This window comes from Capra hircus, chromosome 24, assembly GCF_001704415.2.
Source record: "Capra hircus breed San Clemente chromosome 24, ASM170441v1, whole genome shotgun sequence".
NCBI classification, from domain to species: domain Eukaryota; kingdom Metazoa; phylum Chordata; class Mammalia; order Artiodactyla; family Bovidae; genus Capra; species Capra hircus.
In genome coordinates, this window is record NC_030831.1 from 38,694,613 (window position 1) to 38,838,791 (window position 144,179).

Sequence of the window (144,179 nt, forward strand, 5' to 3'; positions counted from 1 at the left end):
TCAAAGAGCTCTTAAATCAAATGTCTTGATACTCCCTGAAAACCTTAGTAAAGTAAATTTTTGTAATCAGACTTGTATGCAGTAAGTCAAGCTACTGACTTGTCACCTCTTAGGATATAATTCCGCATACTGAATTGCCTTTTAACAAAGAATTGACAACTCAAATTTCTAAGCACAAGAATTAATATTTCAGCTATAAATTTGGCTTACCTCTTCTCAACTGTTGCAAAAGTAAGCTTGGTGAAATGTGAGTGACATGTACAGATTTTGCATTTTGGTTGATATAGGCTCAAATACAAACTTTGGGTTTGGGGCTAAGTCTCCTACATCTCTGAACCTCAGTTTTTTCATCTGTAAAATGGGAGTATTAACCCCCTCTCAAAGGTAACTGTAAAACACAGAAACAATCTCAGGAAAGAGTTTAACACAATGAGTTCAATAAAGCAGGCTATTCATATCATGGGCATTTGCATTATGAATGATATCGGTGTGTGCCTGAGAACTTGTCAGCTCTCTTTCCCTCTTTCCTTCTCTTTTCATCACTTTGAGGTTTTACAGTAAAATACAAACCTGCAACCCTATTCATTATGTTTATGCTGTTCAATAAACACATTTCAGCATTCCAATTCTGGCACCAGTATCTTGGCAAGCATTCTGGCTAGAATATATTTTATGCTTCAGGACCTAAATGTGTAGTGACATATTAATACATCATGAAATTCAACAAAGATGCAATAGACTTGAAGAAAGAACAAAGCATATGTTTACACACACTCCATCATATCACAGACTCCATAGTGTCTGCCCTCTCACTATTTACTATCAGGGGTCCTGACACCTGCAAGCTTCATGGATAATTTACAATAACTCCGAATTCCAACATGAGCTATTCCGAGGTTAGACTGCTAATCTGAGTTATGCTACATTAGAAGAGAATATCAAAACAGGTGTATTTTATTAATAACAAATTCTATACTTCAACTTCCTTTCACTCATAAAAAATGAGTCATATGTTGAAAACGATCATTTTCTAGTTCAAGTACAAATCTTACCATAGCCTATTTGTAGAACAACATACAATGTTAACTTTTGAAAAGAGTTAAACATGCTTGGTTAATATCTGAAACAGTAAGAAATCTATAAATTGCCTGTATACACATGTTGTTATTGTTCAGCCACTAAGTTATGTCCAACTTTTTGCAACACCATAGACTGTAGCCCCAACAGGCTCCCCTGTCCATAGAATTCTCCAGGCAACAATACTGGAGTGCATTGCCATTTCCTTCTCCAGGGGATCTTTCCAACCCAGGGATGGAACCTGGGTCTCCTGCACTGCAGGCAGATTCTTTACCGTCTGAGCCACCGGGGAAGCCCCTGCACGTATAGTCCTATATAATTCTAAATATCATAAGGTAATGCTCATGACTTAGCTTTATACAAGATTCAATAATCTTCAGACATTATTGATAGCTACCCAAGGTGAGAAATGCCACAGGAAAGAGGAGCCAACTGTGGGGTGCACTTAGGTACGTCTGTTTTCCAATCCACCCAAGACAGAAGGGCATTGGAGAAAGAGCCCAGGCTTAGAGAAGGGTCCACCTAGGCTCAAATGTGACTTCAGTCCCTTACTAGACCCATGTCTGCCTTTACATTTTTCTCTTTCCTAAGATCTCAAAGTGAAGTCGCTCAGTCGTATCCGACTCTTTGCGACCCCATGGACTGTAGCCTATCAGGCTCCTCTGTCCATGGGATTCCCTAGGCAAGCGTACTGGAGTGGGTTGGGTTGCCATTTCCTTCTCCAGGGGATCTTCCCAACCCAGGGATCGAACCCAGGTCTCCCGCATTAGAGGCAGACGATTTAACCTCTGAGCCACCAGGGAAGCCCAAGATCTCAAAAGTGTAGCATATTACAAGAAAACTGAACTTTCTAATACACTGGGACTTGATAAATATTCCTTAGAGTGAGGGTTAGAAGATAGGGGTATAGTTTCATTTCCTCCCATTGGAGGAGGTCAATCTCATTTTGTTTAGAGGGTCTGAAACTCAAACCTATTTTCATAATAATACTAAAACACCATTCCTACTTTTCACTCTCATTTCCTCATGAGTTTACAGTGGAATTATCCAGAGGTTATATGATGCCACACAGTAACCCACTGAACACAGCAAATAGAGATAAGACTCCAACTGCACTGTCTCTTAAACCAAACAACAAAGAGATTTGGAACATTATAAAAACAATCAGTAAAATATTTATCACTAAATATATTTTGTTCTATAAATGTGTTTAATTTTCCCAAGAATTATGTTAATATATTATGGGCTTATTATTCTTATTTTTAAACTAATTAATAAGTTATTTAAACATATATCAGTTGAGAAAGATTGCGGGCCAAAGGAGAAGGGGTGAGGATGAGATGATCAGATAGCATCACCAACTCAATGGACATGAAGTGGGGCAAACTCCAGGAGATAAGGGAGGACAGAGGCCATAGTCCATGGGGTCGCAAAGCATCAGACATGGTTTAGCAACTGAATAACAACAACAATATCAGCTTTAATTTCTAATACAGGAAATAGCTATATATATAACCTACAGAAACAAAAGATCTTTGGGATTTTCAATGTGTAATGATTTATTAAGAAAACAAGAGCTCTGGGGACTTTCAATTGCCACTTGGGGATATGGAAATGGATAAAAAGATTGCTCCCACACTTACAATGAAAATCTGGACACAGTGAAAATTCATGACTGTTTTGTACCCAACAGGAGAGCTGAGGTTGTGAGGCAAACAACAGGCCCCACATCTGAGGAAAGAGAGCTGACTGCAGGGAGAGATAATGTGTTCTCATTTTATTTTGTATTTATTTATTTATTTTCCTGGCTGTTCCACATGGCATGTGGGATCTTGGCTCCCCAACCAGGAATCAAACCCATGCTCCCTGCGCTCCGGAAGGGAGGTCCCTGGAGAGATAATGTGAACAGAAAATGTAAACACATAAATAATGTGTTTATTTATGAGAGATACACCTGGATGCCAGGAAGCAGACTTCAGTCGGGGTGGAGGCTAAGGGTGAAGTGGCAAGAGATTGAGAAGCCCCTGGCAGTCACAGAAATTAAAGGAGTCCAACCATCTGCAGGTTGATTTCCCCAAAAATCCCTCCCAAGCACTCATAGAAAAGCTTAGAAAATGTCTAAGCAGAGCATGCCTTGTAATGCATACCTGGGGAAAGGGAAGAGCCAGTTCCACGGGCAGGAGCACAGAACTCTACCTGGAAGGTTTCCCTCTCTCTCTCCTGCAGAGCTAAAGCACTCATCTTCCGGAGGGAGAGAAACTAACCCCAGCAGCCTTGAGTGTTGGAGAAAACCCACTGCAGCCACAGGTAGAAAGCAGACGAAAACAGAACAACCAGCGACCTACTCCTGAGGGAGGAGCTCAGAATCACAGATGGGGAAGGGGCAAGAGATCTCAGGAGACCACATCCTGAACACCAAGGGTTACAGTCTCTGCTCACAGTGATGCTAAATACCCTCTGTGCGTGTTGAGTCTCTTCAGTCGTGTCTGACTCATTGCGACCCCATGGACTGTAGCCCGCCAGGATCCTCTGTCCATGGGATTTCCCAGGCAAGAATACTGAAGTGGGTTGCCATGCCCTCCTCCAGGGGATCTTGCCAACCCAGGGGTTGAACCTGCCTCTCTTATGTCTTGGGCATTGGCAGGCAGATTCTCTTTAGATTCTCTTTACATCTGAGAAGCCAGAGCTCAAATAACAAGTGATGGAAAACACTGCCCAGTGAGAAACAGAAGTGTGGAAGGAGGCCTGATCTGAGGGGCAGCAAAGAGGAAGCCTCCCACTGAGAATGGAGAAGACAATGAGGAGAAACGAAACACTTCTGACAACCCCGATCCCGAACACAAGATACCACTAGAGGAATCTAAGTCGATGCTTCACTGAGGTTCATGATACGAACGGCAGGCTTGAAGCCTAATCCATGTCCTAACTACATTTACTCAAACTCCGGCACTAAGGGACTAGAAAAAAGGAAAGTCATGTCCACTTCTAAGCATAAAAACTGTTTACTTCAGTCTCTGCTGAACTGTGCAAGGTATCCAGTTTTCAACAACAAAAAAATCACAGGGCAGATGGAAAGGCATGTGGGATCTTCCCTCCTTGACTAGGGATCGAACCTGCGCCCCTTGCATTGGAAGTGTGAAATACTAACCACTGGACTGCCAGGGAAGTCCCACCACAGTCTTTTTAACATTTGATAAAAACTTGGATATAGCCTAAAATGCTCAATAATAGGGGCTTAAATAGGATTTAACTTATCTGTGTGTATATGTATATATATTGGATTCAATGATATGTAAAAAACCATCAAAATTGGTAACATAACTCCACATTTATAACATGTAAAAGGACTCACAATATCCTCAAAAAGTTTATAAGCTGACATGTATAATAATATTTTAGTAAATAAAAAGGTATACCCAAAATAATCTCTATGAGTTGATCATACAAATATTAACTGGACCACTAGGATTTTATTGATTCATTTTGCTTATAATTTTGAATTTTTCTTCAGTGAGTTTACTTATAGTATTTTTAAATAACTGAAAAGTGAATTAATGTATCAGATACATATTAACTTTTCTTCAAAACATATTTATAACCCTCCTAAATTTTCAGGTACTTCACTGTAATTTAGCCATAAATTATCCTTTGATATCTTTTGGTAGATAAAAAGTAAAACTAAAGAAATATATATAAATGAATTTGGGAGAAAAAGATAAATATCTATTTTCTGAATATAATGAAGTCCAAATATGAAAGATATTTGAGCACATAAGTAACAATAATAATAGCATTACCTGTTTATATGATAAATGAAAGTAAAATGTTTATTCATAAGTGTAATAAATATTCACTATTAAAAAAAATAGCATATAGCTGTAAATATACTCTACAAGCCATTTTTAAAAGCCAGTAATGTGTATGCATGCTTGGTATATGAGACTGTGAATGAATTATATCTATAAACTCATACACATAAATTATGAAATTTAATTATTTCTGGAAGAGGTTCTAATCTTATTAAGTATCATGATTAGTGATGCCACTGCCTACAAAATGCATCTTTTGTGATTTATTTTGATTGATCTCTAACTCATAAAAGAATGATCTCTTTTATTACTAGGACAGAATATACTTTTGGCTCAAACCTAAAAAAAAAAAATCACAAAATTGCTCTTTTGCTATCATTAAATGTGACCCATCAATTATTCCAAAACCAATAAATATTCACTTCTATGGGTATTTGCTTCCTCATCTGGAAAAAGAATTAATCAAAAAATGTCTTAGAGCTTTTATGGAGAACTTTCTAAAGCTCTTCATAAAATGAATAATGAAAATTATGCCCTGTTCATTGGCAGAACATCTGCATTAATATTAAGGTGAGAAGTAATTCACAATTCATTTAACTATGACAGTGATTAGGCAGCTAATTTTTTTTTTTTAAGCTCTCTGTGACTATCTGTTTGCCTACTAAGTGCAAGGCCTTGAACATCAAGCTATGGAAATGGTTTTCCTAGATTGTTACTGTAGGTTGGAACACTAAGTCTTGGACAACAAAAGTGTAGTAAAATGACTCAACTTTGCTCACATCACAAATAATCTACGAGAAAATCTTCCAAATTCATATTTTATCAACAGAATTTGCTAGAAAACAGGGCAGACGTGCTCATCCACACCTCTGTCTTTCTGGGCAAGAACTCAGTGCTTTCTACATGAGCCTCTAATACAGAAACATCACGGAAAAGCTGCCTCAATTCTGTTGATTCAGAAGATGCTTAAAAGGCGGTGTTGAAGAAAACTCTTGAGAGTCCGTTGGACTGCAAGATCAAACCAGTCATTCCTAAAGGAAATCAATCCTGAATATTCATTGGAAGGACTGAAGCTGAAGCTCCAATACTTTGGCCACCTGATGCAAAGAGCTGACTCATTAGAAAAGACCCTAATGCTGGGGAAGGCTGAAGGCAAAAGGAGAAGGGGGCGACAGAGAATGAGATGATTAGATGGCATCACCAACTCAACGGACATGAATTGGAGCAAACTCTGGGAAAAAGTGGAGGACAGAGGAACCTGGCATGCTGCAATCCTTGGGGTCGCAGAAAGTCAGACACAATTGAACAACAACAAATTCCAGAGCAACATTTATAGACATCCTGGGAAGGTGCCAGACTGTAAGAGACAATAGGTCATTAGGAGGTGGTCAGAAAAGATCTTATTATTGCCTGGGGGAGCAGAGGGCAGAGAATTTGAAGCCACTTGAATTTACTAGGCTCTCCGTGAAGACTGAAGGAGTCCTTAAAAGACACAGTAGGATTCTTGCAGATGGGGAGCGAACCTAGGCAAACCTGTCCTCCTTTCCATCAGGTTAGCCAATCCATAGTTTTCCATGACTTCAGATAAATAACCTTGAGCTGATAACATGCTGCATTCTGTATCTCAAGACCCCAGGCTCCTCTCTCCAGTTAAGAGAAAGCGTAAACAATTAATACACACTTGCTAGAATTCAGCTCCTCTGTTTCTGGTGGTTATGCTATCTTCCCAGTCTCAGCATTATCAATTTTTAAAATATAAATTTAAATTCACGCACACTTGATATTAGGATAATACAGAGTGATCACAGTCATTAAGATAGAGGGACCTTTGTAATTTCAAGGATAAAATTAGTCATTTATCCTGCATTCCTGTAAAATTAGTTTTTCTTTAAAACCATCTGGGAATGCCTTCAAACTGTGACCAAATATTGAGCATACTGTTCTCTGTGGGGATCTGATTCAATTCATGGCGTATCTGAAAGAGCAGAGTTATTCATCATGAATTAGAAAAAAGAAAAAGAAGCAGTAGTTCAGCGTAAGTATTTATTTCTTAGATAGCTTTTATCTTTTTCTCCTCTTTTTGGAAGGAAAGTGTGAATACAAGAGATGGTGAAGTTAATGACTAAATCTGCACCTCATTCTTCATTTACTTTCCCAAAATCAATGCACTGGTACATTTTCTTGCTGTGCTTCGTCGCTCAGCCGTGTCCTACTCTTTGTGACCCTATGGACTGAAGCCTGCCAGGCTTCTCTGTCCATAGAGATTTTCCAGGCAAGAATACTGGAGTGGATTGCCATCCCTCCTCCAGGGCATCTTCCCAATGTAGGCATTGAACCTTGGTCTCGCGCATTGCAGGCGGATTCTTTACCATCAGGGAGCCTTCGTTAGCACCATGAATCTGACATTTACTGCCATTGCTTATTCTACTGGAAGAAACTTCTGTTAAACCTAAAATACAGTCAGGTCCATCTACTCATTCATCCCAACATGTATGTAATGCCTAGTAAACACCAAACTCTTTGCAAGCATCCATGGAAATCAAACAGAGCTACATATTCTTCAGTGGGCTAAAAATTGATGTGCATTTTCTTTGTCACTGCAACTTTTTTTAGCTCAAAACAACTTCAAAACTAGCAAAAGTATTAATTTTAAAAACATAACTCCACAAATCACAAGAGAGTTAACAAAAGAGTTCATCTGTATTTGAGCAAAATAATATACTGTACATCATTCCTGAAATCCAATTGTAAAACTGACTTTACTATTTGGCCACCAGTACTGAAGGTGGCCACGAGGGACTAACCACGCTCGTGCTCTTATTTTGGCCTGATGTGAGCTCAGGCTCTTATGGTCCCCCTGCTGAGGTTAAGATGAAGGAAGGCATCAGTTCTGATTTCCAGGGACCAGCTCAGTGGTCCAGCCTCTGTGACAGGACATACCTAACACAACCCTGCGAACAGAACTGAACCTGAGCCAAGGATGATAACCTGCCTGCTAAAAGACACAAAGTTAGTTCTGTGGGCGTGTCTCTCAGGCATGTAGAAAACTCGTTGCCTATATTTTTCAGCTCTAAATGTCTTTTCACTCATACATTCAAACATTTAATGAACATCTTTCCAGGTTAGGCCCTATGCCAGGTGCTGATGACACTGCAGGGACCAGGACAGACATGAACACTGCCTTCCTGGAATCTAAATAACAGGGCACACTAAAGGGGCACTCTACTCCTTATGTCTCTCCATCTGCAAATCCCCTAACACCTCCATATTTCAGTGGTTGGAGAGTTACTTCCATAAAACCATTATTTCATAATGGCTTGAAGGTTATTGGGCTTCCCAATAACTATCTGGTGGCTCAGATGGTAAAGAATCCGCCTGCCATACAGGAGACCCGGGTTCGACCCTGGATAGGGAAGATCCCCTGGAGAAGGAACAGGCAACCCACCCCAGTATTCTTGCCTGGGAAATCCCATGGACAGAGGAGCCTGGGAGGCTACAGTCCATGGAGTAGCAAAGAGTCAGATGTGACTGAGCGACTGACAGTTGTTAAGTTTGTTTGGGGGTTTTTCTCTAGTGAATTTGATCTTTTCTCTCTAACATGGTAGTAAACTCCTTGAGCCAGAAATCAGACCTCATAGAAACTTGTATGACTTCCTCTAACACCCAATTGCCCAGTGGTCCATCTTGACCCAGCACTTTTCCTGCAAAATGGATAAGATCATTTTGCTTCCAGGAAAATGCGATAGCAAAAGGAAATAAGAGCACTCAGGATCCGGTGAAGCACAGATAAGATCCAGGTTCTCAGCAGAGCAGGGTGATTGTATAGTGATTGTGTTGGTCAGGTGAAAACACAACTGACACGCTACGTGCACACAAACCACTGGTCCTTTCGGTCCCCCAACTACCCTCAGCCCCACCTCCACATCCCCATCACAGGCAGGACACCAGTATAGCTGGATCTGAGGCCACTGCAGGAGAAGACTACACTCTACTACCCTTTCCTTCAAACTCTCCCCCAGCTTTCTTGGAAAGGCATGGGGATCTCCTGTCCTGCTCATGCCTTTGCATTAGGAGTCCAGAAAGTCCCTTTTAAAGTATAAATACTGGCTGTGATCGCTTATGCTTTTGAATTCTTATACTATTTCTGCCAATTCTCTCAAGACCAAGTAACAGATTTATTTATGTGAAAGACCTATCTTTAGGGGAAAAGTGGGAGAGGGATCTATTAGGGGTATGAGATTAACAGGTACACACTACTATATAAACAACAGAGAGGCAACAAAGACCTACTGTAGGGCATAAGGAACTGCTCAAGGCCTTGTGATAACCTCTAATGGAAAAGGATGTGAAAAAGAATATACATGCACACACACATATGTAAAACTGAAGCACTCTGCTGTACACTGGACACTAACAGAATACTGTAAATCAACTATAGTTCGATTTTTAAAGTTTTTTAAAATTTAAAAGATCTGTCTTGCTCAGAAAAGATTTTTTTTTAATTTTTTTTGTTTTTATTTTATTTTAAATTATTTTATTTAATTTTTTTAATTATTTATTTTACTTTACAATAAAGATGATACAATATATCTTATTGATAAAGAAGTTGAGACCAGAGATAAAGAATGTTGGAACAGGGTCAGACATCTCATATTTGCATCCTCTCTCCACTGGTTCCACAAGCTATTCCCTGTGTGACCAGAGACAATTCCATACCTCAGCTTCCTTATCTATAAAAGGAGGATAATAACATTACTACATCAATGATTAACTGTAAGAATTAAATAAAAATACACGTCAGGCACATAGCAAACTATCATCTCCCTCAGACAAACTAAGATTTCAATGAATTTTCTAGGTGTTTTAAAATTGCTATGTTTTCCCCTTTCACATGCATTACCTCTTCAATCAGAGCTGAAATCACATAAAACCAATAAAATATGATTGGGTACTTTCCAGAACACCAAGTAGCAGTAATCAGAAGGGAAATACATTATAATGAAAAGGGAAAGATACTAGGTTCAATGAGAAGTATATAAAATGTATTTGGTTATGAAGATCATTTGTGATTATGACAGGATTTAACAGTACTGTAGATTATAGAACTATCATTGTAGATCTTGAGTTAGTGGAAATAGAATGCCTTAATGTAGTGGATTTGGAAAACTGTAGTTCATTTGGTGTTACACCTGAAGTGCAGGAAAAGTAGGAAGGGTAAGTTTTAGAGTTTGTATAATCTTGTAAAGGTAAGAACAAGGTGAGTCACAGACACAGTCAGAGACTAATTAACCAAATGGAGCAGAGAGATGGCTTTCCCAGGCTCGCAATACCATATGGAGCAAAGCCACACGCAGAGGAAGCAAAGACAGAGCAACAAGCAGATGGGTTAGGTCTACCTTGGGTGAAGGTTGGCGGTGGAATTAGGAGGGAGTTATGCAACTGACAAAGGACAGAACCCCAAGGGACACCCTTGGCTGACCTCCAATTGTCAACTCCGAAACTTCTGGAAGTTGGTTCCATAGGTAAAACAGGTGTTTGGGAATCCACATCCCGCCCCCCTCACTTTTCTGCGGGACCTCATGATGCCATAAAGGCATCAAGGATCCAGAGAGCTTATTCTTTTGGAGGCTTTCTTCAGCTGGATGGCTTCTTCTGGCAATTTCCACATCTCAAAATTAAGGTTGTATCCTTGGCTGCCATCAACAGGTGAGACCCACCCAGAGAGAGTAGGCGGGGTGGGTGGGAATCTAGAGTGCCTAGACCTGTTAACTTCAGACAGCAAAACCACCTGCTGCTGGAGTCCAACTGCTGTAGAAATTCTGGGATGGTCACAGGTTAAATGCTGAGCTCCCAGTGGGTTCTAACATAAATCTGGTCTCCTAACTCTATCCTTTCTGATTCTTGATGAGTGACCATCCCAAGTTGTTAAGGCAACTGTAGCATCTAAAGTGACCCCACTGTGTCCACGCTCAGTGTCTCATTATTGAATCCTTTTCAGCACAAAGACCATCTTTTCTGTCAAAGCAGATCTGTGATCATAGATGGAGACATGTATTCAATCTCATTTAACTTCAGGGATTTACTGCATCTTCACCAAAAGATGTTCCACTTCTCTGAGTTTGAGCATCTATCTTTGGTCACAAGTTATTAGAGCAATATTGCTCTTACTTGATCAGTGGAGGGTGGCAGTGGGTATCAAGGATTCCAAAGTTTTACCACTCCATTAAAAAAGGAAGTGGGTGTTACCCCATTGGGCTTGCCCGATAGCTCAGCAGTAAAGAATTCACCTGTGATGCAGGAGACTCAGGTTCCATCTTTGCGTTAGGAAAATTCCCTGGAGGAGGAAATGGCAACCCACTCCAGTACTCTCGCCTGAGAAACCCCACGGACAGAGGAATCTGATCGGCTAGAGTCCATGGGGTGGCATAGAGTCAGACAGGACTGAGCATGCGCACTGCCCCATCAGATCCCCCCTGGGGCAGAAAACAACCTGTAACCTGAGCCTGGTCACATCACTGGGGTCATTAGATGTCACGTAAGCATAGGCAGGGGACTTCTCAGCAAAGGATGTAGGAGGCTTAAAAAATGGAAATTGTGAAAATCTGAAAACAGCCGAAACAGTTAGTGTTAACCCTTCTGTAAACCTTCCAATGCAACCTATTTAGGTCAGTATAAGATTTCACCCTGAGTCATTCACATATATGATTCACATATATACAAATGTAATGTATATACATATATGTAAATATAAATCCCATCTTTATTCTCTTCCAGGATGAGCTAAAACAGCTAGGATAAAATGAATAACTATGAATAATTGAACTTCACTTAACTAATTCAAGATTATCATTAAATATTAATGAACATGAAAGTGTGATTGCTGAATATATCAACAGCCATCACTCTGTGTGAAAAACCATCTCTCCTCTAACATTTTAGACTTTCTTCACATGTCTGTACTATATATTTTCCTTAATCATTTTGCCTAAAGTGAATATTTAACTCAGTTCAGTCGCTCAGTCATGTCCGACTCTTTGCTACCCCATGAACTGCAGCGTGCCAGGCCTCCCTGTCCATCACTAACTCCTGGAGTTTACCCAAATTCATATCCATTGAGCTGGTGATGCCATCCAACCATCTCACTCTCTGTCATCCCCTTCTCCTCCTGTCCTCAGTCTTTCCCAACATCAGGGTCTTTTCAAATGAGTCAGTTCTGCCCATCAGGTGTCCAAAATACTTTCTTCACAGTCCAACTCTCACATCCATACATGACCACTGGAAAAACCATAGCCTTGACTAGATGGACCTTTGTTGGCAAAGTAACGTCTCTGCTTTTTAACATGCTATCTAGGTTGGTCATAACGTTCCTTCCGAGGAGTAAGCGTCTTTTAATTTCATGGCTGCAATCTCCATCTGCAGTGATTTTGGAGCCCCCCAAAATAAAGTCAGCCACTATTTTCACTGTTTCCCCATCTATTTGCCATGAAGTGATGGGACCGGATGCCATAATCTTAGTTTTCTGAATTTTGAGCTTTAAGCAAACTTTTTCACTCTCCTCTTTCACTTTCATCAAGAGCCCCTTTAGTTCTTTACTTTCTGCCTTATTTTGGCATCCCCTTGTAATATGGTCCATATATTTCTTACAGAAATATGTTGGATCCCAAATCACAATAAAAATCACCTTTGAATGCTAATATCCACACACTAGATTGGCTGAAATTAAGAAGGTTGGTGACACTAAGTGTTTGCAAGGATTTAGAACAAAGAGGACTCTGAGATGCCACTGGTGGGAGTTCAAATTGGCACAGCCACTTTGCAAAACAGCTGCATATTATCTTGAAAAGTTGGGACACTGCCTAGGCCAGATTCTTCCATACATTTATCACCAGACATGCCTAAGAACATCTGTAGCAGCCTGGCTGGTAAGAGCAAAAACAAACAAAAGTAACCATCAAACAAACCAAAGACACAAAGATGATAGAATGGAAGAATGAACCATGAGTAACTGGAGTTCACACAACACTGAAAACAGATTGACCATGTCCATCAGCATGGATGGATCTTCAAAGCACACCTGTTGAATTTGTTGGAGTGTGTATATAAGGGAGGAAGCAGATTACTTCGGAGAAGGCAATGGCACCCCACTCCAGTACTCTTGCCTGGAAAACTCCATGGGCAGAGGAGCCTGGTGGGCTGCAGTCCATGACGTCACTACGAGTTGGACACAGCTGAGCGACTTCACTTTCACTTTTCACTTTCCTGCATTAGAGAAGGAAATGGCAACCCACTCCAGTGTTCTTGCCTGGAGAATCCCAGGGACAGAGGAGCCTGGTGGGCTGCCGTCTATGGGGTCGCACAGAGTCAGACATGACTGAAGTGACTTAGCAGCAGCAGCAGATTACTTCCATAATTAAATATTAAAGGGACAATGAGAGACAAAATAATAATTATTATACATTTTAGATTATACTCTGAGTTCTGCATATTTAATATACCAGTCATTCTGCCAACAAACCAAAACAAAATATATACACAAGGAATGAACCTAATAAAATCTGAATTAACAACAACAAAAGCACACTGTTCAATGAAACGAGCAAGGTACAGAAGAATACAAACATTTTGCTGTTATTTTCATCAAAAGCAAGCAAAATTTTTAAAAAATAGACTTTTAGGAATAATGCATATAATGGTCAAAGAATAAAGAACAGAGAGAGAATGACAGGAAGGAAAGCTCCAGAGAGTAGCTCACTGTGGAGGACAGATGATGGGGACTGAAGGTAGGAAACCAAGAGCACCCGAAGCATTTTGTGGCTGGTGATGAGGTCCAAAATCACTGCAGATGGTGACTGCAAGCCATGAAATTAAAATACACTTGCTCCTTGGAAGAAAAGTTATGACCAACCTAGACAGCATATTAAAAAGCAGAGATGTTACTTTAACAACAAAGGTCTATCTAGTCCAATCTATGGTTTTTCCAGTGGTCATGTACGGATGTGAGAGCTGGACTATAAGGAGAGCTGAGCACCGAAGAATTGATGCTTTTGAACCGTGGTGTTGGAGAAAACACTTGAGAGTCCCTTGGACTGCAAGGAGATCTAACCAGTCCATACTTGAGGAAATCAGTCCTGAATATTCATTGGAAGGACTGATGCTCAAGCTGAATCTCCAATACTTTGGCCACCTGATTTGAAGAACTGTCTCATTGGAAAAGACCCTGATGCTGGGAAAGATTGAAGGCAGGAGGAGAAGGGGACAACAGAGGATGAGATGGTTGGATGGCATCACCGATTCAATGGACATGAGTTTGCGTAAACTCCAGGAGTTGGCGATGGACAGGGAGGCCTGGTGTGCTACAGTCCATGGGGTCACAAAGAGTTGGACATGACTGAGCAACTGAACTGAACTGAATTGATGAGGTTCTACCTGGAAGTGGATGTCATGCTTATGGGATATGTTGAGCTAAGTTTCATATCATAAATAAACATTTAACAAGTAAAATATGTTCAAAGTGCCTGGTTCATGTCAATGTATGGCAAAAACCACCACAATGTTGTAAAGTAATTAACCTCCAATTAAAATAAATCAATTAATTTTTTAAATGCATCACCTTAAACCCAAGGATTACCTTCAAGGCGATGCATTTTACAACTGAAAACCAATATCACTTCTCTCAAATTAAGAGTTCTGGTTTCTGCTTCTGAAGGAGTCATTCACTGTTTTGTGACCTTGGACATGTCACTTAAACTCTCTAAGGATCTTCTTCTTTCAATCTGAAAATACATGCCCTAAGTAACCATCTCTTGGGGATTTTCTAGAGAACATTCTTATAACTGCATAAATCCTCAAGCCTTCTACCTTAGGCAATGTCCAGTCTACCTGAATTTATTTCTGGAAAGCAAGCCCACAAGCACTTAATCAATGTCCACATGTGTCTTTTCTAAACACTAACTTATTTAACTAGACACAGTGTCAATTTCCTCTGCAGCTCCTGAGTTCTATCACCTGAGGATTTAAATTTCTCTCCGGGAATTTAACAGACCTAGATGGAGATTTTTTTTTTTTTCCTCCTACAGTTACAGCTAAGATCTGATTTGAAAATTAAAGTGACATGCAGCCTTATACAATGAAAGTAACACTGACTGCGTATTAGAAGCCATCTCCTAATTTTGGCTTCAAAATTTACCTGTTGGATGACTGGTTACATGTACAGTGGTTACATCATTTAACTTATCTAGACCTCAATCTATTTGTCTGTAATAAAGCACCAGAAATGGATTAAAGCTCTCTAGAAACAGTTTCCATTCTAGCAGAGTTTGATTATACCTGATTTAGATTTCCTCTTGGGAACAATTTTTTGTCCTAATTCAAATCAACTGGTAACCAAAAAAAGTGTTCAAATAGCTTAAAAAATTCAGGTACCAAACCCAAACTTCTAAAATTAAGTTCCACTAGGAACACTTTGTTTCTGAAGAGGTTAAAAGGAAATGGGTACATAGACTGATGGTGTAATGTACAAAAATCCTCAAGTCCATTTGTTAATCTGAGCTTTGAAAAATATACTAGACGTTGTTGTAGCCACTGTAAATATAACAGCCCTCATGGACCTTTGGGCTTCCCACGTGGTTCCAGTGGTAAAGAACCCACCTGCCAATGCAGGAGACATAAAATATGCAGGTTTGATCCCTGGGTTGAGAAGATCCCCTGGAGGAAGGCATGGCAACCCACTCCAGTATTCTTGCCTGGAGAGTCCCATGGACAGAGGAGCCTGGAGAACTGCATTATAGGGTCACAGAGTCAGACATGACTGAAGTGACTCAGCATGCATGGGAATAAATCATGCTATACAATCTTGATTTTGTTTATTAATTTCTATTCAGGGTGTATGTGAAGTAAATAATGGGACCTTCCTGGTGGACTAGTGGCTAAGACTCCATGCTCCCAATGCAAGGGACCTGGGTTCAATCCCTGCTTAGGGAACTAGATCCCACATGCCACACCTAAGACTTGGTGCAGCCAAACAAATAAAAGTAAATAATCATTTAAAAAAAATAATAATGGTTCAAAGACGTCCAGTTATTATAAAAAAGTTTTAAGTCATTGAGAACGTCATTCGCATTCATTCTTTGGATAAATATGTATTAACAAGCAATCTTTGACAAATATTTATTAAGAACCTCTATGCCAACCAGGCTTCTGAGAAGAGAATATGGTGACAGATTGAACTACTGGGCAAATGGTGAAAAAGAGTGGCATTAATGAGAACAAAACAAAACAGTCATGTGAAAAGGAGGTGGGAGGATGGAGGGAGAAAAATCCCAGGCAGATTGAACAAAATATCTTAGAAAATATCAATTATCCTTCCATTATTATACCTAAACATATGACTGTGTGATGGGGTGACTCAATTTCAGTGATACAATCTCTAATAAAATGGTTTGACTCATGCACACTCCATACGTGCGGATACAAGTTCATTTTAAGAATATGTCTAATATTGAAAAAATGAATTTCAATCTCCCTGTAGGACACTTGTAGATTGAAAAATGGTTAAGCCTTTGGCCATATATTTCCTGTCTTCAAAAACTTAATGCATTACTATTCACAATTACCTTTAGTAATACCTGTCTAGAACTTCCACTAAGTTTATACCCTAGTCAATTCAACACTAAAATTTATTTCATGTAATAAGGACTGTAAAGCAATTCCAAACAAAAGCATTAGAAATAATCTACATAGAAACATGGGAAGAAAGAGCAAAGACACGGCACTTATAAAATGCATTTGTTTTCTTTGGCATTATGCCAGCATCAGCTTTATAAAGGTGCTCACTCTTCTACAGTTTGACATATATCCATCTTCATTTCAACTTCTGATGATTTACATGAGCCAAACATCCCATACCAGTATTTATTTACTTGAGACAGAGGTATTTATATAGTCAGCTTGCCTTTTCCTTCAAAAATTAGAGTAAAAAAGAAACTATAGCAGCCTTGTAGTAGTTTGTATGCCACTTGAATTACCTTGCTCTTGAGTTGAGGATACAACGGTGTTGATTTATCAATGTCTGTTTAAACATATTGAAGTGTTTAATTCTATGAGGCTCAACCACAAAGAATCCCAAGAGGCAATGAGTTTTATCCTGCTGGGACTTCATAGGAAGATAATCTAACATCTTTTTTCCCCCCATTTTCCATTAAAGTCCTCATTTGAACCTTGCCAAAGGTGTGTCAGTTTCATTCACTGTGTTCCCTAAATTCTGTGCTGCCTGCTGGCGTCACCTGTGTGTGTGCTGCTTTCTTTTGGAGGGATGTTCTAAATGTCCTTTCCAAATAGATTACTCAATGGGAAGCAGAAGCTCAAGTCTCTCCTGCTGCTGACAGATCCCTTCCTGGAAAGAAAAGACTGACTTTCTTCCGAGCAAGCACAGATGGCCCCACCCTTGGAAGGCTCCGCAGAGACTCACCTCTGTCACACAAATTTCCCTGACAAGGAAAAGGCAGGTGGTGAGCCAAAGCGGAAGGTGAGCCAAACACAACGTATTGATGCCCTTGGTTTCTCGTGCCGTTGAAATATCTGCATCCTGGAAGAACCCACTGAGCAGGTGCCAGTCACCATCGAAGCAAAACTCAGAAAAAGGATCCGTGGAGATACCTTCACGTAACAGACACTGTAGAACAAAAAGCCTCATCTTCAGACTAGAGGGTTAGGATTTTAGCAGAAGTAATTCTATTCCTATTACTTTCTCTGCAAATGAGATGAGTGGAAACAAGAGGAAGGAATTCAAGAAAAATAAAACGAGGGGCACTTCATGAAGCCTGTTATGTGGAGTGAAGTAAGTCAGAAACGGAAAAACAACTATCATGTATCAACAGACAGATATGAAGTCTAGAAAAATGGTACTGATAAAGCCACCTGCAGGCAAGGAGTGGAGATGCAGACGAAGAGAATGGACAAGTGGGCACAGTCGGGGAAGGAGGGGGTGGGATAAATTGAGAAAGTAGCACTGACATGTATACACTATCATGCATGAAACGGACAGCTGGTGGGCAGCTTCTGCGTAGCACAGGAAGCCCAGCTGGGGGCTCTGTGATGACCTAGGCGGGCTGGATGGGGTGAGGGGTGGCAGGGAAGTCTCCAGAGGGAGGGGATATTATGTATAGTCCTTGGAAGAAAAGTTATGAGCAACCTAGATGGCATATTCAAAAGCAGAGACATTACTTTGCCGACTAAGGTCCGTCTAGTCAAGGCTATGGTTTTTCCTGTGGTCATGTATGGATGTGAGAGTTGAACTGTGAAGAAGGCTGAGCGCCAAAGAATTGATGCGTTTGAACTGTGGTGTTGGAGAAGACTCTTGAGAGTCCCTTGGACTGCAAGGAGATCCAACCAGTCCATTCTGAACGAGATTAGCCCTGGGATTTCTTTGGAAGGAATGATGCTAAAGCTGAAACTCCAGTACTTTGGCCACCTCATGCGAAGAGTTGACTCATTGGAGAAGACTTTGATGCTGGGAGGGATTGGGGACAGGAGGAGAAGGGGACAACCGAGGATGAGATGGCTGGATGGCATCACTGACTCGATGGACATGAGTTTGAGTGAACTCCGGGAGTTGGTGATGGACAGGGAGGCCTGGCGTGCTGCGATTCATGGGGTTGCAAAGAGTCGGACACGACTGAGCCACTGAACTGAACTGAACTGAACTGATGACTGATTTGTGTTGTATGACAGAAACCAATACAACATTGTAAAGCAATTATCCTCCATTTAAAAAATAAAAATATTAAAGGTTAAAAAAAAAAGAATTTCCAAATAACCACCTGCTGCACCAGCTAGGACATCAAGTGAAACAATTTAAAACAAGAGGGTATAGATTTTGCAGGCAGCTAGAGACACATTTCTGAGGCACATTTGTCCGTTTCACAACACTGTCACTTATTTGATCTCACTCTGTATTTCTTCGATGGTAACCAAATGCTAGACACTGCACTAGGAAGGGGTACAGAGCCTGGTGCTAACAGAACATGATTCAGTGTCAGCTCTACTCATGATACTTCTGTGGTCTAAGTATATATTCTCTAAAGCATGATATCACTTTCTGCATAGGGGTGGCATAATATGCTTAGCACATAATAAGCATTCAGTAAGACATACAATAACTATGATTATTACTAGCAGTATTATTACAGGGATATTTTTTAAGGAGCATGCCCTATGTTGTTATAGTTCATGATCTAGCAGGAGATTAAAAACCACAGGCAGCTACAATGCAATATGGTAGATACTATAGCTGAAAAGTACACAGACTGCTGTTCAGACAGAAAGGATAAAAGAAGGACACAGCGGTGAACATCACCACACACCTCTCCAAGAGCCTTGTGAAATCCCAAAGCTGGAAACTTTTGAGAGAAGGTCTGAATTTTTTTTAATGTGTCAAAAAAAAAAAAAAAAAACTTACTTCCTTCTATACTGGAAATCTATTAAAGAACAGTACTTCAACAATCCCGCTCATCTGGTTCTATTTTTTTTTCCATAGCTGTTATTCCTTCTAACATGTGAAAAGAAGTCTGTTTATTGTTTGCTGTTTCTTTGCATTCTACCGTAAACTTCACAGGGCACGCCTTTCGTCTTCTGTTCTGGCTGTTGCTTGAGACTGAATTCAAAGTACCCAGAATTGTGCCTGGCATGTTCGAGTTATTCAATACATTGTTGTTGGTTGAGGGGACTTCACTAGTGGCCCAGTGGTTAAGAATCCACCTTTCAGTGCAGAGGATACAGGTACAAACCCTGGTCAGGGAACTAAGATCCCACATGCCTCAGAGCAACTAAGCCTGCTCGCTACAACCACTGAGCACACGCGTGCTGGAGCCCATGAGTCACAACTAGAGAGAAGCCTGTGCACCAAAGAGTGTCACAACTAAGAGCTGATGAAGGTAAAAATGAATAAATAAGCAAATGTTTTTAAATACTTGGTCAGAGCAGCGAAAAATCTAGCTTTATATAAGAAACTGTTCCTAGTTGAATAAATGAATGAATCAGTAATTCCCATCATTCAACCACGGGAATCTTCAGGATCTGAAATGCATAGGGAAAAAATTGGGGGATGATGACTTAGGTACAAAGGAATATGTTTCCACCTATCAGTCCTAACTTACTGACATCTGACTTACAAATCATCTACACACATCTTGGTTCTCAGCGTAGGGCATGGTATAGGTAATTGAGTCATACTAGACTTTTCTTCTTTCATTCAAGTATTCAAATAAAGAGCAGTGGTTTATATAAATAAAGCTGTTTAATTATTAGTGCCCATCAGTAAGAGTCTTGTTTCCTCATCCCCTCACTAATTCTGATCCTGGATCAAGAGGAAACCACAACACTGGGTTGGCAGCAGTGGCTGTCTGGGTATGGTCCAGTAGCCGACCCTTGGCAGAGCCAAAGTGTTCCTAAACCTGTGGCCAAACGAGCGGATGGGTCATAACTTAGAATCCCTTTTTCTTTTCATAGATATATGGTCCCGAATTTTAGATAGGTTTTCATTATAGTAATACTAGTTTGCTTGTAGAAAAAAGACTCTATAACTTTACCTTTAGCTACTATCAGATACATAATTTCTATAGGAAATTCTTTTGGGTGTCCAAAAGTAATCAGTTTATAAGCATACCTATAGACTATAACCTCTTGGTCATTTATAATAGTATTGCCAATATTTTAATTGCATTTAATGTGAGTTTATCATCTCCCTTTGGAACATATCAAGCCAGCTTATGTGTGTCAACATTTCTACTGAAGAGGAATCTGTGAAAGAATTAAGGACATGAGAAAAACAATTTTGTATTTGGGTCTATGGGGCTTTGGGCTTCCCTGGTGGTTCAGTGGTAAAGAATCTGCCTGCAATGCAGAGTGATCCCTGGGTCAGGAAGATCTCCTGGTGAAGGAAATGGCAATCCACTCCAGTATTCTTGCCTGGGAAATCCCTTGGACAGAGAAGCCTGGCAGATATACAGTCCACAGAGTCACAAAGAGTCAGACATGACTTAGCATCTAAACAACAGCAACAACTATGGGGTTTTCAACCTAAATCACAAAGATAAAAAATATACTGCTGTAACAGATAAAAATTCTACAAAACCCAAATAATCTAGATGTAACTGCCAAGAAACATTTCCCTTAATGAGAAGAAAATAAAATTTCCCCATCTAATCAATCAGTAAACTTCTCATTGTATTTAGTATTGGTTTTCATCTGCTGAGCCCTTTCTCAGGGAGGAGCTGTGAGCTGAGAAGGAAGACACATGACTCGCAAGCAGAAGATAAGCCCCACACAGGAGAAGGGGATGTGATCAGAAGATGAGTGCTCCACCTGCCAAACTATAATGAACCAGGGTTCACTGTGTCCATCAGGAGATGCTCCTCCATAAGAATCAAGCATAACTGCCTCTTAATTTCTTCCATATCCCATCTTGCCTTCACAAATATGCATTCTGGCCAGAGTAAATTAAAATGTACACTTGAAATGTTGCTTTAAATACTCAGTTTCACAATTATATCTTCCTTGGGGAGAAAGACATGCCTTTGATTTCTGTTGTCATCTCTTCACATCCTGTGGTACCATGTCAGACAGGGCTGAGTTGTAGGGACTGTGGGCCTCTTTCCCTGTAAATCCAGCCAATAAGGCTACAGTCCATGGGGTAAAAGAAGAGTTGACCGTGACTTGGTGACTAAACAACAACAATAAGAGCATTTGTTCATTGCTCACCATAAGCCCACCATTGAATTAGATACTTTACAAAGGCTGGCTCACTGAATCCTTTCAAAAACTCTGATATGTTAGTTTAAGTATCCTCCTTATTCAGATGGGGAAGCTGAACTCCGAGAAATTAATTAACTTGCCCAAAGTCATCTACTTAGTTAAATATCAGAATAGTGGAATCAGGATTAGGGAGGTGAGGGGAAGATTCCCACCTGGAACACAGACACAGCTGTCCCTAACCTGAATCTAATGATCTCCTTCCAGCAGAGAACACCCTAATCAATACCTCAAATCTTTACATTTCATAAAACTCAGCTTTAATGTTCTCCAAGTTGCTGACGGGTCATGTCATCAGAAAAATCAACATAATCAAAACAGAGTTCAAATCTGTGTTACTATAATTTAGCCTCCTATCCCAAATCCTTACATATTCCAGTAATATCACTATTTTCAGTGTCTTTAAGCTGCAAATCTCCACTCAGCCCAGGACATCTCCAATTACTAATTACAATCATCAAGAAAGCAGCTGCTACCCTGAAAAAAAAAAAAAATGAAATCAACACCACCACCACTCTGCTGGCTCCTGGGTTTAGGCCCAAGAGAGAGACAAAAGCTCAGAAGCCAATTCACTACTTGAAGGAGCATCAAATCTAGGCATATTCACATAAAGTGTTTAAAATGTAAATCATAAATTAAATGATCCAGAAAAAATGCAACTGGAACTCAGAGGAGAGTTTACTCTGGGCTAGAGTAGTCATAAAACACTTCATGAGAGAGCTAAGATTAGCCTGGGCCTTGAAGGATAGACGAAACTTTGAAATCATGGTTTTGCAACAAAGTCTTGCTTGTGGTAGAACCCTCAAATTATACAGAAGGACACGAAGCAAAGAGACGATCCCAGAGTCCTCTTGTCCCAGCTCTAGAGAACGGGCTGCTGCTGATTCTGTCAACTCAACAGAAATTACATACAGGAAGGAAAAAGCAACAAAGGAAGAGGAGAGAGGGGCCAGAATAGCACAGTCCTGACAAGCAGGGGTGGTCGTGGTAGAGGAGAGGTTTGATGTTAGGGACTAACTTAGAAATGTTAGGGGGAGGGTGGAGGGTGTGTAAATTAGGAGTTTGGGATTAACATATACACACTACTGTATATAAAGCATATAAACAAGGACAGGGAACTATACTTAATATCTTATAATAACCTATAACAGAAAAGAATCTAAAAAATAATATATATACATACATATATAACTGAATCATTTTGCTGTACACCTGAAATTAACACACTATAAATCAATTTGGGGCTTCCCAGGTAGCACAGTGGTAAAGATCCAGGAGATGCAAGAGACGTGTGTTCGATCCCTGGGTCAGGAAGATCCCCTGGCATAAGAAATGGCAACCCACTCCAGTATTCTTGCCTGGAAAATTCCACGGACAGAAGAGCCCGGCAGGCTGCAGTTCCCAGAGTGGCAAACAGTCAGATATGACTGAGCACACATATTGTAATTTTTTAAAAATCAACTACATTTCAATAAAAATATTAAGGAAAAGAAATGGAGCTGAGTCATGAAGGAAGCCAGCTGTGCTTTCATGGATTTGTCCCACTCACATATCTGAGGACCAGCCACCCATGATCCAGGTCTGTGCTCTGATGGGAGATTCAGGTCATGATTGCGGCTCTCAAGTTCTCAAGGTCAGAACTGGAGGAGTCTCACAATGACTTCGATAGGTCTTTAGAAAAGTAAATCTATACGCAAGCTGAATCAGAAGAAGGGGATCCTTTAGGCAAGAAGTTCCATTAGGAGACTTCTGAGCACCCCCAAAAGAACATGAGGAAGTCTCGAAGCAGAGGACCAGGAGCAGAAGTCATACAGTACACCTGCCTCAAAGTCCGACTTCATGAGGGAGAAAGTCAGACCAAGAGAAGTTACATGCTGTGCCCAAATTTGCAAAGTGATTATGGCCTTTATAAAATAATCTTTGATAAGAAAGTCTTGAAAATTAAATGTGAAAATAAAACTTTAATAGTCTCTGAGACACAAAAGGGTGACACCTTTAGCACCTAGAATTGCCAAAAAGATTTCTTAAACAAGGTACCCACAAAATAAAGAGAAGAATCAATCTTCAATCAATGCATATTGTTTAAATTTTTAAAAGAATCTTTTTACCCAAACACATTCTAAAAATGAAAAGACAAGCCACTAGTTGAGAGAAGCCCATTGAAACGAGCTTCCTTCCATTTCTAAAATGAAATTACAGAAAATTAAAAAAAAAAAGACTCTGGTATCCAAAATACATGAATAACTCTTACAAGTCTATGAATTTTTTTTTTTTAACAGTGGGAAAGTGAACAATATGTATGCTTATGCATTGCAAAGAAATCTGAATGTTAAGACACGGAAAAAATGGTCAACATTATTAGCAGTCAGTCATTAAACACAGTCATTAACTGCACATTAAAACTACAAGGAGGTACAATTTCATATCCTAAAGACTGGCAAAAATAACATACATTATCAAGTGTTGACAATGCTATAGTGAAAAAAAAGGAGCTCCTTATAGATGGCTGGGTGGGAGGATAAAACACTTTTGATAGGGTTTTTCAACAGGTAAAACCCTTTTTGGTAATTTGGCATCATCTTCTAAATGGGATGGTACAAATCCACTCTGTGGCAATTCTCCTAAGAAGACACCCTAAGAAAAGGCTCCTTTGTTAGCACAGGAAGATGCGTGTATGAACCTGCATAGCAGCCTTGGTGGAAGATATTCAAAATGTTCATCAACAGAAGACTGATATGTTATTCACTATTTACTACACAATGGAATATCACAAGGTGGTAAAAAAACGAATAAGTAATACCTACTCATATCAGTAGGCTTCCGAGGTGGCCCTAGTAGTAAAGAATCCATCTGCCCATGCAGGAGACACAAGAGACATGGGTTAGATCCCTGGGTGGAGAAGATTCCCTGGAGGAGGACAGGGCAACCCACTCCAGTATTCTTGTCTGGGAAACCCCAGGGACAGAAGAGCCCAGTGGGCTACCACCCAACGGGTTGCAAAGAGTTGGGACTGACTGAAGTGACTTAGCGTGCAAGTATGCACACATACCAACAAAACAGTAATCAATTAAAGTTGAGAAGACCACAAAGCCACAAAGAGCATGGTGTTTCTATGCAGACAGAGTTTTAAAACAGCAAAGAAGACTGTACTTGTAGGTACACACATACCTAGGAAAGCATGAGGAAATGCGTGGCAATGATAAACACAGAATTCAGTGTACAGGGTACCACTGAGGGGAGACAGGCTTGGAGAGACTCTGAGAGTATCAGCAGTGTCCGCAGTGATTCGGTATATCAGTGTTTATTGTAATGTTTAATTTTTTGTTGTTGCTGAAACATTTCACAATAATTCTCAATTAATAATAAAGAAGTGAACAATAGTTTGAGGCACAGGTACATAGCAACAGAGAAAGAAGAGAGTCAAATATCACTTGAAAACTTTCAAATTTTTCATGCCTTCTTTTCTCCCTTTCTGACTTCCCTAGACCTGGGGCTCATCCTTTATGCCTGAATTAGCACAACAGCCCCCTAACACATCCGTCTGCCCCAACCTGGTGGCAAACTGATCTATTTCCATCCATCCCAGAGGCCACTTCTTCATGTCACTGTCTATACAGAGTCCTTCAGTGTTCCTATCAACCCTGAACATTCCTGTATAGTCGGTAACACCCTACAGAGTGCATCTCTATTCTTTTCAATTAAATTCACCTCCAGGTTTCAGTAAAAGACACTAGAGAAGCTGGCGTAGCAGACCATCTCCCTGCCAGGGATCTGCCAAGTTGGCTTGCATCTCCAAGTCTTTGTCACAGTTTTGCCTCATCCTTTCCTCCTACTTAACTCCTACCATCTAGGAACGTCCAGCTTAAGACCTTCCTCTTTAGGAAGCATTCTAAAACAATCCCACTCCTTTGGGTTCGACTTTCAGCTGCCCAAGGATTTGAACTATATTTTGCACTTCAACAGTCTCTATCCTCATGAATACACGGAAGATCATAGAATTTCATTTGCTTGTTTGCCTGTCCTTAGAAAGGCTACATCCTACATCTGCCATCGATCATCTAAATCTCTTGGGATCCTTAGCATCAAAGCAGAATATTTTAAATTATCGATCAAGTAAATGCAAATCTGGAAAAATGATGATGCATATTATAAAACCATGGGTCATGTCCCTGCTGAGTCTTACATGTCTTCACAGATCTTTAAGGCTGAACAGTGGTGTAACATCTAAAGCAGGTTACCAAGAGCAGATTAGCATATCTGCGCTGTTGGTCCACACCCTCCATCATTCCAATACCTTGTAGTGTAGATCAAATATACTACATGCGTGGCCAGAAACTACTATCAATCATGAAAATACCAAGAAGGCTGTGAACCCATACAATTTAAAAGGGTAGATTCCAACATCCCCTGTGATCGAGAACCCTCCTCCCATAGGTACTAAGTAAGTCCCTCTACAGATATCAGCAAGAAAGTCAGTTGTAACCACTTCTGCCCCCTTCCACTTCCTACCTCTCATCCCTGTGATCTGATTCAACTTTTCAATCCTCAATGAACATTTGCATCCCTTCTACTGGCAAGCCCTCTGCTAGCCCTGTTATCATAAGGTCTCACAGAGATTGGCAAGCACATCAATTGAAAAATGGAATATAAATATGCATCTGACTTAGTGGAGATATAAGAAGGAATGTTCGATCCCGTGGGGTAAGGAGAGGGAAAAGAGCTTGTGCTTAGAATCAAAGGGCAGGGATGGAATTCAATAAAGGCACTGGGGAGTGGGGGGGGGGGTTGGGAGGGGTTAAGCTATTCAAATGTTTTGTTTCAAGTAAGAAGGAGGATAAAGAAGGAGGAGAGGAGGGGTTTTGGGGGGGGCGGGGTGGGGAGCAGGCGTTGTTTTGTATTGCTTTGTCTTTCTAACCTTTATCTTACTTCAGAAACTCCCTTTGGTGACCAGGACACCAGGTATAATCACAGTAAACTTAGGACCAAAGAGTGCAGTTTGAGATTGCAAGGAGGGCCATACAAAAGTCATGTAATACTATCCTTGGAGCTATGGTCCTCACACCATTGGAATATAGACTTACATGCACTCTTTATTCATTCATTTATTCACTCAACCAATGTCTATGGACCACTTACTAAGTTCCAAGGTGCTGTGCTAGGCATCAGTGATATTTCACGAATGGGCAATTCTTATCTTGGATTTCATGAAATGCACAGCTCAGTGAGGAAGATAGTCGATCAGATAATCACAAAAGACAAGGCATCATTATTTATATAAAAGGACCATAATAAAAAGTATCAAGCACTGAAACTGCCTGCAACTGGAGGGCTTCATTGATTCAATGACTTCTCAGCTGAAGTCTAGGGAAAGGAAATAAAAATAAGAAACATGTTCCAGGGAGTTCACACAGAAAACTTCTAAATGCATCAGTGCTTCAGGGTTCCCCTACTGCGGTTTCCCGGCTCCAAATGGGAAAGCTCATCCCGGTTTGCAACACTGAAAAGGTGACTTGGCTTCTGCCTCAATGTCTGTGAAAAGAGCTTCGAGCAGAGTGACTGTGCCCTGCCTTCTTGCTAGAGTAGTCTGATGAATCATATCAAAGAAGAGCTGTTTGCAAAGTCTGAGACAAGATCAAAATGCCATCTTCCCCTCCAATGGCAGCATGTGTTTTGCAAGGAAATCTCTGCAATATCTACCAGGGAAATTTCTAGTCCAGAAATAGACATCACACTGAGTTTCCACTGAAATTGAAACCCAAAAAGCAAGGACGCCCAAGGCATGGGTTGTAATCTGCAGGTTAGAGTGAGGGTTAATGACAGTCCTCCTATCAGATATGCATAAACATTCTCCAGTAGTAAAATTAAAAGGGAAGTTACTCTAGCAGATGTTTTCAAATTAGCCAAAACCGTGTCAGGGAGTAAAATGAAGCGGCAGAGCTGGAAATGTGCCCAGAGAGGGAGAGACCTTCCCACAAGCTGCCTGATGGAGCCACTGAAATGCCCCTGAGCCCTCCCGGTGCAGATGGGGGTGCACGAGTGGAGAGACAGTCAGGTCCCAGCACAAATCCTTCTCTCCTAATTGCTCATCCATGGCTCCAAAGAGACCACCGCTCTGCTGAATGCAAGGATATCCATGTGGGATCAGGCAGCTCATACACTGCCAAACCACACTCTTCACACTTGCTTTTTAGACTGCTGCTTACAAATTCGACAGGAAATGTTAGGAGAAGATATAGAAATTGTCCATGATGACAGAGGAGCAAACTATGATACGTGAATGTGTACATGAACAGTTCAGTGTCGGGCAAATCCCAGGAAAAGGGATGGTGTGCATCTTCAAAGGAGATCCAGGGCAGCGACACCTAGTTCACAGCAACCCCTAACAGGACAATGATGACCCCACTACACAGTGCTCAAGAGGGAAAAAAGGCCCAAGAATCTGAGCCAAAAATCTGTGGCTACATAATCCAGAGGGCTTCCAGCTTCCCAGGTGCAAGCTGGGCCCCGACATGGGCTGTCACTCGCTACCCAGTACACTACCTCCCGCAGGAAGGAGAAAACAATAAACACCATCCAGGAAAAACCTTAGGTCAATAGAAGCAGAGAATATCTCCAGCTTTTCATTGGTACACCAGCTGTCTGGCCCGACCACGGTCCAGAGTGAAAGATGTAACATTTCTGGGTCAGCGTATTTCATATGCAGCACCAACCTCCGCACAATCACAGAGGGGAAGAAAAGTCCTCAAAGAAAAGCCATTCACCATGTTTAACCACCTTATAACCAAAATCCATTTCTTTTCTGTCCTCCACCACATGTTTTCCTTTTCAGGGTTACCAAAAGAAAAAAAAAAGTAGCAAATTATATCGGGCAGGAGGAGAAAGGGGCAACAGAGGATGAGATGGTTGGGTGGCATCACCGACCCAATGTGACATGAATTTGAGCAAACTCTGGGAGGTAGTAAAGGACAAGGAAGCCTGGTGTGCCGCAGTCCGTGGGGTCGCAAAGAGCTGGACATATATATATATCAGGGCTTCCCAGGCGGTACAGTGGTAAAGAATCTGCCTGCCAATGCAGGAGACGAAAGAGACACGGGTTTGATCCCTGGATTGGGAAGATCTCCTAGAGAAGGGCGTGGCAACCCCCTCCAGTATTCTTGCCTGGAGCATTCCATGAAGAGAAGAACCTAGCAGGCTATGGTCCATAGGGTCACAAAGAGTTGGACACAACTGAAGCAACTGAGTGTATACACACACAGACACAAACACACACACATATGCTGTATGCATCAATGGTATATTACATATAGCAAATATACATTTTGCATAAGCCAAAGAGGTATGTGTTAGAAAAGGAACTGGTAGCTGGTATTTCAAACAATGAGTTATCAGTGGGTGTTTAATAAAGTGGAAGACTGACAGTTCTAAATCCTCCCCTGTGCTAGAACAGTTTAGACCTTCCTAGAAACCCCATCTTTGACAATTCCTGAGAGACCACTCAGTGAAAGTCACCTTCATTGGGCAGTAACAGGAAGCAGGCTACACATTCCCTGTGATTAAAAAAAAAAAAAAAAAAAGGAAGAAGGTCAAAGAAGAAATTATTCCTTTCTTTGAAAATGAAGAATTACAAACCCCAAGAATCTTCTGGAAATAAGAGACAACACAAAACGTGATGGGGTGCCCTTCAACCTCCAAGTGTATCAGTAACACAAAATTTTTAGAATTCTAGAAAATGGTCTTGTGATTGTGTTTCTATAAAATAAAAATGTACAAAGAAAACAGCATCTCATAGACAATAAGGCATAGACTGTAAGTGTGGGAGTCGAGGATTGGAGACAAGGGTTTTGATTTTTCCAAAGTCCTTTAAAGATGCTCCTTTAACTGGGTAAAGGAGAAAAAGAAACAAAAGAACTTACAACTACATTTCCTTAAATTAACCCAGGAAAGGCAAGCGTGGTTTCTATAGAGATGAAATCTTCATGACAGTTTTCCAATGGAATGCCTCCTAAAAAGAGACAGATTCTTCTGCATGGAGCAGAGTTGCTCTGATTAAAGGTAGAACAATTTGTGGGAATAATCCAGAATGTGAAATAAACCATCATGTGAATTTGACTCCGTCATAGAAAACTCACTATGAAAACACACATTTAGATGGCATTTTATTATTCTTTCTGAATCTGAAATAGTACATGAAATTAAAGTCAGAATGCTGAACCCTGTTTTCAGAAGTTGCTATTCAAAGAATATGTTACTTGTCTCAATTGAGTTGTAGCAGGAACTATTATTACTAGGCTACAAATCTCTAAAGGAGTACTTAGTAAAACTCCATTTCCCTTCTTCACAATTTTGAATTTATACTTAAAAATTAATCAATCTAGATGGCTATATGGAACAAAGGCATACATACCTAACAGAATTACATCAAAGAGCATGCAATTTGTATTTCCAAATCTGATTCAATAAAATACTTAAGCTTAGACAGACTTAGAAAGTAGGACAACTGACAGTTTAGTCTATTCCTCTGTATGAGCCATATGATATTTTGAGAAGGTGGTCTTGATTTCAATAATCACTCATATCAAGGTTTTAGTCCTGGCGAAACCAAGTTTATACTGAAGGAAAAATTACAGATGCTAAACCAAGAAAATTCCCCACAAGGAATACTCAAGTATTATTCCCCTCAAAGCACAATTGCTAGTGTGTGATTTGAAGAGTTGTCAGAAAATTACTCCATAATTTTTTAAAGAATCTGTTTACCAGTTCATTTTGCCAGTATTTATATCATCTATAATTTTTGAGACCAAATATTTTATTTGGCAAACTAGCCTTAGATAGAAATGTACAGGGAAACAGACAGATGTAATTTTTGAAATAGCTTGTATTTGAAGGCACTTCTCTTCTCATAAAGTAGCTAATAGTTTCTCTTAAGTGAGTCATTTTTTTTTAACAGTCATGGAATTTTAGATCTAGAACTAGGAATATTTCAAGGCAGTGACTTTACTGCAGCAACTTTAAACTGAACTAATACATCCAAAGGAAATTATTAACAAGGCCATTGATACTAGACTTGTAGAACTTTCCTGTTTCATGTAAGAATATGAATTTTCTGAACCAAGGGTAGCTTTTGTCAACTAATCGTTTAAACTTCATATGTTTTGCAAGATATTCAATATTTCTTCATGACTTTGGATTTCCTTTTTTTAAATGTAAGCAAAACTTTATCCTTTGACATTAGATAAATCAGGATACTTGTAACATCTCTTGCCTTCCTTTCATTTCCGTTCAAGTTGGGATAAAGACTGCCGCTATACATGCAAAATTCGATAGGCCAATAGAAAGTTGCTCCCTGAAGCGGAAATTCGGCTATAAATAACAGAAAAAAGGCAGTTAGCTCCCTTCTGGTTTGTTTGTTTGTTTTTTAAAGATAACAATTTGCAAAATGTTTGCATTTATTCCTAATATTGCTTTCCTGGCTCTGAACATTCCTCATCCCAGGGTCTGACTAAAAGCCAGACTGATCCATCATCACTTTACAAAGCCATCTGCGAAGACTGTAAAAGCTAAAGCTCCGTCTTCAATTGTTACTTTTATTATACACCTTTCATCACTGTAATTCCATAACTTCACGCGTTAAGCTGGGGGGTGGGGGGTGGGGGAGACAGCGAGCAGTGATCTCTCAAGAACCGAACCAGCTCACGGTGTCAGGAGGGGAGAGTCTCGCCAGAGTCCAGAAAAGAGATAACCTCTCACCCTCGGTGGCGAGGGGCAAGGGGTCGTCGGGGGGCTGTCCCGGCCTTCTCCCCGCCTCAAACCCCCTCCCCTAACCGACAGAAAATTCCGCAGCCTCCTGACCAGGAGGAGAGGCGAGCCCGGGAGCGCGGGGCGGGAACGGCGCCGGCACAGACACTGTCGCGGGCACCTGAGCCGCCCCTTCCCACCACCTCCCGTGGCCACCGCACTAGGCGAGGCGCGCAGCATCTCAGCCCTGCGGGCTGAATTTCCATCTTCGCGCCCCCGAGCCCCGAGGTCTAACCCCCGCAGCTGCGGCGGCCCCTCCAGGAAAGCGCAATTTTTATCCCTCCGGGCCCGGAGGAGGGGTCCCTGCCTGGTCCCGGCTCATCCAGGCTCGTTCAGTTCCCTGAACACCCGCCGCGCCGCGACTGGCCAGGAATTGGCCTCGGCCTCGGCCGCGGGCAGGGGGCGACTTTCCAGCGATCGCTCCCTAGGACCGCGCTTCTCCGTGTGTCTATCTGAATCTCTGTCTCTCCCTGTGTGCCTCTCTCTCTTTGTGTCTCTTCTTCTCTGGCTTTCTCTTTCTTGCTTGAGCAAGCGCGCGCGCGCGCGCACACACACACACACACACACACACACACATTCACACAGAGGAGGGGGCTGCCTCCACTCCCAAAGCCAAAATGTCACCCAGAAAACAAGTGCAACAACTTGCTTCGCCCACGACTCGGGAGCCGGTGGAGAAATGCCCTGCAGCGAGCGGCCCCCTCCTCCCCGGCAAGGTGCAGGGGGCTGGGGGCGGGGGGTGGGAAAGCGGCCGGTGGACGTGCCGGGGACTGCCGTTCAGCTCCCCTCCCCCTCTGGGACCCTGTCGCAATTATAAATCCGTCCGCGCCCCAGCCCGGGGGCGGCGTTGGGGGGCGTTTAGCCGCGAGGACCGCACACCCGGAGAGGGGCGCGCCGGCCCCCGGGTCTCCGGGGGTCGCAGAAGTGCGCCCCAGGCGGCGGAAGGGGTAGGAGAAGCCGGCTAGCGGTCCGGGGAGCCCAGCCCGGAGTTCCTCCACCGGCAAGAGCAGCGGCGACCGCGCGGCTGGGAAAAGCCACTGGGAACTCGGCGGTGGCGGCGGCCCGGGCTCCCGTGGCCCTGGCCGCGAGCGCACGCCCCAGCCCCCGGCGCAGCCCGGCGTTACCTTGCCGCTGCCCGCAGTCCGGCCCTCGGTCGCCGCGGCCGTCCGTCGGTTCCCGCGAGCTTCGGAGGCAGGACGAAAGAGGTGTCCCCGTGGCCGGGACAGGCTCTTAGCGACGCGAGGCGAAGGACTCGAGAGAGAAGCCGAGGCAGCTGCGACCGCTCCCGCTGCGGATGCCGCCTATTCCCCGGGGCCGGAGGTGTCGGAGAGGCCGGGTCCTCGGGAATGCGGCGCCCGGAGCGCAGCGCTCGCCTCTGGCGCGGAGGCTCAGTGGCGGGACGCGGTGGGCTGGGGCGGCGAGGCTGGGCTGGTCACCCGCCCCTGGGTGCATGTTAATACGGTGGGGAGGAGGAGTCCCGCGCTTCCTCCGCCCAACCGCCGGAGCCGGCGGGCGAGTGACGGCCGAGGCCCGGAGCCCGCGCTCCCACCCGCCCCGGCTACTACGGTGCGGCCACCAGCCCTGGCCCCGGCCCGGCACGTGCGCCTGGGCCGCGGGGAGGCGCCCGGCGTCTTGCGGGTGATGCCCGCTCCGCCTCCGGGCGGCAAGTGCGCTCACGCGGGACGCAGAGGCCAGCCCCGCATCCCAGCGAAGGAACCGGGAGGCGGCCGCGCGTTGGTGGGCGTGCCCCGTGCGTTCCCCGGCGCTGCATCCGCGGAGAATGGAACCTGCCCCGCCTCACCTGCCAGCTCTGGTCCCCTAATCTTATCAGGAGCGCTCCACACTTTCTGTCACAGGAGAACACGTAGGCGGGTAAAGGGTTTGCCCTTTTCTCTCCATCCTCGGGGTCCCTAGTAGAATTTTTGAAAACGCAATCGCCAGGGAGGAGCCCGGGTTGTGGACCTAGTCTAGACTCACCAGGACCGCCTGCTCACACCCCATGCCCTTACTTCCAAACAGTTATTCCCCAGAGCCTCAGTTTCCCCATCTGTACAACTGAAGGCCATTGTACAACTGTACAATCTGAAGGCTCTTGGGGGCAGCAGGGGGGGGGATTGTGGATTAGATTACACAATATATATTCTACCGGTTTCTCTAGGTATTTAGAGAAAACCAAAAATAATAGGGAAATGAATTCCTTTTCTTCCTGTCCTCTGACCTCAGTAAACGCTCAGCTCTCCATCTCAACTGCTTTTGGGAGCCACGCCCATTCGCATAGGCTGAGGACCGCAAGTCCACGAGCTCTGAAAGTAAAAAAAAAATCCTTAAGGCTTCTAAGTAAGAATAGAAATAAATATTCTGTGAATAGGTGAAATTTGGGTCAAAGAGAGAATGGAGTCAATCAATTGTTTATCGAGCTCCTGCGCAACCCACTTAAGTACTAGGTTCTGGGTGATAAGAGTTAAAATAGTGGTTAATCACAGTCTTCCGGTCTCCCTCAATAAAGAACGGGCGACTTCACGGAGAAGGTCTGTCCTTTGTTCTACGGCTTCCAGAGAGAACATTATGCCAGAGAGTATATAATCTTCTTTATGTAATTGTACCCATAAACTTATAGCATAAGATTTAGCATCTGCTTTGTGTGATATCTAATTATAAATATTAATAGAATATCCTTTTTAAAGAAAACACTTCTAAAAATGCAGAGAAGTGAAAAACAGTTTCCATAAAAATATGACTCAGATAAATAATCACTTTTTCGCAATTTCACTGAGTGATTTTCCATTAAAGAGGGGGGAAAAAAATCTTTAAACCACTAAACACTCAAAGAAATGGAGGTAAATCCTCAGAATAGTAGTACCGTGATTATAATGCTTTAACAAAGCTCCAAAGGATATTGCCAGCCAATTCCTACTATGTAGGAGCATTGGTTTTTCAAATAAGACTCCACTCAGTTCAGTTCAGTTGCTCAGTCGTGTCTGACTCTCTGTGACCCCATGGATGCTGCATGCCAGGCCTCCCTATCCATCACCAAGACGCCATGAAAAGGCCAAATACTGACATAGGAAAAACAGCCTTCATAATCTAGAGAGCAACTACCTTGCATTCCCAGATTCGTAAGTATGTTTAATCCATAGAATTTTTAATGTGGTCACATAAGTAAGAAGACCATTATAACTGTCAGGCCCTAAATCAAATTATGTGACTTTAGTGAATAAATTTGCTTGAGCAGAAAATCAATTTCCCTACAAAATTCTTATGGTAGATTCAACCAGGTAACAATAATATTTATATAACCCTGCTCTTGTTAGGGCTTACTGATTGTAAGTGACAGAAACCTAACTTGGCAACTGAAGAGTATTTATTGAAAAGTATTTATTGGAAAGATATTGAAAACTTTGCAGTCTTGAAACAGGCAGAGTTTGAGGCAATATTGTAGCTCTAGGAAGTTAGAATGGAGAAGGTAATGGCAACCCACTCCAGTACTCTTGCCTAGAAAATCCCATGGATGGAGGAGCCTGGTGGGCTGCAGTCCATGGGGTCGTGACTTCACTTTCACTTTTCAGTTTCATGCACTGGAGAAGGAAATGGCAACCCACTCCAATGTTCTTGCCTGGAGAATCCCAGGGACAGGGGAGCCTGGTGGGCTCCCATCTATGGGATCGCACAGAGTTTAACACAACTGAAGCGACTTAGCAGCAGCAGCAGCAGCAGGAAGTTAGAAAGAGCAGTTTTGTTTAGTGTTGCAGTCAATGAAATTTACAGTTTACAGTCAGTAAATGCAACTACTATTTTGAACCTCACATTCCTGGAGCAAGATTCAAGTCACAGAGCAGAGCATTTGACTAGTCAAACTTAGATGAGGCACAACTCCTTGACTGGACCTTGTCAAGGATAGCCTTGTCAAGGAAAGATAGAAAGAGGGGTAGGAAACATTTGGTTCTTTGATTTCCAGAATGAAAGGCAGGTACCTGGATTTTTTGTGTTTCCAAAAATACATATGATTGGAGATAGTAATTCCTCAAAACAATTTACGGGAACTTTTAAGAAGGAGAATTTGATGCTGAGGCTGAAAAAAGATCAATGTCTGTTACATTGTCTGGCTGTGAAATTTACCCTGTAATGCTTAGTTATTTGGATATAAGCAATGATGTTGTACAAGTAAAACTGAAAGTTTGTTTCAGTTAAAGAATGCTACTTAATATTTCATGTATGGCCAGTTACCTTATTAATATAAGCATTCGTTATTGTTGTTGTTTTAGTTGCCAGACAAGCCTGACTCTTTGCAACCTCATGGACTATAGCCCGCCAGGCTGTGCATCCATGGGATTTCTCAGGGAAGAATACTGGAGTGGGTTGCCATTTCCTTCTCCAGGGGAGCTTTCCAACCCAGGGATTGAATCCGTTCTCCTGCTTGATAGGCAGATTCTTTACCACTGAGCCACCTGGGAAGCCTAATAGAAGCATGAAAGTGTTAGTCATTCAGTGGTGTCTAACTCTTTGTGACTCCATGGACTATAGCCCTCCAGGCTCCCCTGTCTATGGGATTTTCCAAGCAAGAATACTGGAGTGGGTTGCCATTTCCTCCTTCCAGAAATCTTCTCCACCCAGGGATCGAACCGTTGCAGGCAGAGTCCTTAATGTCTGAAGCATAGGAACTATTATAAGAACTACTACTGGAAACCAGGGTGAGCAGCTATGTTCATTTCTTGTCAAGGATAGTATAGTAGCTGTATTATAGTGGCCCTGGAAAGGTGTCCACGTCCTAATCCCTGGAGCCAATGAATGTTATCTTACATGGAAATTTGCAGATGTGATTAAGTAAAGGGTTTTGAGATGGGAAGTTTTTCCCAGATTACCTCAGTAGGCACAATACAATCAAAAAAGCTCTCACAAGAGGAAAACAAGAAAGTCAAAGGCAGAAGAAACAGATGGGATAATGGAAGCAGAGGTTGGAGAAATGCATTTTGAAGACAGAGTAAGGAGGTCATGTGCAAAGGGATACAGAAGCAAGAAAAGTTAGTCTCTCCTAGAGGCTCCAGAACTCATGCCAGGCTGCTAACATGTTGATTTTATCCTAAATCGATTTCCAATTTCTGATTTCCAGGACTGAAAGATAATAAATTCATGTTGCTTTAAACCACCAAGTTTCTATAACAGCAGCTGGAGGAAACAACTAATCCAACATCCTTCCCAGAGCACATGTTGTTAGCAGGTGACATGAGAGCATTTACTATAGAAGAAACACAGAAAGGTATAGCTACTTCTGAAGAAGATAGCTCAAAGGAGGCTAAGTCAGCAATAAGCTGGCAAGAGCAGGAAATTAGAAACCACAGACAGACAGGGTTCCTATTCAGGAGCTTCCATTTCTATGGTTAAATCAATATGGTGGCATCCCCCTAGACCACCACGTGGTCAAACAGGTAAAATCCCATTAAAAGGCAATAAGAAAAACTCAAAGGACAACATGAACAGTAAAGTGTGAAACACATATGAGTTTTCTTCTACATTAACAAAGCGTTCTCGCTGAGTCTCATGATTTTAAGTAATATTTAAATGGTGATTCCATATCTGTATCTTCAGCCTTGACCTCTCAGCTGGGTTCATACTTGACCATCCAAAGACCTGCTAGACATGTCCACTTGCAACTTTCACTGGCACCCAGATCCAAATTAATCTCATCATTCTCTGCTCTTTCTGTCCAGACTTTTATTCGTTTACCTGTTATCCTCTATGGACTCATGGCATCTTATACCAAGTTATCAACACCAGAAATCTGTGAGTTATTCTAGACTTACACATGCACCAATCACCTAATTCATCACCCAACACTATTAACTTCTCCTACCATCTGAACTTATCTCTTTAAAAAAAAAAAAAGTCTGTCTCTTAAAAAATTTTTTTGTTTGGCTATGTTAGGCTTCCCAGGTGATGCTCATAGTAAAGATCGCATCTGCCAATGCAAAAGACAGAAGAAACTCAGGCTTAATCCCTGAGTGGGAAAGATCCCCTGGAGGAGGAAATGGCTACCTACTCCAATATTCTTGCCTGGAGAATCCCATGGATGAAGGAGCCTGGCGGGCTACAGTCCATAGGGCTGCAGAGTCAGACATGACTGATGCAACTTAGCACGTTTTGGGTCTTAGTTGCAGCGTGCAGAATTGTTGCATCATTCGGGCTCCAGAGTGCTCAGTAAACTGTGGTACGCAGCCCTTACTTGCCCTGTGGCACATGGGACCTTAGTTCCCTGATGAGAAATTAAGTCCGCGTCCCTTGCATTGCAAGGTAGGTTCATAACCCCTGGACCACCAGGGAAGTCCCCCATTTGAACTCATCTTGGAATCCCTCCTAAATTTCCATTTCTATTATATACTCTCTTTGTATATTATATATCTCTATAAGACTTGGTCATCTCACCCTGGGTTTTATCATCTTCTCTCCTATGCAGATGACACCACCCTTATGGCAGAAAGTGAAGAACTAAAGAGCCTCTTGATGAAAGTGAAAGAGGAGAGTGAAAAAGTTGGCTTAAAGTTCAACATTCAGAAAACTAAGATTATGGCATCTGGTCCCATGGCAAATAGATGGGGAAACAGTGGAAACAGTGTCAGACTTTATTTTGGGGGGCTTCAAAATGACTGCAGATGGTAACTGCAGCCATGAAATTAAAAGATGCTTACTCTAGGTTGTCTATGACCAAGCTAGACAGCATGTTAAAAAGCAGAGACGTTACTTTGCCAACAAAGGTCCATCTAGTCAAGGCTATGGTTTTTTCAGTGGTCATGTATGGATGTGAGAGTTGGACTGTGAAGAAAGCTGAGCACTGAAGAAATGATGCTTTTGAACTGTGGTATCAGAGAAGACTCTTGAGAGTTCCTTAGACTGCAAGGAGATCCAACCAATCCATCCTAAAGGAAATCAGTCCTGAGTATTCATTGGAAGGACTGATGTTGAAGCTGAAACTCCAATACTTTGGCCACCTGATAAGAAAAACTGACTCATGTGAAAAGACCCTGATGCTGGGAAAGATTGAGGTGGGAAAGGAAGGGGACGACAGAGGATGAAATGGTTGGATGGCATCACCGACTCAATGGACATGGGTTTGGGTGGACTCCGGGAGTTGGTGATGGACAGGGAGGCCTGGTGTGCTGCAGTCCATGGGGTCACAAAGAGTCCCTCACGACTGAGCGACTGAACTGAACTGAACTCCTTTCTCCAAGTCTTGCCTCCTTTTCATTGCAGCAAAATGATCTTATAAAAATACAACTCAGACAACGTTACACCTATGGTTTAGTGCCTTATAAATTTATAAAGTTCAGTTCCTTGGCATGATATACAGGGCTCTCTATAAACTTGCTTTTATCTCTGTCTTTGGCCTTCACTCTTATGATTTATACATTATGCTTCAGTAAACCAGATTGCAGCTTATAATGCCATTCATGTAACATGCTCTGGAATATTTCCGTAGCTTTCTCATACTAATCTTTCTGTCTTGCATGCCCTCTCTCTGCTTTTGCTGGCTAGTATTTATTTCTCCTTCAAGGCTTGCTTCAGGGGATCTCATGCCTGAATCATCAGGTTGGATTAAGTCTTGCCCATGCTCACTGAACCTACTATTATCTTGGTTTGTATGACTTTATATTAAGTTTTTCAGGTTATTTGGGTTGTATTTTTGAGACTGAGCTATTTCTATATGGATCCCCAATACCTAGCGTAGCAATTGCCTCTCAGTAGAAAATCAATGTATATTTGTGGGATTGAATTAACCTGAACGGCCTTGAGAATATTTTGTGATGTCCATATATATGTATATTAATATAAGGTAGAGGAGCCCATGTGTGATGTAATATAACCTTTAGCCAAACTTTAAAACCCATCACTTGTCAGGTTTAATAAATGGAAAGCTTTCGTTTTCATGCTAAACGAATGCCAAAAACAAAAGTTGAGGAAACACATATGAAGACATTGTGTCTAGTTTTTCATTTTAAAAGCCAATCCAGTGAAGGGAAATGGCCTTTTAATCCTCAAATGGTTTTCTGTGAACATTTTTGCTTTGTTTATTTATTTATATTTGGCTGCGCTGGGTTTTCGCTGCTGTGCGCAGACCTTCTCCAGTTGCGGCGACTGGAGGCTCCTCTCTGCTGCACTGTGCGGGCTTCTCATCGCAGTGGCTTCTCTTGTTGCAGAGCACAGGCTCTAGGGTGCACAAGGTTTAGTAGTTGTGGCACCTGGGCTCAGTAGTTGTAGCACACAGGCTTAGTTGCCCTACACTATGTGGAATCTTCCCAACCCAGGGATCAAACCTATGTCCTTTGTGTTGGCAGGTGGGTTCTCTACCACTGAGTCATCAACTGATTTAACTTCTGTCCCAAGTCTTCTTTTTGTACCTTTTCATTCTTGTTTGCCTGGAGAAGGAAATGGCAACCCTCTCCAGTATTCTTGCCTGGGAAATCCCATGGACGGGGGAGCTCGGCGGGCTACCTACAGTCCATGCAGTAGCAAAGAGCTGGACACGACTGAGCACACATATACACATTCTTATTTACACATTAATATACGCACTGGATCCCTTTCCCGTCGCCTCCCCAACACCCTCTTTTACACCCATTGCAATGTGGTGTGAGCCCTGTGTACTGCAAGCTGACTTTGCTCCGTAAAGGCGATACAACTCTCCCAACAAGAAGACCCATTTTCTTGATGTCGCTCCCATTTTCTTGATCTGCTGTTTAGAATTTTGTGCAGTACCTACCTGATTTTTCAAAATTTCCGCTACAAACGATCATTATTTTACTATCTCCTGATTTTCCTTCTAGTTCTCTGCTTCCAAATCTTCCTACCAGCTCTCCCAAGCTGTAATTATTTGTGCCCCCAAGGTGGTGGCTGAGGCCACAGGTGAGAGTGAGATCACTGAAGAGAAAGGACCTTGGCCAGGACCCCAGGGAGTCTTGGCCATGCCCACTGGTGAAGGAGGAAGAGCCCGACAACAGAGATGGGAAGAAACTCAGGAGAGCAGTGCCATGGGATGGGCAGTGCCACAGAGACCAGAGGAGAGCATTTTAGGAGATAGGTTTTGGTGCTGAATTTCAAACCAGCACTTCTATACATGTAATACCTTCACCTGCAAGATATACACAGACATCACAAATTCGATAGATACAAACCAAACGGTCCACCTGCCATCCAGAATTAACTCTTTCCCACACAGTCTTCCCACTGATGGTCCCCTCTACTATAAACCCGAATACCAAAGCCAGAAATTTAGAAGTCATTCAGATATTCCTTCTCCCAGCTTATTGACTGACTCTATCTAATTAGTTATGAAGTTTTATCAAATTCCTAAAACAGTAAGTCATCTTACTCTATTGCTTGAAATTATTCTGTACATCCTCCTTGTCAGACCTTCACAATCTGATTCTTTCTTCGTTAAATTATCAAATTGATTTATTTGAGTGGGGTGGCTTTTCACATACTGGATTAAAACTGTATTAAATTATTTTTTATCAGTTTGGAAATTAAAGTTTATAGTTAAGAATGAAAATGAATGAATTCAAGAACAATAAATGCAAAAAAGGACATAGTTTCACCCACATATACAAGAGACTGCTAATGTGTGTGTGTACATATATATATATATATATATATAGAGAGAGAGAGAGAGAGAGAGAAGATGCCCCTAGGCCAACTACATATCATCATATAGTAAAAGGAGGAGAAAGAATATCTCGATAACTAAAAAATTACTATATTATGGTATACATTTTGAGAAAAGACACTACAGTTTGTTGTTGTTTAGAAATACTATATTTAAGAGTTCCCTTTAAAACAATCCCAATCTTTAAAATTTAACCAAAGAGATGAAAGACCTTACACTGAAAACTATAAGACATTGATAAAAGAAATTGAAGAAGACACAAATAAATGGAAAGAGTTTCTAAGTTCATAGATTGGAAGAATTAATAAAATGTCCAAAGTGCCCAAACAAGCTACTGATCCAACGTAATCCCTATCAAAATTCCAAAAGCATTTTTTCCAGAAATGAGAATTCCCAGCATTTCTCCCATTTTTGAGCCAGAACTTCGGGAGATGGTGATGGACAGGGAGGCCTGGCGTGCTGCGATTCATGGGGTCGCAAAGAGTCGGACACGACTGAGCGACTGAACTGAACTGAACAAAATTGCTTGTAACTTTATAAATATTTTTTAAAGATATAGTTTTTTAAGTATTTAATATTCTGCTAATTTGATTTTGGATTGTAAGTGTCAAGTATTCTGTTTAAGGGGGGTTTATGTTTTGTTAAACTTTGCTGAAAAGAAAAAAATGTACATTTTTAGAATGTTTTTATGAATAAATTGAATGTACTGAAAATAAAAATTAAATTAAAAAAAAAGAAATAGAAAAACCCATCCTAAAATTTATATGGAACCACAAAAACCCCTGAATAGCCAAAGCAATCTTGAGGAGTGAAGGGTTTGGACCCCACATCTATCAATCTAACATTTAAAAAAAAATTATTTGATTGATGTATAGTTGATTTACAGTATTGTGTTCATGTCTACAAATGTACAGCAAAGTGATCCAATTATACATATATAGGTATACTTTTAATTTTTATTTTATATTAGGGTATAGTTGATTTAGAATATTGTTTTAGTTTCAGGTGTACAATAAAGTGATTCAGTTATACATGTACGTATATATCACTCCAACATTTAAGACAACCACTGGGGAAGAAGGCCTCCAAAACAGCTAGCTTTGAAATGCCAACAGGCTTGAGTCCAGGGACCCACAAGATGATAGTAAAGAAAATTCCTGATAGGTACCTGGACTATCGCCCTGAGGGCTCAGCACTGAGGAAGCAGGAAAATCACCCATTTCCCAGTCTTTCTCTTCAAAAGGTTATCTACAGTCTTTAAAAGCTGCTGCCTTAGGGTCAGGCTTCTAAGTCAGCAGTTACTAAGGGCTGGCTGTGGTCCTCCCCACAGGCCAGGGAAGCCAGCGGACACCTCTCGTACTTCTTCCCTCCAACCTGCTCCAGCAACACCAGCAAGGTGCGGGTGTCTCCATGGAAGGAGTTTGTATACGTATCTGTGACTCCAGCTTTCCTGGCTGTCACCCGAGGGAGTGGCCTGGATTTCCCGGCCCGAATAGTCAATGGGGCTTGCATTCACAAGTCCCCTAGGATTCTAGCAAACAAAGAAGCAGTTCCTGATGAGCCTGGGAGCATCCCCACACCACTGCTCTAGACCTCAGCCCAGCAAAGAGGAAGTAGGCAAAAAGGCCCATCCCAGTCTTTCCCTGGAAAGGACTCATAGTACAGTCTTCTCAGCTGCTGCTGAAGGGTCCAGCTTCCAGTCAACCTGCATCTAGTGAAGACTGCCATCCTCCACTTTAAAACACAGATAGATCCTGGCACAGCCCCAACAACTGGGGACCACCAAGAGCAAAGGAGGAGGCTTGGAAATCACCAAAGTTTGAGAGACAGCTCTGACGTTGTGCCAGACTGATAGCAGCCCTGTTAGCAATATCTGAGGTATAGAAGCAACTTGAATGTCCATCCACAGAATGGATAAAGTGTGGTACAGATATACCATGGAATATTATGCAGCCTTTAAAAAGGAAATCCTGCCATTTGCCACACCATGGATGAAACTGCAGGGCCTTACACTAAGTGAAATAAGCCAGAGAGAGAATGAAAAAATATTTCATGGTATCACTTATATGTGGAATTGCTTACAAAAAAAAAAGTCAAACTCATAGAAACAGAGTAGAAAAGTGATTGTCAGGAGCTGTGGGGTGGAAGAAATCGAGAGAGGCTGATCAAAGGGAACAAACTTTCAGCTATATGATAAATAAGATCTGAGGATTTTATGCAGTGGATTGGCCAAAAAGTTTGTTTGGGTTTTTCCATAAGATATTACAAATAACCCAAATGAACCTTAGGGCCAACCCAATATAATGTGGTGACTGTACCACAGTAGTTGATACCACTATTTTGTAAATAACTGAAATTTGCTGAGAGTAGAACTGAAGTATTCTTACCAAATAAATAAAATGAATAATATGTGAGGTGATGGATGTGTTAATTAATCCAATGTTGGGGATCCTTTCACAATACATTTGTATCAAGTCATCATGATGTGTAGTTTGAATATCTTACCATTTATTTGCCAATTATACCTCAATAAAGCTGAAAAAACAGTTCTCCCTCAAGTATTTTAATTGAGCAAGACATTTTACCCTTTCGAGATATCGGTTATAATTATGTATCTTCTAATTTCTCTAGAGACATAAATGCTCTTGACAGAATACATTAAGTAAAATTGTTTAAAAACAAATAATAGGATCAGAATTTGACCTTTAATTTTACAATGCAAAATATCCAGTCAACTGAAAGAATACATCATTACATTATTAGTCTCAATAATTCTTTTTTGCATTACACTTAATTTGATTGCTTTTTTCAACTCCATTTCTTATTTAAAATTTTCACATAAAGATAGATATGAACTTGATATGTCTGGAGGGAAAATGTCATTTTAAACGTTATCTCTGTTTAAGAGAGTCTAGATTAAAGAATGATTTATAAAGTTGAAATGATCTCAAATTAGCATAAACCAGCAGGTAAACCATCAATGAGCATGTACACTTTTGCAGAACTGTTTTGCTTTTATTGCTATGTTCAAAAGCAAATATCTTCCTTTTTTAGTGAAAGAATGTGCAATTTAAGGAAAGTAAGCAATAAATTCCCAGTGATCATGTGGATAGCTAAGTAAATTACATGCAAAAAATTCTGTAAATAAGCCATATTCTCTTGAGAATCAGTTTCTGTCAGTTTCTGTAGATACAAATTTGTCACAGGATAAAATTTACTGAATCTTCAGAAGCATAGCTCCCAGATGGGCATTATTAATATTGATAAAAATATGTCCATTTTAAAATATTTTAAGACACATTTTAAAATACGGTGAGCATACATTCATCTCTAGGAAGCTACAAAAATTAAGGTAGATTTCCTAGATGTTAAGATTCTGTGTGGAGTGTTAGAGGCTCAGTCGTGTCAAATCCTTTGTGACCCCCATGGACTGTAGCCTGCCAAGCTCCTCTGTCCAAGGGATTCTCCAAACAAGAATACTGAAGTAGGCTGCCATTTCCTTCTCTAAGGGTCTGTGTCTAATATTACTTCTTTCAAAAGATATCAATCTTAGTCATTTTTACTATACTCAACTTCAGAATACTTGAAGAAAAAAGAAAAAAAGACATTCCTCTGTCCTTAAGAATCTGTTGTTTAGTTCCTAAGTCATGTCTACCTCTTTTGTGATCCCATGGCCAGGCTCCACTGTCCATGGGATTTTCCAGGCATGAATACTGGAATGGGTTGCCATTTCCTTCTCCAAGGGATCTTCCCAATCCAGGGATCGAATCCCCGTCTCCTGCATTGGCAGGTGAGTTCCTTACCACTGAGCCACCAGGGAAGCCCATCCTTAAGAATGCTTCACTCTAAAACAGAAATTAATGGAGTAATATTGATAAAATGCAGAGTTTGATGCTTGTTGGAAAGTTGGCATTCAAGAAATGGTAGCTGATGACATCCTTAGGGATGATGACTATTATAATTTTGTAAGCATTAGTATTTAGAGTCATAACGAATCACATAAGAATTCACATATCAGTAACCTTAACTCTGAACTGTAACTCTGAACTAAGCTCTATATAACAAATGGATATTACTAAGACTATATCCTAGAGCTCATTTGAATATTTCTCAGACTTTCATTTCTCCATCTGCACAGGGAATATGGAAGAAACATGCTAGCTGTTCACCAAAATTTGGTTTCTGCTTCTTCCTAGGCTATGGCCATAAGACTGTGTCCTGGTGAAGTGAATGCTGCTAGTGAATGATACATGCTACTTCCAAACCTGGCCTATAGAAACCAGTCAAAATATTCTGCACTTACTCTTTCTGCATGTAAACAATCTGTCTGCAATGCAGGAGACCTTGGTTTATTTTTTGGGTTGGGAAGATCCGCTGGAAAAGGGATAGGTTACCCACTTCAGTATTCTTGGGCTTCCCTGGTGGCTCAGCTGATAAAGAATCCACCTGCAATGCGGGAGACCTGAGTTCAATCCTGGGTTGGGAAGATCCCCTGGAGAAGGGAATAGCTATCCACTCCAGTATACTGGCCTGGATAATTCCATAAACTGTATAGTCCATGGGATCATAAAGAGTCAGATACAACTAAGCAACTTTCACTTTTCACTTTCAGCTGAATATTGATGCTTGTGGTGTGTCTTTTACTGTATGTCAAAGACCCCAAAGAGCTCCCCTGATCCACCTACTCTCTGCTACCAATTGGACACTACATGATAAATAAATAAGTAAATTTCCATTTCACTTAGCTATTAAGATTTGGAGACTTTAACAGCTATAGAATTAGGGATAATTCATCTAATACAATGAATTGTGTGCATGCTAAATCGCTTCAGTCATGTCTGACTCTTTACGACCCTAGGGACTGTAGCCTGCCAGGCTCCTCTGTCCATGAGAGTCTCCAGGCAAGAATACTGAAGTGGGTTGCCATACCCTTCCTCATGGGATCTTTCCGACCCAGAGATCAAGCATACATCTGTCTCCTGCATCGGCAGGGGCGTTCTTTACCACCAGCACCACCTGGGAAGCCCCAGTACAATAAATAAAGGAATGCAAAAATCCAATATGTCTGGCCAGTGGTAAAGAATCCGCCTGCCAATGCAGGAGACTCGGGTTCTATCCCTGGGTTGGGAATATTCCCTGGAGAATGAAATGGCAACCCACTCCAGTATTCTTGCCTGGAAAAATCCCATGGACAGAGGAGTCTGGTGGGCTACAGTCTAAGGGGTTGCAAGAGTCAAACATGACTTAGCGACTAAACCGCCACCGAGTAAAGAACAACGAGGTGGCCAGAAAAAGGACCTCAGAGAATTTAGACTTCAGCACAGTTCTCATCTTGGCTTTCCTGATACTGCACAGGCATTCAGACAGATTTTAGGTAGAAATGTGAATATTTTCTGTTTCAAAACTCAGCTCTTCAAGTTTTATTTCACAGCATAACACCTTTGACTCTGCCTGGCAGGGCAGTACTCAACTTTTCAACACCCTTGAGAAACAAGAGGGTCAAGTTTTGAAGGTGCGAAAGTGCTGGCTGGCTCTGTTATACACTCACACACAGTCAGTACAGCACAAGGAAGGCCACCAGCTCAGCCTCCATGAGCGAGATGCAGTGAGCTGTGATGGAGCTGGCGGCAGGGAGCTGCCGCGGGGTTGTGGTCAACAACCAGGCACTAAAATACTCGGCTATGCTGGAAGGCAGTACGAAGAGAGAAAACAAATTCTTAGAAAGTAGCGTCCCTAGGGTTGTTTCTATTCAAATAAAGTCCCGGAAAACATTCATCCTGCGTGCTCTTGAAATCAGTAACAGGAAACCAGGGAAATAGAAAATGAAGAATTGGAAGAATAAACCGAAGGAAAGGGGGAGTTTTGGTAATCTTTTGGTTCCTAACATGATCTTGGTAGGATCATGAAGCATGACAATCAGAGGGAAGCCCATTTCTGACAGTCATACCTTAGCCTAATGAAAAATGGAACCGATTTGATCATTTTAAAGAGTTTAAGTTATTTCGGTAGAATTTTTTTGCCTTTTTTTTGGGACGGAGATAAAAGTGGGAAAATAAAATTTCTGGTTTCACCTTTACAATGTGCCTAAGAAATGTGCTATTTTTTAAACAAATAATGTTCCACTGAGAACTTCACAAAGATGAGATTTAATTTTTAAAAATTCTTTTCTGTCAAGAGCCAATACATTTTAAAAAAGCGCTTGAAGGTCACAGCAATATTTACATTTCTAGAAGAGTTTTCGAATGTTTCCTCTTATTTTTGGTACTCATCTCCCCACAGACCAACAGCAAGTATTTAGCAGACCAGCTCCAGCCCATCGTCTTATTAGAGAAGCTGAGAAAGAGAATCAAGTGTCAAGGGTTTAGTCCTCTAAATATTATAGGTCAAGTGGTCCACCCCAGTGCACAGAGGAGGCCATGTAACCTGGGATACCATCTAGCATCTCATCTATTTCTGCTTTTGCTGCTAAGTCACTTCAGTCGTGTCTGCCTCTGTGTGACTCCATAGACAGCAGCCCACCAGGCTCCCCCCTCCCTGGGATTCTCCAGGCAAGAACACTGGAGTGGGTTGCCATTTCCTTCTCCAATGCATGAAAGTGAAAAGTGAAAGGGAAGTCGTGTCTGACTCTTCACGATCCTATGGACTGCAGCCTACTAGGCTCCTCCATACATGGGATTTTCCAGGCAAGAGTACTGGAGTGGGGTGCCATCGCCTTCTCCGATTTCTGCTTTTAGTATTCCTCTAATGACAATCAGGCATCACTAAAGTATTTAAAGTCACTTGTCTTTGAGCAATAGGCTTCCCCTTTTCCCTCCTCAGATAATCAGTCTGTCAACCTTAGTGCCTTGGCAGGATGGGAATGGAGCTGACTTCCTCTAGGACCTTGCTCTCCTGTATCATTGCTGGTGTGTTTCAAATGTTGCTGGAGACACGGTTATGAAGAGTTTTCCGTTGGCTGGTCCAACAAATGTCTAGTCAGTATCCTCCGCTCAGAGGCAATGGTTACCTACAGTATACTTTTCCTTTCTCTTTAGAAGGGGTTTCATGACGAGGGATAAGGACACCAAAGGCATGAACAAATGAGGGGGCTGTTCATTTCTGGAGAGTTCTAGATCTTTGTGCTTGAAAATCACTGGCTTTGGGAAAATCCTAAAATCGAGGTTGGGTAAGAACTAGAGTGAAAGTCTTGTGATGAGAACTAAGTAGAAGGTGGCAGTGGATGACTGTGAGATATCGTAAGTTAACATACGTAATGACACGGGGCAAATCTTCCACCTTCCTCCTGCTGTGTACCCACACTGGGCAGATGCATGAGTCCAGAGATGGACGCACAGTCATGCTGCACCACCTCTGAAGATGCTGAAGATCACTAAGCCTGGTTGGTCCCTACTGCTGCACAGACTCGGTCCATTGGAACCATTTCACATCTTATTTGCCTTGTTTATGTTTTTGTCAAAACTCAAAGAATTGCACACCAAATTCAATTATATTGTATGAGAATTAAAATATCACCAAAAACAGTGAAGCAAAAGACAAGAAACACAGAAGCTATTGGGTTTGGTTAAAAAATACAAATAAAATATTAAGGATCCATAGAATTCATAAAAAGATGGGTCATAAGAAATCCACACATACATACATTCCTGTAAAATCTCATAACACTAAGAATAAACAAATTTAAGTCTAAGAGAGAGAGAGAGAGAATATAAAACTTACAAAGCCAGTAAGATCCCACTGATGGAAGATTTATGAAAAATAATATATAATTCTCTACTGATCAATCCGTTACAAGTATAAAATAAAGACAGTATGCCATAATGTGTGTACATGCATGCTCAGTTGCCTCAGTTGTAATTCGACTCTTTGAGACCCTGAGGACTGTAGCCCACCAGACTCCTCTGTCCATAGGATTTTGCAGGCAAGAATACTAGAGTGGGTTGCCATGCCTTTCTCCAGGGGATCTTTCCAAGCCAGGAACTGAACCCATGTCTCCCGTGTCTCCTGCACTGCACATGGATTCTTTACCACTAAGCCACCAGAGAAGCCCATAAGCCATAATGACAGCTTAAAAAAAGTTTATTGAAACATAGTTGATTTACAAAGTTGTGTTACTTTCAGGTATATATTCTCTTTAGATTCTCTTCCATTATGCTATTATAAGATATTGAGTATAGTTCCTTGTGATATACAGTAGGTCCTTATTGTTCATTTTATATATAATAATGTGGTATCTGTTAGGCCTAAACTCCTAATTTATCCCTCCCCCATGCTTGGTAACCATAAGTGTGTTTTCTATGTGTGTGAATCTGCTTCTGTTTTCTAAACAAACTCATTTGTATCCTTTTATAAAATTCCATATACAAGCAATATCATATGGTATATGTCTTTCTCTGTCTGACTTACTCCACTCAGTATGGCAATCTCTAGGTACATCCATGTTGCTCTCAACGGCATTATTTCATTCTCTTTTACGGCTGAATAATATTCTGCTGTGTCTACACACCACATCTTTATGCATTCATCTGCCGAGGGACACAGGTTGTTTCCATGTCCTGGCTATTGTAAACAGTGTTGCTATGAACACTGAGGGGCATGCATCTTTTCAAATTATAGTTTTCTTCAGTGATATGCCCAGGGGTGGAATTCCGGGATCATATGTTGACTCTAGTTTTTTAAGGAATCTTCAACTGTTTATTTTTGATGTCCTTTTTCTGAGGAAATTTCTTGAGGTTCTCCTCCACAAAACAAGGGTAAGAATCAAGGAAGAGAAACAGCGCAACCGAGCTGGGAGTTCAGGGACACAAACACTGCAGTGACTTTCTTGCAATAAAGCCTAGAAAGTAACTGGATCAAACTAAGTCCTTAAGACAATGACCTTCAGGAAGAATATCTTTTAGAAGAAAGGGTTACATTTCAAACAACAAATGAAGTAACAGGAAACTGGAGATCTCTGAGTTATGTTGAAGAACTATTGTTGTTGTTCAGGCACCAGAGTCATGTCTGACTCTTTGTGACCTCATGATTTGCAGCACACCAGGGTTCCCTGTCCTTCACTATCTCCCGGAGGTTGCTCAAACGCATGTCCATTGAGTCAGTGATGCCATCCAACCATCTCATCCTCAGCCATCCTTTTCTCCTCTTGCCCCCAGAAGTATTTATTCTCTCAGCCACAAAAATTTAGGGAAAAATTCTTTTAAAAAAAAGTTATGCTAAAAAGCCCTGGTGAATTCATGAAGCAAAATTAAATAAGGCAGGATTTCAGGCAACTTAAGGAATATATAAAAAGTCCATTTGGTGGGGGATTTGAGAAACATTCTTCTCAAATGTTCCTGAGTATGTGACATTGGACTTGAAGAGATTAAAATGGTATCCTAGATCAGAGTGTTCTTTCTTGGGCAGTAGTCACACACCTGTTGTTATGTAAGTGCTATTTATTGAGTTTCAAATAATCAACTTACACAATAGATAATTATGTATATCATTGGTATTGCCATTGTAAAGATAAAGCTATACCTGACAGAATTTAGAAGGTGGAAGTAAGGAAGATGAGAAGTATAATTTGAAGAGCTGGTATCTTCAACTGAAGGAGAGACTGTCAGAAAGTAATAGATGAAGATTACAAAATCAAGCAATGACCAAACGAAAATACAGGCAAATCTTGGACGTAAGGTAGTTCAATTCCAAATTAACTTAACAATTAAGCAAATATCACAATAAAGAGAGTCATATGAATTTTTTGAGTGCATATAAAAGTTTTGTTTATAATATACTGTCTGTTGTATGTGTATTACCACTATGTCTAAAAATCAAGGCATATAACTTACTTTAAAAATACTTTATTGCTAAAAATGCTAACCATCATCTGAGACTTCAGTGAGTCATAAACTTTGTAATAGTAACATCAAAGGTTATTACAGTTCACTATAACAAATATAACAATGAAAATATTTGAAATATTGTGAAAGCTACCAAAATGTGACAAGACACAAAGTGAGTAAATACAGATGGAAAAATGGTACCAGTAGACTTGCTCAAGGAGTGTTGCCACAACCATCAATTTGTAAAAATCACAGTATATGTGAAGTGCAAGAAAGCAAAGCCCAATAAAACGAGGTATACCTGTAATAATGTCACTAAGAAAATCGAGAGTATTAAGAGTCAGCTAGATGGGGTATTTGAAATTAACTAATTCTTGGTCATTTGTAGGATAATCAAAATTTTGTTTAATAAATCAAGAAATTTTTTTAAGAAATGTTTTTATATTAGTAGTTACAGGTGTAACCACCAGAAGCGACCCTAGAAGAACTTTAAAAAATGTTTGCTTGCCAGTAGCAGAATTGGAAATGGTGGGGAATGAGATGAAATGCTATATAAAATATATAATGCTATTTTTCTTTACCCCGTGTATGAGTTAGTTTTGTAAATATAAAACAAGAAAATTTTTGAATGGATTAGAAGTAAAATGACAGAAGAAGTAGTCATACGATAGGAAATAGGGTTGTAATCAAATATAACTCCATTTCCAAAATACATATGCTTTAATAATGAGAAACTCTTCACAAATTAACACGCAATGGGGGTGAAACATTCTAATATTAATAAAATCACAAATTATTCTGAATGGACAGAGCAAAACTTCGAAAGAAACAAAATCAGTTTCAAACGGGACATTCTGCTGAGCTCAGATTTTGAAAAGTATAACTTTAAATATTGTGAAGACACTCACAGACATAGAAAACAAACTTAAGGTTACCAGAAGGGAAAAGGGAGGAAGGGTAAATTAGGGGTTTGGGATTAAAATACACAGACTACTATATATAAAACAGATAAAAAATGAGTACCTACTGCATACCGCAGGGAACTATATTATCCTTGTATGTGTGTGTGTCCATCTCTTTGCAGCCATATGGACTATAGCCCTCTTGGCTCCTCTGTCCATGGGATTTTGCAGGCAAGAATACTGGAGTGGACTACCACTTCCTTCTCAAGGGGATCATCCTGAACCAGGGATCAAACCCACATCTCTTATGTCTCCTGCACTGGTAAGTGGGTTCTTTACCACTAGGGCTACCTGGGAAGCCCATACTATCCTCAGTGTCTTGTAATAATTTATAATGGAAAGGAATATAAGAAAGAATACATAGACACACACAACTGAATCACTTTGCCATATACCTGAAACCAACATAGCATTGTACATCAATTATATTTAAATAAAAATCTTGTAAAAAGAAAGAGAGAAACACAGAACTGAACATCTATGAAAGCCTGGTCCAGACTCCATCATCATGATTTTAGTATAAAGGAAATAGAAAAATTGGAATAAGACCACAGATGGCCTAAGCATTATACAAGCAGGCAGCTTTTATATGTTTTAGACCAGGAAATAATAAAGCTGTGAGGAATTGACAAGTAAAATGGGTTTCAGCTTGGAGTAGCAACTTAGTGAAGAAGTAACAAGCTGTTTTTATACAACTTCCTTGACCCTAAATTCTCTGGTGAGAAAGATGCCTTCTACCTCCTGGTACCAGGAGGAGATCTTTCACAAGGAAGATTCATTTCCTGCCTCCAGGTCAAATGAAGTCAGAGTGTCCCTGTTGCATTGATTGTTTCTTAAGTAACTTTAATTTAAAATAATCAATGGAACTTTGATATAGTTTCATGTATTTTGGCACCTAATATTATTGCTAAAAGACTAGGAAGCTTATTAGTGATTTTTAAAAAAATATTGAATGAGGCTTGAAACTTCAAATTCAATTCTGAGAATATAAAGAAATACTATGTTTTAAAAAAAATGTCTATATGTTTATAACAGTCACTTTTGTATATAGCAGAGATTGGTACAACATTGTAAATCAACTATACTTCGACAAAAACAATCAATGGAATACTAATCAGCAATAAAATAAAGCTAAATAATACCATTTGCAGCAACATGGATGGACCTAGAGATTATCATACTGAGTGAAGTAAGTCACACAGAGAAAGATAAATCTCATATGATATCACTTATATGTGGAATCTAACTTTTGAAAAAAGATACAAATGAACTTATCCATAAAACAGAAACAGACTTACAGATATGAAAAGCAAACTTATGGTACCAAAGGGGAAACATGGTGGTGGGAGGAATAAATCAGGAGCTTAGGATGAACATATATATACTATTATATATAAGGTAGGTAACTAACAAGGACCTACTGCATAGCACAAGGAACTCAACGTTCTGAAATAACCTATATGAGAAAAGAATCTGAAAAAGAATGAGTATATGTATAACTTAATCACTTTGCTGTACACCTAAAAGTTAATCAACTATAATCCAAGAGTTTTTTAAAATAAAAATTGAAAATAGCTGCAATAGCTGCAACTACTGAGCTTGCATGCCATAACTACCGAAGCCCGTGCACCCTAGAGCCTGCGCTCTGCAACAAGAGAGGCCATTGTGATGAGAAACCCATGCGCTACAACAGAGAGTAGCCCCTGCAACTAGAGAAAGCCTCTGTGCAGCAGTGAAGACCCAGTGCAGCCAAAAATAAATAATAAATCTTAAAAAAAATCAGCATGCCAAAGTGGCTTGCTTTGGGGTGGCAGAGTCTGCTCCCCTTCTATATATCACTCACAGCCTGTGGAACTCTGGATTGTATTATAGTCCATTTAGTTGAAATCATATTTAACTAAACAATATTATCCCAGGAAGTGCTGGTGAATGCAATATGTTAGTCACTGAAGATTCCAGGAAGAATAATCAAGAACTGCATAGAACAGCGTTCTCCCATGCCCTTTTTACAACTGGATTTTGTCACTGAATTGAATAAATAAGCCAAGCTGGTTAACTCTCCAATGCTTCAGCTGCTACAGGCCCCACATCAGAGGACCAATGAACTACTCATAAAATCCTGGCGTGCTCAGACAATGAGTTACAACAGCATGAAACTTAAGAAGCATAAATGTTAGGGCCTCTTGTTAGAATATTTTTTTTCTTAAAATTTTAACAGATCACTTGATTAAGCAGAAGCGGAAATTTTACTGACAATTTATTTTTTAAAATGACAAGCTCAAATGCAGCTCAATGTGAAGCCAAAGTAGGTATGTCAACCTCAAAATTTAATGTACGATATAATTTCGTTAGCAGTTAATAATAGTTCTTTGATCTGGGGAACTGAGCCTGTTGCTGTTTACAATTTATCTCAGTCAATGGCTGAAGGGTTAAAAATTCAATCTGCTGGCTATATTTCAAGTTGACTGATAAGAAAATGGAATACGACCAGAGCAGGACAAGCAGATGATGCAGAGACTAGAATCTATACTACATAAGAAAGATTTGGAAACACAGCGACTGGTTAGCTCAGAAAACAGAGAATTTCTTCATCTTGTATTTTCAGTTCCTAATAAAGTTGTCAGTAATTGCTCATGGAAAGAGTAAACATGTTGTGTTAATACAAAGGTATATATAAAAGTGATTACATTCCTCTAAGATCAAGAGTTCTTTTTCACATGTATAGAACTCACATCAGTTCAGTTCAGTCGCTCAGTCCGACTTTTTGCAACCCTATGAATCGCAGCACGCCAGGCCTCCCTGTCCATCACCAACTCCCAGAGTTCACCCAAACTCATGTGCATCGAGTCGGTGATGCCATCCAGCCATCTCATCCTCTGTCATCCCCTTCTCCTCCTGCCCCGAATCCCTCCCACCATCAGAGTCTTTTCCAATGAGTCAACTCTTCACATGAGGTGGCCAAAGTATTGGAGTTTCAGCCTCAGCCATCAGCATCATTAGAACTCACATACTAATGGTATTTTACTTCTTGTCTTGAATTGAGATGTACTCTTCTGTGATACCTCAAACATTATTTCCTTTGTTTGGAACACTTCAAAGTGAGTCAAAGTTTACAGCGAAAGTGAAAGTGTTATTCGCTCAGTCTCGACCCCATGGACTATAGCCCGCCAGGCTCCTCTGTCCACGGAATTCTCCAAGCAAGAATAACAGAGTGGGTTTCTATTCCCTCTTCCAAGGTATCTTCCAGATGCAGGGATCAAACCCTGCATCTCTTATGCCTCCTGCATTGGCAGGTGGGTTCTTTACCATTAGCACCACCTGACAGCTATTAAATTTCACTTCATTAATAGAAGAAAGGAAACTATTAATAGAATTATTCCCTCCACTTTGTCCTTCCTCCCCTTTAAGTGACCACTCGAACTGTGACCACCAGCAACAGCACAGGGTTTTCTTAGCAACAGTTATTGCCAGGGAGTATACTGTTGCTAATCATTATTTTGGAAACTACAATTACCCCCAAATCTTAAATTCTTAATTTGGATATGCTATTTTCTCTTTGTTTGGTAAGCCCTTGAGTCACACAGTGCCTACATGGAAGTATTTATCAAAGTTTATTTAAGACTGATTAAGAAGAAAACCGCAGGCCTAAGAAGGCATCACTTGTGCTAAAGCCTATGAGACTGAACTTAGGTTTAATGCCTTACCTCTCTGTAGTTTCAACCTTCCGCAGGAATGTCATCTTAATTGGCCAGTGTGGAATTTTCTGCTCAGTACAAATGAGGTGATCTGTCACATGGACAGTCTCAATCAGCCCCAAAGGAAGCAGAGACATCTGTGTGCTCATAGAGGCTCACCACCTTTCCCTTCAAAGAAGGTGCGGTGGCCTAAAACAATCTTTTCTTTTGCCAATAGCTTCCATGCGCCACCATCCTTCTGCCTATGAAAGTCTTCCATTCTATACAATCCCTTGGAGCACCCTTGTATTGACTGGATAGATGCTGCGGGATTCGTGAATCATTCAATAAAGCCAGTTGGATCTTCAAATTCACTCAGCTGAATTTTATTTTCTAACAGCTTGGCTAGCCAAACTGTGTGTTAGGATCACCTCATGTAATTGATGGAACCATTAAAGTAAGTGCTGTTTCCTGCAACTGGTTTGTGATTTATTTTGTATGGCCAACAATTTTGTTAGTTGTTTTTGATTTCATAAGTGTTTTTTATTAATTTAAAAGCACCAACAGCTGTATTTTCTACTTTTTATCTATAAACAGCTTTATGTGCACCATCAGAGCAAGCAATCAAAACAAAACAAAATCCCAAAACTTTTAAGTATAAATCAAGTATGTTTCTCAAGACTTAATTGCAATGTGCTTCACTCTTTGGAGTTTATATTACACATTTCTGCTTAACATCTCTCTCATACCTACTCAGTCCCTGGCCTTTTTATAACACCTGATTTTCCTAATCCAGCCTGGAAGCACTGGTTGACTTCAAGCACTTACCTGCTGCTCCTTGTTCTGTCCAGAGGCACTGATGTTCTCTTTCTTCTTGTCTAGTTTGTTACTTGGATTACTGCCAAGAGTTCTTCATTCGTGCTTTTTCCTGTTGTCTTTCTCCTGGGCAGTCTCCTCTTATACACAAGGAAGGTCATGCATGTCTCCTCTATGGTTCCTGCTCCATCCGCCCTCTTAATATTGCTATAGTTCAGCTTGTCTCTGCACTTTCCAGCTGAGTTTCCATCTACTGAGAAGAGTGAATGACTCAAGTCTGAAAGAGTCAATTCAGTTCAGTTGCTCAGTCATGTCCGACTCTTTGCGACCCCATGGACTGCAGCACATCAGGCCTCCCTGTCCATCACCAACACCCAGACTTTACTCAAGTCCATTGAGTCAGTGATTCCATCCAACCATCCCTTGAAATGCAAGGAGATCCAATCAGTCTATCCTAAAGGAAATCAGTCCTTAATATTCATTGGAATGACTGATGCTGAAGCTGAAACTCCAATACTTTGGCTACCTGATGCAAAGAACCAACTCATTGGAAAAGACCCTGATGTTGGGAAAGATTGAAGGTGGGAGGAGAAGGGAACAACAGAGGATGAGATGGTTGGATGGCATCACCAGCTCAATGGACATGAGTCTGAGTAAATTCTGAAAGTTGGTGATGGACAGGAAAGCCTGGAGTGCTGCAGTCCACGGGGTTGCAAAGAGTCAGACATGACTGAGTGACTGAACTGAACTGAAACTATGGTGGAGGTAATGAAGATAACAGCGACCTCCATCGAGAGGTCCCCTGCATGCACTGGTTCACGCAGTGCCCCCAACCCTGCAGCAGGCCCCAGCTGATCCATACCTCTGCCAGAGACTCCTCGACACTCACAGGCAAGTCTGGGCCAGTCTCTTGCGGAGTCACTGCTCCTTTCTCCTGGGTCCTGGTGCACACAAAGGTTCTGTTTGCGCCCTCCAAGAGTCTTTCGCTAGTCCTGTGCAAGTTCTGGCGGCTCTATGGTGGGGTTCATGGAGCCGCTCCAGTTGTAAACATTTCCTATCTCTTCAAGGCTTACTCAGCAGCTCAGCAGGAAATCCTGATGGAATTTACCAGGCAAGAATACTGGAGTGGGTTGCCATTTCCTCCTTCAGGGGCTCTTCCCAGCCCAGGGATTGAACCCCGGTCTCCTGCATTAGCAGGCAGATTCTTTACCATTGAGCCACCTGGGAAGCCCTGCGCATAAATAATGGGGCAAAAAAATCCTTACCTGTTCAATAAAGAATACAATTTGCTTCTGTTGTAGCAACTTAAATGCCTGAAACAAGTTTTCTTAGCCTAAGACCACATCTATCTTTAGTGTCAGTGCTTAACTCAATATATCACGTTTAGCCTAAGTTCTAGTTGAGATAGCGTTGTCAAATTATTTAGAAATCTCTAATCATTTCAAAACTATTTTCAATGGTTGAATGAAAAAAAGTCCTTATGGAATTTTATTCACTCATATTTGCGAAACAGTTGTTAATGAATTGTACATGGCCACACTTTAAGAAAGTAATCATTTCTTTGGTTTCCTCCATATGTACAATATTAATATAAACTTTATTTTTTGCTGAAAGCACTTTATCAATATTGTATTTGGTTGGATGAAAACCAAACACGATTTTCATCATTTCTTAATGGCAAATTTCCTAAAGAACCTGCCAAAACTTCAGTATCTCCAGCCCTTGTGTTTAAATATAACACTGAATACAAATATTCCAAAGCTTTCGCACTTGTCCCCTGTCACAATAGACATTAATTTTTGAGACCCACTTGAATATCTTTACACTTAATTTTGAATATTTTGATAGATTTCCCCTTGCTATTTTGGGGTACTTCAAAATTCTGCTGAATTTGATTAATTTCCTTTTCTAAATGTATGATTCAGAATGGAATAGAATAAATTTTATAGCCAGTTCACAAAAAAATTTATTTCTATACATTTTATATAAAACATTTTACTGAGATAAAATTGACACATACAGTTATATTAGTTTCAAGTGTACAAAATAATGACTCAATATGTCTATATATGGTGAATTGATCACCACAATTAGACTAGTTAACATCTGTCACCATATGTAGTTAAAAATAAAAAAAAATTATTTTCCTTGTGGTGAGGTCTTTTAAAATCTACTTTCTTAGTAACTTGCAAATATGCAATACAGTATTATTAACTATAGTCACCATGCTGCAAATTACATCTCTATGACTGACTTTCTCACTGAGGGCTGAACATTTTAAATCCCTTCACCCATTTTCCCCACCTTCTACCCCCTGCTTCTAGTAACTACCATTCTTTTATCAGTATTTATGACTTGTTTTTGTTTGCTTTCTAAATTATAAATATAAATGAGATCATATAGTATTCGTCTCTGACTTATTTCACTCAGCATAGTGATTTCAAGTTCCATCCATGTTGTTACAAATGGCAAACTTTAATTTTTTATGGCTAAATAGTATCCCATGGTATATACATGCCACATCTTCTTCTCCATTCATCTATTGATGGACACTTAGGTTGTTCCTAAACCCACTCCAGTACTCTTGCTTGGAAAATCCCATGGATGGAGGAGCCTGATAGGCTGCAGTCCATGGGGTCGCTAGGAGTCAGACACGACTGATCGACTTCACTTTCACTTTTCACTTTCACGCATTGGAGAAGGAAATGGCAACCCACTCCAGTGTTCTTGCCTGGAGAATCCCAGGGACGGGGGAGCCTGGTGGGCTGCTGTCTCTTGAGTCGCAGAGTCGGACACGACTGACGCGACTTAGCAGCAGCAGCAGGGTAGTTTTTAATTTTTTGAAGAATCTCTGAACTGTTTTCCACAGTGTCTGATCACATTTATACTCCCACCAACAATGGGCAAGAGTTCTTTTTCTCTACATTCTCATTAAGACTTGTATTGCTTGTCTTTTTGATAAAAGCCATTCTAACAGGTGTAAGGTAAAACCTCTTTGCTTTTGATTTGCATTTCCCTGATGATTAGTGATGCTGATTATCTTTTCATGTACTTACAAGCCATTGTATGTCTTCTTCAGATCCTCTGTCCATTTTTTTTTCCTCTGTCCATTTTTAATTGGATTTTTTCTTTGCTATTGAGTTGTATAAGTTCTTTGTATATTTTGGATATTAACCCCTCATCAGGTATACAATTTGCAAATATTTTCTACCATTTAATATTATGTTGCCATTTTGTTTTGTTAATAATTTCCCTTGCTGTGTAAAAGTTTTTTAGTTTGGTATAGTCAACATTTTATACAATTTAATGACATTTTAGAGGTTTTTTATAGGTTATGTTTTTGAAACACTAAGTTACTTATTTATTCTTCATAACTCTTTGATGACATATACTGTTTGCTACCAGTAATATTACATTTCTATTACTCGCTTTGTCTTTACGCTTAAAATTTTTTCTTTTAAATTATTTGCCCACAATGGGATAACCAACAATAAAATATGAAACAAAAAACAACAAAAATACCAAGGACAGGCCCTTCCATTCTCTACCTTCTATGTAATAACGAAACCAATGCCACATTTTTTGGTTATGGCAGTACCTACTTCTGATATCAATTTCTATTTTGATTGTCAGCTGCAGTGTAATAAACCACCCCAAAACTTAGTATCCCTTAAAAAAACACACACACGCAATTTTACTACTTCTCATGATTTAAGAGTTGATTAAAATTCACCTGAGTGGTTTCTTTAGTAGTCACAGTCTGGGTCTGCAGTTTCATTGCTGCAGTTAGATGCAGATGGTGCTGAGCTTGGAGCCTTCAGTCATGTGACTGTGTCTTGCCAGAGACAGAAGGAACTCTGGGGTCAGCTGGGACACTGGGGTGGCTGGACTTCTCTCTCTTTCTGCATGTGATTCCAGGTCTTCTCTCCTCCACATGGCTTTTCTACATGGTCTTCTCACATAGTCTCTCTAGCAGAGAAGCCAGACTTCTTAATTGGTGGCTCAGACCTTCCTAAATCACAAGTCAAAAGGACGGGGTCTTCTTAAAGATTGGATCTGAAAATGGCACAACATCATTTCTGCCACATCCTGTGGGTTAGAGCAACTCACCTAGATTCAGTGGGGCAGGTAACAAAAATTTTCTTGAAGACAGAAATGAGCGGTTCATTGGGCATTATTTTTGTGGATGAACTATTATACATGTTACTATAAATGTGTTACAATTAGATAATTTTGGTCTTTGTATTACCTAAAATAATGTTTTGTTTCACCAGTGGCAGACAATTTACTTTTGGGGAAACATTGGTTTATCTGTGTTAACTCTGTGTCATATATTTATCTAGAATCACCAACACCAATGATAAACATTTTAGAGCAATTTAAATAACATAATGTAGCATGAAATTATTTAACTATCTTTTCAAAGATCTCACAGTTATTAACGAACTGCCTTTTTCCCTTTTTTATTAATGTGCTACAGACACTTCATATTCTAGTCAAAATAGAGTAGTTTCCTCAAGCAATGTGATTTTAAAAAACGGTTTAGACAGACTGTCAAAGCCTTCTTTAAGAGAGTTTGGAGACACTTAATAATCTGAAGAGAGAAGCGGGTGAGACCTATTGGTGAAGAACAATGGAAAATATGTATGATAATAATTTACTTATAAAAACACAGTATGCTTCTTTACACAGCTTTACAAAATAGGTATGAAATTGCCTGAAGCTCATTTATTCTGCTGTTTGAAGTAAAATACTATTTTAAAATAAGCTTTATACAAGACAACAAATATGTCAGGTAGCTGAAAGGGAATATTTGTAATATGTCTTCAAAACACATAATTTTCAACAAAAGTGACTCTTCTTTTTGTAAATAGAGGTGCCAAGTAAGCTATTACTGTTGCAAAATATAATGCCTGTGTTGATTTACTATTGACAATATTGGCAACAATATTTCAAGCTACATGATACATATAATTATTAACTTTATCAAGAGTTTTTGTTCCTTAAAATCAAATCATTCATCATATGACTCCCTATGTAACTATTTAAAATTTTGTATAACTTGGATGTTTAAGTATTTTTAATTTAACTATTTTACAAAATCTTTTTCTCTTAAATGGCAAAAATTCCTTCTAGCATGCCTTTTATGCCCAAGGAAGTAAAGCATTTTAGAACCTAATTTGTATCTTATAGCACTAACACGAAAGTTATTGATGGTCATAATCTGTAGTAATCGTAACTTGGTTAAACGTTTTCCTATTTCTTGTCAGAAAATTCTCTTTATATATACTTAATTTATTAAAATAAGACACTTACTAACCAAGTATCAGCAAAAATGACATACTCAACAGATAGTTCCCCAAGTATTCAGCAGCATACAACCCTCACCTACACGCATGCTTAACTAATGCAAATTCTACTTCATCATTCACAAGCATTTGTTGTTGTTCAGCCATAAGTCATGTCCAACTCTTTGCAACCCCATGTACAACAGCATGCTAGCTTCCCTGTCCTTCACTATCTCCTGGAGTTTGCTCAGACTCATGACCATTGAGTCTGTGATGCTATTTAACCATCTCATCCTGTTGTCCCCCTCCTCTTCCTGCCCTCCATCTTTCCCAGCATCAGAGTCTTTTCCAGTGAGTCAGCATCTCCTTAACACACTATCAGCCAGCCACGATTCTAGGTACTGGAGTATTTGGATGCACAGGACAGTTTTTAAGTGAAGGAGCCTCGTCTCTACTGGAAAAGTTTAATTGGCAAAAACTTATATCTGAGTATAAAACATATTTTATTTCTGAAAAAGTATAACCATTTTATATTTGAGTCCTAATACAGTCTTCACTCATGCACAGTCTTCCATACTAGAGAACACGCTCTCATTATTTTGAAAGTTGATGGTTAAAGAAGATGCTACCCAAACTATCAGTAGTCTCTTTGGCTGCTTAGAGAAGTCAACAGATAGGAGCAAAAGTGGGTTTAAAAAAATTAATGCAAATTTGCTAATTATTCCTGGTTTATATCATGGTTTTGAGTATTGAATGTCATTATAAGTAATCTGTTCATATATCACCTTAGGGAACAATAGACTAAACAGTTATCTGTGAAGACTGCAAATCTACATCCACAGGAGAATTACAGAAAGAAAGGACCTGGTACAGTGTTCTGCAAACGGCTCTTTGTGTTCAGTCACATTTTCAGTTTTACTACTGTACATGGGTCCAAACTCTGAATCTCAAACAATAATCATGTTAGAGCATTCAAATCATAGTTTCAGTGGTGATGAAGATACATTTTTTTTTGAAGATACATTTTTAAAAAAGAGTGTACATAGTTAAAGAAAACATTTTCAATCCTGGCTATTATAAACAGTGCTGTTGATACATGGCAAAACCAATATAATATTGTAAAGTAAAAAATAATAATAAATAATAAAAAAGAAAACATTTTCAGGAAATTAATACAGGGAGTTTGATGATGATGATGAAATCAGAACTCTTCAGAAAAACAGATTTTAATATAGAGGCCATTAGAGCAAAGCCTACACATACGAATACCCAGTTGGTACCCAGATTATAATCTCAAGTTATGAAGTTCAACTTAAAATAAAATCTCATAGAATCAAGAGAAAGTTTGATATTATTCTTTTAAGGGACAATGACAGTGGTGAGAAATATACTTTACATTTAATTTTAAATTAAATTTCACAAAATATTAACTTCTACCACACATTACACAGTCCGACTTGTGTATTCTGTCCTTTTCTGTCCTTTTTACTCTTTTCCATTTTACTTTCTTTGATGTCACAAAAGAGGGATGACCACGACCAACCAAACTGATTTCATAAATCAATCTGGAAAGTAACATGTGTGGAAAACACCACTCTAGCCTTCCCTGCCTTGCTCACACTGTTACCACGGGGCCAAAATGAGTCTGTACTTCACTGGAAACAAACATAGCTGCAGTCTTCCAATGGAAAAATATTGAGTTATACTCGTCAACATGGTTTATAAGGCTCAGTGTCTTCCATGAATAATTCAACATATGTTCATCTATTATTTTCATATTTGTCATGTAAGGAGAACAGGGAGGTTTTCAATCTGTCCAAGTGTTTATGAGTAAATGTTATCATTTTGATAAAGCTCCCCAAGGCGGTAAAACAGATAAGTCAGCAGATAGTAATGTGTTGATGCCATGCATTCCTGGTACAGACTCAACTCCTGTTTACCAGGGAGAAATGGAATGGAAAAAACCACTGAAATTAGAGAGAATTTGCATTGGCTTTAAGAAAACAGTTATTGACAGTGATAGGACATTAGTGGAAATCTACTCGTTAACTATGGCTTTTACAATGGACACCACCGCAGTCCAGAAACCCACTAGTGGGAGAGAAAAAATGATGAGAGCCAAGAAGAGTATCTTTACATAAAGTATGTATTTCTTAAAGATAATTATTTACTTGTGGTTTTCTTACTGACTGTTTTTTGTTTCACTCTCTGATCTTTTTAAATGCCAAAGTTAGAAAAAATGATATTGATACAAGCAATATTAGCAGCGATTTCGTTCCACCTTAGTTTGATCTTTTCTTTTTGTCAATTTGTATGTCCTCTTATACTTTTATGATTCTATAGCTATTTTATTATTTTTTCTTTGTAAAAACAGAATAAAATTGAATTTTTAATATGATTTTGTAAATTATGATAAAATGCTTTTTTATGGCAGTAACTTTTAGATAAATAATTATGACTATAAAAGTGTCAAGAAGATTACAGAAACTTAACAGACTTTTTTAATTGCCTAAAAACATTCATTAGTTTTTCAAGTGATAAACTACCATCATAGTCTTGCACCTAAAACTTCACCATCTTCGTGTCTGATAATGACTGGCCCGGGGCTATCAGCATAACCACTGGGAGAAGTGACTCTACTATTGGGCATCAGAGAAGTACTAATGAGAAGGTCATTTCTCTTCGCTCTGAAAACAACAGCACTAGGGAAACAGACGCCTCAGTGATGGCAAGATGATAAAGAAAATTAAAAGGAAATTAGGGGGAGAAAAAAAATTACTGAATGAAGAAAGCAACATCAAAATAATAAGAGTGGTCTCATATGAGAAAAAGGATATTTGGTTCTGAGGGAAGACCTTGCTGACAGCCTCCTGAGCACACTAAGTGCATGATTGAAAGAGATGTCATTAGAAACAATTTTCAAATACAGCATTTACTAGCATTGGCTAGAGAAAACTGCTGAAAACAGGAAACAGTAAAAAATAGTTCTATAGGAAAGCAGAGGATTTTTTTTTATCACTGATTCTTGACTTGCACATTTAAAAAGATTAAATGTGTGATTCCAAATACATCTGAAAAGGCAGGCACTCTGCTAACTTCTGGGCATACACGTGGTTTATCAGTCAAGGTCCCTCACCTGACAGGGTTGACAATTTAATGAGGACACATGCAAGAATGAGGTGACTGCATGTCAGGTGAGAAGGGCAACAGGACAGGACACAGGAGAGGAACCCGGCCAAGAGTTAATACTTCAGAGTAGCCTTTCTGGAGGCTATATGACAGGATGGAAGGGTAGAATTTAAAGAAAAGTGTTTAAGAACAGGAAAGAATATTCAAAGCAAGAAAATACTTTACAAAAATGATAGGCAGCAAGAAAATATGAAACAGCAGTCCTTATCAACTGTAAGGTTACATTTTAGAAATGTATTGTGAATGGCAAAGCATGGTTGACATAGGCAAATTCTCACTAAAAGGCCCAAATCAAGTATAATAAATGTGGGAAGAAGGAGTATAGCTCAGAGATAGTACACGTGCTCAGCATGCATGAGGCCCTGGGTTCAGCTCACAGCACCTCCATATCAATTAATCTTAAAAAAGAAACCGTTAAAAACTCTTTGCTGTAAAACAGAGATGAATGAACCATTGAAAGTCAACTCTACTTCAATCAAAAAAGATGAATCTTTTAATAAATAAATAAATAAACAGACAAAGCATAGAGAAGACAGAAAAGGCAACCATTAAAAGGAATTAAAGAAGAAATAGCAGTGTGGCATAGACGCCAGGAAAATAGAAGACTTTTAAAAGGGAAGTTTTCAGTGTCAAATGCCTATCGTTAACACTGCAGCATGACATATAGGAAAGTTGTCTAGAGAAGAGATCCTAAGAGTTCTCATCACAAGGAGCATTTTTTCTTTTGTTTTCTTTGTAATCATAGGAGATATGGTTGTTAACTAAACCTGTTGTGGCAGTCATTTCAAGACATACGTAAATCCGCATCCCAATGTTCACAGCAGCACTAGTTACAATAGCCAAGGCATGGAAGCAACCTAAATGTCCATCAACAGATGAATGGATAAAGAAGATGTGGTTAATATGTAGAATGGAATATTACTCAGCCATATAAAAGAATGAAATAATGCCATTTGCTGCAACATGAATGGACCTAGAGATTATTATACTTAGTGAAGTAAACCAGATGAAGAAAGGCAAACATCATATGATATCACTTATACATGGAATATCAAAATTGGTACAAATGAACTTATTTACAAAACAGACTCACAGATTAAAAAACAAAACAAAACAAAACATAATTACGGTTAACAAAGGGGAAAGCATGGCCGGAGGTTGGGGAGGATAAATTAGGAGTTTGGGATTAACAGATACACACTACTATATATAAAATAGATCATCAAAAAGGACCTATTGTATAGCTGAGGGAACTATATTCAGTATCTTTTAATAACTTATAATGGAAAATAATCTGAAAAAGAATGTATATACTATTGCTGCACACCAGAATCTCACACAACACTGTAGATCAACTATATTTAAAAAAAAAACTGTATGTACATCAAATCATCATGCTATATAACTTAAGCTTCTAAACTGATGCATGTCACTTCATAATAAAACTGGAAAAATAGACCATGTTAAACAGAAACTTTAATCAACCATGGGATAAAGCAATATAAAGACTATTGATAACAATGAAGATAGCCTTTTAGTAGAGTGTTAAGGATAGAAGCCAGCTTCAATTTTTTTTCTCTGATTAAAGAAAAAATGTAAAAGTGGAGAGTTCAAGAAGTTTGACAGTGAGGGGGAGGAGAAATTGAGGGGGATATTGGTTCTAGGAAGCCTCTCCTTAGCAATTAGAGACACTTACATATGTTTAAATGCTGTCATAAAGGAGTCACACAGCCAGGCTTCCCGTGGAGGGAACAAAAGGTTGAGCTTTGATTCATAGTTTTCTTATTTCACAGTCACAAGGCGGTGTTTTCTGCTCATTGACTAAACCAAGTCATCAGGGAAAGGCAGTGTGTACATGCTGATAACTGACATTTTGGTAAGACGTGAATATTCTGCATCTCCTTTTCTCCTGAGGAACATCACTGCTAAAGTTAAAAGACTCAACTATGAGATATGTTAAATATAGACAATATCAGTGGGGTTCCCTGCTGATAAGAGCTTACCGGCTATGAGGCTCTTGCACTAATTATAAAAGGATACGTTTGGCCATGTCTGATTACTATCCATCACCGTGAGAGTATGGAAAGAAACTAGCATGAGTATGGGATGTGGAAGGGGCTGGGGGCTTTTCTTCCTCTGGGCTGGCAGTTCACAGAATCATGACATGAATGGATATGTAGGAGGTTCATTTCGAGTTAAAATACCTCTATGATGGAAAGAATCATATTTGGGCAGCAAAGCATCAGTGCAGTTCAGTTCAGTAGCTCAGTCATGTCTGACTGCGACCCCATGAATCGCAGCATGCCAGGCCTCCCTGTCCATCACCAACCCCCAGAGTTCAGCCAAACTCATGTCCATCAAGTCGGTGATGCTCATCCTCTGTCATCCCCTTCTGCCCCCAATCCCTCGCAGCATCAGAGTCTTTTCCAATGAGTCAACTCTTCGCATGAGGTGGCCAAAGTACTGGAGTTTCAGCTTCAGCATCAGTCCTACCAATGAACACCCGGGACTGATCTCCTTTAGGATGGACTGGTTGGATCTCCTTGTGGTCCAAGGGACTCTCAAGAGTCTTCTCCAACACCACAGTTCAAAAGCATCAATTCTTTGGCGCTCAACTTTCTTCACAGTCCAACTCTCACATCCATACATGACCACTGGAAAAACCATAGCCTTGACTAGACGGACCTTTGTTGGCAAAGTAATGTCTCTGCTTTTGAATATGCTATCTAGGTTGGTCATAACTTTCCTTCCAAGGAGTAAGCGTCTTTTAATTTCATGGCTGCAGTCACCATCTGCAGTGATTTTGGAGCCCAAAAAATTAAAGTCTGACACTGTTTCCACTGTTTCCCCATCTATTTCCCATGAAGTGATGGGACCAGATGCCATGATCTTCGTTTTCTGAATGTTGAGCTTTAAGCCAACTTTTTCACTCTCCTCTTTCACTTTCATCAAGAGGCTTTTCAGTTTCTCTTCACTTTCTGCCATAAGGGTGGTGTCATCTACATATCTGAGGTTATTGACATTTCTCCCGGCAATCTTGATTCCAGCTTGTGCTTCTTCCAGCCAAGCGTTTCTCATGATGTACTCTGCATATAAATTAAATGAGCAGGGTGGCAATGTACAGCCTTGACGTACTCCTTTTCCTATTTGGAACCAGTCTGTTGTTCCACGTCCAGTTCTAACTGTTGCTTCCTGACCTGCATACAGGTTTCTCAAGAGGCAGGTCAGGTGGTCTGGTGTTCCCATTTCTTTCAGAATTTTGCACACTTTATTGTGATCCACACAATCAAAGGCTTTGGCATAGTCAATAAAGCAGAAATAGATGTTTTCCTGGAACTCTCTTCCTTTTTCGATGATCCAGCAGATGTTGGCAATTTGATCTCTGATTCCTCTGCCTTTTCTAAAACCAGCTTGAACATCTGGAAGTTCACAGTTTATGTATTGATGAAGCCTGGCTTAGAGAATTTTGAGCATTACTTTACTAGCATGTGAGATGAGTGCTATTGTGCGGTAGTTTGAGCATTTTTTGGCATTGCCTTTCTTTGAGATTGGAATGAAAACTGACCTTTCCCAGTCCTGTGGCCACTGCTGAGTTTTCCAAATTTGCTGGCATATTGAGTGTAGCACTTTCACAGCATCATCTTTCAGGATTTGAAACAGCTCAACTGGAATTCCATCACCTCCACTAGCTTTGTTCATAGTGATGCTTTCTAAGGCCCACTTGACTTCACATTCCAGGATGTCTGGCTCTAAGTGAGTGATCACACCATCATGATTATCTGGGTTGTGAAGATCTCTTTTGTATAGCTCTTCTGTGTATTCTTGCCACCTCTTCTTAATATCTTCTGCTTCTGTTAGGTCTATACCATTTCTGTCCTTTATTGAGCCCATCTTTGCATGAAAGATTCCCTTGGTATCTTTAATTTTCTTGACAAGATCTCTAGTCTTTCCCATTCTGTTGTTTTCCTCTATTTCTTTGCACTGATCACCGAGGAAGGCTTTTGTGTCTCTTCTTGCTATTCTTTGGCACTCTGCATTCAGATGCTTATATCTTTCCTTTACTCCTTTGCTTTTCACTTCTCTTCTTTTCACAGCTATTTATATGGCCTCCTCAGACAACCATTTTGCCTTTTTGCATTTCTTTTCCATGGGGATGGTCTTGATTCCTGTCTCCTGTACAATGTCACGAACCTCATTCCATAGTTCATCAGGCACTCTATCTATCAGATCTAGTCCCTTAAATCTATTTCTCACTTCCACTGTATAATCATAGATATGATTTAGGTCATACCTGAATGGTCTAGTGGTTTTCCCTAATTTATTCAATTTCAGTCTGAATTTGGCAATAAGAAGTTCATGATCTGAGCCACAATCAGCTCCTGTTCTTTTTTTTTGCTGGCTATATAGAGCTTCTCCATCTTTGGCTGCAAAGAATATAATCAATCTGATTTTGGTGTTGACCATCTGGTGATGTCCATGTGTAGAGTCTTTTCTTGTGTGGTTGGAAGAGGGTGTTTGCTATGACCAGTGTGTTCTCTTGGCAGAACTCTATTAGCCTTTGCCCTGCTTCATTCCGTATTCCAAGGCCAAATTTGCCTGTTACTCCAGGTGTTTTACTACATCAATTGGTATATTATCTAGGGTAAATACTGATTTTGTAAATTTACAAATACTTAATAATTTTGAACCTATTCACAATCCTTTATTTTTATTTCTCCCATAACCATGAAAGAGAAGTAGGTTGTTAGTTTAAAATCAAACTTATTGTTCTTTTCCTGATTTTAAATGTAACACATGTTCATTATACACGTATACATAGTAAATATCTGTTCAAGTAGAAAATTAAAATGTCACTCATGTATTCTATTCATATATGAAAGCTATTTTCATTTATGATCTATTTCTCTTTAGACTTTATTTGCTATATAATATTTCTTTCTTAGGCAAATCTTTTAAAAATGGATAAAAATAATTCTATTTTAAAATATAATTTTATCTAGTGACTTAGCAACTGAACAATATAATAGCATTATTTTAAAATAGGAATCTGATATTCAATTATGAATGTACAAAAATAAAATAGTCAATAATATAAATATAATTTATTTAACCATTGTACTGTTCTTGGCTAGTCAAGAGTACTATAAATAATTCATTTATTAAGATCTTTGCACCTAATTATTTGTTTTGCTTTCCTCACTTAGGATAGTTCCATAGGATGATGAAATTATGAGAATTATTAAATATTATTCTTTAAGTTATACAATAATGGATTGTTAAATAGTAACACTAAAGAGTTCATTTTTAATCTCTGTCTAACCATTAAATTCCTGCCACTAATATACAAGACTGATCATTTCAATGGTTTCCCTTTTACTTGGTAACTTTGAGATGGGCCTCCACGATTTGTTTTAATCTTTGCTCATTTGAACATGAAATAGCATTGTTTCAACTTATACTTCTTTGTCTAGACTACACTTTTAAAAATTATTATTGTATAGTATAGCTGAGTGGTTAACATCATGAGATTTGGAGTCAGACACATTGGGTTTAAACTTCAGGAGAGCCCCCTACTAGTAGTATTCCTCTCATTAGTAACTTAACCTCTTTAAGCCTGTTTTTTCCAATATAATAATAGTAGCTAACATTTACAAAATGTCAGGCACTATTCTAAGAACACTTTATATATCAGTTCAGGGAATCTCCATAACTCCGTACAAAAACGGCATTCCTGTTACATCACGATTTATGTTGTTAGCCATTGTACCACGCTGCCCCACATGACTGCTGAAAGGCTTAAATGAGACAGTGTCTGTATATAAAACACTTTCGTATTATACCAAAACAAAGAGAATGCATGATAATTAGGAGTCAAAAATGTTTTTCCTGTAAACTCACTACATACTTTATTCATTAGTATTCATTAGGACTTTTTTAAGAGTACTGCTATAAATCATTTCTCACTTGTTGCAAGCTTTCCCACCCAAAATTCTATTAAGCTAAAACAATCATATTTTTGATGCCTCTCAAAAATAGGAATGATTAAACATAGAAAGTTTTAGACAAAACACACTAAGGACACAGAATCAGTTCATTTTTAATTGGCACACAGGCTATGGGGTTGCAAAGAGTCAGACACAACTGAGCGACTAACATTTTCACTTATTTATTTTGGTTTCATTGTAAGAGGCAGTTTCTGTGTAGCATGGAATGGAGAATAGAAAGTAGCTCTGAGCAGTGAGGCAGGCAACTTCCCTGTCTTCTGCAATCAAACCTACACGTAGTCTTTGTTATGAATTTTTAGACTGTCAAGCATACATATTCAAAGATGTTAAGAGGTGATTAAGATTGCAGTTGATCTTGAATAATGATTTCTATTTACATGAAGGGGAGGAAACAGCATTCTAGGAAAGGGAATAATGAGCAAAATCAGAGCGATAGTCATAGATTTGAAAAGGCTGGGACATGAAATGTTTGGGGGCCTATCAACCGGCACAGTAGTAGATGCTGTGGATACAAAGATAAATATGACATGGTCTCTGTCCTCAAGTTTAGCCTATGGAAAATAATCCCACCTAATACAGCATGAAATGTGCAAAAATCAAAGTTGAAAACTAATTAGGTTAAGGAGCAAGATGAATGACTGTATTCCACAAAAGGCAGAATTAGACAAGAATTCACAGGCTTTGTCAAAGTGATGAATTGTGTCCTCAATGACAAATAGTAATGACTTGGCAGAACAAAGACGGGTAGAGTACTGTAAGTGCAAAATATGAAGGTGAGAGGCAACATGAGGAGAGAACTAGTATTCTATCTCTGGACAAAAAGTATCACACACTTAGCTGCGTAAAACCCCATGTGTTCATTAGCTCACGGTTTGGGTTGGGTAGGAGTCTGACGATGGTCGACCTGTGTTAGCTTCAGGGTCTCCACCTTGCAATCCAGCTGTCAGCAAGCACTGCAGCTTCATTCTAGAAGCTTGACTATGGAAAGATCCACTTCCAAATTCATGCCAGTTGTTGGCAGAATTCATTCATCTGTTGCTACTGCACTGAGCACACCAGGTGCTGGAGGTGGGCTTCCCCTTTTGAAGGATCTACCTGGTTCTTAACTATATGAAATCCCCCAACCAGGCCACTTACTTTTTCAAGCCAGCAAGAGAGAGTGTCTCCTCAGAAGATGGGTGTTGAATCTCTATATAATGTAATCACATGCTTGTAATCACACAGATTTAATGAATACCTGTATTATAGCCAAAATGCCTTAATACATATGCTAGGTGGAAAGATTTAGATTTAGATAGACAGGAGGTATAGGACTGAGACATACCATAAAAAGCCCAAGGAACCTGGACTTGTCATTTAAGTGAAAGTTCAGTTCAGTTCAGTTGCTCAGTCGTGTCTGACTCTTTGTGACCCCATGAATTGCAGCACGCCAGGCCTCCCTGTCCATCACCAACTCCCAGAGTTCACTCAGATTCACGTCCATCAAGTCGGTGATGCCATCCAGCCGTCTCATCCTCTGTCGTCCCCTTCTCCTCCTGCCCCCAATCCCTCCCAGCATCAGAGTCTTTTCCAATGAGTCAACTCTTCTCATGAGGTGGCCAAAGTACTGGAGTTTCAGCTTTAGCATCATTCCTTCCAAAGAAATCCCAGGGCTGAGCTCCTTCAGAATGGACTGGTTGGATCTCCTCACAGTCCAAGGGACTCTCAAGAGTCTTCTCCAACAACCACAGTTCAAAAGCATCAATTCTTTGGCGCTCAGCCTTCTTCACAGTCCAACTCTCACATCCATACATGACCGCAGGAAAAACCATAACCTTGACTAGATGGACCTTAGTCGGCAAAGTAATGACTCTGCTTTTGAATATGCTATCTAGGTTGGTCATAAATTTTCTTCCAAGGAGTAAGCGTCTTTTAATTTCATGGCTGCAATCACCATCTTCAGTGATTTTGGAGCCTAAAAAATTAAAGTCTGACACTGTTTCCACTGTTTCCCCATCTATTTCTCATGAAGTGATGGGACCAGATGCCATGATCTTCGTTTTCTGAATGTTGAGCTTTAAGCCAACTTTTTCACTCTCCTCTTTCACTTTCATCAAGAGGCTTTTTAGTTTCTCTTCACTTTCTGCCATAAGGGTGGTGAAAAGGACACACTTAAAAGTTTGAAGAAGAAGAATAACTGATAATATATTAAAATACAATACGACATCAATATAATATATTAATATGCTCATATTATGCTCAGTAGGGAACAAAAGGATGAATGTCAAAAAAGTGAGATTAGCTGGAAAATGATTCAAGTATAGACTATAAGGAAATGAGTTTCCTCAATTACATTAAAGTCCCTGAAAATAAATAGAAATTTCCTACATAGGAACAGCAGGTAGAAATTGTGTTCAGCCTCTGTAATCTGTGATTCATTGTTTCCTTAGGACATTTCCCCTGGTCGTTTACTAACACACTGGTCTTGAGTGGATAAGTGTTGTTCTTGAAAATATCTATGAAATAACAATTCTGATTTCCTTCATTACAATAGACACAAAGCTGCTGCTGCTGCTGCTAAGTCACTTCAGTAGTGTCCAACTCTGTGTGACTCCATAGACGGCAGCCCACCAGGCTTCTCTGTCCCTGGGATTCTCCAGGTAAGAATACTGGAGTGCATTGCCATTTCCTGCTCCAAGACACAAAACTAGAAAATTTAAACTACCTCCTTTGGAAATACAGGGTTATAAAGTGTGTTTCACACCTGACATGATAAAGATGTTGATAATGGAAATAAAGAGAGAGTAAACTTTAAAAACACTGGAAAGAATAATATGATAGGATATAATGAAAAAGTGGAAGTAGATGATTTAATAAGAGAAAATATTAACAATGAAGCCCAAGTTCAACTCAAATATTTTATGTTTCCTTGACTGCATAAATCTACACTGAAGTCTGAGACAATTCATGGAACATGATAGCAAGATAAAGTCAAAACAAAACAAATACAAGATTAAGAGCTCTACCAACTGCTTTTTCCCCCTTTCAGCCCAAATGCCTTCTTCAACAACTTGGACAAAAAATGTAGTGGTTTTGCAATTAACAAAGAGTAAGAGGACCCTCTCCAAATTCCTAATTGCTGAAAAAATGTTTCCTCATATCTTCTTGTATTAAAAAACATGGTCTTTAAAAATATAATTAGAAGTGTTTACATTTCCAATAAAGGCAGACTAGCTTCCTGCTGAAAAATTCTCCCACTGAGATGAACTCTAATTGCTGGAAATGAAAAATATAAGTGTTACCATCAAAAAGCTAACAAAAAGCAGTAAGTGCTTAATGTGTAAAGGTCCCAGAGAGAAGGAATGAACCTACATTTGACATACCTTTTAACCTAGCCATTTGCAAATTCCCAAGGAAAGACAAAAATGCTTAGCCCTGATTTCAAAATCATAATAGTTTGACATTGAAAAGTTCAAGAGAAGGAAGTTTTTCATTACATTACTGGAAAGTCAGCTACACTCCAGAAATAGGAGTGAATCACAGCTAAGCCCAATTTCCACAAAGCCTGAAGCATACATAACGTTAACTCAATCTCTGCCCCTGCACAACTGCCTTCCAGAAGTAAAGGCATACCTCCTTCAGTGGTGTTTCCCTTTATCGTGTTTTGCAGATATTGCTTTTTTTTTTTTTTTCTTAAAAATTGAAGGTTTGTGACAACTCTGCATCAAGTAACTCTATCAACATAATTTTCCCAACAGTATTCACTCATTTTGTGTCTCTATGTCACACTTTGCTAATTTTCACAATATTTTGAATTTTTCATTATTATTATTTCTGTTATGGTGATGTGTGTTATCTTTGATGTTACTACTGAGAAAAGATCATGGCTTGCTGAAGCTTCAGGCTATGGTCAGTATTTTTTAACAAGAATTTTTTTTTAATTAAGGTATGTATATCAGGGTTTTTTTTTACATATAATGCTATTGCACACTTAATAAATTAAAGTACAGTGTAAACAATTTTTATATGTACTGAGAAACAAAAAAAATTCATGTGACTCATTTTATTGTGATATTTGCTTTATTTTAGTGGTCTAGATCTGAACTGATAATATACCCAAGGTATGCCTGTAATAGCAAATCCATTCTGGAAGAAGGTAACACTGTGTGTGTCTGTGTTAGTTGCTCAATTGTGTTCAACCCTTTGTGATCCCATGGACTGTAGCCTGCCAGGCTCCTCTGTCCATGGAATTTTCCAAGCAAGAATGTTGGAGTGGGGTGCCATTCCCACATCCAAAGGTAACAATAAACAAAACCTAAAATTATCTCTACAATTATTTGTATACAATGAGTGGCATTCATTTAGATATTACCAGATATATCAGGAAATAAAACCAAATGACCAGCAGAGGGGGGGAAATAGACCTTATAGTTAGCAGAGTGGGTGTTAGTCACTTAGTTGTATCCAGCTCTTGTGACCCCATGGATCATAGCTTCCAGGCTCCCCTGTCCATGGGATTTTCCAGGCAAGAATACTGGAGTGGGTTGCCATTTCTTTCTACATAGTTAGCAGAGATAGACTGTAAGTATGAAAAGTATGATTAATATGCTTAGAAATTTGAAGACAGGATGGAGATTTTATAAGATGACAAGAGTCTATAAAAAAGAACCAAATGGAAGTTCTGGAACTCAAAATACAAAACTGGACCTAAAAATTCTGCTATAGTTGAAGAAAGAACCAGTAGAATGGAAAATAGGCCAGAAAAACATATCCAGACAGAGTTTATAGAGGAGAAAAAGGAAAATATAAAAAGTATTTATGAGACATATGTAACACAGTGAAGAGTCCTATTACACATACAATTGGATTTCACATAAGAATACAGAAAGAGCGGAATAAAAGCAGTTTTTAAACAAATAACTAATGAGCGTTTTCTAAAACTGATAAAAGGCAACAAATTATATATTAACAATTAAAATGTATCTCAAGAATAATAAAAATATGACAATTACAGCTAGTTACATAGTTACACTGTTGAAAATCTAAGACAAGGAAAAGTCCTAAAAGCAATAAGAGATTTAAAAAATCTTACTTTCAAAGCAGCAAAAATAAGACCAATACCTAAATGAATTATCAACTACAAAACAATGAGAGCAGAAAACGATTGAATTACATCTTCAAATGCTGAGAGGAATGGAAAACCTACCAACCTAAAATTCAACCCACAAAATCACCATTTAAAATTAAAGAAAAATAAAGACATTTTGACAAAGAGGAAAACTGAAATTGTGAGTCACCAGAAGACCCACTGTAAGGGAATAATAGAATTTTTTTTAAGGCAGAAGGAAAATTATCCCAGTTAAAGTATGGAGATGTTAGGAGGAAGAAAGAGCAATGGGAAGAGTAAATATGTGGACAAATAAAAGCAAAAGATAACAAATGTTGGCAAAAACATGGAGAAATTAGAACACTTGTATATTGTTGGTGGAAATGTAAAATGCCACTATTATGGAAAACAGTACAGAAGTTCCTCAAAAAAGTAAAACAGAATTACCATGTAACCAAGCAATCCCACTTCTGGGTATATACCCAAAGAAATTAAAATAGTATCTTGAAGAGATCTCTACACACTCAGGTTCATTGCAGCAGTATTCACAATAGCTAAGATACAAAACAAACCAAATGGCCAGTGACAGAAGAACGGGTAAGAAAAATGTGTCGTATACACAAAATGGATCACACAGCTTTACAAGGGATGGAAATCCTACTATTTGTGACAACATGGGTGAACCTGGAAGACATTATGCTAAGTAAAACAAACCAGTCTTAGAAGGAAAAACACAGTATGACTCCACTTATACGAGGTATTTGAAATAGTTCAATTCATATAAGCAGAGAAAAGAATGCTGACTTCCAGGGATGGGGATAGGAGGAAACGGGGAATCGTTCAATGGGTGTAAAATTTCATTTAACCAAGATGGATAAGTTCTAGAGATCCATTATAAAACATAGTACTGGGGCTTCCCTGGTGACTCATTGTTTTTTTAAAAAAAAAATCTGCCTGCAATGCAGGAGACACAGGTTCAATCCATGAGCTGAGAAGATTCCACATGCCACAAATCAGCTAAGCCTGTGCACCAGCACTAGTGAGCCTGTGCTCTAGAGCCCATGCTTGTAGAGGCAATGGATGAATTTATTCCCCTGATTGTGCTGATAGAATTATGAGTATATTGATATGTTCAAGCTCATTACATTGTTCACTTTAAACATGTGTGGGGTTATTTTTGTATACAGCTATCCCAATAAAGCTCTTGAAAAAAATCAGCTGTTACACCTTCAAACTCCTACTTCAATACCTCTTTCCCAAACCTTCATTCAAACTAGATGTTACTAGAGTATCTGAAAGGCAAAAGAACAAAACTTCTTGAAAATAGGAGAGTATCTTTACAATCATGGAATAGTCAAAGTTTTCTTCAAAAGGACACAAAAATCACTGATTGTAAGAGTAGAGGTGGATAAAGGCACTGATCTAAAATTCAATTCAGTTCAGTCACTTAGTCGTGTCTGACTCCTTGTGAATCCATGGACTGCAGCATGTCAGGCTTCCCTGTCCATCACCAACTCCCAGAGCTTACTCAAACTCATGTCCATTGAGTTGGTGATGTCATCCAACCATCTTATCCTCTGTCATCCCCTTCTCCTCCTGCCTACAATCTTTCCCAACATTAGGGTCTTTTACAATGAGTCAGTTCTTCACATCAGATGGCCAAAGTATTGGAATTTCAGCTTCAGCATCAGTCCTTCCAAAGAATATTCAGGACTGATTTCCTTTAGAATGGACTACGTGGATCACCTTGCAGGCCAAGGGACTCTCAAGAGTCTTCTCCAACACCACAGTTCAGAAGCATCAATTCTAGTGCTCAGCTTTCTTTATAGTCCAACTCACATCCATACATGTCTACTGGAAAAACCATAGCTTTGACTAGATGGACCATTGTTGGCAAAGTAATGTCTCTGCTTTTGAATATGCTATCTAGGTTGGTCATAACTTTTCTTCCAAGGAGCAAGTGTCTTTTAATTTCATGGCTGCAGTCACCATCTGCAGTGATTCTGGAGCCCAAAAAGCAAAGTCTGACACTGTCTCCACTGTTTCCCCATCTATTTCCCATGAAGTGATGGGACCAGATGCCATGATCTTCGTTTTCTGAATGTTGAGCTTTAAGCCAACTTTTTCACTCTCCTCTTCCACTTTCATCAAGAGGCTCTTTAGTTCTTCACTTTCTGCCATAAATGTGCTGTCATCTGCATGTCTGAGATTATTGATATTTCTCCTGGCAATCTTGATTCCAGTTTGTGCTTCATCCAGTCCAGCATTTTTCAAATTTCTAAAATTAGGTGTCATCAAAAGAGAACATCATGAAAATAACAAGGCAAGACACTGAGTGGGAGAAGATAGTCAATATATATAAAATCCAGAAAAGACTTGTATCTTGAAAATATAAAGAATTCTTTATATAACAAAGAGATGATCAAAAATGGGAAAAGACATGGACAATCATTCACAAAAGAAGATATCCAAATAGCCAATGAACATAAAGAATTGAGAAACTTCATGTGTCATCAGGGAATCGATAATTTGAGCCACAATAGCTAAGTGGAAAAGGCTGACAACACCAGCACATCCCTGGGAAAAAGAAGCTAGGCATAAAGCAGTATTTTTATGTTTACATAAATTTCCAGAATTTTGTGATATTGGAAGTCAGCTTAGCTGCTACAGTTGGGAAGGAGGTTGGTGGATGTGGTTGGAAGGGAAAAAAAAGAGACTTCTAGGATTCTGGTATTGCTGTATTTCTTGACCTAGTGATGGGCTCATTGATATTTTCACTTTGTTATAATTCATCAACTTGTATGAGTTGGGCTTTTCTGTAAGGTATATATATATTTCAATAAAAAGTTTGGATAACAAATAATCAGTAGCTATGTAAATACAAATTTATTCAGGCTGAAAAACAGAATACTTGACTGAAAGAATGTTTCTAGAATACAGAATGTGTGACTAAACTATTTCCCACCTGGTAAAATCTAAGACTAGCCACCCCTGGCTAAATTTTGGTCATCTTCATCTTCACCTGTTCTCATAGATATGAATATTGTCCCATTAAGAAAGAAACATGATAACCTATTCCTCATTTTTCTATCCTGTACAGGCTCATTGTAAGTTATATTATAATCATTATTATAGTATACAGATGTATAACATTTATATTCATCTTTAATCATAGTTTCACAGTTGCTAGCTTTTGTTTCATATGAAAATTATTAAATGCTAGTAACTCAACTCTTAATCATAGCTTTGCCAGTCAACTTGTTTGTTGATTGGCATTTATTCTCAACAAGTATTTTTTAAGAAGTAGATTCATAGAGGCTATAAGTCCTTACTTATTTAATGTTTAAGAATTTGTGTCTCTTGGTTTCTTAAATGGCAACTTTCTGTATAAAAATGTCTTTCATTAGAATTTTTTGCATTTAGTTATTATCTCATCATTGAACATGGCAGTGAAGAACTATGAGACCACTATAATATTTTATCCAGAGGCCAATACTATTATTTCTTTATCCTTGAAGTTCAGTAATTTTACTGATTTATCTACTGGTTCTTACTATTCTGTATCTTTGAATCTTTTTTTCTCTCTTTCTCTATATCGAGGAAGTTTTCCTTTATGTGTTTAAAATATGTTTATTTTTCCATTTGTTCTATTGTTTTTATGACAGCAGATATTGATTATATTTTGGCAATCGCGCCACTTTTTTTTCCACTTAACTCTTTAAACATTATGTTCTTTTCTATTCCATTTTGCTTAAATATCTAAAACCTATCCTTCAGATCTCTGTTTCCAATGATGTCAATATCTTTTTTATTGCTTTTGATTCATCATTCGTGTTTGTAATTATTTAATTTTATCTTCATTTATTAGAACTCTTCCAGCTCATAAAACATTATTGAGCAATACATCATATATAAAATGAGTTTAATATATAATCACACAATTTAAATAATGATAAGATAAACACCCAAGTACTAGCCATCCTACTTAAGAAACAGGTCCAAACCAATCTTTCAAGGATTTGGCATATCTCTCCTCTCTTATTCTCTGAAATCAAACAATTGTGAGAGTAAAATCACAGTCATTTGTTTGTCTTTTATTTTTAATGTTTTAAAATGAATCACTATTATTTTTATGTACATTTTAGGGTCTTATTTACGGGCATCTCTATTACTCTGAGGTCAACTGACACAGTGAACAGATGTGATATTCTGCCAAGTACCCAGAAAATTTTATTCCTTTTGGTCTGTATTAGGACAGAAAGCTCAAGTCACTGAGGAAAGACATGGCACTGGGAGGAGACAATAAATATATACTTTTTGTATTTTAAGGAATGCAAGCTGCTTTGATCCTTTCTGGTTATGAGTTAAAAAGAATGCATGTGGTCACATATGAATTTCTTACCTACCTAAGTAGCTGGAAGGAATAAATACTTTTTATTCCTAGTTCCAAATGGCTGTTGTTCCCAGCCAATACGGTAGACCTTGTTGAATGTCCACTGTATTCTGAGCACAATGCTTAGTGTATCTCCATCTTTTTTTTTCTAATTTCCAAAACAGCTCTGCCAGGGGAAGCTTTTGTTGTTGTTCAGTCGCTAAGTCATACCTGACTCTTTGTGACCCCATGGACTGCAGCACACCAGACTTCTCTGTCCTTTACTATCTCCCAGAGTTTGCTCAAATTAATGTCCATTGAGTTGCTGATGCCATCCAACTGTCTCATCCTCTGTTGTCTCCTTCTCCTCCTGCATCAGAGTCTTTTCCAAAGAATTGACTCTTCGTATCAGGTGGCCAAAGTATTGGAGCTTCAGCGTCAGTCCTTCCGATGAATATTCAGGGTTGATTTCCTTTAGGTTTGACTGGTTTGATCTCCTTGCCATTTAAGGAACTCTCAAGTCTTCTCTTCACAATTCTTTCGAATTATGTGCTGGAGAAGACTCTTGAGAGTTCCAAATGGTTTGAATATGCAAACATGGACCTCAAGATAAAATTAACCCCTTTCTTATTTAAAATACATGAAGAACTTTATATCCCAATAAAAATACAGACAACCCAATTAAAAATGGGCAAAATATTTGAGCAGACATTTTTCTAAGGTAGACACATAAATGACAAAAAGCACATCAAAGGTGTTTAACATCATTATTCATCATGCATATGCATGGATAAAATAGAATGATCCCATGTAAAGAATTTCAGGAGAAGACTAGATGAAGGAAAATAATCAATATTCAAATACAGGGTTAAGTAAAATAATTTTATAACTGATATACTGTACTAAAATTTTAGAAAAGCAAAACAAACAGAAAATCTTAAAAGTATTCGGATAGGAAAAAACGGGTTGCTTACAAAGAAAGAGTGATTTGTTACACAGTAAACTTAATAATAACCCTTCATGCTAAAATATGAAGCTGGGGAAATCAGTAGAACGGGGAGCTTTTCTAGGACAGTAAATCAAGACATGAGTTCTGCAAAGAGAAACTCAATACAGATCTCTACCCTTGGGTCAAAAACCTATTTTTTTTCCTGACCAGAACAACCAACCATTCCATGGAAGAATTCTGAAGCATATAATAACTTTTCATTTAAGCTATTTTTGTCATTTTTTATGCTTAGGATAAAGAAATGGAAATCTCTGAGCTCTGGTACTAGTCTGTTGCCTTCATGTTTTACACTGTCATAAATAAGAGAAATAGTTTTCCATCCTAAACAATATTATATTTGATAGAGATTTATAGTTAAATGCTAATTAAGTCAAGCACTATTGACATGAAGAGTGGTGGCACTGCAAATATCCCAATAGGTTATCAATAATAATGCATATATTTACCTTCAAAAATCACATCAACTTTAAAAATCCTTATGAAGAATCTAATATACACTTGCTCATTGTTGTGACTGTAGGTTTGAAACTGAGGATGGTCCATAGCAGGGACCATGCACACTTCTAATATTCTAGACCTAAAAAAAAAAATGGCACACTTGTATTTTACATGTTAATTGCACTCTAACTCATTTAATCACAATTTAAAAAATCTGTGGGTCCATGGTGATTCTAAAATTAGGGACAGGGCTTTTCTTTATGGAAGAATGGCAACTCATCAAAGCAAAAGGAATGGTATACTCAGAAAAGTTACCACTTTGCAACCATTATTGTAATAAATTATTCAGGCTAAAATCACAATTCGGTAGTTAAAAAAAAAACAAAACACCACAATGTGACCAGTTGAGAGATAACAGGACAAACAAATCCTCAGTGTCACTTCATAGATTATTCATTGATTAGGAGGGAGACAGGGGAACCTAGGTGATGAAATCTAATGGATACTCGAAGACATCAAACTGAGCCTCACAAAGAGTGAGACATTGTATACCTCCTGCCTGAGGCACTGAGAAGGAAGCAACATCAGTTAAGTGGTACTCAGAAACATCCAGCCAAGAATTTGAACCTGAATCTGGGGCCCAGGAAGCAATCAGACAGTCAGTTTAAGGGATGATCTGTGATACAACTGATCTATAGACCTCAAATCAACTATCATGAAAGAAGAGGAAAAAAATGCTGAGAATTTTTAGAATAAGAAAGACAAAAGAAACATGACAATAAAATGCAAATAATGATCCCTGATTAGTTCCCCCCCAGAAAACAAAAAGAAAACAGTTATAAAGATCAAAATAAAATAGGAGTTATAAAGAACATTATTAAAACCAAAATAAAAATGAAGGTAAAAATAAAAATGAAACAGCTATAAAGAACTTTATTTTGGCAGTTGTGAAAATTTGAACATTAACCGTTTGTTACATAATAGTAGCAGATCAATGTCAGGCATCTTGAATGTGAGCCTGACACTGAGGGTTCGAGGCAGAATGCCCTTGTTTGTAGGAGATTTATGCAAGTATATTTAAATATGAAGAAGGAGAGATACAGTTAATGTGGAAAACGTGAACAACTGGCAAATTTTTGTGAATATATGGTGGTCACTGTAATATTCTGGAAAGTTTTCTGCATGCGTGAAATTTTTCAAACAGTTGGGGAAAATGGGATTAAGTCTTTTATTTTGTTAACTTATAAATTAATAATTCAAATTATTTGCAAAAATTTTCAGAAAACAGATATTACCACTATTTCACAGCCTATAAGATTTTATCTATGTACTATATTAATAATAAATATTATTCTTATAATGAATCTTATACTATGTCAGACAGTATGCTAAGCACTTTAAATATAATCTCTCAAAGGGAATCCTCCTATGCTGTTGGTGGGAATGTAAGTTGGTGCTGCCACTATAGAAAACAGTATAGAGGTTCCTAAAAATCTAAAGATAGAGTTGCCATATGATCCAAAAATCCCACTCCTGGGCGTACAGACAAGACTATAATTCAAAAAGATACTTGCAACTCAATGTGATTTAGCTGTAAGCTATGAGCTTCCTATATAGGCAGACAGTTTCATTCTGAAGAAATGAAAACGAATGCAAAAGAGGTTTAAGAACAATAATAAATACAATCACTTTACAAAATGATTAACACTGTTTTGAGTGAATTGATGGAATTTTTCAAAGTACATAAATATACACACATTTTTATTTCTCACATTGGCAAGAATCTTTTCTTGGCCTACCACTTACTAGGTCCTGTTATGACATAACTCTCACTCCTCGTGTAGATTTTAAAAAGGGACAAAGTGAAAGTCGCTCAGTCGTGTCCAACTCTTTGCGACCCCATGCACTATACAGTCCATGGAATTCTCCAGGCCAGAATACTGGAGTGGGTAGCCTTTCTCTTTACCAGGGGATCTTCCCAACCCAGGGATCAAACCCAGGTCTCCTGTATTGCAGGCAATTCTTTACCAGCTGAGCCACAAGGGAAGTTCCATAATGTGTGTGCATGTGTGTATATATGTGTGTGTGTGTATGTGGTGTGTGTGTGTGTTAGGTACTCAGTTGTGTCCAACTCTTTGCGACCCCATAGATGGTAGCCTGCCAGGTTCCTCTGTCCATGGGGTTCTCCAGGCAAGAACACTAGAGTGGGTTGCCATTTCCTTCTCCAAAAAAAGGGATGAGAAAGATTCATACCATCTTAATTACATATAAGAAGACAAATTCTCTGAAGATCCTTTATGAATTGAGTTGTACTTTTATCTTTCTTTGAATATCTTTATCTTTCTGTTCTCTAAGATAGCAAAGCAACTTCACATAATGCCTTATAGTAATTTTAATAATTATATTGATAACCTTTAACATTTTTCCTATTAAGACTGTAGGAAATGATGTGTCAATAATATTTCAGCTATTGTATACAAAATAAACAGAAACATAGCAAAATGGTACTTTAGCAATAAGGCTAAATATATTTAATATATAAAGTTGATTAATATATTTGAAAGCATCTATTGTAAAAGAGAAATATACATAAAATAGGAAAGATCTATTGTTTCTAGAAACTTTTATTCTGATTCACCTAAAAAAATAGTCAACATTATTTAAGCCTAGCACATTGCATAGTTTGTAGAAAATTACTCAGTATACTCATCTTCAACTGTATATTTGTCCATTCACTTATTTATACAGCTATAAACTTTTATTTATAGATGTTTGTTTATTTGGCTCTTGTTATGTGCCAGAAATTGTGCTGGTTACTTGAGAAATAAACTATCACTAAGATACAGTGGTGATCCCATTGCATAAATTGTAGACAGCAAATTAAACTATTATTTTCGAATAGATCAGTTCATCAGTGTCATTACCTCATGAGCTGGTCTTTTAATGCAACTTCTACTAAATGTTAGAAGATTCTAGCCATTGGCAAGAACTGTGTAGGTTAGAGCAGAGAGTGTTAAATTCTGCATGTGTAATTTCTCTAAGTTGAGTAAAACACAGAAACCTCTGTTTTTTTAAAGCAAAAGAGTAATCAGGCTGATGACTCAGAAGGAAACACTGCCATTTTCTAAAGGTCAAAAATGTATGACTTTGAGCCAATTAACCAATGGGCTGATGCCATCAAGATGTTTTCCAAACCAAGTAGCTGTTTTCTCATCGTTACGTCAGAGGTTAAATTCTACCCACCTTGCCTCCTCTGAGTATTCCAAGGTAAATGAACCAGCCAGTGACATCTACAAATCCAATACCAATGGAAGAGAAAAAAACTATCCAAAAGGGAAATCAAGTGAAGATCATAAAAATATATCGCCAACTTACGAAATGAACATAAACTTGTAGGTTAACCTCGACGGCTAGTACTACATAAAAGGCAACATAAAAACTCTACCTTAAAAAGTACTCTACAGTTTAAAAATTCTAAAAATAAAGAGAAGAGCAATAAATTTGTCAGTGATCCTAGAATATTCTCGACAGAGAGACTGAAGTTGATTTGATTCTGGCACTGATCAAGGGTTTGACACAAAAACAGTATGAAGCCAAAGGCACTGAGTGGCAGGAAGGTGGTGATGAGGTGGGTGGAAGGCATGGGATGGGTTTTGTGGATTTTCTGCATTTAATCATTTTTCCTTGATATTCCTCCTATACCTTGACCATACTATTATTAACCTCATCCATTATGCCATGTGTGATTAATTCCTCTCTATATAACAGAGAATGGAAGAGCCCCTGGCAAAACCTCTTTGTGTTTCCTATACATACTTTTGAAGATAAAAGAGGAAAAAAAAATCACAAAAATGCCTAAAAGTCAGACTGACGATAGAATATTTTTAGTGTCCTTTCAGTGTCCCTTCTGTTGTGAGTGACACAAGTGGGACACGAACTAGATTAAACAAAAATGGGATATATCAGATCATAAAACAGAGAAGCCTAAGGCTGTCTGGGCTTTATATACAGCAGGATCCAGCACTCAGAGGATGCCATCAAGATTCTCCTGTTACCAGGAACTGTCGGCTCTGCTTGTCATGGGGCAGCTTCTTTCTGCATCCAGCTCCAAGCATAGGATAGGCTGTTCACACATAAATTGCAGAAAGTGATTCTGGGTGGTCCAATGGCAAAGACTCCATGCTCCCAAGGCAGGGAGCTCAAGTTCGATCCCTACTCAAGGAACTAGATCCATGTGCTGCAACTAAGATCCTGTGCAGCCAAATAAACAAATAAAAAGAGAAAATGGTTCTGATTGTCTCAACCTGGATCTCATTCACACCTCTATCTCAAGATTATGGGAAGGAACAGTGACTGAAAGTTTTACCCCATATGCAGGTTTAAATAGGTATAGAAACGAGAGAGAAAAGCTCAGATGGTAATTTGGGAGGGGGAGCTCAAGATCAGAAAAATGAAATTAGGACATCACAGTGTTTCTGTACAGCTCAAAATAATTGAATCTTGCTTTCTATATTTTGCTATTTTCTTACATTGTGTATCTTGCCTTCTTCATATAAAATTCAACAAAAACCAAATTTCCTAGCTTTCCTTGTCACTAAAGTGTAGACATGTGACTTCTATTCCACTCCTGGGATGCACTCATGTAAGTCAGGTCAGAATGGAGCTGTCTGAGGGGGAGGCACTGATTTGGGGGTGCCAGTAGGCCATACCATCTGGGCTCAGACAGCTCTGAGTTGTGGTTTTGAAAAATGAAAGTGTTAGTCTGACTGTTTGGGATCCCAAGAACTATAGCCTACCAGGCTCCTCTGTCCATGGGGATTCTCCAGGTAAGAACACTGGTGGGTTGCCATACCCTCTTCCAAGGGCTTGTCCCAACCCAGGGATCAGGGGTCTCCTGCATTGCAGGCCGATACTTAACCATCTGAGCCATAGGGGATTCTGGGAGTTGCTTAATCTGAATTCTGTCCTTACACAGTTGCCAAAGACTCTAAGAGCTATCTAACATTTTGTAAAACAAACATAAATACAATTTCTCCACTTCACTGGGATTCATTTTTTCCCTTGTGAAGCCTAATCACAGAGGCCTTTGCTGTTTATTCATAAAACTGAGAAAATTATATTTCTGCAGGTCTTTCAGAAGCTGTAAGAATGAAATAGGTAATATATATGAAACAGCTTGAAAGGTATTAAAGAGTGATACATATGTAAGATTTTATCATGGAATAGGCATATCTTCTGCTGCTCCAAAAGGCAAAACTAAGTTACCTTGGAGCCATTGCAAAGACAGAAAATTTGAATAAATTTTCCAAGAGATTAGAGCTAGCCAATGTTAGGACAGGCAGCATGATAAAGGAATGAGCTTCTCATAAATAAGATATTCAAGCATAATTGGGTCATCAACTAACAGACATACAGTAAATGGGACTTCTATTTCTGAAACAGACTTGAACTAGAGGCTACTAAGGTCTCCTTATAATTCTAATATTCCCTGATTGTGCCTTGGCAATTTTATATCAAGAGACTTTCAGGTTCACTTTTTATATTTTTCCACTTGTATATTGCATCATATTTATATAATTGTATGCTCTGATAATATAAAATATTAATATTTTGTACCCCTATAAATATAAATATGCACAGTCACTAAATTTATAGGTATGTGAAATATATATATAGCAAAATATCAAATATATTGATATTTACCAATAAATTAAAATAGATCTGTAAAATATATACTATATTAAAATATAGTATAATTATATTGTGAACATGTAAAAACATATACGTACACTGTATCAGTTCAGTTCAGTCACTCAGTCATGTCCGACTCCTTGCAACTCCATGGACTGCAGCACGCCAGGACTCCCTGTCCATCCCCAATCCCCGAAGCTTACTCAAACTCATATCCATCGAGTCAGTGATGCCATCCAACCTCTGTTGTTCCCTTCTCCTCCTGCCTTCAATCTTTCCCAGCATCAGGGTCTTTTCCAATGAGTCAGTTCTTCGCATCAGATGGCCAAAGTATTGGAGCTTCAGCTTCAGCTTCAGCATCAGTCCTTCCAATGAATATTCAGGATTGATTTCCTTTAGGATGGGCTGGTTGGATTTCCTTGCGGTCCAAGGGACTGTCAAGAGTCTTGTCCAACACCACAGTTCAAAAGCATCAATTCTTCGGTGCTCAGTTTTCTTTATAGTCCAACTCTCACATCCATACATGACTACTGGGAAAACCATAGCTTTGTAGCTTTGACTAGATGGACCTTTGTTGGCAAAGTAATGTCTCTGCTTTTTGTGCTGTCTAGGTTGGTCATAGTTTTGTATGCATTTACATAATAACTCTTCATGGTGTCACTTCATGCTTATGTAGGTTTTTTTATCCTATATTTCAGTTTGAAATATATAATTTTATTTGGGGTAAGTTCAGTATGCAGGTGCTTCTGAGTTCACAAACTCAATCACAAAATGTTGTGAGAGTAAACATATATGTGCATAATATCTCGTGTGTCCTCTTCTCATTTTGCTCCAAGGGGCTCTTTCGATTCTTTTATTGTCACCTAAGTATGTATTCACTTGCCATTCTCTCTGGCTGAATTGGGAACTCTTCAATGATAGGACTTGTTGAAATAACGACTAGTATTGTGCATGGCCCCCACTTAGTGCAATATGGATATATATGCTGACAATGACTGGCAATAAGCCAACGGGACTAGCCTTTCCTGTTGACTGCTTTGAGAAGAATATGTAATCTGCCTTTGTTGGATGTTTCACTTTATAAGCATACATATATATATATACACACACACACATACATATGTGATAGATACATGATCTATCAGGTAAAAGGAACAGCTGTAAATAGGCCTTTAGCAGTGTGGTGGTGATGTGCGGAATTGGGAAAGCATGCTATAGTCCTAAGATTATGTCTCAGTCCTTTAATTAGCCTCTGTCTCTGGACTGTGAACTTCACAAGTATTTCTTAGGTTTTCATTCTTCCCCCTCAGGTGGGACAGGATGGTCAGGGTGGGCCTGAGTCGGATATTTCCCTTCACCAGGTCAGGCAGGCTCTGACAACACCCTATCATGTGAGGCTCTGGTTCAGTACCTTCTCCTGATGGTAGACCTTGTGAACAGAGCACTCTGGCATATTTCAGGATGTTTCCTTTTTCCTCTTCTCTGCTGGAAGCACAAGGGGATTTTCCCCAGTGTTTACTGTGGGAACCTGGTAGAATTCCTGGAGATAAACCTCATAACCTCATGGGGTCCTTCCTATGACTGAATTCCCCTGGAGTTTTTAACTCTGAGCATTGTCTCCATCGAGCCTCTAGCAACAAATCAATACATTTCAGGTTTTCCTACCCTGACACTGGTTCCTGTGAAGGTCTCTGCTTGAGAGTCTGCTCTGATAAGTCTGGATGACCTGTATTCACCGTTTCTCTAATCTTGGGGGCAGTGATTTATTCTCCCCCCTCTTATGGATCTAAGAATTGTTGTTGATTTTTCAGAATATGTAGCCTTTTATTTATTGTTAGGATGGAGTAACAATCTCCAAGCTCCTTGCATGTGGAACTGGAAACTGGAAGTCCCTGCTTACTGTTTTAACAGGTCATTAATTGCACAACTGTGGTAGATTCCTATAGATCTGTAGCAGTAGATTAGAAAAAAGTACTCTAAGCGTTAATTCTGCCATATATTTAATACAGGATACGTGTCTAAGCTCTGTGGCAAAAAGGGCCCAACCAAGGTCAGACAAATACAAACTGTTCAGGTACTTGGTACCTGCTTTTTTTGTTATGTAACTATTTCTTGCCTGTAACACCCTTCTATGTTCTTGTCAACTCCATTCTTGTATGTAGGTGACAAAGTTAAATTTACAAGAATTGCAACTTTGATTTTTTTTTTCAAAACAGGAAAAAAAAAGTCTATTTTGGCATTTTAGTTTTTGTATTCTTCTGTATTACGTAAGTCCAAAAACTAGAAATGTCAAATGAGAAAGCTAGCCATCTTGGAATGGAGAATATATGGTGTCCATTTTTACCATGTGCCAGACATTGTGCTATTTTATATATATGATCTCATTTTCCCTTTATCCCAGTAATGGAGGTAGCTTCCATTATAATGTTTGTTTTAAGAAAGGAAAACCAAAGCAAAGTTAGGTTGAATGCCTTAACCAAAGTCAGAAGTAGAAAATTCTGGAAGCAGTATTGGAATGCAGATATGATCCATTCCAGAGCCCATGGCTCAATAAATGCAAAAGGCATCATCATTGAAACATTCCCATTTTGTGAGTAAGGACAATAAGACCTCAGGATATTTAATGATTAAGTCTAATTATACAGGGCTAAAGAGCACAGTTGTTCAAACTGTGTCTACGCAAACCTAAGGGTATCAGTTACATCATGCTCCTGGTTTAATGCATTTTTTTTTTCATGATAGTGTTTCGAATATTTGCAGATTCCTATTATGTGAACCTAAAAACTCCACATATCTGCTCTTTATCTTCACTCCTTGTCAATTTCTCTTAATTTCTAACATAGTAAGATTCATTTGTCATAGCCTGCATTATGTCCTGGGATCCATGACATATTAATTGAGCTTAAAACTTTTTTTCGTAGAGTAAAATTCACCTTTTGCAATGTCCAATTCTGTGGGTTGTGACAGGGGCAGAGTCATGTATCTATCAAGTGAGTATCATCTCGGGTACGTCATCTAGGATCACCGACAACCTTGGTTTGCCTGGAAACTGGCATGCAGGCTGTGTAGTTGTAAATTCAGAACATTCATAAACTGAGAAATTCAGAACAAGCGCAAACTAAGTCGAGTAGTTGCTCACCCTTCTTCTATCATCCTAAAACTTCTCTCCTGCAGTCCCTTCATAGTCAACCCCATCTCCAAACCTCCCTGGCAACCACTGATCTGTCTTCCATCTCTGTGGCTTTGCTTTTTCCAGTATGTCATGTAAACGGCATTGTATAATATATATTATTTGGGCTTCGGCTCTGTTAACCCCAGTTCTCTGGTGGATTTAAGAAAAGTCATTGATTTACACTTTATCCAGCTTTTTTCTTACTGTAGGGGTAGTTGTGTTGATCTTTTTCCAGTTCTTTATGTTTCTAAGCTAAAACTACTCATCTACTTTTTAAATGAAGGGAGAAATAGTGTCTTAACATCAAACCCAAAAGGTGATCAACACGTATGATTTGCTGACATATAGTTAGCAAAATTAAATATATGACAGTTTGATAGTTGTTTTTTCAAAGGTGATGTAGGAAAAGGAGTAAGCAGAACACAAAGAGGAAACAAAAATGTTTAAAATCATAGAGAATGCAAAATGAATGCTACTTCAACTATAGGAAGACAGCAGTCCCTTTATGACCATCCAGGGGGGAAAAAATGTAGCTTTAAGCAGTCCTCCTCTAGCTGTTAGTATTCTCTGCTATTGCCAATTAAAGACCAACATTTGAAGGAAAACTGTCATTGGTATCATAATTCTCTTTGCATGGTGCTATAAGGGATAAACAGTTGGCAATCGCTGTTTCCTAATTGACTCATCCACTTACAACAATAATAAAATTATTACTCAGCAACCTTGTAAATGATTACAAATTACTGCAATAAGCAAAAGGTATTCAACCTCATCATTGTGCTGTCAACGCATTTCAAGATTAATCAAAGACATCAGTAATGAACAAATGAGGTGTTTCCTTTCACAAACAGAAATGGATATTGTTCTCTACCTCCACCTTCTTTGCAGGTTTGAAAATGTAAAAGGAAATTACGGTCTTCTTCAAAACACTGTTGCTCACCACACAGCCCAGTTCTTAGATTTGCATGTGTAAGCCTTCTTTATTGAACACAAGAGTAATAATTTTATGTCAATATTTAAAGTGGGACATTTTACCCTGAGTAGCTAAAGAGAAGGGAAGAAAGCAAATATTGTATAATTCAGGCTTCTAAATAATTTTAAAAATCAAAGCTGGCAAAAAAATTTTTTGATTAATTGCAGAATCATCAGAAGCAACATTAAACCCTATGGTCAAAACAAGGCAAGACCACTCCTCTCCACCATCTTCTATTACACAGACTCTAAGCTGTATTGAGAGAGAAACATAAAGACACACACACACAGATGAATTCACTGACTAAATCTGGATATAGAATGAGAACAGCACTTGGAGACAAGACAGAAAAACCCAGTTGCTAGAAATGATTTGATTTGATGCTGATCCCAAGAGCTTGGTCCTAGATCATGAAACCCTTTCCACTGTAAGGATTTCAAAGCTAAGTCTGTAGTTTTAGGTAGAATAGCTTGAGATGATTATAAAAGAAAGGTGACAAAAGCGGTTAAGTTGGCAAAGTCTAAGTGCAGGACAGCGATGGAGACCCAGACATGAGAACAGAATTGCGGACACAGCGAGGGAAGGAAAGGGTGGGACACACTGAGAGAGGAGCACGGAAACATACACATCACCACATGCAAAACAAATAGCCTGTGGGAATTTGTTGTGTGGTGCAGGGAGCTCAAACTGGTACTCTGTGACAACCTAGCGGGGTGGGATGGGATGGGAGGTGGGAGGGAGGGGACATATGTGTACCTATGGGATGTATGACCAAAACAACATGGTAAAGCAATTATCCTCCAATGAAAACTAAATACATTTATTAAAAAAAAAAAAAAGGAGCTAGTGAAAAAGCACCAGTATGCTTGGTAAGTACATCTATAATGCCTACTCAACTCACCCTTCCAAATCAATCTCAAAGAGGGTACAGGAGTACAATGATAAGAGGACACATGTTCTTGTGGATTTCAAGATCACCTTGTAAGGCAAAGGGTATAGTTGCTTCCTCCAGCATCCACTTCCCCTTCGCTTCTTGTAACATAACCACAAATGGTAACTGGGTGCACTGCCTCCCAGAGACAGAGGCCACCTGCCCTACCCTACCTGACAGGGTCCAGGACTCTCTAGAAATTATTTGAGAAAAGTAACTTAAGACCTTCTCTTTTCTACTTGTTGTGATTTTCTGGTTTTGTTTTGTTTATTGAGCCTGTTCTTATCATTTATTTCAAAAACACAGACAGGCGTCAGTCATCCCAGAAAAGGGAATAATGTTGACAGAAGGGAATGGATTTTTCAGTTATTTTCTCTAACACTTCCAACAATGTACTCTCACCCTCCCGCAGGTTGAGAAACTGTGATGTCAGCACCCAGGACAAGACAGGTGCATTCTGCTCATGGCTTGATGTTGTTAGAGCTTTGTTGGGGTGGGTTCACGTCTTCCTTTTCTACCCATTCATCTGAGATGTCTGCCTGACCTAAGACGACTTAGGAACCACCACAGTCACTCTGTGCTTTCTCTCTTGCATGGTGTGCCTGCGCATGCTCAGTCATGTCCAACTCTTTGCGACCCCATGGACTGTATCCCGTCAGGCCCCTCTGTCCATGGGATTTCTCAGGCGGGTTTCCAATTCCTGCTCCAGTGGCTCTTCCCCATTCAGGGATCAAACACAAGTCCCCTGCATTAACAGGCAGGTTCTTTACCACGGGGTCACCAGGGAATGATACTAATGAACTGTTGTTTCCCATACATATTGATGTAATTTATTTGGCACATAAAAGTTTCATGAAAAATATCTATATTGCAAAGAAGAATTCTTATTACAATGCCAAATGCACACAAATCACAACAGAATGAATGCTCAACCATGATTAAATTAATTTTGTAAAGTTTGGGAATAAATTACTTTTTGTCTGGGCCTACAATATACAAAATAAAGTTTGAAAGTCATCATGCAAAACTCACTGGAATTAGAAGCATGTGAAAGGAAAACACTAAAATTTTGTAATCACTTTAGAAGCTTACCTAGCTCTCCAACTCATTGTCATTCTCCCTTAGCTGGTACCCTAGGGATCAATAAAAGCTATTCTGGTTGGAAAACTCTAACTACTAGTGCAGAAAAGAATTGTGTTTGGTTTATTTAGTCATGTCATGAAGCCTTAAGGAAGGCAATAAAAATCTCTGACACTCTCCAGAAAAGCAGAAGCTTACCACACAGAAACCAATGTTATAAAAAGTCTTTTAGCCATTGGGAAAAAGAAATAGCTCAACACATTTAGTGAAGAGAACGAGATGATATCTATTCACGGAATATGTAATCAGATGGAATTTAAGAATTCTTATGGGAATAAAAAGAAACATAACCCAATTTAAAAAATGACAAAGGAGCTGAACAGAAATTTCTCAAAAGAATAGATCTGAATAGCTAGTACGCACAGGAAGAGATTTTAAACACTGTTAGCCACCAAGGAAATACAAATCAAAACAAGGATGAGGTGCTGCTTCATACCACATTAGAATGGCTAAGATTAAATGATGGATAACAGCAAGTGTTGGCAAGAACACAGAAAAATTGGAACCCTCATGCACTGCTGGAGGGGAGGTAAAATGGTGTAACTTCTCCGATAGTTGCTCAATAAACTCTGGTAGTAGCTCAAAGGATGAAACATAATACCTTATGAACCAGAAATTACACTCCTAGGTATACACACAAGATAAATGAAAAGATGTCAACACAAAAACCTGAACATCAGTGTTCACAGCAGCATTATTCATGACAGCCAAAAACTGGAAACAACTCAAAGATATATCAACTGATCAATGGATAAACAAAATGTGGTATATCCATGTAATCAAATAGTATTCCACCACAAAAATGAGAGGTTCTGACATATGCTATAATCATGGAAGAATCATGAAAACTTTAGGTTAATGGAAAAAAAAAACAGTCACAAAAGCTGCATATTATATGATTCCATTTATACAAATATCCTGACTAGGGAAATCTATACAAACAGGATGAAGATTAGTGCCTGCTCAGTGCTAGAGAGGATGGGGATTTAGGTGGGTGCTAGCTTAGCTAAAGTTACAACATTTTGCCGACAAAGGTCTATGTAGTAAAAGCTATGGTTTTTTCCAGTAGTCATGTACAGATGTGAGAGTTGGACCATAAAAAAATCTAAGCGTCCAAGAATTAAAGCTTTCAAACTGTGGTGCTGGAGAAGACTTTCAACAGTCCCTTGGACAGCAAGGAGATCAAACCAGTCAATCCTAAAGGAAATCAGTCCTGAATACTCACTGAAAAGACTGATGCTGAAGCTGAAGCTCCAATACTTTGGCTCCCTGATGGGAAGAGGCAACTCATTGGAAAAGACCCAGATGCTGGGAAAGATTGAAGGCAAAAGGAGAAGGGGGCGGCAGAAGATGAGATGGTTAGATAGCATCACCAACTCAATGGGCATGAGTTTGAGCAAAGTCCAAGAGTTGGTGATGGACAGGGAAGCCTGGTGTGCTGCAGTCCCTGGGGTCACAAACAGTCAAACATGACTGAACAAAAACAGCTAAAGGTACAGAGTTTATTTTAGAGGTGATAAAATGGTCTAAAAATGGCTGTACTGATGATTGTACATATCCATGAATATACTAAAGTCCACTGAATTGTATGCTTTAAACGGATAAGTTGTATGGGGTAGGTGAATTATTTCTAAATACTGTTAAAAAAAAAAACCTTAAGAAGGTACATTATTACCCATTTAACTGGTTGTCACCTCTGATTATGTTTAGCACAGATTTTATTATGAATTCAAAAACCATAAGGGTCTGGTACAGAATGCTACTCACATCATATTACTGTAACACCTTAAAGAGGCAAATACTTTGAGGTACTGCAGAATTTGCTTTTCTGAAGTATACAGTGCCTCTGTCACAACAATAAATATCTTTCTCAGAAGCTGGAGGTCAAACAGTATGTGGGTTGCTGCTGCTGCTGCTAAGTCGCTTCAGTCGTGTCTGACTTTGTGCGACCCCATAGACGGCAGCCCGCAAGGCTCCCCCATCCCTGGGATTCTCCAGGCAAGAACACTGGAGGTTACACTAGTATTTAAAAGACTGTCTCATTTCTTGTACACTGTTTAGCAGAAAAGATAGACCTTGCTAAAGCACTTAACTACTTATGTTCCCTGGTAGCTCAGATGGTACAGAGTCTGACTGCAGTGTGGGAGACCCAAGTTTGATCCCTGGATCAGGAAGATCCCCTGGAGAAGGAAATGGCAACCCACTCCAGTATTCTTGTCTGGGAAATCCCACAGATGGAGGAGCCTGGTGGGCTACAGTCCACGGGGTTGCAAAGAGTCAGATACAACTGAGCAACTAACACTTTATTTCACTTAAAATATGATTTTTCAAAATACCCTTGGGGTTGAACTCCAGATTTAAAAATAAGATGATAAACAACAATCTATTCATTCTAATTTCAGAGTGACTTATTTTTACTCATGTTTTGGGCAGATAGCAGTCCCTCCCAGGTGACTCAGTGGGTAAAGAATCTGCCTGCAGTGCAGGAGATGCGGAAGATTCAGGTTTGATTCCTGGGTCGGGAAGATCCCCCGGAGAAGGAAATGGCAACCCACTCCAGTATTCTTGCCTGGAGAATCCTGTGGACAGAGAAGCCTGGTGGGCTGCAGTCCACGGGTTGCAAAGAGTTGGACACGACTGAAGCCACTGAGCACGAGCAGCTTGATACTAGCACAGGCTGAACACTCTGTGCGCTTAGCCTTCACTCTAAACATGCAGATTTCGGGGGGCTTTTCTCAATTTCAAATTACTTATTTCACTACCTCCATATACTGGTACCCATCAGGCAGCATGTCCAAATTTTTCACTTGTAAAATATGATTGCTTTATTTGTGTAGAGGAAATGCTGAAACTAGAAATGCAAATGGTCACTAATAGACACAAAATCATTGAATCAAATTAATAAAGTAACACAAATCAGTTATTTTAGAGGTTTCTTTGAGAAGTTCAAACAAGTATACTAGAGGTCTCTGCTGTAAGGACAAAAACACACCATATGCTGGGCTGTTACTTCTATGGTACTGAATTACCATCACTATGCAGAACAAAACAAGGCTTCCTCCAAAGTGGAATCGCACTAGTTGGTCTCTGGAGTTCTCCCCCTAAGTATTCCCTTTGGTTCAAGATGTGATCCGAGAGTATGATTCTAGACGCCTGTTTGAATGCTGTGAAAAGTGAAAGTGTTAGTCCCTTAGTCATGTCTGACTCTTTGTGACCCCATGGACCATAGCCCACCAGGCTCCTCCGTCCATGGGATTCTCCAGGCAAGAATACTGGATTAGGTTGCCATGTCCTCCTCCAGGGGATCTTCCTGACCTGGGGATGGAAACCAGGTCTCTTGCATTGTAGACGGATTCTTTCCTGTCTGAGCCACCAGTGGACTTGAGTACCATAATTCTCTGTATTCCAGAAAGCCTCCTAGGTATATTATATACATTTAAAATTTTAATGATTTTAAAATTGGAATATGGTTAATTTACAATGTCACAGTAGTTTCAAATGTATAGCAAAGTGGTTCAATTATACATATATATATTCTTTAAGGTTCTTTTTTATTATATGTTATAAGATATCAAATATCATTCCCTGTGCTATACAGTAGATCCTATTGTATATATAGCAGTGTATATATAATCCCAAACTCCTAATTTTTCTCCCCCCCCACCACTTCCCCTTTGGTAATCATAAATTTGTGTTTTTCTCCATAAGTCTGTTTTGTAAATATGTTCATTTGTATCATTTTTTAGATTCCATATGTAAATGAAATCATATGATATTTGTTTTTGTCTGTCTGACTTACTTCACTTAATCTGATAATCTCTAGGTCCATCCATGTTGCTGTAAATGGCATTATTTCATTCTCTTCTATGGCTGCCAACTGTTGCCACAAAGTCATTTCCTAATCTAGTCCCAGTAAACAACTGCCTCCACATCCAGGCAGGAGTTTACTAAGTCAGTGCCGGATAAACACTGGTTATTCAATTATGGTGGTTTAGTCACTAAATCATGTCTGACTCTTGCGACCCCATGGACTATAGCCTTCCAGACTCCTCTGTCCATAGGATTCTCCAGGCAAGGATACTGGAGTGGTTTGCCATTTAATGTATGCTAAATCGAACAACCAATGTCTTTGAATACCTCAGTTGTTCATACCCAAATAGATGAATGTCATAAAACTACTATCAAAACCTTAAAACTTGGAAGTAGCTACCAATTTGTAATGAGCCAGGTCTTTCCAAGGCTTCAGCTTTGAGCAAGCTGGGTAAGGTAATTTTAGAGGCTGTATTAACTCTTTAAAACCACCAGGGATCTATTTAGTAAACTGCTTGTTTCGTGCTAATTTACATGGCTGACTTGATCTAATTTTTTTTTTTATCATTTTTTTTTTCTTTTCCATCAGGTTTTTTGTTTGTTTGTTTGTTTTTTTATTTTTTTTTTAAATTTTAAAATCTTTAATTCTTACATGCGTTCCCAAACATGAACCCCCCTCCCACCTCCCTCCCCACAACATCTCTCTGGGTCATCCCCATGCACCAGCCCCAAGCAAGCTGCACCCTATGTCAAACATGGACTGGCGATTCAATTCTTACATGACAGTATACATGTTATAATTCCCATTCTCCCAAATCATCCCACCCTCTCCCTCCCTCTGAGTCCAAAAGTCTGGTATACACATCTGTGTCTTTTTTCCTGTCTTGCATACAGGGTCGTCATTGCCATCTTCCTAAATTCCATATATATGTGTTAGTATACTGTATTGGTGTTTTTCTTTCTGGCTTACTTCACTCTGTATAATTGGCTCCAGTTTCATCCATCTCATCAGAACTGATTCAAATGAATTCTTTTTAACGGCTGAGTAATACTCCATTGTGTATATGTACCACAGCTTTCTTATCCATTCATCTGCTGATGGACATCTAGGTTGTTTCCATGTCCTGGCTATTGTAAACAGTGCTGCGATGAACATTGGGGTACATGTGTCTCTTTCAATTCTGGTTTCCTTGGTGTGTATGCCCAGAAGTGGGATTGCTCGGTCATAAGGTAGTTCTATTTGCAATTTTTTAAGGAATCTCCACACTGTTCTCCACAGTGGCTGTACTAGTTTGCATTCCCACCAACAGTGTAGGAGGGTTCCCTTTTCTCCACACCCTCTCCAGCATTTATTGCTTGCAGATTTTTGGATCGCAGCCATTCTGACTGGTGTGAAGTGGTACCTCATTGTGGTTTTGATTTGCATTTCTCTAATAATGAGTGATGTTGAGCATCTTTTCATGTGTTTGTTAGCCATCCGTATGTCTTCTTTGGAGAAATGTCTACTTAGTTCTTTGGCCCATTTTTTGATTGGGTCGTTTATTTTTCTGGAATTGAGCTGCAGAAGTTGCTTGTATATTTTTGAGATTAAGGGATGGGAACTTGCTAGTGCAAAGTCAATGAGCAGAGTTATTGTCAATGACTCTATGAGAGGAGCCGAGTTACAACAACTCAACATGAGTAAGAACTTGATAGTTTACAAAATGTTTGCAATAGTTAACAGGCAGAAGTGTTGTAACAAAGAGTCTTTGAATTGTAGCAGTTCAAATAAACGAGGTAAACATTTTTCTTTCATACAATGGCTCAATGATAAAGAATCTGCTTGCCAGTGGAGGGGAAATGGGTTCTATCCCTGGGTCGAGAAGATCCCCTAGAGAAGGAAATATCTAACCAATACACTATTCTTGCCTGGAAAATCCCATGGACAGAGGAGCCTGGTGAACTACAGTACATGGATTCACAAAAGAATCAGACAGGACTTAGTGACTAAACAACATAGGAACACATGACAGGATAATAAAGGTGTGTCATCTCTATTAGCTACCCAAATTGGTGGCAAACTGCTGATGTAGGGGTGTGGAGGACCATTCCTGAATGTATCCAGGGACTAAGGGTCCTCGTATCTTGCTGCTTGTATTTTAAGGTGTTTTGGTTCTGGAGTCAAAGTTATTTCACACCTGAATATTTGCTTTCCAGCTAATCGAAGGGTGGGAGAGAAGATTGGGAACAGTGTCTGTAAGGAAATGGTCCTCATTATTCCTATTAATATTCCACGGGTTAAAGCAGCCACACAGCCACTCCCAGATGCAATGAAACCTGGCAGGCATGTTCCCTGTTAAGATGCAGTGAGTTTCTATAACAAGAGCGGAGGACGGAGGATGTACCTGTGGGTAAAAGGGAGGTTCCGTTTACTCAGGGCAGTGACCAAGCTCCGAGATCCTCTCCGAGGCACACAGCAATCTAGTGGTGGAATGCTCACTGTTGTCTCATATTTTACAGAAGAAATTAAAGGTGGAATGAAGAAAACGAGTTTAGATTTGCACCTATTGTAACTGATGTCAACAGATAATTTCCAAAAGAGATAAGTAAAGACATAGGGTAAATAATAGAATAAGTTAGTGCAGGAAGAAATAGGTTTAAAAGTTAAAAGTGGATGCTCTTAGGGAATAGTGTTTGAGGTTTGGGGAGGCTGAGAAAAAGACAGCTGCTTTTCATGGTTAATATTTTGGTTTAAACTGACTTATTAAAATATATGTATATATTACTTTGATAAGAGTTTAAAATATAAAGAACAAATATATATATATATATATATATACATGATTATATATCAACCAGCAGCCACAATTTAGGCAGATTGCTTCCACTTATCTCTAATGGCCCCTGATAACACCAATCCAGTCACTAAATGTTCGCTAGGGAATGTTATATTTCAAGTAATGATGTCTTTTTGAAAAGAGATACGTCAAAAAATTCACCCCCTCACACTGAGCTTAGACCTCACCACCTCCACACCAGAAAATCACTGCATATTTGGGTGGTTAGATGGAGAAAACACAGCTTTTGATGCTTCCTTGGGCTGAACATGTGCGAACACCTCCAATTCCAGTGAGTAACGACCTTCACCCAGTTCTATTCCACTAGGAGTCTGCAGGCAGCAATGCCCTTGGAGGTTACTGTGTGCTTGGTCAAAAAATGAAACTTATATAGAATATCTCTGATAACTGTGTGGGTGTTAAGCATCTTCACAAATTTTTCAGGTGACAAGAGCTAACCACCTCAAATGTTATTCATCCCATAAGCTCAGTATATCCCTCAATCTATCTCTCTATCTACTCCATCTGTATCACCCCACTTCTTATGCAGGCCTCTGTGCTTTACAGGGCAAGGTAATATTTTTAAATTTAAAATTTGGGTATATTTCTGTTTTCAGCTATTTCTCATGATCCTTAGGATGAAGTCCTAGGGCCTTACATCTTTACTCCTCTCTGAGCTTCTCAACAACCTGTTTCTTCTCCATGGAACATTGTTCTATTTCCCATTCCTGTACTTGAAGTGATAAGTGCTCAGTAGGGTCTGATTCTTTGTGATCCTATGGACTCAGTGTTTCTTTGCCCACTGAGCCACATGGGAAGCCCAGAATGAGTTTATTACCACTTATACCTGGCCATTATATCTACTACTGTGGGCAGGAATCCCTTAGAAGAAATGGAGTAGCCATCATGGTCAACAAAAGAGTCTGAAATGCAGTACTTGGATGCAGTCTCAAAAACGACAGAATGATCTCTGTTTGTTTCCAAGGCAAATCATTCAATATCACAGTAATCCAAGTCTATGCCCCAACCAGTAATGCTGAAGAAGCTGAAGTTGAATGGTTCTATGAAGACCTATAAGACCTTTTAGAACTAACACCCAAAAAAGATGTCCTTTTCATAATAGGGGACTAGAATGCAAAAGTAGGAAGTCAAAATAAACCTGGGGTAGCAGGCAAATTTGGCCTTGGAGTACAGAATGAAGCAGGGCAAAGGCTAATAGAGTTTTGCCAACAGAATGCACTGGTCACAGCAAACACCCTCTTCCAACCACACAAGAGAAGACTCTACACATGGACATCATCAGATGGTCAACACCAAAATCATATTGATTATATTCTTTGCAGCCAAAGATGGAGAAGCTCGATACAGTCAGCAAAAACAAGACCAGGAGCTGACTGTGGCTCAGAACATGAACTCCTTATTGCCAAATTCAGACTTAAATTGAAGAAAGTAGGGAAAACCACTAGACCATTCAGGTCTGACCTAAATCAAATCTCTTATGATTATACAGTGGAAGTGAGAAATAGATTTAAGGGACTAGATCTGATAGATAGAGTGCCTGATGAACTATGGAATGAGGTTCATGACACTGTACAGGAGATAGCGATCAAGACCATCCCCATGGAAAAGAAATGCAAAACAGCAAAACGGCTATCTGGGAAGGCATTACAAATAGCTGTGAAAAGAAGAGAAGAGAAAAGGAAAGATATAAGCATCTGAATGCAGAGTTCCAAAGAGTAGCAAGGAGAGATAAGAAAGCCTTCCTCAGTGATGAATGCAAAGAAATAGAGGCAAACAACAGAATGGGAAAGACTAGAGATCTCTTCAAGAAAACTAAAGATACCAACAGGACATGTCATGCAAAGGTGGGCTCGATAAAGGACAGAAATGGTATGGACTTAACAGAAGCAGAAGATATTAAGAAGAGGTGGCAAGAAAACACAGAAGAACTGTACAAAAAAGATCTTCATGACCCAGATAATCACGATGGTGTGATCACTCACCTAGAGCCACACATCCTGGAATGTGAAGTCAAGTGGGCCTTAGAAAGCATCACTACAAACAAAGCTAGTGGAGGTGATGGAATTCCAGTAGAGCTATTTCAAATCCTGAAAGATGATGCTGTGAAAGTGCTGCACTCAATATGCCAGCAAATTTGGAAAACTCAGCAGTGGCCACAGGACTGGAAAAGGGCAGTTTTCATTCCAATCCCAAAGAAAGGCAATGCCAAAGAATGCTCAAACTACTGCACAATTGCACTCATCTCACACGCTAGTAAAGTAATGCTCAAAATTCTCCAAGCAATTTTGCTTCATCAATACATGAACCATGAACTTCCAGATGTTCAAGCTGGTTTTAGAAAAGGCAGAGGAACCAGAGATCAAATTGCCAACATCCGCTGGATCATGGAAAAAGCAAGAGAGTTCCAGGAAAACATCTATTTCTGCTTTATTGACTATGCCAAAGCCTTTGACTGTGTGGATCACAACAAACTGCGGATAATTCTGAAAGAGATGGGAATACCAGACCACCTGACCTGCCTCTTGAGAAACCTGTATGCAGGTCAGGAAGCAACAGTTAGAACTGGACATGGAACAAAAGACTGGTTCCAAATGGGAAAAGGAGTACGTCAAGGCTGTATATTGTCACCCTGCTTATTTGACTTCTATGCAGAGTACATCATGAGAAATGCTGGGCTGGAAGAAGCACAAGCTGGAATCAAGATTGCCGGGAGAAATATCAATAACCTCAGATATGCAGATGATACCACCCTTATGGCAAAAAATGAAGAGGAACTAAAAAGCCTCTTGATGAAAGTGAAAGAGGAGAGTGAAAAAGTTGGCTTAAAGCTCAACATTCAGAAAACGAAGATCATGGCATCTGGTCCCATCCCTTCATGGGGCATAGATGGGGAAACAGTGGAAACAGTGGCAGACTTTATTTTGGGGGGCTCCAAAATCACTGCAGATGGTGATTGCAGCCATGAAATTAAAAGACGCTTACTCCTTGGAAGGAAATTATGACCAACCTAGATAGCATATTCAAAAGCAGAGACATTACTTTGCCAACAAAGGTCCATCTAGTTAAGGCTATGGTTTTTCCAGTGGTCATGTATGGATGTGAGAGTTGGGCTGTGAAGAAAGCTGAGCACTGAAGAATTGATGCTTTTGAACTGTGGTGTTGGAGAAGACTCTTGAGAGTCCCTTGGACTGCAAGGAGATCTAACCAGTCCATTCTAAAGGAGATCAGTCCTGGGTGTTCATTGGAAGGACTAATGCTAAAGCTGAAACTCCAATACTTTGGCCACCTCATGCAAAGAGTTGACTCATTGGAAAAGACTGATGCTGGGAGGGATTGGGGGCAGGAGAAGGGGATGACAGAGGATGAGATGGCTGGATGGCATCACTGACTCGATGGACGTGAGTTTGAGTGAACTGTGAGAATTGATAATAGACAGGGAAGCCTGGCGTGCTGCGATTCATGGGGTCACAAAGAGTCGGACATGGCTGAGTGACTGAACTGAACTGATACCTGGCTCCTGTGAACCTGGGGGCTAGAACAGTGCTATCATAAAGAATCTGGTTTTGTAGCGTAGAGGCACTTTCCCTTAATCGTTGTTTTCTGATGGTCTGCGGTGGAGAGCTAAGAATGCCTTTTAGTACTGATTCATCTATAGAAGGTCAGCTCCACCACCAATCAAGAATTAGTGATAGTGACCCCCTAGTAAGGTAAGTCATGGGAAAAGAGAACAGGGATGTCACTCTATTAGACGTCTCTCCGTATAGAAGTATGAGGCAAGAAGAAAGGAACTTCCCCTCTAAAACTGTAGTTAAACCAGGCTTTCCAACCCTCTTTAGTGCCATTAATTTGTATAACTTTAGTAGAGGCATTTACTTTTTATTCCTGACAAAATTTATTATTAATTTCAGATCATAATTCTCGAGTGTCAACTTCACTCTGTATATTGAGCCTCCGCTTAATTGATTTACTACTGTTTCCAGCCTGGCATAAACTACGATTTTGATATGTAGCTCTATTTTCATCAAAGTCATTGGCTATCTTCTCTGACAGAATGATGGATACAGAATCCTGACAGGGGACTAGAGATTTCTGATCACTGTGAAATCACACCAGGGAGGATGTTGTACCTGAATGCGCCACTTGTTCCCACAGCCGTTATGCATCCTTGTGTTATTGCATACGGCAGTCAAACCCAGGAGCCATGCGCTATCCTTTGAGGCAGCAAAAACAACAACAACAAACGTCGTGTCCATGCCCTGTCGCTTCTTGGATTTCAGATCTATTTCCTTGATTTCACTTCCAATTAACAGGTTGTTTTCTGTGTAGACACACCTTCTCAGATGCAGGAGTATGCAGAAAAGAAAGTCCTGCTGAATACTCTTTTTGCTTTCTTCTAACAAATCATTTCCTGTAACCACAGAAGTCTTTTACTCTTTCAAGAGAAAGTCTCCACTCAGTGCTTTATGGTTATAGGTATAGTATACCCTGTAGAGCTAATACAGTCTTTCGGTTCCTTCTTTTTCTTACATATTAGTCAGCGAGGCAAGGAAATTATCATGTGATTTACTCAAGGATCACTACACTTCACACATCTCTGAAGTAAGATTATATCATTATACCTGTGACATCTCTGGTTACCATATTATTGTACCTAAAAAAATAAAATAAAATCCTCTATTTTTGAAAAACAAAATTATATTGTTTCTTACTGAAGTTTGCCACATTTCTTTGTCCTAGGTATATACAGGCACAGGAACATATTTTCATTTCTTCTTTCAATGCTTAAAACTTTATTACTCTATCCCGTCTTACTGCCTTAGCCAAGACCCCCCAACCCCTGCCAGTACAATGTTGTACAGAAATGGACACAGGAGGCATTTGCTTTTTAATCAGCCTCAAGAGAAAATATTTTACGTCTTCCACCAAGATTCTCACCCTAGACTTTCTGTGGATACAGTGAAGAAGTCAGCAAAAATGATTCAACTTACTCTGGTCAAGTTCTTATACCCTCTATCCTTACCCTCCAGTGCCTCTTACCATATCCAGGTATAAGTAAAAGTGAAAACACTGCAAGTGTTAGTTGCTCAGTCTAAGAGTACATGACTTCCCTGGTGGCTCAGACAGTAAAGGGTCTGCCTACAATGCAGAAGACCCAGGTTCAATCCCTGGGTTGGGAGGATCTCCTGGAGAAGGAAATGGCAATCTACTTCAGTACTCTTGCCTGGAAAATCCCATGGGAGCCTGGTAGGCTACAGTCCATGGGGTCACAAAGAGTTGGATACAACTGAGAGACTTCACTTTCTTTTTTTCTATGAGTATATAAATAAAACACAGTGATAAGGTCTATGCATGCATGCTAAGTCACTTCAGTCGTGTCTGACTCTTTGCGACCCCATGGACTGTAGCCTGCCAGGCTCCTCTGTCCATGGGATTCTCCAGGCAAGAATACTGGAGTGGATAGCCATTCCCTTCTCCAGGGGATCTTCCTGACTAGGGATCAAACCTGGATCTCCTACATTACAGGCAAATTCTTTACCATCTGAGCCCACCAGGGAAGCCCAGTATCAGGGACCAAATCATCATTTACTCCAAAGGCTGCTAAGTGCGTCTATTGATCCCACTCTTTCCTTCTTCTCCATATACCCATCAGGTGACACGTGTTCTTCTTGTTCCCATCAGTGATTCCCATCCCCTCCATAGCCCACAAGACTCCCAAGCTGGGCCAGATACATGCTAATCTCAACTCCTCTTTTTCCTTCACTCACAATGTTCCAGCCACCGGCCTCCTCCAAGATGATCCTCATACCCTCAGACTGGACCTTGGCCTCAAAGTCTTTTTCACACCTAGTATCTGAATGGTTCAGTTCCTATGTTTCCTTTAGGTCTAAGCACAAATATTAGTTGAAGAGTAAAGCCAAAGATGCTACTTTGGCAAATGATACTTAGCCATCTATGTTCTCCCTTTTGGGAGGTATATAGACCTTATCAGGCTTCCCAAGTGGTGCTACTGGTAAAGAACCACTTGAACCTGTTTGCCAATGTAGGAGACGTAAGAGATACAGGTTTGATCCCTGCTTGGAAGATCCCCTGGAGGAGGAAATGGCAACCCACTCCAGTGTTCTTGCCTGGAGAATCCCATGGACAGAGGAGCCTGGTGGGCTACAGTCCATAAGTCACAAAGGGTCAGACACAACTGAAGTGATTCAGCATGCACACATAGACCTTATCACTATGTTTTATTTAAATACTCGTTTTTTGATTTGTAGCTCCTCTCCACTATAATTTAAGGCTATAATAGCGGGTAGTATCACCCATTTTTGTCCATTATGATATCCTCAGCACCCAGAACAGTGCCTGACCATCAATCACTTAAATAGTTTCCAGATATTTTAGAACTATAGGCATTAATTAAGGACATAGGAAACCAATCTATTACATTCTCAATTTCCACAATTTTTATTAGAGTTTTGTTCCTAAGGGACCTGGTAACTTAAAAAAAAAAATAACTTTTTGGCTTTTTTTTTTTTTTTTGATGACAAAAAGGAGATAGACAAACCCTAACTTGCATATAAAAGTTCAATGAAACAAAAGTTCGATGAAACATGCCTTTAGAAGAACAAAACTCAAAACTCCAGTGTGCAGCCTCTGTCTGTGCCATTTGCCTTGTGGATAGACTGTCTCTTAGCCAATTCTCTGATGCAGATATTAGACATTAAGAACCCCTGTATGTCTATCTTCTACCATCAAGTTATCCTCTAAGACATAATCCATTAGTCAAATGGAAAATAAACATTCTATTGCCATCTTCAATTATTTTTACCTCTTACTATATGTTGCTAATGCCATTATATTTGGATTTCATCAGCTTTGGCCCTTTTTAGTTAGCATATACATACTTAAAAATATATTTGTGAAATAAGTTTTTCCATATCCAAAACCATTCAGCAAGTCTAACTTAACATTTTCTTTCAACAGCATGGAACTATTGTTGAAAATTCGTCCTGTGAACCAAGTGCTACAAGAGTTCCATTTAAGATTAATGTGAATTTTCACAGCAGAAAGTAATTAAGTTTCCTTAAGGAGTTTCCTTAAGGTACAGAGGTTATTAAGGAAATCAACATGTTAAATTTCCTCAAATTTCCTAACATTTGGACATTTCCTCAAAAAGTTCATGTGCCAAAATCCTAGGATTCACCCCAACTTAAAAGTTGTTCTACAAAATTCAGTACAAAGGATAAAGTAAATGATGCTAGTAATAACCTCTGTTGTGAATTGAGAGCTTATACTACTGAAACCACTGATCAACCTGATTATCAGTACATTGTAGTATTTTGAATGGGCTCTAAGTAAATGTGTCTTGAATTAAAAACTGAAAGAGTTCACTGTAACTTTTTTTTTTTGCATCTAGTGAATAAAATTTAGACTGAGCAGAAAAACAAGCCTCCTGCCTTAGTGAGGAAATTCTAATCAACAGTTAAATGACATAAAGGCTGGCAGCAGAAGATGAAATAAATTTTTATATTCTCTAGCTATTACCTATTTTACTTTCATATTATAGTGATGTTTATGGCAGCAAATAAGAGGAAAAATCTTGTTATTCAGCCTATAATTTATAGTGTATGAAGATGATGGGCCTTGAGCTAAGAGCTTTTACATTTCTTCTGTTTTATAAGAAAAGGAAGGAAGGAAGAAAAAGCAGCAGCAGTGAGAGTACCACCAATAGACCGTGTGTGGTCTGCAAGGAGATCAAACCAGTGAATCTTCAAGGAAATCAGCCCTGAATATTCATTGGAAGGACTGATGCTGAAGCTGAAGTGGTAATACTTTGGCCACCAGATATGAACAGCTGACTCATTGGAAAAGTCCCTGATGCTGGGAAAGACTGAAGACTGGAAGAGAAGAGGGTGACAGAGGATGAGATGGTTGAATGGCATAACCAACTCAAAGGACACGAGTTTGAGCAAACTCGGAGAAAGTGGAGGACAGAGGAACCTGGCGTGCCGTAGTCCATGGGGTCACAAATAGTCAGACACGACTTAGCAACTGAACAGTGAGTGGTCTGCAAAGCCTGAAATATTTGCTAACTGACCCTTTATAGAAGAAATTTGCCAGCCCCACATCTAGAACATTGAGTACTATATAGTGATCAGACATGACAGTATAATCATACACTGACGTCACTGTGTATCAAGCTTTAAAAGCAAGTAAAAGGATTCTTGGAAGAAGCCCAGTAGGAATCCCCGGATTCTCTCTCTCCATCTAGATAATGATTGCAATGGCAGAATCTGTCTTTTGGAACTCTAGAATCTACTGAAGGTTTGTAACTTCCAGGATAGGCTTGGACAGTGAATTAAAGCTGTTAATTTTAGTCAATTTCAGTTTTTAGTGCAGTAGTGGTTCCCAATACCCCACCTAGCCACATGGCAGGCAGCTATTCATACATTCCAAATCAACCTGCCCACCACTTGCAGGAGCCAGGATGGGCAAAATGGACTGGACAGTGTCTCCCAAATATCATGGATCTGTACTGTGATCACTGATTTCTGCCTCTGATCACAGAGGTGCTCAAAGGCAGGTAGCCACTGTTGCTGCGTCTTTCCCCATTGTTACAAGCCCCCTCCTTCAGCTGAAATGATTTTCATTGTAACGAAAGGGCCAGCACTCTTCCCCCTCCCATTTATTTTTCTCTTTTTCTCTTTTTGGGAACTGGGCATCAAAGACTAGGTACTGAAAAGCAACTGCATGTAGTAACTGCTGTGGCAAAGCTTCTCAAAAAATTAAAATTAGAATTAGCATGGGATCCAACAATTCCACTTTGGGATATACATCCAAAAGAATTGAAATCAGGATCTCAAAAAGATACCTTTGAGATACTTATGTAGACCGGTGTTTGTTCATAGCAGCATTATGCATAATAGCTAAAATGTGGAAGCAACCCAAGTGTCCCTGGTGGTATGAATGGATAAGCAAAGTATGGTTATACACTGCAATGGATTATTATTCAGTCTCACAAAGAAAGGCAATTCTGACATATGCTGCTACATGGATAAACCTTGATTGTATTATGCTAAATGAAAAACACAAATGCTACATAATTCCACTTCAGTGAAGTACTTAGGATAGTCAAAATCATAACAACAGAGAGTAAAATGGTTATCAGGGGCTTGGGAAGTGGGGAACAATTATTTAATGGGTGTTTTCAGTTCTACAAGATAGAATTAGGGAGAGGTTTGGTTGTACAATATTATGAATGCACTTAATTCCATTGAACTGTACATTTTAAATGGTTAAGGTGGTATTTTTAAGCTATACATATTTTACCACAAAAATTAGAAAAAAGTTAATTTTATTTGTAAAAATGGGACAGCTATAGATACAGATATAGATATATATACAGATATATAGATATATATCTCTATATATACATATACAGATATATATCTCTATATACACACATATATACTATATATATATATACAGTATGTATGTGTATTTATGAGTATATGTACAGATATATAGATATTTAAGTGTATAGATAAATACAGACTATATATATGGAAAAGGTAGAGTACAAATTTAGAATTATTAAAAATTATTCCCTTTGAATGGTGGAATTATCAGTAATTTTTATTTATTTCCTGACCAAACCTTTTCTAATTTTTTGTATATTAAGAATAAGGGAAGCTTTATTGCTACAAGAGATGAGGGCTGGTGATGGGTTCACATGGACACATCTCAACGAGAAGAGTATCGTTTGAAAGGAAAGCAGAAGCAGCTGTCAGAGAGGCAATAAACACATGACTCCAGTACTGTCTGACTGTATTGAGGACAAGAATCTGCAGACAGAGCAGGGTCTTTGGGTCTCACTATGTGCCTGGTCTGCGCTGTGCAAAGAGGCACAATCCCTCCCTCCTAGACCCCTTTGGCTGCACTTGAAGATTTTTTCCCTAGTGGTCCCGGCTACATGCTTTGTTATGGTTAGACACTGTCTTATAGACAGCAGCAGGCAGCACAGCAACTAAACGCTATGATGCACATTATCCACAAAGTCAGCAGGTGACCACAAGGTCTGAGAAGTGAAATTCCGGGGTCTGGAAGCTCCCTTCCAGAGCCCTGTTCATGAAGCAGAAGTCATGCAAAACCAGCAGCAACTGAACCAGAAGTTCTGAGCATCCCAAAGCCCCCTGGTAACAGCAGCAAACAGTCAACAGGACACTATGAGCTACGCCAGCAGGTCCTTCATTGGCTCCAACCTTGAATGAGATATGCTCCAACAATGTTGCTGCCCTTGAAGCAACAGGCTGCCCAGGAACAGGCTTGAGACAGTAAACCAGAGCCACAAGGGTTAATGTGGCATCTGGAAACAGTCTGGTACTGCCAGTGGAGATACTGGTGCAGACAGCTGCCTATGTATATACTGAATCCCCTGGAGAAGGATTTGGCAACCCACCACAGTATTCTTCCCTGAGAAATCCCCTGGACAGAGGAACCTGGCGGGTTACAGTTCATGGGGTTGCCAAGAGTCAGACACGACTGAGTGACTAACAAGCACAATTATGGACTTGACCTTCTTCGCTAATTTCTCTAACTTCAGACACTTATTGTCATCGTCTACCAGATGTCTTCAACAGTAGAAGGGCATTACAATTTCTATTCCCCTTTTAAAAATCTTAACTTAAAGCTTTTACTTCAACTGGTTTGATTTTCAATATGTGAATATAATGGAAAACAACAGTTTCCAGTTGCTATCTCTTTAAAAAAAATGATTAGTCTGTTACAGAGCTCAGACTTTGGTTCCTTAAATGACTGTGGCCCTTGACAGTGCAGAAATCATGTCCTTCAGGTTTTTGCAACTCTTGAAGTTCTGTGATTTTTTTTTAAAGTCATCACAAGGAGAACCAACAAAACTGTTAACACATTTTTATCGCTTCATTGACAAGAGATGATATTTGGTGCATATTTAGAGATAGTGATGTGTTTTCATATACATAAATTTACATAAAATTTGTGTAAATTTCAATGTTTAATTTATTAAAATTTAATATGATGATCTTTAAAAAGCATAATTTGTATTCTCACAAGCAAAAAAAAAAAAGAAGAAATCCCAAACCAAAACAAAACCCCAAATTTCTGCAGGGCAGTAGGAGACCAAGGCAATTTTTCTCTTCCCGAGTTCAACAGAATTATTTTATTCAGATACTGCTGATATATTGTATCTGCTTAGGTCTTGTTTACAAGATACAGAAACCACTCTATTCAGTTTAGCAGAAGGTAACCTATTGGAGGAATCACACAGCCTTGCAGAACTGGTAGAGGAATGGCAGGATCAAAAGAAAACCAGAGAGATTTCTGCCTTTGAACGAGATTGAATAGAGACCAGATTTACCCTCCTGCCAGAAATACTCACAATACGGTAAACACAAATGGAACTATGGTTTTCAAGACCCTGGATATCAGACAAATAAGGACAGGGATTCCTGAGAGAAAACAAATGAAGTGAATCCTGTGAAGGTCCCAGCTCACAGCCTGGAGACGTTTCCAGGACACCAAAAACAGGAGGCACCAAAGCAGACTCCCCAGATTCAGGAGACAGAGCTCAGACTCCAGGGAGAACAGGTAACTAGAGTTCATGCGACAAAGTGCCAAAGAACAGAGAACTGCTCAGAGAGAGAACCCCATACATCTGCCGAGAGTCCTTCTGAGCATCAGCTAAAAATTGGTGAGGTCATGCTTGTGAAGAGACGACCCAAGTCTGGGGAAAGGGCCATCAAATCAGGACTGACATATATTCATTTCTATGTATAAAATAGAAAACTAATGAGAACCTGTTGTATAGCATAGGGAACGCCACTCAATACTCGGTAGCGATCTAAATAGGAAGGAAATTCAAAAACGATGATATGCACGTGCATGTACATATATCCCCTTTTTTTTCTTTTTTGTAGCCTGATGGGCTACAAAAATTATCTAAAAAAATTTTGACAAAACTTTGGGTTAGGCAAAGTTTCTTGATGAATGAACACTTCTTGATGTGTTCTACTCCATGGGGTTGCAGAGTCGGACATAACTGAGCAACTAACATTTTCCCTTTTGGATACACATATTGCTGATTCATTTTGCCATACAGCAGAAAGTAACACAACACTGTGAAGCAACTACACTCCAAAACTTTTTAAGAAAAAATGATTAGAGATAACAATACCAGTGCCAATTCCGACTGAAACTTTAGAGAAGGATCTACAGAAAGGTTTTGCCTCAGTGCTGGAGAACAGTAAGCTCCGGCCCAAGTTCTGCTCCAGTTTTGTGGAACAACTCAAAAAAGTAGGACTGAAAAGCAGGTGTGAACACACTATGGCCTGTGAACCAAATCTAGCTCATAACCTATTTTTTGTGGCCTGTTGGTTAGTAATTGTTAAAAATTTTTTCTACATTAGTCAAGTCTTAAGAAAACAAAATATGAAGAATCCTCAATAGAGATCATGTATTGTCCACAAAAATCTAAAATATGTACTTTTTGGTTCTTTACAGAGAAAAAAGAGATTTCAAGTCTGAATAAAAGAGATGAAGTGATTTAAACTTAAAGACACATAAAGATTTAAAGTAAGGTGAAAAACTATAACGTGCCAATAGTAGTTCAAAAAAAGTTGAAGTGGCTATATAAATGTCAAACAAAGTAGAGTTCAGAGCAAAAAGTATTACAATGGATAAAGCAAACTATTCCAGAATGACAGAGGACTTAATTCATCAAGAAACTTTGCCTAACCCAAAGTTCTGTCAACAAATTTTTTTAGATAAGACACCAAAAGCATAAGTCATTAAAAGAATGTTTGCTAAACTGGAATTCAACCAGTGTAAAAATCTGTGCTTTAGAAAGACACTTAAGAAAATAAAAAGACAGTCACAGACTGTGAGAAATTATTTGCATACCATACTCTTGATGAAAAAACAGCTTACATCCAGAATAAATACAGGACTCTCAAAACTTAGTAAGAAAAAACATAACCTAATAAGTACATGGACAAATGATTTGAACAGATATTTCACGGTGGATGATATATGGATTGAAAATAAGCACATAAGAAATACTCATTATTTTTAGTCATCATGGAAATTCAAATTATAACCCTTGTGAAATGGCACTACACATTTGGTAAACTAGCTAAAATTCGTAAGATTGACCATACCAAGTGTTAGTGAAGAACCTGTAACTCTCATACACTTCTGATGAGAATATAAAATGGCATAACCATCTTGGAATTTTTTTATTTTTAAAATACACACTTCCCACATGATGGAAGCATTCCGTTCATAGGTATTTATCCAAGAGTAATGAAAGCATATGTCCGTACAAAATAAAGTACATGAATAATCATAGCAACTTCACTTCTAATACCTTGAAACTTGAAGTAATTCAAATTTCCATCAACAGATGAATAAACCAACTCTTAAACAATGGTATACTAGCAATCAAAAAGGAATAAATATTGATATTTGCTACTACATGGGTGAACCTCAAATAGTTAAGCTGAGTGAAAGAAGACGAAAACATATTCATTTGACATGATTCTATCCATATAAAATATCAGGATATGCAAGCTAATCAAAAGTGGCAGAAGATCAGTGGTTGCCTGAGGAACAGGGGCTACTGAGGAGAAGGGAGAAAGGATGACCAAGGGGCACAGGAAGCCTTGAGGAAGATGGACCCTGATTGTGATGATAATTTCATGGGTGTCTATAAATGTTAAAGCTTACCAAAATGTATACTTAAAATGGGCTTCCCTGGTGGCTCAGATGGTAAAGAACCTGCCTGCAATGTGGGAGACCTGGGTTCGATCCCTGGGTTGGGAAAAACCCCTGGAGGAGGGCATGGCAACCCACTCCAGTGTACTTGCCTGGAGAATTTCCATGGATAGAGGAGCTGGATGGGCTACAGTCCACGGGATCACAAAGAGCTGGAGAGAACTGAGTGACTAAGCACAGTACAGTACCTACTTATGTGTGTGTTTATTATGCCTCAATAAGGAAGTTAATCAAATGAAGAAAACTGGCAGCAATTAGTTTCAGAGGGAGAAATGGTCAAGAAGGACCAGGAAGCAGGAATGACAAGGATGACAAACCAGCAGACACAACAAGCCACGAATAACACAGCGGCTGCTTCAGACTGAGCATCCCGGGAGAGAGAATCTGATTGGCTAAGCTGATGTCACATGACACCCCTGGTGGTACTCTTATCTCTACTATGGGGAGTGGACACCTGGAGTGAGCCTCCCTTCAAAACTACACATGATGTGGGGAAGGATGATTCCCCAAAACAACACACGATGTGGGGAAGGATGATTCCCCAAAACAAACAGGATGAGTTGAAAAGGAAATGTACGCACCTGTGGTGGATTCCTGTCAATGTATGGCAAAACCAATACAGTATTGTAAAGTAAAAAAATAAAAAAGAAAAGGAAATGTATGCAAGACAGCCAAAACACCAGTAGTCACAGTGACTGTACGTCACCTTAGGGGTTTTGTTGTTTTTGTTCTTGGTGTTTATGTTTCCATGCCTTGTGAAGTGACGAGTAGTGAAGAATCTATTTAATCCATCCACTTCAGTTCATTTTTCCTTATCAAAATTCTCACACTCTTTAATATTTAGAAAGGTTTTATTTTATACAGATATTTTGCTACAACTCAGCATATTGTTCTATTTGTGTGTGTGTGTATGTGTGTTCACCAGATATCTATCTCTAAATGAGTTAAAAAAAAAATCTCATGACTCTCAGAACAGCTTGCTTTGCTCTTCACTACTTCTTAATGAAGTAAAAATGTTTTTTGTTAATCTTTTAAATTCAGTAGCATGCCGTATTCACTTGAATTTAATGACAGTTTGCTGGCACTCACTGTGTACCTGACATAATATCAGCTCCATCATCACATTACAAAAAAAAGCTGGAGTTCCACATGCTAACCACACCGTATTATATTAATTTTCTTTATCGCTAAAACAGAGAAACATAATCCTCTTTTCTTAGAAATGTTCACCCATGAATTTCGCATGTTTTCTGCCAAAAGCAGAATGTACGGGTGACTTTTAAGAGGCTGCACAGTTAGCACATGGAGGAGAAGACAGTTCTCATGGGTTTATTTTTGCTTTTCCTGGTTCATTTCACAGAAAATTCACTTTTCTGTGTCTTAATTTCCCCAGCTACAAAGAAAGAAGAAACCCTTTCTTCTGTGAACACAGGAGTAGATAAAGATTCAATGACTAGGATTGAATGGATTCCTTTAATGGATTCCTTAATGGATTCCTTTAATGTCCTACCTAGATCTGTTAGTAAAAATGTTTTAATTAGGAAAAAAAAAAAAAGTGGATAGTTTTAAGGCTGCCAGCTCACAAAACCCATACATTAGAACCAACTGGTTTGTACACACTGCTGTGACTACAGAAATTTCTATGCATATAACTTGAGAAACACATCATGGTGCTATGAAAAAGCAAATAAAAATGACCTTAGGTTGAATTTAACAAGTTATGTTCCAAAGTCAAAGATAAAACAGAAACGAACATAAGGACTTCCCTGGTGGTACAGTAGCTAAGACGCCATGCTCCCAAATCAGGGTGCCCAGGTTCGATCCATGGTCAGGGAACAAGATCCCACATGCCACAGCTAAGACCTGATGCAGCCAAACAAATAAATATTTTTCAAAAATATAATTTGTAAAGCATCAACTCAACAGTGAACTTTTCTTTATTTGAGACACTATTTGTATAACTTTGTCCAAAAATCACTTCTTTGCACTGGGCTGAGCCCTCTGTGCTACGCAGCTTGAAATAAGCAGCCTGTGCTTCTCTATGCTCGCTACTTTGCCTTTGAGTTTCCTAGAGTCTGTCCCAACACAAATGCCGTATTAATACTGAAAGCATATACATGGAATCTAGGAAAATGAACCTATTTGCAGGACAGGAAGAGACACAAACATAGAAAACAGACGTGGATATGGGAAGGGGGAAGGGGTGGGACAAATTGAGAGCAGCATTGATATACACACTCTTCAGTGCAGTCGCTCAGTTGTGCCCAACTCCTTGCAGCCCCATGGACTACAGCATGCCAGGCCTCCCTGTCCAACATGGTAGTATATATACACTACCCTGCGTAAAACAGATAGCTAGTGGGAAGCTGCTGTGTAGCACAGGGAACTCAGTTCTGTGATGACCTAGAGGAGTGGGAGGGAGGCTCTAGAGAGATGGGATATATGTATATGTATGGCAGAAACTGGGGCCTCCCAGGTGGCTTATTGGTAAAGAATCTGCCTGCCAATGCAGGAGACGTGGGTTCAATCCCTGGGTCAGGAAGACCACCGGAGAAGGAAATGGCAACACACTCCAGCATTCTTGCCTGGGAAATCTCATGGGCAGAGGAGACCGGCAGGCTACAGTCCATGAGGTCGCAAAGAGTAGGACATGACATAGCAACTAAACAACAACAGCAACAGGGTAGAAACGAACACAACGCTGTAAAGCAATTACAGCTCAAGAAAAGAAAGCATACTGAAAGCAGGGCACAAATATTATGCAGTGATACACTGCATATGCTATTTGGGGGATTCTTTTTAGTTTATTCAGTTTTATTCCCAGTACTTATCCCAGTGACTGGCCCCATGTCTGGCATACAATGGCCACTCAGGGAATACTGATCAAATGAACAAATGTTGCCAGGTCTATAGCCAGTATTACTTTAAAAGTACACAATATTTTCTTTTTATGGTACAGTTCAGTTCAGTCCAGTGGCTCAGTCGTGTCTGACTCTTTGTGACCCCATGAATTGCACCATGCTAGGCCTCTCCGTCCATCATCAGCTCCCGGAGTTTACCCAAACTCATGTCCATCGAGTTGGTAATGCCATCCAGCCATCTCATCCTCTGTCGTCCCCTTCTCCTCCTGCCCTCAATCCTTCCCAGTATCAGAGTCTTTTCCAATGAGTCAACTCTTCTCAAGAGGTGGCCAAAGTATTGGAGTTTCAGCCTCAGCATCAGTCCTTCCAATGAATACCCAGGACTGATCTCCTTTAGGATGGACTGGTTGGATCTCCTTGCAGCCCAAGGGACTCTCAAGAGTCTTCTCCAACACCACAGTTCAAAAGCATCAATTTTCGGTGCTCAGCTCTCTTCACAATCCAACTCTCACATCCATACATGACCACTGGAAAAACCATAGCCTTGACTAGATGGACCTTTGTTGGCAAAGTAATGTCTCTGCTTTTTAATATGCTGTCTAGGTTTTATGGTACATCAGTCTGCTATTCTGTAGAGTTTCCACTGATCACTTTCCAGGCAGAATCTTACTTGGTTTCTGATCCAAAGTTTTATCTTAGTTCTTCCCTGATTGACTGTTTATTCTCATTTCAGCAATTTATTTGGACCCCACAAGTAACAGTTCAACCATAGACAATTCTTATCTGTTGGAACAGTAATGATGCCTTGTATATACTGACTTTTTCTACGCAAAAGCAGTGGCCTGACAGAAGAGCAGTCAATTGCCAAATTGGGAAGAGCCTTGACTGATTGAAGAACAGATGCTCTGGAGTATAATTAGTAGAGACTTGCAATGACCTAGGTGGTTATTTAACTAAAAAAGGAAACGTAAAAGAAACACAAATTGAACTATTTTGAGGGGATTTCTTGGTGAGTCAGTGAACAGGACTTAGCGACACAAAAAGAACAAATTGGTAAGCCAGCGTTTATAGTAAAGTATATAGAATTAGAGTCAAGACAACTTAAAACCGATGACAATTTTTTCTTAACTATTTTGAGCTAAAAAATATAGCCTGCTACCTTACCTAACTGAATTATAAATGATAACAGACAGGCTACAAACAACCACAAAAGCACACAAGTTTAGAGTATGTTTGCCAGTGATATTTCCTACAAATAACTACAAGTATATAGAGTAGCAAATAATCTTTTAAAAGTTCCTGACATACACATCGGATAAACAAGAGTATTGAAATCATTGTATTTCTCCCAAAGTGAAAGTCATCCTGCCGCTGCTGCTGCTGCTAAGTCGCTTCAGTCGTGTCCGACTCTGTGCGACCCCATAGATGGCAGCCCACCAGGCTCCCCCATCCCTGGGATTCTCCAGGCAAGAACACTGGAGTGGGTTGCCATTTCCTTCTCCAACAGTTGTGTCCAATTCTTTGCAACTCCATGGACTATAGACCTCCAGGCTCCCCTGTCCATAGGATTCTCCAGGCAAGAATAATGGAGTTGGCTGCCATTCCCTTCTCCAGGGGATCTTCCTGACCTAGGGATCAAACCCAGGTTTCCTGCATTGCAGGAAGAACTTTACTCTCTGAGCCACGAAGGAAGCCCATATTTCTCCCAAACACCACTGCAAATCCAGGGATGAAGGTTTGGGACAGCATCAAATATTGGAAATAAGACAGTACTTATATCTACCACAGTGTATAAGAAAAGACCCAGGACAGGATCTTCCCTGGGGGTCCAGTGGTTAAGACTTTGCCTTCCAATACAGGGGGTGCAGGTTCAATTGTTGGTTGGGGAGCCAAGATCTCATATGCCTTGTGGCCAAAGAACAAAAACAAAAAACAGAAGCAATAATGTAACAAATTCAAAAAAGACTTAAAATGGTCCACATCAAAAAAAAAAAATCTTTAAAAAAAGAAAAGAACTAAGACAGGAAGGGAACAAAGACATACTCCAGAAAGCTGCTGGCAAGAGCTAGAAAAGCATTAAAGGGCAGAGAGGAGCCCCAGAGGAACACGTAGCTGATGCTAATTGTACTGTAGCCACCAGTGGCCTCACTGAGTTCCCTTCTAGCTGGTATAACTTCGCCCAAAGCAGAGGGTACCAGTTGCCATCCTCCAAGGATGATTCTGTACAGATCTAGAAGCAAGCATCCCATTTATATGTGTGTGTGCATATATATATATATATATATATGTACTGAATTGAAAGAAAGGTGACCAAAATAGGATGGAGGTGTTGTCATTAAGTAAGAGAGAAGAAGTATTTAATTAGCACTAAACAGTATGGGAAAGCTTCCCTCGCAGCTCAGTCGGTAAAGAATCTGCATGCAGTGCACGTGACCCAGGGTGATCCCTAGGTCGGGAAGATCCCCTGAAGGAGGAAATGGCAATCCATTCCAGTACACTTGCCTGGAAAATTCCATGGACAGGGGAGCCTGGTGGGCTGTAGTCCATGGGGTCACAAAGAGTCGGGCACGACTGAGTAACTAACACTTCACTTCAAACAACATGGGAAGACCTAAGCAGGATGGAGAGAGTTACTCTTCAAATGCCACTAAGAAGTTATGGTCAAGACAAGCATCTGCATAAACATCAACAGCTCATATGGCATGATGTTGCCTAGTAGTTGGAGCAATGATTTCTAGTAGGTCCAAAATAAACTTGTGAATTCTGCCTACATGTGGTCAAGCTGCCTTGGCTTTTTTTGCCCTCTCTTGGCAATCTCTGACCTAAATAGCAATGTCATGCCACTTTCTAAGAGTCCAAAGAGCCTCTTCTCAGGTCTGTCCATTTCCAAAGAGGACCATGCTCCACAGCTTTCCCTTCCCTCCCAGATTCAAATGTTGAATACCTAACCGGCAATGTGACAGTATTTAAAGTGGAGCCTTAAGGAAGTAGTCAGGTTTAGGTGAGATGATGAGGGTGGAGCACCCTGATGGGTTGTTTAGAATCGCTTAGTCATGTCTGAGCCTTTGCGACACCATGGACTGTAGCACGCCAGCCTTCCCTGTCCTTTGCTATCTCCTGGAGTTTGCTCAAATTCATGTCCAGTGAGTTGGTGATGCTATCTAACCATCTCATCTTCTGCCGCCCCCGTCTCCTTTTGCCTTCAATCTTTCCCAGCATCAGGGTCTTTTCCAATGAGTCGGCTCTCTGCATCAGGTGGCCAAAGAATTGGAGCTTCAGCTTCAACATCAGTCCTTCCAAAGAATATTCAGGGTTGATTTCCTTTAGGATTGACGAGTTTGATCTCCTTGCAGTCCAAGGGACTCTCAAGAGTCTTCTCCATAATCACAATTCTAAAACATCAGTTCTTTGGCGCTCGGTCTTCTTTACAATCCAACTCTCACATCCATAACTACTGGAAAAATCAAAACTTTGACTAGACAGACTTTTTTGGCAAAGTGATGTCTCTGCTTTTTAATATGCTGTCAAGGTTTGTCATAGCTTTCCTGCCAAGGAGCAAGTGTTTTTTTTTTATTTTCATGGCTGCAGTCACCATCCAGTTATTTTGGAGCCCAAGAAAATAAAGTCTCTCATTGTTTCCTTTTTTCCCCATCTATTTGCCATGGAATGATGGGACCAGATCCCATGATCTTAGTTTTCTGAAGGTTGAATTTTTAAGCCAGCTTTTCCATTCTCCTCTTTTACCTTAATCAAGAGGTTTTTTTAGCTCCTCTTTGCTTTCTGCCATTAGAGTGGTATCATCTACATAATCTTTCCTAGAGCTGCTTCTTTGTCAAATGAAGACAACTGGCATAAGCTCGGAGAAGAGCAGTTCCCCACTGCTCATTTTAGACCCTGTGGCATCTATCTCCAGTCCATGACAGAAAAACAAGGGCTAGCAAATTGACCTTCTGCTTCTGCAGCTGCTGACCCCTGGTAAGGAATGTTAGAACAGACATGAGCTAGCCCTGGAGATTTGGACTAGGTCCAATGGCAATAAATGCAGCTTGTTCTGTGCTTGTCACCTTGTCGTAGGACTGAATGACCAACAGAAACCACCATTTTACATAGGGATGCTCTGAGTCTCTGGTTCTGCTGAGCTGCTGTTAGCAGAGTGTCTGTAGGAAGAGTCAAGTTCACCAGGATATCCGAGGTCAGGTAACCCTGCACCCGGCTAGGGTTACTATCAAAATGATACCATCTCAGGCATTCCCCTAGGCAAAGAAATCGATTTTGCAACATCTAAAAGGCAACCACCTCTATCTGATTCCTGTCATCTCAGACTTCAAACGCATTTGTAAAGCCATCTTCTAGGGTACATGAAAATCACTCCAAGGTACTTGACAAGATAGGCTCATGCTATTCTAGGATGTCTATTTGGGTTATTTTAGTCTCTGACTAAAATGTAAATGGTATATAATAGCAACATTGTACTCAAAGAAAAAGGGCTTTTCTTCAAACAGTAGGTAAAGGAAAGCAATTTAAATGACAATCCTTTTAACTTTTCCTCACCTCTGCCCAGGCAACTTTGCCCTTGTCCATCTAAATTCTAGTAGAGAGGAACTAATGAAAAGGGAACTCTGAAATAAAGGCAAATTCGAATGACTGAGACAGATGAAGGATGCCTTTAAGAATTATTTGGACTAAAAATAACTTCTTGGTAATTCTTACAGATTTCTGAGGAAGCCATGAAAAACTACCCAGGGTGCAGCATATTTACAATAAGAATAGGGCTTTGGCTTCTGAAAAAGATAGTCCTTAAGTATTGGGAATTGGGAAAATGTTTTAGGTAAAATATAACAAAAACCAGGGGTAGCTCCAGGAAAATGTTTTGATACTAAATCTATAAAGTTATTGTATATTCAGTTGTGGGAAACAATGATGAATTTGATCCAGAAAATAATGCTACTTTAAGTATTAATTTTAGAATTATGTTCTCTAGGAGTCAGTCTTAAATATGCAGAAAACTATGGCTCATACAGACTTAAAGCAGTGTTTCACAACAAGGGATTGTTTTGCTTCCCAGGGATATTATAACTTTTCTTTCATTAAATGAGTATTTGTTAACTACCTATGGTAAGGCGAGTGCAGAGAAAAAGCTAGCTGGGCAGTCAGGCAAAGGAAAGGAAATTTATCAGAGGGAAACGAGAGGGTGACTGGCCCTTAAGGAGAACCAGCGTTCTCCCTTTCTGATGGGGTCTTTCCTATACCCCACCATAATATTCTCTGGAGTGGTCATTAATTTTTAGCCCATAGCTAAGTGCTATGGTCACATAGCCAGAGGTCTGGAATCCGGCGGTCTCATATCCTTGAGAAAGATATGAGAAGGCACCCGTGCGAAAATAGAATTTGGGCAATTTGGTCAGTCTCAAGGGTCACTTTATTCTTTCTAAAATCACTCTAAGGGTGATATTATTCCTTGTTTACAAGGTCAATATGAGGAGCCATTTTAACAGTGAGTCCCCACGTAGGCCCTATCACCTACTATGTGTCAGACCTGGGATGCTGCTGAGCACACAGTGAGTGCTCCCCTTGTTGTGATGGAACTTCATATCCAGATAGAAAGATGGACTTTCTTCAAAGGAATTACTATGCAAGTCATTACTGTAAATGAGGAGGCTTAATTTAGGGGATTATAACACAGTCTGTAAATCAGGAAGCCCCTCCAATTAGATGATTTAAATGGTGGGTAGAATTACCCAGGTAAAAAAAATCAGAGGTGGGAGAAGAGGTCAAAGTTAGTACTTTTCGCCTCTCAGATAGTTTAAAGTTTAGGAAAAAATAAGCATACATGATGAGAATAAAAAATTTTTCTATACACCTCCAGATTCCCTTAGTATTATTCTTCCAGGTCCCTGTATTTAATCCTGTTGAATTCCTGCCTCCGGAAACCATGACTATGGCATCTTTCAAAAGCTTCAGGATGCCCTTTGAATTATTCTTTCTCTTGCTTCCCTTCAGTTGCTAGGACATCTAGAGATTACTATATAAATGAAAGAACTTATTCATCTTAACAAGAAGAGTTGACAGTGATGCTGACTAGATCGGGGAACATGCTGCTGTGGACACCCGTCTGCAGTCTCTGCTTTAATGGTTGGATGAAGTAAAATTCAAGGGTAGTTGATGTCTTTTAAGTGTCAGCACAGTATGTGGAAAAGCACAAACTGTCATGGCAATGGCATTTTATTAGACGGTAAAGATGAGAAAACTCACTGATTCTCAATAACTATGGCCAGAAAGAAACATTTTGATGAGATGTTCAATAATTAAAGTATTTCGTAAATTGTTTCAGTATTTTAGCATAGCAGGGGCTGGTTCTCTTCTTTGGTATAAAATGAGGATGATTTGACTAATTCAATTAGCATCTTATTTTTACCCAAGATTATTAGTTTTGGGTACCTTCTACCTGGAATGTTTCCTCAGTGATAATTTTCACTCAGTCTCCTTGAAAATATTTCTAGTGTTCTGAATAAATGATAGCTCTAGAGGATTTTTGCTAGGCACATACATACCCACACATACACAAATAAAACTGCAAAGTAGGAAAATATCTTCTGTTGACCCAGGTGACCATCACTCACGTGTAACTGACATATTCCGAGCTTGGAGACACAAGTAGAACTAGACGGTAGCCCCTCTAAAACATTCTAGCTCCCAGAGAGAATTATCTGAATCTTGCCAAAATCAGAAATCATTTCCACTCACAAGGTAGTGAAATAGAGAAGGATATTTTATATCCATATTTTGTGGAAAATTTAAAAGACAATGGATATTACTTAGTCCTCTAAGCAGCAAATCAGTGTGAAATGAGACCAAAGCATCTCATAACCTTTGCAAAGGTAGGTTTAAGGAGTCCACATATTATTTGAAAATTTAAAAATATGTGTTGCTCTTCCACAAAAGGCTGGGATTAATGAACTCATTTACTCCGCTTCATTTAATAATACCCAAAGATTAAATCAGGAACAATTATTTTCATACTACTACAATAATACAAACTCTTTAGGTAAATAAATGTTCGACTGTGGCATCTGTCAATAGTGCCGTTAGGTGCACAAAAGCGTTTACTTTTGATGAAGTCTAATTTATTTATTTTTTTCTTTTGTTACCCATGTTATTGGTGTCATATTCCAAGACACTGTTGCATATCCAATGTCATGAGGCTTTTACCCTATGTTTTCTTCTAAGAGTTGAGTTATTTTTTAATTGGCTTGCTTTAAAAGATTGTTTTCTTTTACCTATTGATCCAAATAATTAAAAATTCTCAGTACAGATTTTAATCTTACTCTAACACTTACTTTCTTAGGGATGCTGAGAAGGATATTCACTCAGCTCAACAGTAATTTCAAAAGCAACAAATACATTTATTAGGGGAAGAGTTATATATAAGATGACCAAAAGAGCTAGAAGAAAACAATCTGATACACTGCCCTATGTAGTTCATGATGTTCCCATAGTTATGGGTAAATCTCTTTGCAAATAGGTATTGTACATGTGTTGCAAATGGAACACAGTATACAAACTGTATCAAGTCACTGCGGATTGAATGGTGGTGAGAAATGAGCTCCATTTGTGAATATCTGAGAAGCCATTTATTACATTCATTCTGCATTCAGTTGATGTGGACATAATGGAACTGAATTACAGAGATGATATTATACAAACACTTAAGTGCTAATGCATCAGACTACTTAACAAGCTGCTAAATGAGAGACAGCTGCATTTTGGGTTTGAGCAGCAAAATTTTAAAAGCCAGTGAAGATTTTGGTTCTTCATAGCTTTATTCCAAAAATGTAAGCCAACTCACATTCTGGTTTCACAGAGGCAATGACAGAAAAAGGAGAGAGTTTAAGGGCTTGGTGTTGTCACTGCTTGCAGGCTTCAGTGAATATATTCTGCCTTTATTAAGACCATATTGGCGCTAAGGTGCCAAGACAATTCAATTGAAATGAAATTTAGTCCTTTTCAACAAAAAGGGCCAGAACAGCTGGATATCCACATGTGAAAGAATGAAGTTGAACCAATACCTAGTACTATCAACAAAACTGACTCCAAATGAATCAATATAGAAAGCAATCTTACTCTTAGAGTAAATCTTCATGATCTTCGATTAGACAAAAGCTTCTTAGAAATAACACCAACTGATGGATCATCCTGAACTGATACAGAAACTACTCTGAAGGAGCTTCTAAGGGCCAAAGCTGGAGCGATTTGAACAATAAAATAAACAATAATATTATTGCATTGTAAACCCACGGACTAAAAAAAAAATCCATGAGTCCATATTGACATTGGTAGTTTAGTCGCTCAGTTGTGTCCGACTCTTACGACCCCATAGGCTGTACCTCGCCAGGCTCCTCTGTCCATGGGATTTCTCAGTACTGGAGTGAGTTGCCATTTCCCTCTCCAGAGGATCTTTCAAACCCAGGAATTGAACCCAAGTCTCCTGTACTGCAGGCAGATTCTTTACTGACTGAGCTATGAGGGAATCTAAAACTACTCAAAGAAATAATACCGAAACACAGTGATCAATAAAAAATTCAGCAAGTAAGTTGGACTCCATCAAAATCAAAAACTTTTGTGCTTCAAAGGACACCATCAAGAAAGTGAAAATACAAAACACAAAATGAGGGAAAATATTTGCCAATCATACATCTGAGAAGTGACTTGTATTCAGAACATATAAAAAACTCGTACATAATAAAAAAGCAAATAACCCAATTTAAAAAGGGTGAAGAATCTGAGTAGATATTGCTCCAAAAAAATATGCAAATTTCCAATAAGTGCATGAAAAGGTATTCAACATAAGTAGCCATTAGGGAAATGCAAAAACAAATAAAAAAACACTCAAATACAAATTTATATCCACTATGATGACTAGAATCAAAATGTCAGATACAATCAAGTGTTGGCAAGGATGTGAAGGTAGAATTCTCATACATTGCTGGTGAAAATGTAACATAGTGTAGTCATCAAGGAAAAGTTTAGCGGTGCCTCCAATGAGTTGAGGAAGGCATGGCAACCCACTCCAGTTTTCTTGCCTGGAGAATCCCATGGACAGAGGTACAGTCCACAGGGTTGCAAAGAGCTGGACACGACTGAAGCAACTGAGCATGCACATATGCACAAATGGGTTAAACATAGAGTCACCATATGACAAATCAGCTCCACCCTATGGTCTACATCCAAGAGAAACGAAAATACACATCCACACAAAGTGTGCACACGGACCTTTACACCAGCGTTACTCAAAGCAGCCAAAAGATGCAACAATTAAGTGGTACATCCATTCAATGGAATATTACTCAGCCGATAAAAGGAATGAATAACTGATGCATGACAGGACACAGTTGAACCTTGAAAACATTATGCTCAGTGAAAAAAGCCAGTCACAAAAGACCACATGTGATTACATTTATAGTTGACTCCCAGAAGTGTCAAATTTATGTATACAGGGGGTATATTAATGATCGTCTAGGGCCTGGTAGGCTGCAATTCATGGAGTCGCTAAGAGTCGGACATGACTGAGCGACTTCACTGTCACTTTCATGTGTTGGAGAAGGAAATGGCAACCCACTCCAGTGTTCTTGCCTGGAGAATCCCAGGGACGGGGGAGCCTGGTGGGCTGCCATTTCTGGGGTCGCACAGAGTCGGACACGACTGAAGCGACTTAGCAGCAGCAGGGCCAGGGGGGAGGGGATGGATAGTAACTGTTGGTTTTTTTGGTGATGAAAGTGTTCTAAAATTGGACTGTGTTCATGGCTGCACAATGGTCAATATATTTAAAACAATGAACTGTTTTTAATATAAACTAGGAAATGGTATGATCTGTGAATTACATCTCAATGAAGCAGTTAAAGAGGCTTCTCTGGTGGCTCAGGTGGTAAAGAATCTGTCTCCAGCGCGGGAGACCTGGGTTTGACCCCTGGGTCAGGAAGATGCCATGGAGAAGGGAATGGCTACCAACTCCAGTATTCTTGCCTGCAGAATTCCATGGACACAGGAACCTGGCGGGCTATAGTCCAGGAGCTGTTAAAATTATACTGGTGTTACAAATTTTAATCTGGGAATCCATCTGAAGTTGGAGATGAAGAAGTAGAAATCATGCTTTAAAGTTTAGAACTTAGGGGAAAAGTTAATTCATCCCATCTGAATGGTTTCTATTACTTTATTGAGTTTGACAATTAGCTGAGTGTTGCTTTACTTCAATGCTTTCATTCATTATGCCTGGTTACTGCTATATCATAGGCACTGGAGATGGGGACATGAAAAGAATATACTTGCTCTCAAGGTCACCAAGTAATAGAGGGAATTACATTCAGTAAGTATGATAGAAATAGGAAATCAATGAAGAAGGACCACAGTGTGGAGGACCTAATTGTGCTGTTGTATGTGTGTGTGAGTGTGTGTGTGTTCTTAGGAGTCGGATGTAAAGATGAAGGAGATCAAGAGGAATTGACTTCAAGGGCAAATGGAGTTTATCAAGTGGAGTTTATCTACACACCAGAGTGTAGATGATACAGAAGAAGCAAGAGACAAAGCTGAAATCTCTTCCTTTAATACTTATGGATTTCACAGACTGTTGATCTTACACTGATCATTAGGAAATAAAACATACAGTTAACTATGAAGAGTAATTTTTCTAACCATGTTCACAAAAGACTGGTTTTGGCCTGAAAAACCTTCTGTTTTTCACCTTCTGTTTTACCTGTACTGATAAGGGTTGTCTTCCACTGAAATATCACAGTATGTAGCCATTTTCCAGACCTGTAAGTTTTATAGAGAGTACCTCTAGGTAAAAAGGAAATGAGTTGGAATTTCTTCCTTATTACTAACTAGCTATAAACTCTGTGTGACCCTTGGTTTCTTGTAAATAACATGAAAATAAAGAGTTAACTGATGTGGTTCTATAAAGATGAAAGGAATAAAGCATACAAAGTACTTTGCACATAGAACTTCAATATATGATATCTAGTCTTGTTCTGTCTTTAGTATTTTCTTATACAGAAAGTATAAGTCTATATTATATGTAATTATAAAAACATAAATATATATTTTATATGTTATATAAAACATATATAGATTTCCACAGGATAGTTCAATCTTACAGCCTTTTCACCTTAATGAGTATGACCTAGATCATTCAAAGAATCTGTTGTTCACTGACAAATGTAATCAAGGCATAAAGAGATACAAAATTGTTCCTCTGTTACAATAAAAATGCCAGAGCCCAAATGCACACGGACAAAGCCTAAGGAAAAGCAAACCAAAGAGGCAAGGAAAATCAGGCCACATATGAATAAGACAAGACAAGGCAAAAGCTGCTTATAAAACAGGCAGACAATCTAGTTAAGGAGAGCAGGCTGGACTCAGGTCAAGTTCAGCAGCAGGTAGAGGTGTTAGGCAACAATTTAGAGCCAGGAAATTAACAGACACTGAAACACAGTAGCTGGTATTTGCTTCCTAAACTAGAACAAACATCTCTTTGGGGTCTCTGGAAATCTTCCCTGATTTCCAGGGAAGGAGGTGTAATATTCTCACCGAGTTTCCATACCGCTTAGCAGACTGACTGATCTGCATAGTTAGAAGGATTTCCACTATTCAAATGAGACTGAACATATCTATGTATCTACACGGGGAAGGAAATGGCAACCCACCCCAGTATTCTTGCATGGAGAATCCCAGGGACAGGGGAGCCTGGTGGGCTGCCGTCTATGGGGTCGCACAGAGTCAAACACGACTGGAGCGGCTTAGCAGCATCAGCATGTATCTACACATATGCACACATACATATGCATGTTCATGCGTATACTCGTGAGACACTTTTGCCACATACATTGTAAATTTCTTCTGGAGTTAAATAGCCGTAAGTGCTATTTCTTCCCACATGTGACTGCTTTTACTGAAACCACTCCTAGTATTCCCCTCTGGAGCATCAGTGGTTGGAAAGTTGATAGTTTCTTTCATAGTTCTTGAAAGTTGGGTTTTGATGGTTTCTGAAATATCTGCACTGAAAAGTGGAGAATAGAAAAGTGTCAGTTCCTGCGCTTGACTTTCATCACACTTCCAATGGCTTTTCAAAAAGCTCTTGCATGGAGGCAGGAAAAATGCTTGAAAAAACACCTAGATATGCAGAGAGAAGGAACCATTATTACGATCAGTTCAAGTTCCTGCTTGTCCCAAGAGCAGTCTTCACTCACAGACCCTCCTTTGTTTAGCCTCTTTCTTTCCAAAATAAATGGAATGGACATTCAATGTCCCTCTAATGAATAAAGGTTATTATGTCCTCAGAGTATGATTTTTTCAGACCTACTTTTAAACTTGCTTCTGAAAAGAAAATTCACTAATCGCTTAGATTATTAGTATTGTCATTAATAAGCATTTGGTATGTCATTAAAAAAAAATAGGTCCTCTAGGTAAAGATTCCATTGAACTTAATGCCAGGGGTGACTTATTCACTGTTGCTGCTCAGTGAATTTAGAGTAATCACTGTAAGAGTGGTTATGAGACATTGGGGAGAAATATTACATTAAAAGTAACAAAGAGGTTTGGGGTACACTCATTTGAAATCCGCTTTTCTGCACAGAGTATTCTTTTACTATGATTCTAACTTCTGGGGAACATGTTTAAATAATGCTTTTATTTTTTTTAAAAAAGTATTTTACATCATATGCAGTACAGTTTTACATGAATTTCTGACACTTATCACAGTAATGAGTTGTTTTGGTCCCACTGCTAAACCAAATTGAAGCCAGGGCAATTTTGAAAAGTGGAAGTAAAGCTTTTATTCTAGTGAGATTTGCTATGTAAACTTCTAGCATTACTGGGCCTTTGCTGTTTTTCAGTTGCAGTCTAATTTTAATTATCATTTTTCAAAGCATATAACTTAGTGATACTTCAATAAATATTATTTGAGTGCTTGCTATATATTGACACTTTGGAGATATGGAAGAAACATCCAACTTCAAGAAGTACACATTCTTCATGGGGAGAGACTGTAGATTTCAAACTTTATTTCCAATGGCATCACTAAAAATAATTCTCTGCTATTTGCTAATAAAAAGATATCATCAGGAAAAAATGAGAAGACAAAGTCTACTTGTCCTTAACCTATGTGCTTTCAGTACAATGCAGTCAAATCTTCCTATCAGATTATATTTCTTATTACTTTCAACCCTCTCCTGACTGCTGGTATGGAAAGTTCACAGGCCACAACTGTTCATTTTCTTTGCTGTTGTTCAGTTCCTAAGTCATGTCCGACTCTTTGTAGTCCCAAGGTCTGTAGCACACCAGGCTTCTCTGTCCTTCACTATCTCCCAGAATTTGCTCAAACCCATGTCCATTGGGCTGGTGGTGCCATCCAATCATCTTATCCTCTTGTTGCCCCCTTCTTCTCCTACCCTCAATCTTTCCCAGCATCACGGTATTTTCCAATGTGTTGGATCTTTGCATCAGGTGCCCAAGTATTACAGCTTCAGCATCAACCCATGCAATGAATTTTTAAGGTTGATTTCCTTTAGGATTGATTGGTTTGATCTCCTTGCGGTTCAAGGGACTCTCAAGAGTCATCTCCAGCATCAAAATTCAAAAACATCAATTTTTCAGTGCTCAGCCTTCTTTATGGATCTCACATTTTTTTTAAAGAGCCTAGAAACTACATCCAAGGGCAAATCTACTATAGCACCTGTTTTTCAGCTTGTATGTGTGATGAATTTGCCAAGTATTTTAATCCTTTTTCTGTCTTCTCAACAACTACTCTGTGAGGTATGACTCTCCAACTTAATAGATGAGGTAACTGAGTTTTAGAGCTGCAAAGTGAGGGCACAACACCTCGGCGCCAATGAGTAATGTACATAAGATCACAGGGCACAGCTATGTCTGACTCTGCTTCTCACCAGCTCCATGTTCTGTGGTCTTAACTACCTCATCTTCCTTCTTTAAAACTCTGCTAAAGTTTAAAATAATCAAGTATGTCATGTATTTTGTTTGCAGTCTGTATTTTTGGCAGTTTGGATGGAAAGAAATCTCTTTTCACTAAAGTGAATGGGATTGGCTTATAGAAAAAATACCATACACCTGGGAGGGTTTGAGATGGAAAGAAAAAGGAGTTAAGTAATTTCCTAGTAATTTTAAGCCAAAAGTCTTCTGTTGATCATCATTAATTATCAAGTTTGAATTCTTAAGTGAAAGTCTGTAGAAAAATTCCTCTACAGTGAAAAACATGCAAGCAACTGGAAAAAATACATTTTTTCTCTTCAAATAAAAACAGCTAGAATAATGTTCATAATTTTCTAACCAAAATATATTGATCCTCTCCTTACTTCAATTTTATATTAATATGTTTGTGTGTGTATATATCACCAACTCAATGGATATGAGTTTGAGTAAACTCTGGGAGTTGGTGATGGACAGGGAGTCCTGGCATGCTGCAGTCTATGGGGTTGCAAAGAGTCAGACATGGCTGAGCAAATGAACTGAACTGAACTGAACTGTGTGTATACTTACCAATTTAACATAAGAAGTAGACATGGAAAAGTTAAAATATTGATGAGAAAAAAATTTTTAATTCAGCTAAATAGAGACAACCCGTGTTCTTGAATGTTCACATTGTGAAGATTAAAATTCCTTCAAATTTGGCTATAGATTCAATTCAATCCCTATCAAAATTTCTGCAGACGTCTTGAAGAAATTTACAAAATGAGCCACAAATTTACATGAAATTGCAGAAGACTAAGAATAGCCAAAACTATTTTTAGAAAGAGCAAAGTTGGGAAACTTTCACCTTCCAAATCAAAATTTATTCTAAAGTACAATTATGAAGACAACATGTTCCACCGGCATAAAATCAGACGAATATAGCAATGAAATAGAACTGAGAGTCTACAAATAAATCCTTATATTTATGGTCACTGATTTCTGACAAAGGTGATAATTTATTTCATTCATGAGTAATGGGTAGCCTTTTTAACAAATAGTGGTTGAACAACTGAATATTGACATGCAAGATAATGAACTTATGACATTATCTCATACCAAACACAAAAACTAACTCAAAATGGATTATAGACTTGAATGTAAGAACTTAGAATTGAGAATTTTAGAAGATAATATAGGATAAAAATCTGAGAACTTGGGTTAGGCAAGTTTCTTATATGATACAAAAAGCATGATCTATAAGACATGAAATTGATAAACTAGCCTCATACAGATAAAAACTTCTGCCATTTAAAAGGCACCAATAAGAGAATGAAAAGACAAGTTAGACTAGGAAGAAATATTTGCAAAAAATATTTATTCAAGGCTGTGTCCAAAATATTGGAGAAGGAAATGGCAACACACTCCAGTGTTCTTGCCTGGAGAGTCCTGTGGACAGAGGAGCCTGGTGGGCTGCCATCTATGGGGTCGCACAGAGTTGGACACAACTGAAGTGACTTAGCAGCAGCAGCAGTGTCCAAAATATACAAAATCATATGCTTCAATAAGATGAGAAACAACTCAAAACATAGGCAAGATATTTGAATAGGCCTTTTACCAACAAATATATATGAATGGTTAATAAACATGAAAAGATGCTCAGCATCACTAATCAATAGGAAAAAGCAAATTAGAATGACTAGAAAGGCTATAAAAAGTATAGACAATAACACTGGTGGATGGGATGTGGAGAAACAGAAACCTTGATATAACAGTGGTGGAAATGTAAAATGATCCAGCTACTCTGGAAACAATTTAGAAATTTCTTCAAAAGTTAAATGCAAATTTACCATGCAATGGTGTCCCAAGTTGCCCTGCTCACCACCAATGTTGTGATCTGACTTTCAATCCCATCATCCCACAAAGCCCAGAGAAATAATCTCTCTCACACAATCCTGATTATAACATTTCAATGTTTAAATTGTCCTTATACCTCTCAAATTTCTGTGTGGTTTTACAGTTTTGACTCTTCTTTTGACCAATTTACTTCTTACACAATTGTCTTTGGTGCCTCAGTTTCTGAAAACTGCGGCTGCTACCAGGCTCAATTCACCCAATGAATTCATGAATATTTTTACAGTCTTGAAGCAAAGGAAGAGTTTTGATCAGCACTGAGAAACTCAGTTTGTATGTAGGGAAAAAAAGATAATGTTTTTGCCAATGCTGTTGCTATGCAACCACTGTAATATGACAACTAGCACTAAAATGAAATGTAACTTCATAAGTGGAGGATGGTTTTTAAAAGAATGTGGTTAGAGACTGTTAATCAAAGACAACGCTGCTGGAACCTCCTAAAAAGAATGAGCTGGAGAGGAAGTCAAAGGCTTTATGAGAGTTTATAGAGGTTTTTTGGTTTCTTTAAAGGAAGTCCAAGAGCAGACCCATGGGGTTGTTCCTTAAATTCTATATTTATCTCAGGCAGTGCATCTAGAATGCACAACTAACAATGATTAAAGCAGTAAAGGGCCACCTACACCTGTTATGATGCAAAAGAGACACATCACCATTTAGATTTCTTAAACACTCAAACTGTAGCTGAAATCGGAGGTACATCTTTGTAACAGTGAGTGCATGAGCGCAAAGATGGAAATATGAAATCTGCAGTTTCTCCATACAACAGTGTAAAACCCAGTCATCTGAATAAGTGCTAGTTTTTAAAAGAATGTATTATTTTAAGAAAAGTTATAAAATCAAATAATGGCATCGAGGATTACAGAAAATAAGATATTTCTCGGGAATAGTGTCTCTATATGAAACAAAGCATTTTCTCTCACTCTTGTTATCTCTTCCCTTTTGCGGGGAGTGCCAAAGTGTAGCCACTAAAGTCTCATCTGGATGAAGACCTTCCACTTGTCCTTTCTTTAGGAAAATGAAAGTAATTACAGGGTCTGGAGTGTCCCTGGTGGCCAGTGGCTAAGACTCAGTGCTCCCACTGCAGGGGGCTGGGGTTTGATCCCTGGTCAGGGAACTACATCCCACATGCCTCAACTAAAGACCCTGCATGCTGCAATGAAATTAAAGATCCTACATGCCGCAACTAAGACCAAGTGCAACCAAATAAAAAAATTTTTTTAAAGAAAGTAATTATTAGAGTCTATAGTAGGGTTTTCAAGAGAAGCAGAAACAACAGGATGTATTGCCTATAGAAACTGGTAGAAAAATTGATGCTTAAAAGATGATCAAAGGAAACAATCTTCAGAGAAGCGTGGAAGTCCTGAGCACCATAGGCTGAGCACAAAGGGAGAATATTTTCTGTAACTTCCTCAGAATATAGGATGATTCTAAACCCAGAATAGCCACTTATTATAAGTTTGATGACTGACTGGCTGACCTCTTCATTAATCTGTACCAAAGCTAACCCTGAACCCATTTTTGGAATACTCTTTAAAAACCAGGACTTTATCCTGCAATGCCCCATCTTAAATACACAGAATTAAAAGTCATCTTGAAATTGTCCTTCAGCATCTGAAGCTGCAAGCTGAACTATTACTACAGTCGTTGTTTGGTCACTAAGTTAACTCCAACTCTTTGTAACCCCGTAGACTGCAGCCCACCAGGCCTTTTGTCCATGGGACTTTCCAGGCAAGAATACTGGACTGGGTTGCCATTTCCTTCTCCAGCAGATCTTTCCAATTCAGGGATCAAAACTGCATTTTTTCCTGCATTGGCAGGGAGGTTCTTTACCACTGACCCACCAGGGAGGCCCATTTATCCTTTATAAATCTCTTTGCAAAATTTTCAGTGATTCATTTAAATGAAATTTGATTGATCATAACAGGTAAAAATTCACTAAATATCACAGCCATTGTGTTTATCAGTTCTTGGACAGAAATCCTGAGTGCCAATGACACCAAAATATACCATTAAGAACAAGAAACAAAATTCAGGTTTTAAAAGAGTAAGCCTAACTAAATACAACCAGTATTTAAATTTTCTACCTAATATAGTCTGTAAGTTTGTCAATTTTATGATTTTGTTTCTAGCTGTAAGTTATAGTAATAAAACTCTAGTCATAACATAGAACACTAAGAATGCAAACTGGCCAAATATGCCAGAATATGCAAAAATTCTCACTAATTATATAGAGATAAATGATGGCTATTTTTTAATATATGGTTATGTATCATTAAAATTTTAAATATTAGGACATTTCCTCACATCACAAAAAATAAACTCAAAATGAATTAAAGACCTAAATGTAAGACCTGAAGTCATAAAACTCCTAGAGGAAAACATAATCAGAACACTCTGACATAAATCACAGCAGTGTTTTATTGGATCTGTCTCCTAAGGCAAAAAAAATGAAAGCAAAAATAAACAAATAGGACCTAATTAAACTTACAAGCTTTTCCACACTAAAAGAAACTATTGATAAAACAGACACCCTAGTTGCAAAGGGTATGACTGGTGGGATTAATATCTAAATTATACAAAAAAGCTCATACAAATCAACATAAAATCCAATTAAAAATGGGCAAAAGATTCAAATAGGCACTTAAAAAAAATACAGTGGCCAACAGGTACATGAAAATACATTCAGCTTTACTAATCATTCAGTTTGGTTCAGTTCAGTCGCTCAGTCATGTCCGACTTTGTGACCCCATGCACTGCTGTACACCAGGCTTCCCTGTCCATCACCAACTCCCAGAGTTTACTCAAACTCATGACCATTGACTCAGTGATGCCATCCAACCATCTCATCCTCTTTTGTCCCCTTCTTCTCCCACCTTCAATCATTCCCAGCATCAGGGTCTTTTCAAAGGAGTTAGTTCTTCACTTCAGGTGGCCAAAGTACTGGAGTTTCAGCTTTAGCATCAGTCCTTCCAATGAACATTTAGGGCTGATTTCCTTTGGGATGGACTGGTTGGATCTCCTTGAGAGTCCAAGGGATTCTCAAGAGTCTTCTCCAACACCACAGTTCAAAAGCATCAATTCTTCGGTACTCAGCTTTCTTTATAGTCCAACTCTCGCATCCATACATGACTACTAGAAAAACCAAAGCTTTGACTAAACGGACCTTTGTTGACAAAGTAGTGTCTCTGCTTTTTAATATGCTGTCTAGGTTGTCATAACTTCTCTTCCAAGGAGCAAGCGTCTTTTAATTTCATGGCTGCAGTCACCATCTGCAGTGATTTTGGAGCCCCCAAAAATAAAGTCTGTCAGTGTTTCCATTGTTTCCCCATCTATTTCCCATGAAGCGATGGGACCAGATGCCATGATCTTCCTATGAGAACTCTTAAACTTGCCATGAGTTTTAAGCAAACGTTTTCACTTTCCTCTTTCACTTTCATTGAGGCTCTTTAGTTCTTCTCTGCTTTCTGCCATAAGGATGGTGTCATCTGCATATCTGAGGTTATTGATATTTCTCCTGGCAATCTTGTGCTTCATCCAGTCCAGCATTTCTCATGATGTACTCTGCACATAAGTTAAACAAGCAGGGTGACAATATATAGCCTTAACGTACTCCTTTCCTGATTTGGAACCAATCTGTTTTTCCATGTCCAGTTCTAACTGTTGCTTCTTGACCTGCATACAGATTTCTCAGGAGGAAGGTCAGGTGGTCTGGTATTTCCACCTCTTGAAGAACTGAGAAATGCAAATCAAAACCACAGTTAGCTAACACCTCACACCTGTAAGAATGGTTCTCATTAGAATCTACAAATGTTTGTAAGAACGTGGAGATGAGAATAGTTGGTGGTGGAAATGTAAACTGGTGCAGCCACCATGGAAAACAGTAAGGAGTTTTCTCAAACTTGAACTACCATATGACCCATCAATTCCATTCCAGGGTATATACTCAAGGAAAATGAAAACACTAATTTGAAAAGATACATGCAGCCCAAAGTTCAAAGCAATGTAATTTACCATTTTAAAACTTTAAAAACTAACTAGTAAGTTGTCATATATAATGAAGTAGTCACTAGGCATCTCCTATATCAAGAGCCAAAATTTAGAAGATAAAACAAAAGGAATATTTTTCATTCACAAAAGCAAAATAAACACATGAAATATCTAGAATTAGCGCATTTGCAATTCCTAAGGAAAAAAACTATAGAACTTATTTGGAAGATGCAAATAGAGATCAGGTGTATTAAGATACACATTTTAAATTTTATTTATCTATTTATTTTTAAGATACACATTTTTTTTAAACCCAGAAGTGTTAAATAGTATTGAAAAGTCAACATTTCCCATATTAATATAATGATTTAATTCTAGTGTGCTTTTTTTCTGTGAACTTGACAAAAATGACTCTAAAGTTTATTGGGAAGAATAAGTATATTAATAGTCTTTAAAAGTCTCAAACAGAAATGTTAGGCTAGTAAGCTACACACGGAACATAAAACATATAAAACTACTGTAAATAAAATAGTGTGGAATTTGTGCAAAACATTGTACAAGGGTGAGACAGGATAAATATCCTGAAGCATAGCCTAGTAGTGGGATGTTACAGATAATAATAGGATGTAAAAAAAAAAAAAAAAAAAAAAGGACCATCACAAACACTGGGGTTACACTATTTAAAGAGTTTTGGGGAAATTGGCCCTCAGGGAGAATAATCATCAAATCAAGACCTCCCTTTATACTCTAACATGAAGAGTTAAATGCAGGGGAAAAAAGTGGAAATATATATATTTAACTGAAATATATGTATATATAAAGTATTTAACTGATCTTTGGATGAGCAAAGAAACTCTTCGCCTAAATATATGAGAAATGAAAGAACACACATAGAAAATATAATGCAGGTTCCAGGTAAAAAATGTCAAGCTATGCTTGCCAGATGAAGGCTGTTTTCACTCACCTCTTACTGGCTTCAAGGCTGACCCATGTCTGACATCAGAAAGTCAAGGCCACTTTCCTCATTTCCAACCCTTCATGTTCCTTCTGCAATTTTAAGTCTTTTTGGGTTTTTTGTTGGTCAAGCCATGCAGCTCCCAGGATCTTAGTTCTGAGACCATGGAGCAAACCCATGCCCCCACAGCTGAGTGCTAACCACTGGACAACCAGGGTTCAAGGAAGACCTGACTCTGAGTCTTGTTCTCTGAATTCTGGTTTGCTCCAAGGTTGCAACTCTTTTCTTCACTCCCATAGCTCCACTTGCCCAGGAAAGAAGCTCGATACCCTGGAGTTCGTGGTGGAACTCAGATTTGTTCACTAATTCTTGATTATCACCTGGGCTTCCGTGCTCAGTCGTGTCCAACTCTTTGTGACCCCATGGACTGTAGCCCACCAGCCTCCTCTGTCCATGGGATTTCCCAGGCAAGAATACTGGAGTGGGTTGCCATTTTCTTCACCAGGGGATCTTTCCAACTCAGGGACTGAACCAGGTTCTCCTGGGTCTCCTGCACTGGCAGGCGGATTCTATACCATTGAGTCACCTGGAAATCCCTTGATGATCAATTGCTCAACACTAACTAGATTCACTTAGAACTAGATATGGAACAACAGACTGGTTCCAAATCGGGAAAGGAGTACATCAAGGCTGTATATTGTCACCCTGCTTATTTAACGAATATGCAGAGTACATCATGAGAAACACTGGGCTGGATAAAGCACAAGATTGCCAGGAGAGATATCAATAACCTCAGATATGCAGATGACACCATCCTTATGGCAGAAAGCAGAGAAGAACTAAAGAGCCTCTTGATGAAAGTGAAAGAGGAGAGTGAAAACATTTGCTTAAAGCTCAACATTCAGAAAACGAAGATCATGGCATCTGGTCCTATCACTTCGTGGGAAATAGATGGAGAAACAATGGAAACACTGACAGACTTTATTTTTGGGGGCTCCAAAATCACTGCAGATGGTGACTGCAGCCATGAAATTAAAAGACGCTTGCTCCTTGGAAGAGAAGTTATGACCAACCTAGATAGCATATTAAAAAGCAGAGATACTACTTTGTCAACAAAGGTCCGTCTAGTCAAAGCTTTGGTTTTTCCAGTAGTCATGTATGGATGTGAGAGTTGGACTATGAAGAAAGCTGAGTGCCGAAGAATTAATGCTTTTGAACCGTGGTGTTGGAGAAGACTCTTGAGAATCCCTTGGACTCTCAAGGAGATCCAACCAGTCCATCCTAAAGGAAATCAGCCCTAAATGTTCAGTGGAAGGACTGATGCTAAAGCTGAAACTCTAGTACGTTGGCCACCTGAAGCAAAGAACTGACTCCTTTGAAAAGACCCTGATGCTGGGAATGATTGAAGGCAGGGGGAGAAGGGAACGGCAGAGGATGAAATGGTTGGATGGCATCATCGACGCAATGGTCATGAATTTGAGTAAGCTCTGGGAGTTGGTGATGGACAGGGAAGCCTAGAGTATTGCAGTGCATGGGGTCACAAAGAGTCAGACACAACCGAGCGACCGAACTGAACTGAACTAGATTCAGGTATTACTGAATCAATGAGCCAAACTGCCCTACATCTTACTGGATGATCCCTATAACAGTCCCTAGGAAACCACAAGTGAAATAATTCCTGTTTTTCTTTGGAAATTTGGTTTTGAACTAAAATTCTGAAGTCCACCATTTCAAATACTTGTTTTCTAGTCCCCGCAGACTTCCAACTACACCTTTTTCAACTCTCAGTCACCAATAGCTCTTCCTCAAAGCTGGCCACTCCTGAAGGAATTCAGTGGCCTCTTTTAAGAACACTTAATATCCTTCTCTCTCTGAGACCATCCAACCTCTTCCTCTTGCAGGTTGAAAAACTTTTTAATCACCTGACCCACACTGGTCACCAAAGCCCCAGGAAGTTTCATTATGGCTGGAGGACTAGGTGTAGTCCTCAGAGTCCCAGGTGGCTCAGATGGTAAAGAACTCACCTGCAAAGAACCTGCAGCAGATGCAGGTTCAATCCCTGGGCTGGGAAGATCCCCTGGAGGAGGAAATGTCAACCCACTCCAGTATTCTTGCCTGGAGAATCCCATGGACAGAGGAGCCTTGTGGTCCAAAGGGTCACAATAGCCAGACATGACAGTATGCCTGCATGGGGGACTAGGGGGACACCATCAAGTTTGAAGCAGGTTTACCGCTTATTTGTTGGTCACTTAAAGTGAGATGCCAAGTAAATACTGCCTCCAATGTCTAAACATACAAATGGCAGTTCTACAAATATAAACCAGGAAATTAGCTCACGATCTTTTACCCATAACATAGGTCTATGTCTCCTTTTTAGTGCAGAAGCAGAAGTATCAATCACTCTGTTTCTCCACTTGAGCATCCTGAATCAATTCCTTGCTGCCTTTCCCATGTGCCGTGTTGTTATTCTAGTACCTACCTGGGCGAGAGGGACCTGTGCCTTTCTTAAACCAATTGCAAAATACACAGCTTAGCCCAAAGAAATGGCAAATAGCTCTTAATTCAAAAGCCGCCCCCTCCCCATACAGAACCACATGCCGTGTTCCTAGACCCTCAGAACATCTCCATGTAGATGTTTCTGGGTCAGTGGAGTGTGTATCTGCTGCCTTTCCTTCATCCAGTCTCTCCTTCCCCCTCTATGTTTCTGTACCTGTTTATACTGCACTGTATATGTGAAAGAAGAAACCGTCACGTTCACGTGTGTATCTGCCAAATAGCCCTGGGTACATAGTACACATGAAAGAAATATTAATCGAATGAAGAATGAATGATATCAACTCCATTTGCAAATAGCCTCTCTGTTATCAACTGCAAATGTCTGGCCTGGAGATTCTCTAGTTGGCATGTATACCAGGGAGAGAGATAGCATCGGTTTGTGAAGGAAATGGCATTGAAAGGACAGAGATGACACAGAGAGAAACTATTTTGAGATACAATTAGAATGTCTCTTAGAGGAGAAAGGTTGAAAGTAGGAAGGGATTGGTTTGATTCAATTAATTCTCAGGATGGTGAGGTCATCTATTTTTACCTCCACTCTCCTAAGAAGAAAAACTATTCTATTGCTCAGAAGATATGGGTCTTTTGGCCTCCACCAGCCTCTGCCCTGATTTGCTCTGTTAAGATCTTCACATGACTTTATTAGATTCTGTATAAATGGGGATATGGCACTGTACACAGAGCCATTTAGAAAGGCTTTCTTTCTAAGGTTACAGTCACTTAAAAATGTGTTTTCAGACTTCCCTGGTGGTACAGCGGATAGGAATCTGCCTGCCAATGTGGAGACACAGGTTCAATGCCTGGTCCAGGAAGATTCCACATGCCACACAGCAACTAAGCCCGTGCACCACAACTATTGAGCCTATACTCTAGAGCCTGTGCTCTGCCATAAGAGAAGCCACTGCAGTGAGAAGCCCCCACACCACAACAGAGTAGCCCCTGCTCTCTAGAAAAGGCATGTGCAACCAAATAAAAGTACAACCAAAATAAAAATAATTAAAAAGTTTTCTTCTTTAAAAACATAATACCATACTGAACCTTGTTCTAAGTCCATAGTTGTTATATTTTAATTTGTATTTTCATTATATATTTTCCTGCCCTCTGCCTTTTTTGTTTTTTCCTTTGAGCATGCCTGCAGAATTAAACCAGTGTACTTGAAAGTAAATTCTTTCCCTTTATTTATTAAACTAAAATCTTACTTGTTCTTGGGTACTTTTTCTCTGAAACTGATTCCTAAAATTTAAATGTTTTAAACCAATCACAGTATAAAATTATCATGGTTCCTTGATAGACAAAGAAACCCTCCAAAAATTCCTTTCTTAGAGTTATGAAAATAATATTAACTTAGAATTTTCAGAATGGCTTTCATGAAAATTAGTCTTATAATAGCTGGAATATTTTTGTCTTATCCACTACAGTATAATTTAACTATTTGCTTTTATAAATTAATTTGGCCTAATGTTCACTCTTATGATTTATTCATTTTTGAAATATTACTGCCAATTTACATTTACTGAAAAAAATCTCAAGGATGAAGATAACATAGGTCTTGTTCTCAAATGATTTATCTATTTCTTCTCAAACTCCTTAAAAATACTTCAAAATAAAAACAAAAATATTGACTATAACAGAAGTCGATTTTAATTTTGCTTCAGGTAATATTAAAATATCAGTATAAAACTATCAACAATTGTTAATAACTTGGGATTGAAGAAAGTAAGATCAAATATATACACAAGTGTCCATAAGTCCTTTTCAATAAAATCTAGTGATCATTAATATTTTCCAATAATATTGTCTGTGTTATTTTTTTAACACCATTCATTTTTCTCTAGTCATTTTTCTTTCTAGAATAAGGTGGATAATCTGAAGGGACACATGTACACCTGTGGCTGATTCATGTCAATGTATGGCAAAAACCACCAAAATATTGTAAATTAGCCTCCAATTAAAATAAATAAATAAATTTAAATATATATATATATATATAGGTTGGTTATATTGTATATTGTAATGACTTGCAACTACTTCCTGATGAATTTTTAAACTAGAAAGTACATATTTTAAAATTTGAAGAGAAAAAACAACCTTTCAAAAACAATTGCAGAGGATGCAAAACAGTTGTTTCAGGGTCAACGGTTCATTATGTATACATGGCAATTTGAAGATTGACTATCGTAACACAAAACTTCAAATAACAACAAAAAATGGCATCTCACTGCTACTGACTATGGTCTCTAAAACTGCACTATCACTGACACTTTGAAAGTTCCATTCAAGTTTGAGAATAGTTATTGGACTTGACGACTTTGTGGATATATTGCATTTAAGGTCTGCAGGCAATTTCAGGGGATATTTTGATGTTTTTGAAAAATCTGAACTGTTTCATATTCCTGATGTAAGTAGCCTAAAAATAGGATAAATGGAGGGAGATGGTATAATTCAATATTTTTTCCCTGAGCATACTTTGAGAAGCCTCTATGGTACTTCTTTTGTGAATTCTGTAATTTCTGGAAGCAACATTATATATTCCTAAAATATTTACTTACTAAGTGAACATTAAGCTCTCTGCCAAAAGCAAAAAAGGACCACTAGAAGATGTCAGTGTTGACTTCGAGTATAGACCAATATTAAAGACTCTGTCTAGTTGCTTGCAAATTGAGACAGTGGCTGTGGGCAATACTATCAAAAGTGAAAGTGCTAGTTGCTCAGTCGTGACCGACTCTTTGTGGACCCATAGACTGTGGCCCACCAGGCTCCTCTCTCCATGGGATTTTCCAGGCAAGAATACTGGAGTGGGTTGCCATTCCCTACTCCAGGGATTGAACCCGGGGATTAAACCTGGTTCTCCAGCAATGGCAGGCAAACTCTTTACCACCCACCAGAGATGCCCTTAGGCAACACTGTGTCCTCCTATAAATTCCATCATGACAAATTATCAGTTCCAGTAAATTTAGCACATAGATTTGATGTTTGGACAGATTACTAGAAGTTTAAATAGAACCAGAGCCCTAGATGTGTTGGCTTTTTGCCACATACTAATCATCTTCAGTTAGGATGAAAGAAAGATGGCAATTCACCAAGCAGTCAAAAACCTACTATAGACATGGCTCGAGAAATCACTTCTGGTTAAGATCCAGACATGAAAAGCATGCTAGTGTGGAGAAACTGGACACTCTATTTTAAAAAGAAACTGCCATTTTAAAAATCACAAATATGTAAGAATTTCGAAATTACAGCCATTAACTGGGTATCAGCCGAAAAGAACATCTTTGGAAAAGGTGCAGGATATATAAAAAAAGAAAGGAAGATAATGAAAAAAAATTAAAAATATTATTTACTCCTGTATTTTAATGCGCTTATTCATTTGCCCAGAGAATGTTATGGCTAAGTCTTCATTATTAACTTTATTTAAAAAAAAATTCTTAAAAGGACTGGTGCTACCATCATGAACTCATTATCTAGATGAGGAATCTGTGGCTTAGGGAGGTTTTATAATTTTCTTTTTTTGTTGTTGTTTTTTTAATATACATTTATTTTATATAATTTTCTTAAGTTTATGCAGCTAGCACTCGTTGTAAAGAATCTGCCTGCCGATGCAAGAGACACAGGTTTGATCCCTGTGTTGAGAAGGTCCCCTGGAGTAGGAAATGGAACCCTACTCCAGTATTCTTGCCTGGAAAATTCCATGGGCAGAGGTACCTGACGGGTTACAGTCCATGGGGTCACAAAGAGTTGGACACGACTGAGCAACTGAGCACAATGTAGCAGAGGACATGGGTTCAAGTTTAGTTCTGCCTCTT